A 144,179-nucleotide genomic window follows, 5' to 3' on the forward strand; every position below is an offset into this window, starting at 1 on the left:
ATCTGCTACAAGAACTAAGGAAAGATAGGAAAACTGTCCCTACAATAGGACTAAGCTGATTACCTACGATGCAGCGGGCAACCTGTTCCTTATGAACAGACCCGCCTTCGTCCTCAGCTAGTCTGAACGCAGACTTATAGATATAAGGAAGGGGTCCCTAAAAGAATTAAGGACTGGGACAAAATTGGACCCCTCCTAGCAGAAGTTGTAGCAGAGCAAAAAGACAAACAGACAAAAATACTTAGAGGTCCAAGGACCAAGCAAACTATAGCGAAAGGTACAAAGCACCTGGCTAGATTAAGAGTCAAAGTAACACTGAAGTCCAGCAAAGCCAGAAGGGCGGAGCTGGAATAAATAGGAAACAGGTCACGTGACCACAAAATAGAAAAAAACTAACAGGAGGGTTCTAACAGTACCCCCTCTTCTATGAGGATCCTCCGGATCCCCCAGGCCCAGGCCTATCAGGAAACCTCCTGTGAAACGCTCTGATAAGTCTAGGAGCAGAGACATCATCTGCCCTTACCCAGGAGTTATCCTCATTAGCGAAACCTTTCCAAGCGACGAGATACTGCAATCTCCCTCTATGCCTTCTGGAATTCAGGATACGAGAAATTTCATATTCACCGTCATCCACCACCGGAGGAACTGTGACAGTGGCATCTCTATCCGATACATCAGCTTTTTTCAACAAGGAAACATGAAACACCGGATTAATCTTCCAGGAGGAGGGAACCTCCAACCTAACAGCAGACTGGTTAACCACCTGAAGCACCTTAAATGGTCCCACAAACTTCGGACCCAGTTTCTTAGAAGGAATCCTCAACCGCAGATTCTTTGAGGACAACCAAACCATGTCACCAACCGTAAACAAAACCTCTTGACGTTTCCTGTTAAAATACTTCTTAGACTTTTTGTTAGCCTCTTGAAGGTTACAACGTACATCAGTCCAAACTCTCTCCAAATCACTGGAAAAATTCTCCTCCTCCGGCACAGCTGACACCAATTTGGAGAACGAACCAAACGACGGATGTCTCCCAGTACAACAAAAAAACGGAGAACACCCAGCAGAAGAGGGTGTATGGTTGTTAAGAGCAAATTCAGCAAGTGGCAGAAACTCAGACCACCCCTCTTGATTGTCTGCCACAAAACAACGCAAAAACTGCTCAACATCCTGGTTCTTTCTTTCTGTCTGTCCATTAGACTCAGGAAGATATCCAGATGAAAATGACAAATGGACTCCCAACCTGTCACAAAAAGCACGCCAAAAACGAGCCACAAACTGAGGTCCCCTATCAGAAACAATGTCGGTGGGAATGCCATGGAGTCTGACAATTTCCTTGACAAAAGCCTTAGCGAGTGTCTTAGCGCAGGGTAGTTTAATGAAAGGAACCAAGTGACACATCTTGCTAAAACGGTCCATGACCACCCAGATGACAGTGAAACCCTCGGACACAGGAAGGTCAGTAATAAAATCCATTGCAAGATGCGTCCAAGGTGCACTAGGAACCTCAAGAGGGCAAAGCAACCCCGCAGCAGGAGCATGTGAAGCCTTTGATCTAGCACAGACCGTACATTGACGCACCCATTTAATGATCTTCTTCTGCCACCCAGGCCACCAAAAACTGCGACCTACCAGTCTCTTAGTCTCAGAAATTCGTGGATGACCTGCCAACCGAGACTCATGATACTCCACAAACAACTCTCTCCTAAAGGTTCTAGGTACAAAGAACCTCCCATTGGGAGTGTTAGATGGGGCATCCTCCTGGGCTTTCAGAATCCCATCTTCCAAAACGGAGTCCAATGCTGCTATCACAACTCCTTCCTGTAAAATGCTCTCCTCCTCCTCGGTACCAACCATGGGAGAAAAGCTGCGAGATAAAGCATCGGCTTTAACATTCTTAGTACCAGGGATATAGGTAACAGAAAAATTAAACCGAGAAAAAAAAAGTGCCCACCTAGCTTGACGGGCATTCAAGCGTTTGGCAGCATCCAGATAGATCAAATTCTTATGATCTGTGAAAACCTGAACAGGAAATTTAGCACCTTCCAAGAAATGACGCCAATGTTCAAATGCGAGTTTGATAGCCAGCAATTCCGATTACCAACATCGTAACTAAGTTCGGTTTCAGAAAATTTTTTCGAAAAAAAAGCACAGGGATGAACCCCATCCTTGTTCTCCTGAGACAAAACCGCACCGACCCCCACCGAAGAAGCATCAACCTCGACCAAAAAAGGCTTAGTCTCATCAGGCTGCATAAGGATAGGGGGCAGAACTGAACCTCTCCTTGAGATACACAAAAGCTTCAATGGCCTCAGTAGTCCACTGGACCGTATTTGCACCTTTCCGGGTGAGATCGGTGAGCGACTTAACAATTATAGAAAAATTCTTAATGAATTTCCTGTAATAATTGGCGAAACCCAAAAATCTCTGTATCGATTTCAAACCAATAGGCCTAGGCCATTCCTGCACAGCCTGAACCTTCACCGGGTCCATCTCAAAGCCCTCGCTGGAGATAATGTAGCCCAAAAAACTAATTCTCTGCACAGCGAACTCGCATTTCTCCAGCTTAGCAAAAAGTGAATTGTCACTTAATAACTGCAATACCTCCCATATGCTCTGCCAATGAGACTCCAGATCTGGCGAATAAATCAAAATGTCATCCAAATACACCACCACATTCTTACCAATCAAAGGTCTCAGGATGTCATTAATAAGGTTCTGAAAAAACGCTGGTGCATTGGTAAGACCAAAAGGCATAACCAGATTCTTAAAATGACCCACCGGGGTGTTAAATGCAGCCTTCCATTCATCACCCTCCTTCATTCGCAACAAATTGTATGCCCCCCGGAGATCAATTTTAGAGAACCACTTGGCCCCCACTAACTGGTTAAACAAGTCAGTGGGTAGGAATTGCGTTCGGTAATTTTATTAATTTCGCGAAAGTCCGGACATGGACGTAAACCGCCGTCCTTTTTTTTTGCAAAAAAAAAATCCAACAGTCACAGGAGACTTAGAAGGTCTAATGTGACCAGCAGCCAAGCTCGTCTGTATGTATTCCTCCAAGGCCTTTCTTTCAGGGATAGTAAGATTAAATAAGCGACTCTTGGGAAGAGTAGCTCCAGGAACAAACTCAATGGTGCAATCATAGTCCCTATGAGGAGGTAGAATTTGCAACTCCTCCTCTGAAAAAACCTTCCAAAAATCCTGAATAGGTACAGGTAATTCCCCTCTTTCCACAGCAGCAATGCGACCGTTACAACATTTATTATAACACTTAGGACTTCAAGATTTAATCTCATTAGTAGACCAGTCCAGTAAAGGATTGTGCAGTTTTAACCAAGGCAAACCTAAAACTACTGGAGAAGGTAAATTAGTTAATACCACTAAATCCAAATTCTCTTGGTGAATACCATTAATAGTGAGGGGAAATTCAGCAACCTTGTGAATAACACATTTCAAAGGAGTGTTATCAACAGCAACCACAGAAATAGGAGATGACAAAGGTTTGGGTTCCAATTTAAGTTTTTCCAAAAAAACCTTATCAATCACATTCAGTGTAGAACCACAATCCACAAATACCTGAAATTCAATCAACTCCTCCTGCAATGAGGTACTCCCTGAAAGAAGTACTCCCTTAGAGTTTAAACAAGCAATACGGGCGTAACTGACCTTTTTTTTTTCTTTGCTTAACAGAAGCTCACAGTTCTTAACAAAATGGTCAGATTTACCACAATAAAAACACAATCCCTTGGAAAACCTGCGGCCTTTTTCCTGAGAGCGGAGTGACATCGCCCCAATCTCCATCGGTTCTCCGTTGTCCGAGCAGACCCTCTGATGACTAGGCGCTGCCATAGCAGGAGTTTTCTCCTCATTAACCCTGGCACGCAGTCTCCTGTCCAACCGTATAGCTAATTGCATGGCTTCTTGCAAGGTTCCAGGTGCAGGAAAAGCAATCAGCAGATCCTTAACCCTTTCACTTAAACCAGCAAGAAACAAACATTTTAACGCAGAATCATTCCATCTCACTTCAGAAGACCACCTTCTGAAGTCTGTACAATAATTGTCAACATCACCTGACCCCTGCTTTAAACGTCTCAGTTGTGTCTCAGCAGAAGAGACTCGATCAAGATCGTCATACAACAATCCCATAGCAGAAAAAAAACTTCCACTGATCTAAAACACGGATCATTAGGTTGGAGAGAAAAGGCCCATCCCTGTGGTTCCTTGCGCAAAAGTGACATGATAAACCCAATGCGCTGTGATTCATTCCCAGAGGACCTGGGTCTCAAACGAAAATATAATAAACAAGCATTTTTAAAGGAAAAAAAATCTTGTTGTTTACCATAAAAAAAATCAGGCAGTCCTACCTTCAGTTCAACAAAATGCGCTCCAGGACAGCTACTCACGTGTTGCTGGAGCTCGGCCACCTCAAGAGACAATCCCTGCAGGCGTTGAGCCAATTCCTGAACAGACACCATGTTGATCTCCAGATCTCTTTCCTTAGGATTTTTTTTTTTTTTAATTTTGGGCTGGACTTACTGTTATGATCTGCTACAAGAACTAAGGAAAGATAGGAAAACTGTCCCTACAATAGGACTAAGCTGATTCCCTACGATGCAGCGGGCAACCTGTTCCTTATGAACAGACCCGCCTTCGTCCTCAGCTAGTCTGAACGCAGACCTATAGATATAAAGGAGGGGTCCCTAAAAGAACTAAGGACTGGGACAAAATTGGACACCTCCTAGCAGAAGTTGTAGCGGAGCAAAAAGACAAACAGACTAAAATACTTAGAGGTCCAAGGACCAAGCAAACTATAGAGAAAGGTACAAAGCACCTGGCTAGATTAAGAGTCAAAGTAACACTGAAGTCCAGCAAAGCCAGAAGGGCGGAGCTGGAATAAATAGGAAACAGGTCACGTGACCACAAAATAGAAAAAAACTAACAGGAGGGTTCTAACAGTACCCCCTCTTCTATGAGGATCCTCCGGATCCTCCAGGCCCAGGCCTATCTGGAAACCTCCTGTAAAACGTTCTGATAAGTCTAGGAGCAGAGACATCATCTGCCCTTACCCAGGAGTTATCCTCATTAGCGAAACCTTTCCAAGCGACGAGATACTGCAATCTCCCTCTATGCCTTCTGGAATTCAGGATACGAGAAATTTCATATTCACCGTCTTCCATCACCGGAGGAACTGTGACAGTGGCATCCCTATCAGATGCATCAGCTTTTTTCAACAAGGAAACATGAAACACCGGATTAATCTTCCAGGAGGAGGGAACCTCCAACCTAACAGCAGACTGGTTAACCACCTGAAGCACCTTAAATGGTCCCACAAACTTCGGACCCAATTTCTTAGAAGGAATCCTCAACCGCAGATTCTTTGAGGACAACCAAACCATGTCACCAACCATAAACAAAACCTCTTGATGTTTCCTGTTAAAATACTTCTTGGACTTCTTGTTAGCCTCTTGAAGGTTACAGCGTACATCAGTCCAAACTCTCTCCAAATCACCGGAAAAATTTTCCTCCTCCGGCACAGCTGACACCAATTTGGAGAACGAACCAAACGACGGATGTCTCCCAGTACAACAAAAAACGGAGAACACCCAGCAGTAGAGGATGTATGGTTCTAACAGTAGACATGTGGAAAATGGTATTTATTAACTATTTTGTGTGACATATCTCTCTGATTTAAGGGCATGAAAATTAAAATTTTGAAAATTGCAAAATTGTCAAAATTTTTGCCAAATTTCCAATTTTTTCTCAAATAAATGCAAGTTATATTGGTCAAATTGTATCACTATCATGAAGTATAACATGTCACAAAAAAACATTCTCAGAATCAGTGGAATCCGTTGAAGCGTTACAGAGTTATTACCTCATAAAGTGACAGTGGTCAGAATAGTAAAAATTGGCCTGGTCATTAACGTGCAAACCACCTTCGGGGGTAAAGGGGTTAAGAGGATACAAATTTTGATGGGAGTGGATCTTTAATAAGGATAGTAGTAGCTAACCTATTTAATAACTGTAGTTGCAGGGTTTTTCACTTTCTTTTATTGTTGGATAATAAAATAATACAAGTAAATTTTGATTTTGACATGGTGGAAATAGGGTAGTTTTGTTGCCTCTAGGAAAATAATAAATTTGGTCTCGGGCATATATAGCACCTGTCAAGAGTCTAATTTGATTTTCCTTATGGATATCAGAGGTCCACACAGATACTGTTGAGCTGTTTGAGGTTGAGTATAATTCAAAGGAATGCATAAAAAGGGTAGTAATTGGAAGCATGGCCTTTGAGGAGTGGTGGACCATTTAATTACTATAAGAAACTATAGTAATTAAATATTGTATTCATTAGGGCAAGTCTAATATTTTAGTAAGATTAGCATGAGGGGTAATATGTTTATAATAAATTTTGAAAATATAATTGGTGGCTCTTATGGTATATTAGAGTGATTGTTAATACAAACTAAGTCTCGTTACACACTGAATGCTGTAGTAATTTCAAGGCTTCCATCTGAATCCCTTAAAAACGGGATTTAGATGTGACACATGGAGGTTATTTCTCTGACATTTATTAGTTAGGCATTACGTGCCCCTGTAGAAACCATATCCGATAGTTTTACTTGTGATAAGCTTAATAATTTTTACATCTTGTGAATACAATAAAAGAAGGTTACTTTTTAAAGTTTTGTGGTTTTACAAAATGTTCAGTATTTTATTGCTGTCAAATGAGGCCAACTCAGATAACGACAATGTTAGACATTCAGAGACAGCCAGAGGTGTCAGAGTGGGGTGTCAGGCCAAGAAGTAAAATTCATTCTGGTGGTCCCTTTTATAGGTACGTGCAAATATGACCTAACTCCAGTTCACAAATTCATGATTCATTTGGATGTGGCCAGATCTCTATTGCAATATTTGAGGAATATGATAGTTGGAAATTAGTGAGCCCCTACTCTCGCAGTGAACCCCAAAAGCCACATTTAAGGCATATTATGGGTGCACACGTAGAGGTCTCAGCATAGTCAACATGAGGTTTTCCCACAAAATTGTGCATTTGGTAAGTGATTGTTAATGAATGTGTTTTTAGCAGTAAAACGGCAGTTTTGAAATGCAAACCTGTGTGGCCATTAACAATCAATTAGAAAATGAAGCCTAGTTGTAGTAAAACCACATGTCAGCAAGGTTTTCAACCAAAATGTGGTTATATATGAATTCCTTATGAAATATAGTCAATGAAGAAAACTACAACCCCCAGGAAGTCCACGCTTGGGTCGCTTGAGTGTTATAATTTTACATACATTATAAATGTGGCCATAAATACGGCAGACGTGCTGAGTCTGACGACAGTTAATTTTTTACTGCATTTTCAGTTAGTTACACATCTGACAATGAAAACATTTACAGTTAAATCTTTATCTGGCATGCCATGACTTTGAGGCAAAGGAAATCTTTTATAATTTATTGCCCATGAGTGTTATTCCAATTCTTCGAAAATGTGCTTTAAAATATTGTTCAATGTTGGAGTAAAGTTTTACAAGACATGTTTAGTGCTTGGTCTTGTTATTCTCTTCATATTTGGGTGCCCTTTAAGTGATTACTTTATGATGTGCTGGTCCTTTGCATGGGATAGATAACAATGCAGCTTCAGACAAAATTTTATAGTTGAAAATACTTCACATACCGTTTCTGCAGTAAATAGTATAATTAATTAGCTGATCTACATGCATTGATCAGTTCTGAGAATACAGTTCTGAAACAGCATAGCATGTAATAAACTAATGAAGTAGTGTGTCAGGCTCCACGGCCCAAATCATTACAGAAGATCAAGCAGTTCTATATTAAAAAATCAAAAAAACAGGCGTTTCTGCTTCAAAAAATATATATATAAGATCTAATGAAAAATAATTCAAAACTGTACAAATATGAGATCCATCAGCTGAATGTATATCCGATCAAAAAGAGTATGCTTGATGTGAGTGGTATTCCGTTGCCATAATCTATGGTAAATCAAAAATTTTCATTTGAGATTCAAAAAATATTTATTCTTTCTACTCAATTTATAATCTTATAATTTTTTACTCTGTATTCCAAACAGTCTTTTTCTTACTTGCTCTAATGATTCAGTTTTCACGACCTGATAATATTTAATAGTAATATTGCCTTCCTCTTATAAACATTAAATAACCAAATGAGCAAAATTTTGTTTAATGCGTCTAGTCTGTAGATTTCTTATTGGAATTGTTAATGATTATTATTCCCTGTCTATTTCCCAAGAAAACATGAAGAAGAACATCATTTATTAACTTGAAGCTGGGAAAATATGTATCGATCTCTGGAGACATTACCTGATTGATTTTTATTGCCTGTTGATGCAAAACAGTTTTTATGACATGTATGTGAATTGTGGATGACAAGATAGGAGATGTAAATATGATTAATGTTAATGACTGTAAAGTATTGTAATACCTGCACAGGTCCATGATGCTCTTGTGAATTAGTAAAGTAGTTAACCATCTTTTATGTGCTGAGATTTCTGGGTGAGGGCCTTTAAAAGACTTTTTGAGGCCTCGAAAACTATTCATGACCTGTAAAATATTCTCATTTTGAACTAAAATAATTTGTTAGGTTATATAATATTTCAGTAAAAATGTCAGTAATTTTCGATTTGTTCAAGTGCAAGATTCCTGTTGTGAGACATTTCATTTTTTTGTAGGAGCATGAACAAAAACTGCAATTCTGGCACGATTTTGCATTGTTATTTTTGCATTTCCTGTGTGGGATACATAATGATGGTTTTATAATATGGATTGATACAATCACACTGATATGCAGTTTATAACTTTATAACTTTATGTTTTACTACGTTTGCAGAAGAAGATCACTTTTTAAAAATGAAAAAAAAATTGCACTATATTCTGAGTTATACATTTTTCATTTGTACAGAGCTTTATAAGGGCTTTTTTTTGTGTAACAAGTTGTTGATTTTATTGGTACCATACTGGGATACATGTGAGTTTTTCATGATCTTTTATTTCATTTTTTATGCGGTGGAATAAACAAAAAGGTTAATTCTAAGATAGATATTTAGATTTGATTTTCTTTTAGTGACGTTCATCAATTGTAATGGTCATTACGAATGCAATGATTCCAGATATGTCTCTTTGGGGGGGACGTTTGTTTTGTTACATTAAATTACTTTTTGTTTAGAATTTATTTTTTACATTTTTTTAAACTTAAAAACATTTTTTATACAATATTAGATCTTCAAGGGGACTTGAACACCTGATCCTTTGATCGTATCGATAATACCCTGTATTACTCATGTAGTGCAGAGCATTATCAATATCTTACAGTGTTATACAGACAGGCAGCCTCATAGACGCGGAGGTTATTGCTAGCCCTCTGGTTGCCATAACAACCATTGACACTTGACAATTGTGTGGAAAAACACACTACAGGCTGATCCAACTTTGATGTAATGTCCTTAAAACAAGTTAAAACTGAGGCTCAGTATTGTGTGTGGCCTCCACATACCTGTATGACCTCCCCACAATGCCTGGGCATGCTCCTGATGAGGTTGCAGATGGTCTCCTGTGGGATCTCCTCCCAAACCTGGACTAAAGCATCCGCCAACTCCTGGACAGTCTGTGGTGCAACGTGACGCTGGTGGATGGAGCGAGACATGATGTCCCAGATGTGCTCAATCGGATTCAGGTCTGAGGAATGGGCGGGCCAGTCCATAGCTTCAATGCCTTCATCTTGCAGGAACTGCTGACACACTCCAGCCACATGAGGTCTGGCATTGTCCTGCATTAGTAGGAACCCAGGGCCAACTGCACCAGCATATGGTTTCACAAGGGGTCTGAGGATCTCATCTTGGTACCTAATGGCAGTCAGGCTACCTCTGGCAGCACATGGAGGGCTGTGCGGCCCTCCAAAGAAATGCCACCCCACACCATTACTGACCTAAACCGGTCATGTTGAAGGATGTTGCAGGCAGCAGATTGCTCTCCACGGCGTCTCCAGACTCTGTCACATCTGTCACATGTGCTCAGTGTGAACCTGCTTTCATCTGTGAAGCGCAGAGGGCGCCAGTGGCGACTTTTCCAATCCTGGTGTTCTGTGGCAAATGCCAAGCATCCTGCACGGTGCTGGGCTGTGAGCACAGCCCCCATCTGTGGACGTCGGGCCCTCATACCACCCTCATGGAGTCGGTTTCTAACCGTTTGTGCAGACACATGCACATTTGTGGCCTGCTGGAGGTCATTTTGCAGGACTCTGGCAGTGCTCCTCCTGTTCCTCCTTGCACAAAGGAGGAGGTAGTGGTCCTGCTGCTGGGTTGTTGCCCTCCTATGTCTCCCCCCACATCTCCTGGTATCTGCTCCATGCTCTGGACACTGTGCTGACAGACACAGCTACCCTACTTGCCACAGCTCGCACACCTGGATGAACTGCACTACCTGATCAACTTCTGTGGGTTGTACTGTAGACATCGCCTCATGCTACTGTACCTCTAGGTGTGAGAGCAATGGCAAAATGAAAAAGTGACCAAAACAACAGCCAAAAAGGATGAGAACAGAAAAATGGTCTGTGGTCATCACCTGCAGAACCACTCCTTTATATCTTGCTAATTGCCTATCATTTCTACCAGTTGTCTGTTCCATTTGCATAACAGCAGGAGAAATTGATTCACAATCAGTGTTGCTTAATCATAGAATCATAGAATCATAGAATGGTAGAGTTGGAAGGGACCTCCTGGGTCATCTGGTCCAACCCCCTGCTCAAAGCAGGATTCACTAAATCATCTCAGACAGATGTCTGTCCAGCCTCTGTTTGAAGACGTCCATTGAAGGGGAACTCACCACCTCTCGTGGCAGCCTGTTCCACTCATTAATCACCCTAACTGTCAAAAAGTTTTTTCTAATATCTAATCTGTGTCTCCTCCCATTTAGTTTCATCCCGTTGCTTCTAGTCTTTCCCTGTGCAAATGAGAATAAAGATGATCCTTCTACAATGTGACAGCCCTTGACATATTTGTAGACAGCTATTAAGTCTCCTCTCAGTCTTCTTTTTTGCAAGCTAAACATTCCCAAATCCTGCAACCGTTCCTCATAGGACATGGTTTGCAGACCAGTCACCATTCTGGTCGCACTTCTCTGAACTTGTTCCAGTTTGTCTATGTCTTTTTTAAAATGTGGTGCCCAAAACTGTACACAGTATTCCAGATGAGGTCTGACCAAAGAGGAGTAAAGACCGATAATGACTTCACGTGATCTAGACTGTATGCTTCTGTTAATACATCCCAGAATTGTATTTGCCTTTTTTGCTGCTGCATCACACTGTTGACTCATGTTCAGTCTATGATCTATTAGTATACCTAAGTCTTTTTCACATGTACTGTTGCTTAGCTCTATTCCTCCCATTCTGTATATGCTTTTTTCATTTTTATTGCCCAGATGTAGTACTTTGCATTTTTCCCTGTTAAAAACCATTCTGTTGGTTGCTGCCCACTGCTCCAGTTTATTTAGGTCTTTTTGAATCCTCTCTCTCTCTCTTCTCTAGTATTAGCTATCCCTCCTAGCTTTGTGTCATCAGCAAATTTAATCAGTTTACCCTCAATTCCTTCATCTAAATCATTGATGAAGATGTTGAACAATACAGGTCCCAGGACAGAGCCCTGTGGTATCCCACTTGAGACATTCATCCAGCTGGATGTGAAGCCATTTACAACCACCCTTTGAGTCCGATCACTAAGCCAGTTATGAATCCACCTAACAGTTGCCTGGTCCATTGCATACTTGGTCATTTTTTCAATAAGGATGCTGTGAGATACTTTGTCAAATGCTTTGCTGAAGTCAAGATATACTATATCTACAGCATTTCCCTGATCCACCCAGTCAGTGATTCTGTCATAGAAGGAAATTAAGTTAGTCTGACATGACTTGTTAGTTACAAACCCATGCTGACTCTGGTTAATCACTTCATTCTTATCCAGGTACTTACATACATGATGTTTAATAATTTGTTCAAAGATCTTTCCTGGTATAGAAGTCAGACTCACCGGCCTATAGTTCCCTGGGTCCACCTTCTTCCCCTTTTTGAAGATAGGAACAACATTTGCTCTTCTCCAGTCTTCTGGGACTTCTCCTGTTCTCCAAGAATTTTCAAAGATTATGGAGAGTGGTTCTAAAATTTCTTCTACGATCTCCTTCAGTACTCTGGGGTGTAATTCATCTGGACCTGGAGACTTGAACTCATTTATGTTAGCTAAATATTCCCTCACAATCTTTCTGTTTACAGATAACTTGGATTCTTCTATTCCTTTAAAAGGAAAGTGAAAATCAGTTGATGTTACATTTTCTTTCTGAGAGAAAACAGATGCAAAATAGGAATTAAAAAGTTCGGCCTTCTCAACATCCTCTCTTACCATTTCTCCATTTTCATCCTGTAAAAATCCTATAGCATCTTTGACTTTTCTTTTACTTTTGACATACCCCCAAAATCCTTTTTTATTGCTTTTGACATCTCTTGCAAGCCTTAATTCATTGTCAGCTTTAGCTAACCTGATACGTGCCCTGCAGGATCTGCAGACTGCATTATAATCTTCTTTAGATATGCCTCCCTCTTTCCATTTAATAAACATTTCTTTCTTTCTTTTTAGCATGTGTTTAAGTTCTGTGTTCATCCATCCTGGTTTCCTTAAATGCTTCCCATTCTTCCTACTTTTCGGGATTGTTAACGATTGTGCTTTGAGAATCTCATTTTTAAAAATTTCCCATCCTTCCTGGACATTTTTGTCCTTAAGGACATCCAGCCATTGGATCCCTCCTATTCTCTTTCTGAGTCTCTTAAAATCTGCCTTTCTAAAATCTAACCTTGAAGTTTGAGTCTTCACATGTCTTCCTCCTCTAGTTATCCAAAATTCTATAATAGCATGATCGCTGCCTCCTAGGGTCCCAGCCACCTTTACCTCCTCAACCATTTCCTCCCTGTTTATAAGGATTAGATCCAAAGTAGCAGATCCCCTTGTTTTCTCCCCTACCTTTTGGAAGATAAAGTTGTCAGCAAGAGAGGATAAGAATTTGCTTGACCTGTTAGTTTTACTTGAGAGAGATTCCCAACAAATGTCTGGATAGTTGAAATCTCCCATGACCACTACGTCATATTTTTTGGAGAACTTGGTCATTTGATACATAAAGAGTTCATCCATATCTTCAGCTTGCCCAGGTGGCCTGTAGTAAATGCCTACAATGGTGTCCTTTCCGTTGTTCTCTCCTTGTATTCTTACCCAAACAGTTTCCACAGAACTCCCAGTCTCTGAAGCTTCAATCTCTGTGCAGATATACGCTTTTCTAACATACAATGCGACACCTCCTCCTCGTTTATCAATTCTGTTTCTTGCAAATAAGTTGTATCCTTTTAGCCTTTTATTCCAATCATGTGTATCGTCCCACCAAGTTTCAGTGATTCCAATGACATCATATTTCTTTTCCTGCATTAGTAGTTCCAATTCTCCTTGTTTGTTGCCCATGCTTTGTGCATTTGTATAAAAACATTTTAGTTTGTGATTGGTTTCTCTTCCTCCCATATTTTTATTTAGATTTTTTTGTCTTTGTTCTTTCTTTCCACTTCCAGTAGCAGAGATCTCAATAGTATTTGTCAGCTGTATGGCTTTTTCTGGCCTTTTGCTTCCCTTCCCACATTGTTCTAGTTTAAAGCTCTCCTGATGAGTGTAGCAAGGCGACTTCCAAATACATGTTTTCCAGTCTTCGTAAGGTGCACCCCATCTCTAGCAAGTAGTCCATCGTATAGGTAATTCATCCCGTGATCCAGAAATCCAAATCCTTGTTGACGGCACCATCGACGTAGCCAGTTGTTCACCTGTAGAATCTTATTCCACCTCATTGTTCCATGGTCATCCACTGGAAGGATGGATGAGAAGACCACCTGCGCTCCCAATTCTTTCACTTTCTTGCCTAAGTCTTCAAAGTCACTGCAGATGGTTTCCAGGTCCTTTCTTGCGGTGTCATTTGTCCCCACATGTATTAGCAGGAATGGTTAGTGATCTGTAGGTCTGAAGAGTCTTGATATCCTGTCAGACACATCTTTAATTTTTGCTCCAGGAAGACAGAACATTTCTCTTGAGGTTATGTCTGGTCTGCAGATAGCGGCCTCTGTTCCTCTTAACAGGGAATCCCCCATGACCACCACTCTTCGTTTTTTCTTCACAACATTCTTCTTTCTCCATCCAGGAGGATTCTGAGGACTTACAAGGTTATTCATTGCTGGCAAAGTCTTATCTTGCTGTATTTCTTCAAGGTTCTCCTGCGTGAGAGCCTGGTACTGGTTCCTGAGCAGTATGGGTGCTGACTGCCTCTCGATCCTCCTGCTTCTGTGGGTCACATGCTTCCATTCCTCTGTTTCGTCAGGTGCAGTTCGAATTTCTTCTCTTTCTGAATCATGAAGAGATAATTCTGCTCTGTCTAAGAACTCTTCACCTTCCTTAATGATTTTCAAGGTAGTTAACCTCTCTTCTAGATTTCGCAACTTTTCCTCCAACAGGGACACAAGCTTGTGACGCGCCCCCTGGGCCAGTGCTGTAGGGGATATCTGGAGCCGGATCTCGATGGGGGTAGTAGTCCTTGTGGCGGTGACCCGGTCCGTGCCCAGGGTGTCAAACTAAGTGGCAGTCTATGGCAGTAGATGTTAACTTGATTGTCGACTACGCCACCCGTTGAGTGCGGCTTTGAAGCCGCCGCTGCAGAGCAGTCCACTGAGGCCGGTGGTATATGTGCAGCAGTGATGGTATAACCCCCAACGGGAGGGGTATGGCCTCAGGGCAGCAGGTGTAGATGATGGGGGTTGTGCTGATGCAGAAAGAAGATTCAGAGTCAGGAGATGCAGTTCAGGGTTTTTACTTACTGGTGTTCTCTTGGTCACTCTGGCCTTGAGTGACCACCCGAGCCGTGCTGCGTCCACCAGGTCCTGGACTCGGCCAACCCCCAGGCAATTCCGGAGCGTGGTCCTGAGCTCCTTTCTGACTCTCCCTTCCTCTGGCCGTTCCCACCAGGGATCCACTTTTGGCCGGCTCCCTCGGGTCTCTTGGTGGTCAAGCCTCCTTTGGGCTCCCTGACCCTATACTCGGTGTGCCTTTCTAGTGGATTTGGTGAGGGTCGTGGCAGATCCTGACCACGACCTCCGGTTCCTGGCTAAGGTTGGTTTTGGCCTCTGCCAGCTTGGGATCCGGTACCCTTGTCCGCCAACCCTTCACCCTTTTGTCTTTATTCTGGGATCTTGGGGTTCCCTTCTTGTCTCCTCTCTGGGTCCTTCTTTTCTCCTCTCTCCCTCTGCAGGCTCTGCTCTGGAGCTGGGCCCAGCCGGAGCCACAGCTCCCTGTCAGCCCTCCTGGCTGAGCTCCTCTGCTCTGCTCCTCAGGCTAAACTCTGACCCTGTTCTAAGATGGTGCCCACCTTATATACTCCCTCTATGTGTGAGCTCAGGTGACCAGCACCCAATGAGCTCCTATCTTTACCCAGACTACTCCCCCTATCTGCCCCTACACTACTGGGATGTTCCACCCCCCTCCCACTCCAGCCAGGGACAGACGCTGTCGTACCTGCACATATACTGGTGGGAGTACCGTAGTTCTGTCCCCCGGAAATGGGATGTATGTAGTGCATGCAGCCTACTAGCTCAGTTCCACACTCCATCCTTACCCGGGAGTGGAATACCACACCTCTGGCTTGAGGTGCAATACCCCTGTAGCAGCCGAATCCTCAGGGTGCTACACTTGCATTTCTGGCATGTGAAGTTTGGCTTTTCCACTGGCAAGTCTGTGAACATGTAGCAGGATATGCAGCTCACCAAATGGCTCCTGGACTCTTCCATGTTCTTACTGTTAATGTTCTGAACACAGAACTTGACAGGTAGATTTCACAGAAGTGTTATTGACTTGGAGTTACATTGTGTTGTTTAAGTGTTTCCTTTATTTTTTTGAGCAGTGTATATATATATATATATATATATATATATATATATATATGTACATCTTTAGTCTTTTGATGCTTTTCTTAAATATAGGGGCACAGGTACAAACAAGGACCAAATAGTGTGCTGTCTGCATAATACAAAGTGCACATCTCTAGATGTACATCCGGGAGAGTCCAAGGTGATCTCAATTAAAGATCCAAAATCTGTTTGGTATTTGGGATAGTTATTGTTTGGTTCAGTTGTTCTAAAAAAAACAAAAACTTGATCATGCATTTGTGTAGAAATTATTATATCATTAATGTCTTTGATATATTTGTAGCTTCCCTGATGCCTTTCAGGTTTCACTAGTGTAATTCCCAAGTGGTCTTCTAATCCTGACACAGTTCTATTGTGAAATATTCATGCACTCAGCAAATGCATTAATGCTAGTGTGATAAATTTACAAGCGATGCAGCTAGTTATCTCATACATTAACGTTAGACTGATGGTCTTTGGAGTATAAGGGACTGACCATGCATCCATTATTTATACAGGCTGTTATATGTCAGCTTCAGACCCATTTTCCTTTTCATTTGAGCCAATGGGAATAAGTAAATATTGACCTTCCAATGTGAATTATTGATTAGAACATTTTAAGTGAACTGGCCTTATAGAAATGTTCTTAAGATATAATATAAAGATGTATAGGACTTTCTTTTGATAGCATATACAGCATGCATAATCTATGGCGAATGGCTTATTTAAATCATACATTCACATTTGAAAAATTAATTGTAAAGATATTTTATTTTTTACCACATTGACATTAAATTTCCCCATACAAGTTTGTACTCCCTTTTACCATTTGTAACATTTATCGCATTGTCATTAATTTATTCCTAATATTTAATTTTGTTCTTTCTTTTAACTGGTCATTAGAGAGTAGCAGGATTGGATTCATGGGCCCCGAATCATCAAGAACAGAATTGTTTATGCCAGTCTTGATGAGAGGGCATGCTTCTTAGTGAATGAGGTACATCTTAAAAGTGGCGGGCCCCTCCGTATGCCTCACCACAAATCTTTGAGGCATAATTTGTAGCATAAAACATGGCAAAGCTCATCTTGAATTAGACAAGCGAGCATCGCCCTGTTCCGCCCCCGTCAGTGGTAAGTTTCCCCGATATTGGCAGAGCTGGTTGAAACTGTTGCGGAAACTCCAAAATTTGCAATATTTTTGAGCAACCTTCCCAACCTTGTGTTTTCAACTCTTCAAAGTATTTGCGTAAAAAGTTTAATGAATTTAGTCCATTATGTTGCATATAGTGATGAGCGAGCGTGCTAGTTTAACCCTTTAAACGAGCACGTTCGGGTACTCGCCGAGCAGTTTCGGCGTGCTCGGCATTTCAGTTTCAGCAGCCACGGCTGCATGTGTCGCGGCTGTTACACAGCTGTGACACATGTAGGGATTGCCTCAACATGTGTCACAGCTGTGTAACAGCCGCGACACATGCAGCCGCGGCGGCTGAAACTGAAATGCCGAGAACGCCGAAACTGCTCGGCGAGTACCCGAGCGTGCTCGTTTAAAGGGTTAAATGGGTATGATCGCTCATCACTAGTTGCGTATTCACAGGAACAGAACAACGATCTGTATATTTTTTATAATAGCTAATATATCGTGGAAAAGAAGTCTCCCATATATCATACAGTGCCATTATTGTTGCTTCATTGTTTTAAATTGACATGTGTGTTACATTTACATGTAAGCCCTCATTCAGACTGGCATATTTTCAGCCCTTATGTTATCTGTGTGCATAACAGTCCACACATAGATCAATATGCTGGTCAATAAGAGTGATTTTCAGTCCACGTGAAAACAATTGCAGTGATGTGAATGAGCACACGGAGCTGTACATGGAGCTAGACATGACTGGCCTAAATATTACCATGGCTGTCTGAATATGGCCTAGCTATGTAATAAGTGAATGATTAGCTCTGTTATAGCTGTGTTATGCTTTCACCACATAGCGTGATTCTGTTCAGGAAAAATATTATAATGTGTGCACAATTTCCGTCAAACTGTATTTCCTTCTACAATGGTAAAATGCTTTACAATTTGTTGCTTTCAACATTACACAATGATCCCTCCACTCACAACAACAGATTAATAAGTCAAAAGTCAAGTAAATCAAGTGAATAAATCTGTGTTGTAGCTCTGTGGGACCCAGAAATCCTCAGCATTTCCTGAAAATTGGACTGCACAATTCACAAAGTGTTTGCATATCCTTTCTGTGATGGGAACACCTTTAAAAGGGTATTCGCATCTCCAAGATCCTATCCAACATGTAGTAGGAGTAATAATAATAATATTAGCAAATACCTACAATTAGAAATGTAGTATAGTATTTTTGATTCACTATGTCTCTTTCCTCATATGCAGGCATTGCAGGACCTTAGGTATCCATGGTTACGTCCACTGATAAAGTGACAGTTAGCTAACTGCTAGTGGTCGTAACCGTGGATACCTAAGGTCCTGTATTGCCTGCACATGAGGTAAGTGGCATAACGAATCAAAAATAGTATACTACATTTCTAATGGGAGGGATTTGCTAATATTATTATTATTACACCTACTAAATATTGGGCTAGGATCTTGGAGATGGGAATACCCTTTTAATTCAACTTGTTTGAAAAGAACTGACTTTACCACTATTCTATGTATCCATGTATAACACAGGCACTCATTCATTTGAATGCCCTTGCATTGACTGGGATATGACCAGACAATAACTAAACCAGCCACTGATTACTATGCAGGTGGTAGATCTCATATACAGAGTATTGGTGAAGAGGTGAGTGTGGCACCCCTGAGGGGGATTACCACAGGATTCATTGGTGCAGGGGGAGATGTACGCTTGCGCACACACAACACCTTCCACCCCAGGTCTGAGGGGAGGAGTCAGTTTCCAGGGAGACAGCAAAGCGGCAGTTAGTCTGGAAAATGGGGGTGAAGGAAGGATGAAAAAGAGAGCTGTTGGCTGGGACCAGTTAAGCCCTGAACTAGGAAACCGGTCTGTGTTGTGAAAGCGCCCTAGAGAGAGGGACGGAGGCTAGAAGGAGAAAGAAAGGGATAAAACGAATATCCCTTTAGCTCACCCAGACACTGGAGTCCTAGATTGCTATTAATTTAGGAATAGCATAGAAAACCCGGACAGATCAGGAGGATCTATTCCCCCTGAAGAAGAAGGGGAAAGAGTTGCCAAACTTGACCAAGTATAGGACCAGGGGCCCAGAAAGAGAATTGGTAGCCCCAAGGAAAGGTCCTCATCGTCAGTTGTGGAGAAGGACCCCAAAGAAATTCAAGGTGGCAGGTTCAGCTTAAGGCAGAACTGACCCCAAACAACGCACACAGTGTTAGAGGAGGCCTCACAAATCCCCAAGGTGAATAACTCTACCTGCACCGAAAACCTGGTTACCCTCCTTGACTGTACTTGTTACCGGACATCAGTAAAAAAAAAAAGGTACTGAAACAAAGACTGTGTGTGTGTGTGTGCCTACTTTGTGATTATTGCCTATAGCATTCGGACAAGCCATATGCCGATCACCTCAGCGACCATTCACAGCGCGGGTAACCGATTTTACCAGTTACCACAGGAGCTGTCACGACACAGTACTTCTATCATCCTAACCCCCATCACTTCACTGAGGGTCCAGGCCACGGAACTGGGAACCGACCAACCGTGATCCCCACCGAAGTAGCCCATCCATCCCGGTATCCGAGTACCCCTACCCTGTCGACCGAATCATGAGGCTGAATGTATTTTATTTAGACGATTTTCAGATTAACTTTTCCTTTTCTGCTCCGCTATTCAGGACTCTTACACCATAAGTTTTTATCTCTTTAACTCAGATGAGCAGATCTTTTACAATTCGTATTTGCCATCTTCACCAAATTTTCCCCAAGAATTTGATTCTTGGTGAATAAATTTGCTTTAACCTCAATAATGAAAAGCTTGTATTAGCTCAGAAAATACACATGGGGAGAAGGGAGAGAAAGAGAACACTGGTAATCATAAGCACTTACACTCCATAGGAGAGAGAAAAAGAAAGAGAAATGGGATGACCATAAGAGCTTACACTCTAAAGGAGATAGAGAACCCCACTGACCATAAGAGCTTACACTTTATGGGAGAGAGAGAACTAGGGATATATATATATATATATATATATATATATATATATATATATATGGGACCCCTCTGATCAGGAAAGCTGACACTCTACAGAAAAGAGAGAGAGGACCCTGTTGACCATAAGAGCTTGCACGCTATAGGAAAGAGAGAGAAGTCCCCGCTGACCATAAGAGCTTACATGATGAGAGGGAGAGAACCCTCCTGTTCATAATAGCTTACTGTTTACAGGAGAGAGAGAGGATCCCGCAGACCATAAGAGCTTACAAACTATGAGAGAGAGGATCCCACTGATAATAAAAGCTTACACTCTATAGGCATTTACACTTTACAGGAGAAAGAGTGAACTAGAGAGAGAATACCCCACTGATCACGAGAGTTGACACTCTACAGGAAAGAGAGAAAAGACCCAGCTGACCATAAGAGCTTAAACACTACGAGAGAGAGAGAATCCTGCTGACTATAAGAGCTTAAACTCTATGGGAGAGAGGATCCCGCAGACCATAATAGCTTACACCCTACAAGAGAGAGAAGACCCCGCTGATCATAAGAACTTACAGTTTACAGAAGAGAGAAAGAGGATCCTGCTGACTATAAGAGCTTACATTCTATAGGACAGAGAGAGACAAACCCACCGCCAAAAAAAAGCTTAGACACTACAAGAGAGAGAGCACGCCATTGCCCATAAGAGCTTACACTCTACAGGAGAGAGAGGACCCCACTGACAAAAAGAGTTTACACACTAAAGGAGAGAGAGAGATTTACCCAGTGACTCTGGAGATAGAACACTACTCTGCCGTACAAATTGTGCTGCACTGGAAAACACTGATCTGTGATGGCCCAGGTACTGACCACCACTGTACATGGTATGATAATCCAAAAGTTGTCATAGCTGCAGGAAACCATGGGAAGGCCTACGTGGCAATGCAAAATGACGTTAGCCATCTCTCTGATACTTCAGCAGTGTGGGAAATAGCGTCGGACAAATTGTATTTTTCGCGAACTATGAATTGAATCTCAAAGTGTTCAAATTCACATTAATCAGTAAATTTTAGGAAATTTGATTCAAACTTGAAGTTTCGCAGATCGATCCACTCATCTCTAATCTATATATATTTTTAGATAAATAGTATTTCTATGTGAAAAATAGTAAATAAATGTCATAAAGTGGGTGGCCCAAATCATTATTTTCATCACACTATCAGATGAACAATTACATCATCAAGAAGTACATAATATCTGCAATTGTTTAAGATGATGGTATTCACATAAGGTTAATTGGGGACATACTGCAGTAGCACTGTGTATTTGTACAACTATTATCCATGCCATGCATAGAATATCAGGAGCTGTGCCGGGTTGTTTGCATATTTTATAGATTGCCAGTAATGTATGTCAAATTCTAAAATCTGAAAGAGATAAGAGAGCTGTCCGTTTTTGAAATACAAATGTTCTACTTTGTATGAGGCAATCTACAGTAAGCAAAACCAATAAAATCTGATGACCGCACAGTCTTAAACTGTCACTCCGTCCTAGCCCAGTAAATCTCCCAGACTACTTTGGTGGTTCTCAGTTGCCAAGAAGGTGGCATACGTTTCTTCCAAATAGATATTTGCATCAGATAAATGCCAAGTCGACTGAACTACACACATTAAAACTTGATCATCTGCCAGCTTGGGATAGTTTCTACCACTTTTATCAGGTGATTATATAAATATACACTTTTAATCCAGGGTTTCTTCAAACATACATCTAAATAAAATGAGAAATAAAAGGCGAAATAACTGTTTATTAACATTTATCTCACTATAACTGCTTAGATAAGATGGAGTGGTCTTAAGGAATACAATTCTCCGGTCTCTTTATGAAAGGTTTACCTACCTCATTAGATATTTAATATTTAATGTAAAAAGAAAAAGTCATTCAGGAATACTTGGAAACTGTCTGGTTTCTTATGGCAATTAAGATTTCCCTCAGCTCCCCTTAACCAAAGAGCTTTGTTCTTATGAGGCAATTACCAGAAGTAAAAAAATATATATATAATGCCAGTAAAACTCTAAAAAAGGCATATCTGCAGAGGGAAGCAGAAGGAAATTTGCTCGGACCCTTAAGAAATAAATATGATTCAGGTGTCTACTGCGTGAATTCTGCTCATTATTTAATGCAAATATTTCAATTAATCTTACCAACAGGATTGATCAACCCACAAGGCAAGAAAATCTCTACGGCCACGGCCCCACTATCAGTATTTGGTCAGTATTCGGTCAGTATTTTTTCTCAGGAGTGGGAGCCAAAACCAGGAGTGGATGATAAATGCACAATTGGGGCACTTGTGTCTATTATACCTTTTCTCTGATTGTTCCTCACCTGGTTTTGGCTCCCACTCCTGAGAAAAACCAAAGACCAAATACTGACTAAATACTGATAGTGGGACTGTGGCCTATCAGTTATGCTCAACAAGAATTAGAGAGAAACTATGCAGTAAACACAATGTTCAGAATCTCCAAAAAGTATTGCTAGATTTAAAATAACGATTCTCAATTGTAAACATTAGCAATAGTAGAGCGATTCTATGGTTCTGATCTGTAATATAACATTGTATCAATAGGTACTAAAAAGAAAAAAAATGCTTTCCCATCATATCATCTTCACACATGCACACCTTGCAATATTTAATGTTTCCACTGATGGGTCTGATGCGTTTCTGACATCGTGCGTAATAATACTTCACTGTGTCCTGGGCCTTATAGACCAGGTACGTATTATTACGCCATGGCGATCTTGCCCGCACACAGGCTGTGCGGGCACGATCGGCGCCGGGTGTCAGCTGATTCTGACAGCTGACACCCGGCACTCAGTGGGGACAGAAACCCTATGCTCTTGGATCGGAGACCCTGCACCGTCAATGCGGGGTCCCGATCGCTGCCATGATGACCCAATGTTGTCATGACGACATCAGGGTCACACCTGCAAGTTACTTTGAAGGTGCGCAGTGCATGATCAAAGTAACTTGTGTCTGCAGCACCGACAGGTTATAATGTATAGCAGTGATCATGCGCTGCTATACATTAAAACTGCGATCAGACTGCAGAAGGTGAAAGTCCCATAGTGGGACTAAGTAAAAAAGTGAAAAAAAGGAAAAAGTAAAGTAAAGTAAAGTAAATTATTTTAAAAAAATAATAAAAAAATATGTATATATATATATATATATATATATATATATATATATACAGTACAGACCAAACGTTTGGACACAACTTCTCATTTAAATATTTTTCTGTATTTTCATGACTATGAAAATTGTACATTCACACTGAAGGCATCAAAACTATGAATTAACACATGTGGAATTATATACTTAACAAAAAAGTGTGAAACAACTGAAAATATGTCTTATATTCTAGGTTCTTCAAAGTAGCTACCTTTTGCTTTGATGACTGCTTTGCACACTCTTGGCATTCTCTTGATGAGCTTCAAGAGGTAGTCACCGGAAATGGTTTTCACTTCACAGGTGTGCCCTGTCAGGTTTAATAAGTGGGATTTATTGCCTTATAAATGGGGTTGGGACCATCAGTTGTGTTGTACAGAAGTCTGGTGGATACACAGCTGATAGTCCTACTGAATAGACTGTTAGAATTTGTATTATGGCAAAAAAAAAGCAGCTAAGTAAAGAAAAACGAGTGGCCATCATTACTTTAAGAAATGAAGGTCAGTCAGTGCGAAAAATTGGGCAAACTTTGAAAGTGTCCCCAAGTGCAGTTGCAAAAACCATCAAGCGCTACATGACGACCGCCCCAGGAAAGGAAGACCAAGAGTCACCTCTGCTTCTGAGGATAAGTTTACCCGAGTCACCAGCCTCAGAAATCGCAGGTTAACAGCAGTTCAGATTAGAGACCAGGTCAATGCCACACAGAGTTCAAGCAGCAGACACATCTCTTCAACAACTGTTAAGAGGAGACTTTGTACAGAAGGCCTTCATGGTAAAATAGCTGCTAGGAAACCACTGCTAAGGACAGGCAACAAGCAGAAGAGACTTGTTTGGGCTAAAGAACACAAGGAATGGACATTAGACCAGTGGAAATCTGTGCTTTGGTCTGATGAGTCCAAATTTGAGATCTTTGGTTCCAACCACTGTGTCTTTGTGCGATGCAGAAAAGGTGAACGGATGGACTCTACATGCCTGGTTCCCATCGTGAAGCATGGAGGAGGAGGTATGATGGCGTGGGGGTGCTTTGCTGGTGACACTGTTGGGGATTTATTCAAAATTGAAGGCATACTGAACCAGCATGGCTACCACAGCATCTTGCAGCAGCATGCTATTCCATCCGGTTTGCGTTTAATTGGACCATCATTTATTTTTCAACAGGACAATGACCCCAAACACACCTCCAGGCTGTGTAAGGGCTATTTGACCAAGAAGGAGAGTGATGGGGTGCTACGCCAGATGACCTGGCCTCCACAGTCACCAGACCTGAACCCAATCGAGATGGTTTGGGGTGAGCTGGACCGCAGAGTGAAGGCAAAAGGGCCAACAAGTGCTAAGCATCTCTGGGAACTCCTTCAAGATTGTTGGAAGACCATTTCTGGTGACTACCTCTTGAAGTTCATCAAGAGAAAGCCAAGAGTGTGCAAAGCAGTCATCAAAGCAAAAGGTGGCTACTTTGAAGAACCTAGAATATAAGACATATTTTCAGTTGTTTCACACTTTTTTGTTAAATATATAATTCCACATGTGTTAATTCATAGTTTTGATGCCTTCAGTGTGACTGTACAATTTTCATAGTCATGAAAATACAGAAAAATCTTTAAGTGAGAGGGTGTGTCCAAACTTTTGGTCTGTACTGTATATAGATTGTACCCATAAATAAATATTATTATGAAAAAAATAAAATAAACAATAAAAGTACACATGCTTGATATCACCGCATCCGGAACGACCTGACCTATAAAACTGTCCCACTAATTTACCCATTTATGCAACACCGTAAAAAAAAAAAAAAAAAAAGAAATGCAAAGAAAAAAACGGTGCTTTATCATTATACTGCCGAACAAAAAGTGAAATAAAATGTGATCAAAAAGACGAATGTAAATAAAAATGGTACTGCTGAAGACGTCATCTTGTCCCGCAAGAAACAAGCCACCATACAGCTCTGTCAGCCAAAAAATAAAAAAGTTATAGCTCTCAGAATAAAGAGATGCCAAAAAAATTATTTTTTCTATAAAATAGTTTTTCTTGTGTAAAAGCGCCAAAACATAAAAAAAGCTATAAATGTAGTATCGCTGTAAACGTACTGACCCAAAGAATAGAGCTGCCTTATCAATTTTACTACATATAGAACAGCATGAAAAAAAAACAAGAAACAATTGTTGTTGTTTTTTGTTTATTCTGCCTCCCAAATATCGTAATAGAAAGCGATCAAAAAATGTCATATGCCCGAAAATGGTACCAATAAAAATGTCAACTTGTCCTGCAAAAACAAGCCATGACATGACTCTGTCAGCTGAAATATAGAAAAATTATAGCTCTCAAAATATGGTGATGCAAAAACTAGTCTGCACAAAAAATAGGGATTTTTAGTGTGTAACAGCTGCCAAATATAAAAGCCCGATATAAATCTGGTATCGCTGTATCGCTATAAATTCGTTATCGGACCGAAGAATAAAGTTGCCTAATCACTTACACCGCACAAGGAACAGCATAAAAAATAAATAAAACCAATTCTTCACCTGCTGCTGATTGTTCATTCTGCCTCCCAAAGATTGCCATAAGGCTCGGCTCACATCTATTCTGCGCTCTGTGCTGAGTGCTTACACCAGGGTTTCCGTGTAAATCTCTGAAATACGTAATTCAGACGAAACCCTCGGCGGAAGATTCCCTGTAATGAGGCAGATGTACAGTCATGGCCAAAAGTTTTGAGAATGACACCAAAATTATATTTTCACATGATCTGCTGGCCTCTGGTTTTTATTAGTGTTTGTCTGATGTTTATATCACATACAGAAATATAATTGCAATCATATTATGAGTACCAATAGGTTATATTGACAGTTAGAATGAGTTAATGAAGCAAGTCAATATTTGCAGTGTTGCCCCTTCTTCTTCAAGACCTCTGTAATTCTCCCTGGCATGCTCTCAATCAACTTTTGGACCAAATCCTGACTGATAGCAGTCCATTCTTGCATAATCAATGCTAACATTTTGCCAGAATTTGTTGTTTTTTGTTTGTCCACCCGTCTCTTGATGATTGACCACAAGTTCTCAATGGGATTGAGATCTGGGGAGTTTCCAGGCCATGGACCCAAAATCTCTATGTTTTGTTCCATGAGCCATTTAGTTATCACCTTTGCTTTATGGCAAGGTGCTCCATCATGCTGGAAAAGGCATTGTTGGGCGCCAAACTGCTCTTGGGCGGTTGGGAGAAGTTGCTCTTGGAGGACATTCTGGTACCATTCTTTATTCATGGCTGTGTTTTTAGGCAAGACTGTGAGTGAGCCGATTCCCTTGGCTGAGAAGCAACCCCACACATGAATGGTTTCAGGATGCTTTACAGTTGGCATGAGACAAGACTGGTGGTAGTGCTCACCTCTTCTTCTCCGAATAAGCTGTTTTCCAGATGTCCCAAACAATCGAAAAGGGGATTCATCAGAGAAAATGACTTTGCCCCAGTCCTCAGCAGTCCACTCCCTGTACCTTTTGCAGAATATCAGTCGGTCCCTGATGTTTTTTCTGGAGAGAAGTGGCTTCTTTGCTGCCCACCTTGAAACCAGCCCTTGCTCAAAGAGTCTCCGCCTCACAGTGCGTGTAGATGCACTCACACCAGCCTGCTGCCATTCCTGAGCAAGCTCGGCACTGCTGGTAGTCCGATCCCGCAGCTGAAACAGTTTTAAGATACGGTCCTGGCGCTTGCTGGTCTTTCTTGGGCGCCCTGGAGCCTTTTTGACAACAATGGAAGCTCTCTCCTTGAAGTTCTTGATGATGCGATAGATTGTTGACTGAGGTGCAATCTTTGTAGCTGCGATACTCTTCCCTGTTAGGCCATTTTTGTGCAGTGCAATGATGGCTGCACGTGTTTCTTTAGAGATAACCATGGTTAACTGAAGAGAAACAATGATACCAAGAACCAGCCTCCTTTTAAAGTGTCCAGTGATGTCATTCTTACTTAATCATGACTAATTGATCGCCAGCCCTGTCCTCATCAACACCCACACCTGTGTTAATGGATCAATCACTAAAACGATGTTAGCTGCTCCTTTTAAGGCAGGACTGCAATGATGTTGAAATGTGTTTTGGGGGTTAAAGTTCATTTTCTGGGCAAATATTGACTTTGCAAGTACAGTAATTGCTGTTAAGCTGATCACTCTTTGACATTCAGGAGTATATGCAAATTGCCATTACAAAAAATGAAGCAGTAAACTTTGGAAAAATTACTATTTGTCTCATTCTCAATACTTTTGGCCATGACTGTAGGCATCGTGGATGTCATCTGGCCTGTGATCCAACGGTGTCTTTTTATTAAGCGTACATAAAAATGCAGTGGGCCAAAGTTTTGTGAACCTCTGAAAGAAAGGACACCACTAAACAGAGGCCAGACTCCTCTGCCTAATTATAGTGAATGGATCCCTCGGGATAGGGTTAGGGTTGTGTTAGGGTTAAGGTTGTGTTAGGGTTGTGTTAGGGTTAGGATAGGGTTAGGTGTCACGGGGTTATCGTGCAAGTTTGGATCCAGAAGACCTCAGCGTCAGAAGGCTCCTACTCCAGCTCTGAGAAGAAGCACTTCTCCCTCATTTTAAATGTGTGTTTATTTCTTCTGGCAGAACAGGGGTTAAGCGGCCATGTTGGAATTCCCTGTGCTCACAGCTTAGCACGGTTAGCCACTCCTTTTCCCTTTATAACCTGGGCTCTGATACAAATCCTTGTCAGAGCTAGCTTTTGCTGCATGGCTAACGGAGGGAAAGGAGTTCTTATGAGAAGGAGTGTTGAAGGAATTATTTGTGACTGTAGTCTGGTTTGTACGCATGGTAATTCCTTATCCTTCTCCATATTTTGTTTATTTCCCTACCTTCACACCCCGGTGCTTTCCTCTGTTATATGTGAGTGCATATTTTGTGTGCCTGGAGTTTTCTGTTTACCCCTGTCTGTGTAACCCTGTTTGTCGGGTTGGTGTACTACGATGCACAGTAGCGCCCCCTTCTCTGGGTGGGGGGGAGTGAACAGACGGAGGGCTTACTCAGGAGTTAGGGCGAGGGTGGAAGCCCCGGCATCCTCACCTTCAGAGGTATCCTGGGGAATAGGGCAAGCTAGGGCGCCCTCTAGTGCTAGGGACAGGGTAGGAGCCCCTGGTCCCTGGTCACCCGACAGCTGTGTGGTGACATTAGCTCTGACCACAACAGTTTCTTCTGATTTATGATGGATCCTATTATGCCCTGAAGAGGCAATTGCAGAAGCTCAGTCTGGAGGTGGCAGATTTACGCACGGTGGTCTTGCAGTCCCCTAATGCAGAGGGTGTGGGAGTTTCATCTCTCGGACAATCCGTAGTGGAGCCCAAGGTTGTGTTGCCTGACAGGTTGTCTGGGGGGTGGGCCACAAGTTTGTGGTTTTCAGAGAGGCCTGTAAACTGTACTTTAGGCTACATCTAGTTTCCTCAGGCACAGAGGAGCAACGCGTGGGGATAGTAATCTCGCTCCTTCATGGGGATCCCAAAGCATGGACATTTTCTCTCCTGTCTGATTCACAATCGCTTCAGACGGTAGAGGTGTTTTGGGCTCTGGGCCTTATATATGATGACCCCGATCGCGTCTCCTTAGCTGAGGTCACATTGTGCCAACTTTGGCAGGGATACTGGCCGGCGGAGGAATATTGCTCTGAGTTCAGGAGGTGGACCATGGATACCAAGTGGAATGACCCCGCACTATGTAGTCTGTTCTGTGAGGGGCTTACGTTAAGGGTGAAGGCCCTGTATGAGACTCCTGACTCCCTTGAGTCCGATGTATCTGGCAATTTAAGTTGATCGCCGTCTTCGCCAGAGACATAGGGAGTTGGCCCCGTATGTGGAGGGTCCAGGGTCCAGGGGGGTCAACATGGAGTCACCTGAGGAACCCATTCACGTGGGTGCGACATCTTCCTCCAGGAAATTGCCGGTAGTCCGATGTAAGCGGGGAGTGTGTTTCTTTTGTGGAAAAAAGGGCCATTTCTTGGGTATGAGTCCTTCCCGTCCTCATAGTAAGCAACCGCCGGAAAACTAGATGGCCCGGGTTGCAGGGAGGTTAGCAATCTGGGTGTACTTGTCACCTCTGTAGGTAGGACACAGTTTTTCCTGCCAGCTGTAGTTCATGTGGGGGAGTTAAGGTGGAGGTGTCGGCCTTTCTGGATAGTGGGGCAGGGTTTAATTTGATCGACTCTAGGTTTGTCCAGGCCCAAGACCTCAACACATATACTCTGTCCAGACCTATACCCATAATAGCCATCGACTACGCCCCCTTGAGACAGGGGCACTTTACTCACACCGTTCGTGACTTGCGGCTTCAGGTGGGGGCCATACACACTGAGATGTTAGACTGTTATGTGCTAGAGGGTCTGCCCTCACCTGTGGTACTGGGTCTCCATTGACTTGCTCTGCACAATCCAGTGGTAGATTGGTGGTAGACTCAAGAGGTAGTATAATGGAGTGAATATTGCCAAGGACACTGCTTAGGTACCCAGTTGGCTAGGGTGGATACCCAGTCTGTGCCTAGTTACCTGTTGGATTTTGGGGATGTTTTCTCGGAGCAGGGTTGCCAAGAACTTCCTCCCCATCGTCGCTTTGATTGCGTCATAAATCTCGTGCCTGGGGCCAAGCTGCCCAAGAGCAGACTTTACAATATATCTGATCCGGAGAGACAGGCCATGAGGGATTACATCATGGAAAGTCTGGCTAAGGGTCATATCAGACCTTCCTCTTCCCTCATTACTGCTGGGTTTTTCTTTGTTAAAAAGAAAGATGGGGAGGTTACGCCCTTGCCTGGATTTCCGTGAGCTCAATGCGATCACTGTCCGTGATACGTATCCTCTTCCGCTCAATCCAGGCCTCTTTAACCAATTTGTCAAGGCTAAATGTTTTTCTAAAATGGACCTCAGGGGGGAGTATAATCTCATATGCATTAAAGAGGGAGATGAGTGGAAGACCGCATTTAATACGCCTGAAAGACATTATGAGAATCTTGTGATGCCTTTTGGGTTGACGAACGCGCCCACCGTCTTTCAACACTTTATAAATTACATCTTTAGCCATCTGATAGGTTTCTGGTGATGTACCTGGATGACATACTCCTGACTTTGAGTCACACCAGGTACACGTCAGGTAGGTATTACATATTCTTCGAGACAATAAATTATATGTCAAACCTGAGATGTGTATGTTCTCTGTTGAGGAGATCCCATTCCTAGGATAGGTGTTGTCTTCCACTGGTTTGCGCATGGATCCAGCGAAAGTTCGGTGGTATTGGATTGGGATTGTCCAGAGAATTTGAAGGCGTTACAAAGGTTTTCAGGTTTTGCCAACTACTACTGCAAGTTCATAAAGAATTTTTCGGTAGTAGCCAAACCACTTACAGATATGCCCAGGAAGGGGACAGACTTTTCCAGGTGGTCCAGTCCTGCCGGGCAGGCATTTAATATGCTGAAATAGTGTTTTTCTTCTGCGCCAATTCTTATACAGCCTGAGGTCTCTCAGCCTTTTAGCATTGAGGTCGATGCGTCTGAGGTGGGAGTAGAGGCTTTGTTGTCGCAGGGGGCGTCTCCTGGTAAATGGCAACCTTGGGCTTATTTTTCTAAAAAACTGTCACCTGCCGAGAGAAATTATGACATTGGTAAAAGGGAACTCTTAGCTATGAAATGGGCTTTTGAGGAGTCGCCTCATTTTTTGGAGGGGGCAGTCCACCCTGTCATGGTAGTCACGGATCATAAGAATCTGGTATACTTGGAATCGGCAAAATGTCTAACACCTCGTCCGGCTCGATGGGCATTGTTTTTACCCGGTTTAACTGTTTTGTCACACATAGGCCGGGGAACAAAAACATTAAGGCAGATGCCTTATCCCATTGCTTTCCTGGGGTAGAAGATAAGTGTGAACCGGTACCTATTCTTCAAAAGGGGGTGGTTATGGCGTCTATATGCTCCGATCTGGAAAGAGAGGTTGTTGACCCTCAAGAGGACGCCCCTGCTGCCTGTCCACTTGGTAAACTGTTTGTTCCTGTAAATCTCAGTCTTAGAGTCCTCAGCGAACATCATGATTCGATGATGGCCGGACATCCTGGTAATAAAGCCACCACGGATCTGCTTACTCTGCGTTTTTGGTGGCCAGTTGCACATAAGGATGTCCGAGAGTATGTAGCCATCTGCACTGTCTGTGCGCATTCCAAAACCCCTCACACTCGTCCATCATTGGCTCTCCAACCCTTGAAGATTCCCAGTAAACCTTGGACTCACTTATCAGTTGATTTTATCATGGATCTTTCTGTGTCGGCGGGGAATACTGTAATCCTTGTAGTGGTTGATAGATTCAGTAAAATGTCTCATTTTTCTGGCTTTACCTAATGCCAAAACCTTGGCGCAAGTTTTTATCAGCGAAATGATTAGGTTAAATGGCATCCCAACCGACATTGTTTCTGATCATGGGGTGCAGTTTGTCTCCAAGTTTTGGAGGGCATTTTGCACCCATTTGGAGATACATTTATCATTTTCTTCCGCATTTCTCCCGCAGTCTAATGGTTAGATGGAGCGGGTTAACCAGAATCTGGAGACGTATGTCAGGTGTTTTGTATCTGAAAGTCAGGAGTACTGGGTTACTTATTTGCCATTAGCTGAATTCGCTGTAAATAATCGTTGTCATGAATCAACTGGTAAGTCCCCGTTTTTCGGGGCATATGGTTTCCATCCTCAGTTTAGCTCTTTTATTGGTAATCGCCCTTCTGGATTACCGGAGGAGGAACGGTTTTCATCTTCTATTTTTACCATTTTGCAGGGGGTTACTAATAATTTGAGGAAAAATATCCGAAAAAAATTTCCTCCAGGCTATTTGCGCTCCCAAATGACTTGTAAGTACAAGCTATAGGATTATCTTATATGGATCTTTATTATTTCTCCAAAAACATATACATACAACGCGTTTCGACAAACAAAATGTCTTCCTCAGGTATTTTGTTATAAGTGCTACTTAGTTCTGACCAGCTTTTATAAGAAGTGTTACTATAATGGTCAGGGTGTGGACCACATATGGTTAATTTTGACACACCCATTCTAAAAAGGCACTACAAGTCAGTAGTTGATAAAAAGGAAAAAATCTCTATATGAATAAATATAAATACATACAGAAAAAATAAAATGTGATATATAACTGCTTACATAATTGTTGTATGTTACAAAGCTTTTCTAAAAACACTGCTAAAAACATTTATAAAAAAAATATATAATATATATATATAGGAAGACTAATAAAAATTATAACATATGTAAAACCATTAATAACAGTATCCAGAGGTATATTAATTCCTCCTATATCCCCTCAATAATATCATTCAGCCCATCTGGGTGTAAAGTGCCCATTTTAAATATCCAACAGGATTCTTTACGATTTAATCTCTCAGTGCGGTTTGGACAATTCTCAGGGATTTGTCCCACTGGTGTGACTTCTATGTTGAACTTTTTATTGTGTTTCAAGCACAAATGTCTAGATAGGCTGTGTTTCATAAAGCCGTTTTTCGCATTATGCCGGTGTCCATTCATACGTGTACTTAAAGTCTGCATGGTACGTCCCACGTACTCAACGCCACAGGCACATGTAATGACATACACCACAAACTGGCTGTCACAAGGATTGTGTCCTTTGCAACAATACGGGTGAAAGTTTCCCAATAAAACAGAAGCTGTCTTGTGACAGCCAGTTTGTGGTGTATGTCATTACATGTGCCTGTGGCATTGAGTACGTGGGACGTACCATGCAGACTTTAAGAACACGTATGAATGGACACCGGCATAATGCGAAAAACGGCTTTATGAAACATAGCCTATCTAGACATTTGTGCTTGAAACACAATAAAAAGTTCAACATAAAAGTCACACCAGTGGGACAAATCCCTGAGAATTGTCCAAACCGCACTGAGAGATTAAATCGTAAAGAATCCTGTTGGATATTTAAAATGGGCACTTTACACCCAGATGGGCTGAATGATATTATTGAGGGTATATAGGAGGAATTAATATACCTCTGGATACTGTTATTAATGGTTTTACATATGTTATAATTTTTATTAGTCTTCCTATATATATATATTATATATATTTTTTATAAATGTTTTTAACAGTGTTTTTAGAAAAGCTTTGTAACATACAACAATTATGTAAGCAGTTAAATATCACATTTTATTTTTTCTGTATGTATTTAGATTTATTCATATAGTGATTTTTTCATTTTTATCAACTACTGACTTGTAGTGCCTTTTTAGAATGGGTGTGTCAAAATTAACCATATGTGGTCCACACCCTTACCATTATAGTAACACTCCTTATAAAAGCTGGTCAGAACTAAGTAGCACTTATAACAAAATACCTGAGGAAGACATTTTATTTGTCAAAACGCGTTGCATGTATATGTTTTTGGAGATGGTTGTTTGCATTGGGAGAGTTTAATTAAATTAGTGATGTGTAAAGTGTAAATATTAGCTGACCTATGTGTGAGATTGAACAATACCTGTGGCCCAGTGAGGTGTGAAATTGAACAATGCCTGTGCAAACTGAGTGGCAGACCCGATAGTGTGAAAGCAAATAGTGTCATATAAACTCAATGCACTGCCAGTGTCTAAACTATTCCTGAACAATTCACCTCCGCCACTATGCCAAAAATAGAATGAGATTTTTTTTTCACATAACTTTATGTACATATATGAATAGAGACAGAAGGACAGTGCAAAAAACGCTGAAAAATCGCACAAAAAACACAGCTGTTTTCCTGGCAGAGAAAAGTGGTCAGCAGATTTAGGTGCAGAAAAAAACACAACGTGTGTGAACATAGCCTTAGAGTTAGGGTTGTGTTAGGGTTAGGGTTGGGATTGGGATTTATTTCAAAAGTAAAGAAAAAAAAATGATGACGATATGGTGACTAGAGTTGAGCGCAAGTGCTTTGTCAGCTTTCATCAGGTGCTCAGGAGAAATTGCACCATACCATTTGTTGTGCAATTTCTCCTGAGTAAGCAGATACCTCATATGTGGGGGAAAAACACTGTTTGGGCGCTTGGCAGGGCTCAGAAGGGAAGGAGCGCCATTTGACTTTTTGAATGTAAAATTTGCTTGAATAATAATTAGCGGAAGCCATGTTGCGTTTGGGGAGCCCCTAATGTGCCTAAACAGTGAAAACCCCACAAGTGACACCATTTTGCAAACTAGACCCCTCAAGGAACTTATCTAGATGTGTGGTCAGCACCTTGAACCCCCAAGTGTTTTTCACAAAATTTTATAACGTAGATCCGTGAAAATAAAAATATCACTTTTTTCCCACAAAAATGATCTTTTATCTAGCAGATCGCAGCACCAGCAGGGGACAATGATGAGGGCAGCATTCAGTACCCGACGCTCGGGAACAGTGCTAACAGTACCGCTGATTCCCAGGTCCTGGTACGTGTGCTCCTGATGCGGCACACAGGCGGCACACGGTTGCCACACTTATGCCACACAGGTGCACATGGACACACAAAGCGGATATCTATGTTAAAGGTTTTTCCGGTACCGGAAATATCAGGACGTGTGAAACAGGCCTTACTCTGGACTCCGTCTGGCCTCTGTTTAGCGGTGTCCTTTTTTTCAGAGGTTCGGAAAAAATGTGGCCAATTGCACTTTTATGCACGCCTAATAAAAAGACGGACACTGTGGGATCACAGACCAGACGGTGTCCACAGTGCCTCCATCTGCCTCATTACAGGGAATCTTCCACCGGGGATTCCGTTTGAATCATGTATTTAAGAGATTTACATGGAAACCCAGGTGTAAGCGCTCAGCGCAGAGCGCAGGATAATTATGAGCTGAGCCATACTGCGATCTTTGGGAGGCAGAATGAACAAATTAGCAGCATGTGAATAATTGGATTTATCTATTTTTTACGCCGTTCCTCATGCGGTATAAGTGATTAGATAACTTTATTCTTCGGGTCTGTGCCTATCACAGCAATACCAGATTACCAGATTTATATCGTGTTTTTATGTTTGGCTGCTGTCACACAATAAAAAACGTTCTTTTTTTTTATTTTTTTTTTACAAAGACTAGTTTTTGCATCGCCATATTTTGAGAGCTATAATTTTTCCATATTTCGGCCGACAGAGTCGGGTGAGAGTTTGTTTTTTGCAGGACGAATTGACGTTTTTATTGGTACCATTTTCAGGCATGTGACAGTTTTTGCTCACTTTCTATTATCATTTTTGGGAGGCTAAATAAACAAAAACCAACAATTCAGGAATTTTTTTTTATGTTTTGGCACTTTTACACAATAAAAACTATTTTCTAGAAAAAAATAATTATTTTTGCATAATTTTATTCTGAGAGCTATAACTTTTTTATTTTTCGGCTGATGGAGCTGTATGGCGGCTTGTTTTTTGTGAGACTAGATGACGTTTTCAGCAGTACCATTTTTATTTACATTTGTTTGTTCAATCATGTTTTATAACACTTTTTGCTTGGCAGTATGATGATAAAGCACTTTTTTTGCTTTTTTTATTTTTATTTTTTACGGTGTTCACTAAAGGGTTAACTAGAGGGACGGTTTTATTATTCTGGTCGATCCAGATGTGGTGATATCAAATATGTGGACGTTTTATTGTTTTTTTTATGATAATATTTATTTATGGGTGCAATATAGGTGCTTCTCACAAAATTAGAATATCATCAAAAAGTTAATTTATTTCAGTTCTTCAATACAAAAAGTGAAACTCATATATTATATAGAGTCATTACAAACAGAGTGATCTATTTCAAGAGTTTATTTCTGTTAATGTTGATGATTATGGCTTACAGCCAATGAAAACACAAAAGTCATAATCTCATTAAATCAGAATAATTAACAAAAAACACCTGCAAAGGCTTCCTACGCATTTAAAAGGTACCTTAGTCTGTTTAGTAGGTTCCACAATGATGGGGAAGACTGCTGACTTGACCGATGTCCAGAAGGCCGTCACTGACACACTCCACAACGAGGGTAAGCCACAAAAGGTCATTGCTAAAGAAGCTGGCTGTTCACAGAGTGCTGTATCCAAGCATATTAATGGAAAGTTGAATGGAAGGCAAAAGTGTGGAAGAAAAAGGTGCACAAGCAACTGGGATAACTGCAGCCTTGAAAGGATTGTTAAGAAAAGGCCATTCAAAAATTTGGGGGAGCTTCACAAGGAGTGGATTGCTGCTGGAGTCATTGCTTCAAGAGCCACGACACACAGACATATTGTCATGGGGTTAACATGACAGTTTGGAGCCAGAAGACCTCAGTGTTGGATGGCTCCTACTCCAACTTTGAGAAGAAGCACTTCTCCCTCATTTTAAATGTATTTTTATTTCTTCCAGCAGAACAGGGGTTATTCAGCCATGTTGGAATTCCCTATGCTCACAGCTGAGCTCGGTAAGCCACTCCTTTTCCCTTTATAATCTGGGCTCTGATACAAATCCTTGTCAGAGCTAGCTTTTGCTGCATGGCTAACGGAGTTAGAGGAGTTCTTATGAGAAGGAGAGTTAAAGGAATTATTGAGACTGTAGTCTGGTTGTATGCAAGGTAATTCCTTATCCTTCTCCATTTTTGGTTTATTCCCCTACCTTCACACCCCGGTGCTTTCCTCTGTTATATGTGAGTGAATATTTTGCGTGACTGGAGTTTTCTGTTTATCCCTATCTGTGTAACTTGTTTGTCAGGTTGGTGTACTACAGTGCACAGTAGCGCCCCCTTCTCTGGGTGGGGGGAGTGAACAGACAGAGGGCTTACTCAGGAGTTAGGGTGAGGGTGGAGGCCCCAGCATCCTCACCTTCAGAAGTTTCCCGGGGAATAGGGCAAGTTAGGGCACCCCCTAGTGTTAAGGACGAGCCCCTGGTCCCTGGTCACATGACAGCTGTGTCGAGACACATATCCAGGACATAGGCTACAAGTGTCGCATTCCTAATGTCAAGCCACTCATGACCAATAGACAATGCCAGAAGCGTCTTACCTGGGCCAAGGAGAAAAAAACCTGGACTGCTGCTCAGTGGTCCAAGGTGTTGTTTTCAGATGAAAATAAATTTTGCATTTTATTTGGAAATCAAGGTCCCAGAGTCTGGAGGAACAGTGGAGAGGCACACAATCCAAGCTGTTTGAGGTCTAGTGTGAAGTTTCCACAATCAGTGATGGTTTGGGGAGCCATGTCATCTGCTGGTGTAGGTCCACTGTGTTTCATCAAGACCAAAGTCAGAGCAGCCGTCTACTAGGAAATTTTACAGTGCTTCATGCTTCCCTCTGCCGATAAGCTTTTTGGAGATGGAAATTTCATTCTCCAGCAGGACTTGGCACCTGTCCACACTGCCAAAAGTACCAATACCTGGTTTAAAAACAACAGTATCACTATGCTTGATTGGCTAGCAAACTCGCCTGACCTTAACCCCATAGAGAATCTATGGGGTATTGTCAAAAGGAAGATCAGAGACACCAGACCTAACAATGCAGACAAGCTGAATGCTGCTATCAAAGCAACTTGAGCTTCCATAACACCTCAGAAGTGCCACAGGCTGATGGCCTCCATACCACGCCGCATTGATGCAGTAATTGATGCAAAAGGAGCCCCGACCAAGTATTGAGTGCATTTGCTGAACATACATTTCAGTAGGCCAAAATTTCAGATTTTAAAATAATTTTTAAAGCTGGTGTTATAAAATATTCAAATTTAATGAGATAATGACTTTTGTGTTTTCATTGGCTGTAAGTCATAATCATCAACATTAACACAAATAAACACTTGAAATAGATCACTCTGTTTGTAATGACTCTATATAATATATGAGTTTCATTTTTTGTATTGAAGAACTGAAATAAATTAACTTTTTGATGGTATTCAAATTTTATTTATATATGTGTGACATGCAGAAGTAGTGCTGTTGCTTCAAAAGCATCCAACAAGTATTAGAAATAACACAAGCACAGGAGACAGGAAGTGTTGTGCTTCAGAAGTATCGAGCAACTAGAGGGGTTAACACTGTCACAGGAGACTGGGAGTGTCTTAGCAGAGCCCCAGGGGGATTGTGGGGAACTTGTTATTGTAGTCTGCCTGGAGCCGAAGAAAAGTGTGGTGTGTGTGATCTGTATCTCACAGTAGCGCCCCTGGAAGTGAAAAGGATTCAAGTCAGGAGTTAAGCTAAGCACAAGTCAGGTAGAGTTCCTGAACTAGCAGTGCAGAGTATTGTCAGACAGAAAGATAAGGACAGGAAGAAATGGTGTGACAGGGATGATCTCCCTCAGCAAACCATCCCCTCTCCTCCATCTCACTGTGCTGTAAAGAATGCTGTGTTCATTAATGTGCCTGTGCATTAGAACTGTGCAGTCCTGTACGATGGGAAAGACTGTGAACTGCTGTGCTGCTAAGGAAACTGTATTGTTTGTCACTGGAGCCTGTTGCTCATAAGACTTAACTTGCACTGGCCATGTAGCTTCTTATTAAATGCTACTGTTCTACTGTTTATGAGGACTCTTGTCAAGTGTGTCTGGTCAGCAAGTGAAACAACCTACAGTACAGCCCAAAAGTTTGGACACATCTTCTCATTTAAAGATTTTTCTGTATTTTCATGACTTTGAAAATTGTACATTCACACTGAAGGCATCAAAGCTATGAATTAACACATGTGGAATTATATACTTAACAAAAAAGTGTGAAACAACTGAAAATATGTCTTATATTCTAGGTTCTTCAAAGTAGCCACCTTTTGCTTTGATGACTGCTTTGCACACTCTTGGCATTCTCTTGAGATAGTTGAGGGGGTGGTGAAAGCGGTCAGCCCAGGACTGAACCTCTGTAGTATGCTAGAAATGAAGAGTCAATTGACCTTGCAACAGTTGAAGATGATTTTAAAAGGGCACTATAAAGAAGAGAGTACTTCAGAATTGTTCCACTGACTCATTAACCTCTCACAGAAAAATAATGAATCCCCTTAAAGTTTCTTGTTCAGAGCAATTGAACTGAAGGATAGACTGTTGTTTTCATCCAGAGATGTAGAAGCGGAAGAGAAGTTTGATGGTGGACTAGTCCAGAAGAAGTTCTTGAGATTATTGGGAATGGGGTTAATCAGCAAAGACATCAAGTTGCAGCTGAAACAGTACCTAGAAGATCCTGGCATTCTGGACGAAGTCCTAATTGAAAAAATGAATGAGTCAGCTAGTTTGGAGTCAGAGAGTGAACAGAAGTTAAAGAAAGGCTCTGCTCCTAAAGTCACCAAAATGAGTCAGCTGAAGTTGGAGACCCCCAGTGGCCAGTCCAAAGATCATCATGGAGACCCTCCAGTGCCACCTCCGAGAGGGAACCTTAAATCACCAACAAAAGAGAGAACCGCCAGCACTGACTGGGAGGAAGTAATAGGAGAACTGCAAGCCGAGTTGATTGAGGTGAAAAAGTTGATTCGTTCCAGGTCAGAACCTGTATCCCTCAGACACAGGAGTGGGTCCCAAAACAGAAGATACCCGGCTTGTGAAGCGTGCCGTTCATCAAATCAGAGTACGGTATGTGTCCACTGTCTAAGATGTGGTGAGGAAGGACATTATGCCAAGGAATGCCTATGGTCACGGTCGTTTGGGTTAAAAGACAGGAGGTTGCCAGTGCAGGACGACTAGTAACCGTGACATGGAGGAGGCCCCAGAAGCAAATCCAAATCTCCCCAAACCCCAGAACGGTGCATGAGGTAAAACGGCTGCCTCAGTACTGTCCCCAAGTGTGTTTCCTTCTACAACAGCTGCAAGAGAGACAGGGGCATCAGTTACTTAATGCCCAGTGCGTAGGTCAAACGATGTACTCTTGGGAGGAGGATTCCTCGGTCAATAAAGATAGCCTCATCAGCCTAATCGGTGAAAGGTGCTTTATACAGTGCCAGCTAGATGGACTCCTGGTAAAAGCACTGTGGGACGCAGGAGCCCAAGCGAGCCTTTTTAATGAAGAATGGACGAAGCTCTACCTCAATGAATGCGGTATCCTGTATCGTAAAGGAGGACAAAACCAGCAGTTGGTACTACCCAGAGTATTAAGTAGGTTGGTCTTCAAAGAACTCCATGAAAACTTGGGACACCTGGAGTGGAAAGGACAACCAACTTGATCTGTGAACGTTTCTTCTGGCTGTACATGCAGAGAGATATTGAGAGGTACGTGACCAGGTAGTGTGGGTGTCTGAAAGATAAACATCCCAACACATCAACCCGGGCACCTATGGGCAACATGCAAACTACGTATCCGTTTGAGATGGTCTCAATAGACTTTCTTCATCTCGAGACATGCAAGGGTGGTTACGAATACATCTTGGTGGTGATGGACCATTTCACTCGATTTGCTCAAGCATATGCCACCACCAATAAATCAGGTCGAACAGCGGCAGAGAAGATCTTCAATGATTTTGCTTTGAGGTTTGGGCTCCCTACGAGGTTACACCATGACTAAGGAAGAGAATTTGAGAACCAGCTCTCTGCCAAGCTAGGAAAGTACTGTAGAATTCAGAGATCCCACACAACGCCCTATCACCCAGAGGGTAATGGACAAGTGGAACGTTTTCACCAAACATTGTTGCTTATGTTGCGCATTTTAACAGCTGATGAGAAGAAAGACTGGAAGAGTTCTCTGTCAAAAGTGGTACATGCCTATAACTGTACAAAGAGCAATGCAACGGGTTACTCACCCTTTTTCCTATTGTATGGACGATCGCCAAGATTGCCAATCGACATCATGTTCGATACTCCGGTGTCAGAGACTTACAGAACGTATCTGGAGTACGTTCGGAAATGGAAGAAATGGATGGCAGAGGCATACAACATAGCGTCCAAAGTGGTTATGCAAGGACATAGCAAGAGTAAGGAGTTCTATGATGAAAAATGTTATGGAGCAGAATTGGCACCGGGAAGCCAGTCAAGAACGTAAGTGAGAAAGGAAAACTTTGTTCGTACTGGGAAGACAAGGTGTATGTGGTCGTATGGAGGAAAGCTGATGACAGCCCAGTGTATGAAATCTGATTGGAAACGGGGGACAAGAAAACCAGCATAGTTCATCGGAATTTACTACTACCCTGTGATTATCTCCCACAATAACAAGACTTCCCATAAGTAGACCGACATCATCCGAGATCGACTAAGGGACCACCACAGACTGAAGCTCCGGAGGTGGATAGTGACCTTGAAAGTTCCGATGGAGAAGAACACACCATTGTATTTCTCGGACCGGCAAGGAGAGGGATGTACCATCCTCAGGAGAGTGAACTGAGTCCGGAGACTCCAGAGTTCATACCAAGGAGTGCAGATGAAGTCCAATTCAGACCTGATGATCAAACACCGGCCCCTGAAGAGACCGATCAACACTCAGGAGGAGCGGAATTACCAGACCGTGCGGAAACAAGCGACTCAAAAGAAGTATAGGAACTTACAGAGGCAGTTCCAAGAGCATCTGAGGAAGCATGGGAAATGAATTCGGCGGAAGAAACTTCTGTGACCGAAGAACCCATGATCCCTGAGTAACAACCCACCAGGAGGATGTCGACTTGAGAAGTGAGGAGGCCTGTGATGCTGACGTATGAGACACTTCGTGAACTGAGTCAAGGACTGTCGACTGGAAGCAGGTATCTCTGCCTGTGGGCCAGGTAAGCCCACTTGAGTGGTATTCACTAGTGTTGAGCGAGCACTAAAATGCTCGGGTGCTCGAAGCTCGGGCCGAGCTCGCCGTGATACTCGGGTGCTCGACCCAAGCAACGAGCCCTAAGTTAGTCTATGGGAGACCCGAGCATTTTTGCGGCAGCACCCCTGGCAGTCTTTTAAAAACCTAACAAGTGCCAAAAACGATAGTGACAGTGCTCAAACGACATGGGGACAGCATGGGGATCGCTCCAGGAAGCATTTCTGACCCCCAGGTCACTGCTGCCATCAACGTGGTCAGAGGTATTAAGCCACTTTTAAGGGCTCACAATAAAACGTTCAAAAACGAAACTGAAACTGCTTTCCTGTGAAATATGTTAAGGAAGTTCCTTTCCAGGATAAAGACTTGTGTATAAAGTAAAATAAATAACCCCCCCAAAAAATACTCCTCCACACCTTGGGCTATGTTCACAAGTAGCATTTTTTATGCGTTTTTGCACTTTTGTATTGCTTTCAACCGTGACAAATGCATTCACCGGGAAATGTCATTATAACATTTTACAACCTTATCTGGCCATGTGCTGTGTGACACATGCATACAGTGCTGAAAAGACATGGGAACAGCACGGGGAAGACCCCTTGAAGCATCTCTGACACCCAGGTTACTGCCTAAAAGTGTGCCCATCAGTAGTCATCCTTGCCGCATCAGAAGATGCAGACTTGCTACTATCCCGGTGCAAGTTCTTGTCCCAGGGCAGTGTTCAATTGTACCTCCCCATTCCTTGAAATGCAAGCGCAAGTATGCAGCCTGCCACCCACCCACCCCCAGGTTGCAATACCATACTGCTTGCTTGCACTTGAAATTGGGCCTTTTAGGCATGTGGAGGCGGAATCTGGCCACCACGTCATGGCTGCGTTGGTGGGCCTGGCTTCTCCATCAGGGGAGTTGAGAGTGCCAAGGTGAGGACCATGATGATGATGATAGAAGTTAGCATCTGCTTTGTTTTCTTGGAATGCAAGCGTAAGTGTGCAGCCTGCCACCCACCCACCCCTAGGCTGCAATGCCATACTGCTAGCTTGCACTTGAAATGGGGCCTTTTAGTTTGGAGGAGGCTGAAGCTGGCCACTTCCTCATGGCTGCTTCGGCAGTGAGGTATCCATACTCAGTCCCCAGTCGCCCCTATTTGTCCCGGTGTGCCTTATACATAAGATTAAGCGCGCATACCAAAACATTACCTGTGCCCTCCCCAGTGCATTTAGTGGGAAGGACAGCCTATTCCACTGTAGTGTGTGCATGCCAAACCCCTGTTCATGGTACATGCTAAGATGCCTCCCACCCTGCACCTGTCGTTGCAGACTTGCAACTATCCCCGTTCAAGTCCTTGTCCCAGGGCAGTGTTCAATTGTACCTCTCCCATTCCTTGCAATGCAAGCGCAAGTATCCAGCCTGCCACCCACCCACCCACTCCCAGGCTGCAATACCATACTGCTTGCTTGCTTGCACTTGAAATTGGGCCTTTTAGGCATGTGGAGGCGGAATCTGGCCACCACGTCATGGTTGCGTTGGCGGCCTGGTATCCATACTCAGTCCCCAGCCGCCTGGTGGCCGGGTGTCCACACTCGGTCCCCAGCCGCCAGGGGGCGGCCGGGTGTCCATACTCGGTCCCCAGCCGCCCCGCGGCCGGGTGTCCACACACGGTCCCCAGCCACCTGGGGGCAGCGAGGTGTCCATAAACGGTTCCCAGCCGCCCCTATTTCTCCTTGGAACATCCCCCCACACACTTTTCTTAGCCCGGCCTGCTTTAGGGCAGCATTGGACGAGCCCACCAGAGAACCAGACTCCACCGGTGGGCCTGGCTTTTCCATCAGGGGAGTTAGAGTGCCAAGGTGAGAAGCATGATGATGATGATAGAAGTTAGCATCTGCTTTGTTTTCTTGGAATGCAAGCATAAGTGTGCAGACAGCCACCTATCCACCCCCAGGCTGCATTACCATACTGCTTGCTTGCACTTGAAATTGGGCCTTTTAGGCATGTGGAGGCGGACTCTGGCCACCACGTCATGGCTGCGTTGGTGGCCTGGTATCCATACTCAGTCGCCAGCCGCCCGGCAGCCAGGTGTCCACACTCGGTCCCCAGCCGCCAGGGTGCGGCCGGGTGTCCATACTCGGTCCCCAGCCGCCCCGCGGCCGTGTGTCCACACACAGTCCCCAGCTGCCTGGGGGCAGCCGGGTGTCCATAAACGGTCCCCAGCCGCCCCTATAACATCCCCCCACACACTTTTCTTAGCCCGGCCTGCTTTAGAGCAGCATTGGACGAGCCCACCAGAGAACCAGACTCCTCCGGTGGGCCCTGGCTTCTCCATCAGGGGAGTTGAGAGTGCCAAGGTTAGGACCATGATGATGATGATGATAGAAGTCAGCATCTGCTTTGTTTTCTTGAAATGCAAGCGCATGTATGTAGTAGCAGCTAGGCCTGAGGTGGTCAGCGTTTTGGCGCATATCCTACCTCCTCCGAGGATTGCTGGAGGTTTTCCTGCTACTATCCCAGTTCTATGACTCCCGTTAAAACAAAGCTTCAGGTGATAAATGATGGATGAGGTAGTGGCAAAGGAGAAAGAGCAGGAGGAACAGGGACCATTCACATCAATATCAGGCCAGTCAACCACATATGTCTTGTAGGATATGTTTCTGTAACAAAATGAGCGGTTCGGCTACACAGTTATAGGGCATACAGTGAGTGCAATGCCTACCAAAAATTTTGAGGCACTCCAATGCCCCTTGGAAATGACATGGAGGTCAGAGGGCCTTAACTAAACCGTTTTTTCCATTTATAGCAACTGGGTCTCCTGTACACTGCTGGCCTAAGCAGTGAATGGAAGGCTTTCCAAAAATTATGAGGAACTGCAATGCCCCTTGAAACAGACGTGGATTACAGCGTACTAAAAACCTTCTACCCATTATTGGGGAGTGGGTCTCCCTTAGTTTTCGCCTTTTCATTGAAAAGCAAAAGCTGCCAAAAATTAGGAGGAAATGCAATGCCCGTTGGAAGAGTCATGGAGGTTAGAAGTAATTAAAAACAACATTTCAATGCCCCTTGGAAGAGCTGTAGAGTTCAGAGTGGCTTAAGAAGACACTTTTAATGCCCCTTTGAAGAGACGTGGAGGTCACAGTAGCTTAACAAGACGGTTTTAATGCCCCTCGGAAAAGACGTGGAGGTCCCAGTAGCTTAACAAGATGGTTTGAATGCCCCTTGGAAGAGACGTGAAGGTCACAGTAGCTTAACAAGACGGTTTTAATGCCCCTCGGAAAAGTGGTGGAGGTCGCAGTAGCTTAACAAAACGGTTTTCATGCCCCTCGGAAAAGTGGTGGAGGTTGCAGTAGCTTAACAAGACGGTTTTAATGCCCCTTACAAGAGCCATACAGTACAGTATATTACAAACATTATTCCCATTATTGGGGAGTGTGTCTCCCATAGTCTTTGCTTATGCCTTCCAAGCAAAAGCTGCCAAAAATTCGGAAGGAGGAACTTGCAATGCCCCTTACAAGACCCATGCAGTACAGCAAATTACAAACATTATTCCCATGATTGGGGAGTGGGTCTCCCATAGTATTTGCTTATGCCTTCCAAGCAAAAGCTGGCAAAAATTAGGAGGAAATGCAATGCCCGTTCGAAGAGTCGTGGAGGTTAGAGTTAATTAAAAACAACATTTCAATGCCCCTTGGAAGAGCTGTGGAGTTCAGAGTAGCTTAACAAGACGGTTTTAATGCCCCTCGGAAAAGTGGTGGAGGTCCCAGTAGCTTAACAAGACGCTTTTAATGCCCCTCAGAAGAGATGTGGAGGTCCCAGTAGCTTAACAAGACGCTTTTAATGTCCCTCAGAAGAGACATGGAGGTCCCAGTAGCTTAACAAGACACTTTTAATGCCCCTCAGAAGAGACGTGGAGGTCCCAGTAGCTTAACAAGACGCTTTTAATGCCCCTCGGAAAAGTGGTGGAGGTCCCAGTAGCTTAACAAGACGCTTTTAATGCCCCTCAGAAGAGACGTGGAGGTCCCACTAGCTTAACAAGACGATTTTAATGTCCCTCGGAAAAGTGGTGGAGGTCCCAGTAGCTTAACAAGACGCTTTTAATGCCCCTCAGAAGAGACGTGGAGGTCCCAGTAGCTTAACAAGACGCTTTTAATGCCCCTTGGAAAAGTGGTGGAGGTCCCAGTAGCTTAACAAGACGCTTTTAATGCCCCTCAGAAGAGATGTGGAGGTCCCAGTAGCTTAACAAGACGGTTTTAATGCGCCTCAGAAGAGACATGGAGGTCCCAGTAGCTTAACAAGACACTTTTAATGCCCCTCAGAAGAGACGTGGAGGTCCCAGTAGCTTAACAAGACGCTTTAAATGCCCCTCGGAAAAGTGGTGGAGGTCCCAGTAGCTTAACAAGACGCTTTTAATGCCCCTCAGAAGAGACGTGGAGGTCCTAGTAGCTTAACAAGACGCTTTTAATGCCCCTCGGAAAAGTGGTGGAGGTCCCAGTACCTTAACAAGACGCTTTTAATGCCCCTTAGAAGAGACATGGAGGTCCCAGTAGCTTAACAAGATGCTTTTAATGCCCCTCAGAAAAGTGATGGAGGTCCCAGTAGCTTAACAAGACGCTTTTAATGCCCCTCAGAAGAGCCGTGGAGGTCCCAGTAGCTTAACAAGACGCTTTTAATGCCCCTTGGAAAAGTGGTGCAGGTCCCAGTAGCTTAACAAGACGCTTTTAATGCCCCTCAGAAGAGATGTGGAGGTCCCAGTAGCTTAACAAGACGCTTTTAATGCCCCTCAGAAGAGACGTGGAGGTCCCAGTAGCTTAACAAGAAGCTTTTAATGCCCCTCGGAAAAGTGGCGGAGGTCCCAGTAGCTTAACAAGACGCTTTTAATGCCCCTCAGAAGAGACGTGGAGGTCCCAGTAGCTTAACAAGATGCTTTTAATGCCCCTCGGAAAAGCGGTGGAGGTCCCAGTAGCTTAACAAGACGCTTTTAATGCCCCTTACAAGAGCCATACCGTACAGCATCTTAAAAACATTATTCCCATTATTGGGGAGTGTGTCTCCCATAGACTTTGCTTATGCCATCCAAGCAAAAGCTGCCAAAAATTAGGATGGAGGAACTTGCAATGCCCCTTACAAGAGCCATGCAGTACAGCATATTACAAACATTATTCCCATGATTGGGGAGTGTGTCTCCCATAGTCTTTGCTTATGCCTTCCAAGCAAAGCTGCTAAAAATTAGGACGGAGGAACTTGCAATGCCCCTTATGAGAGCCATGCAGTACAGCATATTACAAATATTGTTCCCATTATTGGGGAGTGTGTCTCCCATAGTCTTTGCTTATGCCTTCCAAGCAAAAGCTGCCAAAAATTAGGACGGAGGAACTTGCAATGCCCCTTACAAGAGCCATGCAGTACAGCATATTACAAACATTATTCCCATGATTGGGGAGTGGGTCTCCCATAGTATTTGCTTATGCCTTCCAAGCAAAAGCTGCCAAAAATTAGGATGGAGGAACTTGCAATGCCCCTTGCAAGAGCCATGCAGTACAGCATATTACAAACATTATTCCCATTATTGAGGAGTGTGTCTCCCATAGTCTTTGCTTATGCGTTCCAAGCAAAAGCTGCCAAAAATTAGGATGGAGGAACTTGCAATGCCCCTTACAAGAGCCATGCAGTACAGCATATTACAAACATTATTCCCATGTTTGGGGAGTGGGTCTCCCATAGTATTTGCTTATGCCTTCCAAGCAAAAGCTGCCAAAAATTAGGATGGAGGAACTTGCAATGCCCCTTACAAGAGCCATGCAGTGCAGCATATTACAAACATTATTCCCATTATTGGGGAGTGTGTCTTCCATAGTCTTTGCTTATGCCTTCCAAGCAAAAGCTGCCAAAAATTAGGGCGGAGGAACTTGCAATGCCCCTTACAAGAGCCATGCAGTACAGCATATTACAAACATTCCCATTATTGGGGAGTGTGTCTCCCATAGTCTTTGCTTATGCCTTCCAAGCAAAAGCTGCCAAAAATTAGGATGGAGGAACTTTCAATGCCCCTTACAAGAGCCATACAGTAAAGCATCTTAAAAATATTATTCCCATTATTGGGGAGTGGGTCTCCCACAGTCTTTGCATATGCCTTCCAAGTGAAAGCTGACAAAAATAAGGATGGAGGAACTTTCAATAATGGCAACACAGACCATGGTCACCCTGGTGGTATAGTGGTGGTGGAGGCTGAGGATAAGGAGAAGAACATAAAACAGCCGAAATGAGGAAGCGTATACCCATGTGTGGGTGTGAAGCGGTGCATGTGAATACACCTCCCGAAAAAACACAGTGGATTTGACTTTATGTTACTCTGCTGTCATTTGGTGGTGATGAGAAGTCTGGCCCAATCCAGCCCTTGTTCATTTTGATAAGGGTCAGCTTGTCAGCATTGTCAGTTGACAGATGAGTGCGCTTATCAGTTATAATTCCTCCAGCGGCACTAAAAACACGCTCTGATAACACGCTAGCGGCAGGGCAGGCCAGGACCTCCAAGGCGTACAGAGAGAGTTCATTCCAAGTGTCCAGCTTTGATACCCAATAATTAAAAGGCACAAAGGAATCACGGAGGACGCTGGTACGGTCGGCAAGGTACTCCCTCACCATCTTTTGAAACTTTCCACTCCTTGTGAGAGTACCCCGTGCCTCAGGGCCTGTAAGCTGGGAGGGTCTCAGAAAACTGTCCCAGAGCATTGACAGTGTTCCCTTGCCTCTGCTGGATTGGAGTTGCCTCTCTCTCGCTTGTACGCCTTGGTTGATCAACGAACTGTGACCTCTGCCGCTAGCGTGTTCAGATGGGAACTTTTTTAACAGTTCTGCAGCAAGGGCCTTCTGGTACTGCCCCATTTTTGTTGACCTCTCCACCTCAGGAATAAGAGAGTGAAAGTTCTCCTTGTAGCGGGGGTCTAAAAGTGTCACCAACCAGTAATGACTGTCACCCAACATTTTGACAACGCGAGGGTCACGGTTAAGGCAGCGTAACATAAAGTCAGCCATGCGTGCCAGACTGGTAACGGGCAAGACTTCCGTGTCCACACCAAGATGACGACTGATCATGCTCTCCTCCTCCTCCTCCTCCCCCCTGTCCTCAGGCCACCCACGCTGAACCGATGGTATGACAGTTGTACAGGTACTACCGTCTACAGCGCATGATACAAGCTCCTGTTCTTCCTCCTCCTCGTCCTCCTCCTCCTCTCCCTCATTGTCCCCCAATGCACGTTGGAATGAGATGAGGCTGGGCTGTGTGTAATCGACCGCTAGGGCTTCTTGATCCATCTCATCATACTCTTGCAGCAATGCCTCCTCTTTAATTCTCTGCAGAGTGCGTTGCAAAAGACAGACAAGTGGAATGCTGACGCTAATGATGGCGTCATCGCCACCCACCATCTGGGTGGACTCCTCAAAGTTTGTCAAGATGGTACAGATGTCAGACATCCAGGTCCACTCCTGAGGTCTTATGTGTGGAGTCTGACCTGAATATCGATGGCCTTGTTGCAGCTGGTACTCCACAACTGCTCTCTTCTGCTCACAAATCCTTTGCAACATGTGGAGGGTAGAGTTCCAACGTGTGGGGACATCACACACCAGTCGGTGTGACGGAAGCTGCAAACGCTGCTGCAACACAGCAAGGGCGGAGGAAGCTGTAGCCGACTTGCGAAAATGAGCTGACAGCAGGCGTACTTTGACGAGCAGATCTTGCAACTCGGGGTACGATTTAAGAAACCACTGAACCACGAGGTTAAGCACATGAGCCAGGCATGGTACGTGTGTGATCTCGCCTAGCCTCAGAGCCGCCACCAGGTTACGGCCATTGTCACACACGACCATGATTGGATGTAGGTTCAGCGGTCTCAGCCACAGATCTGCCTGCTCTTTCACAGCTGTCCACAACTCACAAGCAGTGTGAGCTTTCTCACCTAAGATTATGAGCTTCAGCACAGCCTGTTGCCGCTTGGCGGAGGCAGTACTGCAGTGCTTCCAGCTTGTAACTGATGTGGTGATATCTGAGATGGAGGCTGAACATGAGGAGGAGGAGGAGGATGATGCGCAGGAGCTGTACACTGTGGAGGCAACTCTGACTGACATAGGGCCCGCAATCCTCGGTGTGGGGAGGATGTGTTCCGTCCCATGGTCCGACTGGGTCCCGGCTTCCACTATGTTTACCCAGTGTGCCGTCAGGGAGATATACCGTCCCTGGCCACAAGCACTTGTCCACATGTCCGTTGTCAGGTGGACTCTCCCAGTAACTGCGTTGTTGAGGGCACGGCAGATGTTTTGGGACACGTGCTTGTGTAGTGCGGGGATGGCACACCAGGCAAAATAGTGTTGGCTGGGGACCGAGTACTGAGGGACGGCCACCGCCATAAGGTTGCGGAAGGATTCCGTCTCCACCAGCCTAAAAGGTAGCATTTCCAACGCAAGCAGTCGTGAAATGTGCGAATTTAGGACTGTGGCCTGTGGGGCGTTAGCTGCGAATTTTCACTTTCGTTCAAAGGTCTGGGATATGGACAATTGAAATCTGCGGTGGGACGTGGACATGGACGTGGACGTTGATGCTGCTTCTTGAGAAACTGCCATAACAAGTAAAGACTGAGAGGAGGGGGCATCTTTGCATGCAGCACGGACAAGGGATTGCCTTGCACACACAACAGGGGGTTCTATTGCACGCACAACAGTGGAAGAAGCAGTGGTGACACCCGCTGACACTGGTCGTGGACCCTGGGGTTCGCCCCATAAAGTCGGGTGCTTTGCTGCCATGTGCCTGATCATGCCGGTGGTGGTCAGGCTGGTAGTTTTGTCACCCCTGCTGATGTTGGCATGGCAGGTGGTACAAATGGCCTTTTTGGGGTTTTCAGCAGAGTCTTCAAAAAAATTCCAGACTCTGGAAGACCTACCGCTTGTACTGGCAATGCCCCTCGTGTTGGTGTTACGGGGAACGGTTGCCCACTTTCTGTCTGCGGCCATCACACTGCTTCTTCCTGCCTGTTGGGGTACTCTGCCTCCCTCCCCCTGTGTGCTGCTGGCCTCACTCTGCATGTCCTCCTGCCACGTTGGGTCAGTTACTAGATCATCCACCACCTCCTCCTCTTCCACTTGCGCACCACGATCCTCCTCCTCACTTTCTGGCAATTGTGTCTCATCATCGTCCACCTCTTGTGACAAATTGCCAGCGTCGACTTCCTGTGGCCGTGGCTGTTCAAATATTTGGGCATCGCTACATGGGATCTCCTCTTCCACCACTTCAAGCGGAGCAGGCGAGGGGCACAAATCTGGAAATGGACCAGTGAACAGCTCTTCAGAGTGTCAAAGTGTGGGATCAGTTGCTGTCTGACGACACTCGGCATGGTGGGAGGAAGGAGCATCAGGGTGAGGAGGAGTATGCGGTCGAGACTCACGGCTACTAAGAGTCGACCGTGTGGAAGACAGGCCGGAGGTGGTGGTGCCCAGGTAACTGGAAGTATTATCTGCTATCCAATTAATAACCTGTTCACACTCATCAGTTCGCAATACTGGTGTTGTTCTGTGCTTCCCTAGTAATTCGGTCAAGAAGTGGGAGCGAGAAGATGTGGCTGTTGGTTGTGGCACATTTTCACCTTGGCCACGGCCCCGTCCTCTGCACGCACCATCACCAGAACGTCCACTTCCACGTCCCTTGCCACGCACCTTGCCCATTGTAAAGGAAGTAAAATAGCTTACACTCGCACTATCAATGGAAAAAGGGCAAGAAAAAGTAGATTAGAACCGTGGAATAGGAAAACCACAGTTCTATTTCTCTGGCCTACACCCGACTCTTTTAAACAATCTGAACAATCAGGGAGAAACTATTACCAAAAGCTGAATAATAGAGATTTCTTACCGTGGAACAACAAAACCACAGTTATAATTTACTGGTGTATATCAGACTTTTTAAAATATATATATTTGCGGCTGAACAGTGAGCAACACACTCAAACTGGTTTTTTTTAGATACAAATGGCCCAAAAGTGGATAATACAGAGGTTTGACCCGTGGAACTGCAAAACCACACTTGTATCTCTCGGGCCTACACCAGACTATTTTCAACAGATATATTTGTGTCTGAAAAATCAGGGAGACACTATTATTTTTTTTTTTACGGCAAAAAATGCCAAAACAGGATAATAGAGATTTTTTTTACCATGGAACAGCAAAACCACAGTTATAATTTACTGGTGTATACCAGACTTTTTTAAATATATATATTTGCGGCTGAACAGTGAGCGACACATTCAAACTGTTTTTTTAGATACAAATGGCCCATGGAACTGCAAAACCACACTTCTATTTCTCTGACCTACACCACACTATTTTCAACAGATATATTTGTGCCTGAAAAATCAGAGACACACTTTTTTTTTTTTGGGGGGGGGACACCAAATGGTTAATAAGACGGGTATTTGTACAGTGTGAAGGAGGAAAAAAAAAAGAGGATTTAGATGAAAAAGGATTTTTCCTGGCCCCCTAGACCTGGAGCTAAGTCCAGCAATTTCAGCAACAGGAGCACACAGCACTGTAATGCAGCGTTTGCTGGTATAACCACTGCATCTCCTATACAGCCTGCCTGCCTGATATCTGGGATGGATATTAGTCCTGAGAAGGACTGTTTGTTTGATCTGGCAGCCTTTACAGATTCTATACTAACTATTTCGCAGGATATATCTCTCCCTAAATCAGCAGCGCTGTCCCTACACTGTCTGATCCGGAGCGACTGTGTCCAAGATGGCGGCGCCCGGTTTTAAATACTCGAGGTGACGCTGTGCGGCCAGCCAATCACTGTAATGCCCACAAACAACATGGCTGCGGCATTACAGTGACTGGATGGCAATCCCTGCATGTTCATTGGCTCTGTAAAGAGCGCCAAACATGCAGGGCGGAGCCCCAGCTCCTGCCCGAGTAAACCGGAAATGCTCGGTGCTCGCTGAACATCCCGAGTAGCGTTATGCTCGGGCGAGTACCGAGCAGTGTCGAGCATGCTCGCTCAACACTAGTATTCACGACCGAAAGGCAGTATGGAAGATTTTGCCTGGTGGAAAGACTTGTTTTCATGCTTTGATTTTCCTTAAAAGACTTTGTAGAAACAAAGAACTGTTAAAACATAGAGAGAGAGAACTAGTTGAAGACGTATGAAAAGCTCCAGCTGAAGAGATGCTGATTGTTTTAATTGTGTTAATTGTTTATTTCTTACAGGCATCCTACAAGAAAAAGGTTGTAAGATGAGGTTGTTATCAATGTTTATGAACGTTATACCAATTTCACAATGTCAATTTGTACATAAAGTTATCCAACTTTCACCGCTGTCTCAGAATTGGTCAGATTGACCAATTAAGACGAATGTCGAGGACGACATTCAAAAAGGAGGGAAGAGTGTGACATGCAGAAGTAGTGCTGTTGCAGAGTGTGCCATGCAGAAGTAGTGCTGTTGCTTTAAAAGCATTCAGCAACTATTAGAAGTAACACAAGCACAGGAGACAGGAAGTGTTGTGCTGCAGAAGAATCCAGCAAATAGAGGGGTCAACACAGTCACAGGAGAAGGGGAGTGTTTTAGCAGAGCCCCACGGGAAAGTGGGTAAGTTGTTTTACTGTCTGGCCGGAGCCGAAGAGAAAGGTGGCTTATGATCTGTATCTCACAAAAGTCAAGGGAACAGAATTCATGTCTGGAGGGAAGCTAAACAAAGGTCAGTTAGACTCCCTGAGCTAACAGTGTGGAGTATTATAGGACAGGAAGATAAGGACTGGAAGGAATCCTGTCATAAAGATAATCTCCCTCATCACACCTTTTATCCCCCTCCATCTCCATGCAGGATAAAGAATGCTGTGCACTATTAAGTCCTTGTGAAGGAAAAGCCTGTAGTTGTGTATGCATTAAAACAGTGCTGTACTGTGTTACCAGATAATAGACTGTGTACTGCTGTGCTGCAAAGGAAACTGTACTGTTATTACTGGAGCCTGTTGCTCAAAGAGACATTTGCATTGCACTGGCCGTGCCTCATTAAATGTTACTGTTCTACCGTTTATGAAGACTCTTGTCAGATGTGTCTGGTCAGCAACTGAATCTATCGTGTGCTTGAGAGAAGCTGCAGCCTATTGTCGCCCTGAGTAACGGTTTCCCCAGGATTCCTACAAATTCATGTAGCCCCTATCTGAACTTAGGTAGCATGCGTTAACACATGTAGTCCTGGTGCCAGAACCACAACACTAGCAAAAATTGCTCATTTTTGTCTTGGAGACAGATCATCTTTATGAGAGTGTTAAGTATTTGGATGACTGAGGTTAAACAATATGAATGATTGCACAGCCTTTATTTGAAACCAAGTGTTTTTGTGATAACACTGTGGCTTCATTGTGTTGTTATGTAATAATTTGATATATTTAAACTAACTATTGAACCCGTTCTATGCCCGGGTGGCGAGCATTTTTATTGGTACATTTTTAATTTTATTAATGGCGCTGGAGTCAGCATGTGCAAATACCGTGCTATCCTGCACCTTTTTTTTAAAGACACTGTATGCAAATTTGCATATACAGTGTCTTCAATAAAATGGCGCCATAGTGCGGTCTGCACATGTGCTGACTCCGGCGCCTCACTGCACAGGTGCCCCCCATCCCGGCTTCGGACAGAAGGACGTGTCCAGCATATATAACATGTACTGAGAATACAGGGGGGTGTACTCATTTACGCTGAGCGCTGTTTATATAATGTACTAAGAATACAGGGGGATGTACTCACTTACACTGAGCACTGTAACATACTAACATAGTAACATAGTTTTTAAGGTTGAAGGAAGACTAAGTCCATCTAGTTCAACCCATAGCCTAACATGTTGATCCAGAGGAAGGCAAAAAAAAACATGTAGCAAACACTAAGCTCCACATTGGGGAAAAAAATTCCTTCCCGACTCCATATGACAATCAGACTAGTTCCCTGGATCAACGCCCTATCAAGGAATCTAGTATATATAACCTGTAATATTGTACTTTTCAAGAAAGGCATCCATGCCCTTCTTAAATTTTAGTAGTGTATCACTCATTACAACATCATGCGGCAGAGAGTTCCATAGTCTCACTGCTCTTACAGTAAAGAATCCGCGTCTGTGATTATGATTAAACCTTCTTTCCTCCAGACGTAGAAGATGCCCCCTTGTCCCCGTCTCAGGCCTCAGAGTAAAAAGATCAGTAGAAAGGTCTTTGTACTGTCCCCTCATATACTTGTACACAGTAATAAGATCACCCCTAAGCCTTCGTTTTCCAAAGTAAATAACCCCAACTGTAATAACCTGTCTTGGTATTGCAGACCCCCCAGTCCTCTAATAACCTTGGTCGCTCTTCTCTGCACCCGCTCTAGTTCAGTTATGTCTTTCTTATACACCGGAGACCAGAACTGTACACAGTATTCTAAGTGTGGTCGCACTAGTGACTTGTAAAGAGGTAAAACTATGTAAAACTATGTTAGTATATGTATAACGTGCTGAGAATACAGGGGGGTGTACTCACTTATGCTGAGCGCCGTATATATAACGTACTGAGAATACAGGGGGGTGTACTCACTTTCACTGAGTACGTTACAGCATGGGCGTACCCACCGTGGGGCAGCTGCCCCCCCCTAGAAGCAGGCACGCAAGCCGCACACTAGGGCCAGCGTCAGCACCCGGCGCACCTGGGCGAATGCCGGGGCCCTGAGCAGGCGGGGGGGGCCCTCACCATCAGCGCCCGATCCCCCCCGCTTGCTCAGGGCCCCGGCACCCGGCACAATACTTACCCCTCCCCGTGCCTCCGCAGCAGCTCCTGCATCCTCCGCGGCTGCTGCACTGTGACGTCTCAGGTCTTTACACCGCGCTCTGTGTAGCACCCTGAGGATTCGGCTGCTACAGGGGTATTGCACCTCAACCCAGAGGTGTGATATTCCACTCCCGGGTAAGGATGGAGTGTGGGACTGAGCTCGGTAGGCTGCATGCACTACACACATCCCATTTCCGAGGGGCAGGCCGACGGTACTCCCACTTAGAAATGTGCAGGTACGACCGAGTCTGTTCCTGGCTGGAGTGGGAGGGGGGTGGTACATCCCAAGTAGTGTAGGGGCAGATAGGGGGAGCAGCCTGGGTAAAGATAGGAGCTCATTGGGTGCTGGTCACCTGAGCTCACACATAGAGGGAGTATTTAAGGTGGGCACCATCGAAGATCAGGGTCAGTCTGTCAGAGTCAGTAAGAAGCAGAGGTCCAGATGAGCCTGCAGAGAGAGAGAGGAGCAGAGAAGGAAAGACCCAGAGAAGGAAAAAGAAAGGACTCTGAGAACCCAAATTCAATCCCCGGGTGAAGAGTCGGCAATAGGGTACCGGATCCCAAACTGGTGGGGGCAAAAGCACACCCTAGCCAGAGACCGGAGGCCGTGGGCAGCGTCTGCCACGGCCACCCACCACATCCACCCCGAAGGCAAACCACGTGGAGGGTCAGGGAACCCAAGGCCAAGGGTCTCCCAACAGAAGGCCCGAGGGAGCTGGACCTAGGTGGATCACTAGTGGGGACGGCCAGAGGAAAGGACAGAAGGAGAGCTCAGGGTCACGCTCCGGACTTGTTTGGGGGTTTGCTGAATCCAGGACCTGGTGGACGCAGCACGGCTCGGGTGGTCACTTGAAGCTGGAGTGACCGGAACATCAGCAGTGAGTAAATACCTTAAACTGCACAACCCGACTCTGTCTTCACTTAACATCTATGCTGCACCACTACAACCCCCATCCTCTGCACCTGACCCCCTGAGGCTATACCCCACCCGTTGGGGGTTATACTACCAAAAGCTGCACCAACACCATCAGCCTCAGCGGACCCTGCTGCAGCGGCGGCCATAGTGACCGCAATACAACGGGTGGCGTAGTCGACATTAAGAACTTTATAACATCTGTAGGACTGCCACATACACTGAGCTTGACACCCTGGGCACGGACCGGGTCACAGCCACTCGGAAGACTACAACTCCCATCTGATCCGGCTCCGGATATTCCCCTAAAGAATATGGCCCAGGGGGCGCGTCAACTTTGGCGTAGTCGGCAGGATTACGTGCCCGCAACAACCGGGTACTGCGTGCCTGAAGAAAAGAACGAGTTTACCTCAAAAAGAAGTCTCCTGCCGGTTCCGGAGGGTCCCCGCCATCGGACCCCATCACAGGTCGATTCCAGCCGGTTGTCCGCCATTAACAGCGTTTTCCCGCCATCTGCAGAGTTTCCCGCCACTGGGAGACGATTCCCGCCATTTCCAAAGGTTTCCCGCCTTGGAAGAGCGGACGCCATTATGGGCGTGCCAGAGGGTGGCAAGAGGCCACCTCCCATCGTGGGCCAGGACCGAAAATGGCGCCAAAAGTGGAAACCGCCCCCACCAACAGAGACTGTGATGCTAGAGGTGTCTGTCAGCGTGAAAGAACTGCCCCTGGAGCTGACAATCACCAAGTGGCCCCGGGACCGCCCTCGAAGTGGGAGGACTGAGAAGAAGAGAGCAAAGATGGGTGTCGCTTGGAGCAGTCTGGAGCGAGCGCACCCGGAGGCAAGAAGCCTGGAGAAGAGTATCGGAGGAGCTTACCCGGAGATGGCGAGAAAGCAGAGCAGCACCGGCCCGTTGGTCAGGAGCCTGCTAGAAACAGAGGAGGGAGAGCAGAGCAGCACCGGCCCGCTGGCCAGGAGCCTGCTGGAGACAACAGAAGGAGAGCAGAGCAGCACCGACCCGTTGGTCAGGAGCCTGCTAGAAGCAACGACCCCACTAGGCCTAGTGGAGGTCCTAGCACAGCTCCCCCGAGACCGGGAGTGTGCGCAGACCGCTCTGGAGGGCCTCGCAAGGAGGATGGCCCGGGTGCAGCGAGAGACGTTGGCGGAGTGGAGCCGTGAGATGGCCCAGCAGACCGAGACCCGTCAGCGGAGCACGCCACCCGAGATGAGGAGACAGACCGCCTCTGAGGATGGCGCAGGAGGACTGAAGGCCGGAGACGGCGCCGAGAAGGGAGCCGAACGAAAGGAGGCAGGTAAAGGGGACGTCTCTACCCCAAACCGGGAAACCGCGTACCTGCCCCAGCTCCCCGTCGCAGAGCCCGAAGTATCCCCTGCCGTGCCCGTCGCTGCAACGTCACCGCCGCAGACTAGGCCTCAAACGGGAGCCGCGACCCCTGTGACGTCACACGCCTCGACCCTGAGCGTGACCAAGCAGGAAGTACCACCAGCCTGGTCGCAAGGCCTAGTACCCCCGGGCGCCGCAATACCAACAGCGCCCCCTACCTCCGCGGAGCCCCCGGCCTGGTCGCAGGGCCAAGTAGCCCAGGGTGCCGCCGTCCTTACGGTGCCCTTCACTTTCCAGGTGCCCCAGGCCTGGCCGCAAGGCCTGGGCAACCCGGGCGCCACCACCACCGCGCCCATAAAACCAAGAGTGCCGCATCTGGGAGAAGATCTGTTCGCCCAACATACGTGCCCGGATCGGCAGCCCTTTATATGGCCACCGGAGTTTCACCATCCCCGACTCCGGAAAGAGAGACCCCTAGACGAGCCCCTGATTCCGGTTCCAAAGCCCGTAAAAAGGACCTCGCCCCCGCTAGAAGAGGCCCAATTTGAGTGGGACCCCACCGGAGAAGATCTCATGGGGTTCACTCAGGAGACTCGGGCAGCTGCAGCGGAGCGTGCTGAGTGCTGCCGCCAACAACTCAAGGTCTTTGAGAGGGAGCGGAGAGAGAGGCGGGTCCGGGAACAGCAAGCTCAAATAAGGAGCGCGGAGCAGAAGAGCCGGGCCAGGAGAGACCCCCGTGCAGCGCATAGTCCCCGCACCACCGGGACTGTGATCAAGTTTAACATGCAGCATGGGTGGGGCTTCATCCGAGACCACCGCACCCCAGGCGACGTCTTCGTAACCAGGAGAGACGTTGAATCCCACCTACCGGAGGGACACAGAGGTCGTGACCTTTACATCGGGGACGAGGTCACCTTCACCCGGCACAAGTGTGCCAAAGGACCCTACGCCCTCCATGTGCATCGCCTGACGGAGGAAGAGCTGCGGTGTGAGGAGGAAGAACAAGAGGACCCGGACGGGTCTGAAGCTAAAGGTAACCATAAAGAAAGAGCAGGAGGACGCCGTCGTTAAGTACAGCAGAGTACAAGCTGTATATAGTTGCCCGTCGGGGCACAGTGAACTGCTGCTATTATAGTCCCCGTTGGGACCAGAGAATTGAACTGTTACCCGTATTTCCCTTAATCCCACTGACCGAGGACTGAGAGCGGTCATCCCTATTCCCATTAGCTGGCCGAGGACTGAGAGCGGCCCTACTACCCCTTGTATATAGTTGCGCGTCCTAAAGCGCTCCCTACTGGTTTTACAGGAAAGCCACGAGTTCCAAAGACTGTCGCACTTTACCCGGTCACACGTTGCACAGTGACCGGAGGAGGAGCCAGAGGCGACGAGAATGTTTTATATGAAAAGTTTTATGATGCTGCTAATATATGTTGTTTTATATGTTTTATTATGTTGTTTATGAAAAAAAAATTGTATGTTTTGTGGTGTTTTGTTCTTACAGCCCGAGGACGTGCTGTGATTTACCAGGGGGGAATGTAGCACCCTGAGGATTCGGCTGCTACAGGGGTATTGCACCTCAACCCAGAGGTGTGATATTCCACTCCCGGGTAAGGATGGAGTGTGGGACTGAGCTCGGTAGGCTGCATGCACTACACACATCCCATTTCCGAGGGGCAGGCCGACGGTACTCCCACTTAGAAATGTGCAGGTACGACCGAGTCTGTTCCTGGCTGGAGTGGGAGGGGGGTGGTACATCCCAAGTAGTGTAGGGGCAGATAGGGGGAGCAGCCTGGGTAAAGATAGGAGCTCATTGGGTGCTGGTCACCTGAGCTCACACATAGAGGGAGTATTTAAGGTGGGCACCATCAAAGATCAGGGTCAGTCTGTCAGAGTCAGTAAGAAGCAGAGGTCCAGATGAGCCTGCAGAGAGAGAGAGGAGCAGAGAAGGAAAGACCCAGAGAAGGAAAAAGAAAGGACTCTGAGAACCCAAATTCAATCCCCGGGTGAAGAGTCGGCAATAGGGTACCGGATCCCAAACTGGTGGGGGCAAAAGCACACCCTAGCCAGAGACCGGAGGCCGTGGGCAGCGTCTGCCACGGCCACCCACCACATCCACCCCGAAGGCAAACCACGTGGAGGGTCAGGGAACCCAAGGCCAAGGGTCTCCCAACAGAAGGCCCGAGGGAGCTGGACCTAGGTGGATCACTAGTGGGGACGGCCAGAGGAAAGGATAGAAGGAGAGCTCAGGGTCACGCTCCGGACTTGTTTGGGGGTTTGCTGAATCCAGGACCTGGTGGACGCAGCACGGCTCGGGTGGTCACTTGAAGCTGGAGTGACCGGAACATCAGCAGTGAGTAAATACCTTAAACTGCACAACCCGACTCTGTCTTCACTTAACATCTATGCTGCACCACTACAACCCCCATCCTCTGCACCTGACCCCCTGAGGCTATACCCCACCCGTTGGGGGTTATACTACCAAAAGCTGCACCAACACCATCAACCTCAGCGGACCCTGCTGCAGCGGCGGCCATAGTGACCGCAATACAACGGGTGGCGTAGTCGACATTAAGAACTTTATAACATCTGTAGGACTGCCACATACACTGAGCTTGACACCCTGGGCACGGACCGGGTCACAGCCACTCGGAAGACTACAACTCCCATCTGATCCGGCTCCGGATATTCCCCTAAAGAATATGGCCCAGGGGGCGCGTCACTCTGTTCAGAGCAGTCACAGCGCAGAGCGGGATAAGGCCAGCGACGCTGGAGTCCGGAGCAGCGGCAGCAGGTGAGATGTGAGGTGAGTATTTGATTATTTTTTTTTCATTATATGGAGGCCTGTGGCAATATAAGGGAGGGGGGTGAGGTGGGGGTGTGTGACATCCTGCATGGGGCATTATAAGGGGGGGGTGACATCCTGCATGGGGCATTATAAGGTGGGGGGTGACATGCTGCATGGGGCATTATAAGGGGGGGGTGGTGACATACTATGGGGCATTATAAGGGGTGTGTGTGTGTGACATCCTGCATGGGGCATTATAAGGGAGGGGGGGTGTGACATCCTGCATGGGGCATTATAAGAAAGTCGGGGAGGTGTCATCCTGCATGGGGCATTATAAGGTGGGGTGACATCCTACATGGGGCATTATATGGGGGGGAACATCCTGCATGGGGCATTATAAGGGAGGGGGGGTGACATCCTGCATGGGGCATTATAAGGGAGGGGGGGTGTGACATCCTGCATGGGGTATTATAAGGGAGGGGGTGTGTGACATCCTGCATGGGGCATTAGAAGGAAGGGGGGTGTCATCCTGCATTGGGCATTATAAGGTGGGGTGACATCCTACATGGGGCATTATATGGGGGGGAACAGCCTGCATGGGGCATTATGTGGGGGGAACAGCCTGCGTGGGGCATTATGTGGGGGAACAGCCTGCGTGGGGCATTATGTGGGGGGGAACAGCCTGCATGAGGCATTATGTGTGGGGAACAGCCTGCATGGAGCGTTATATGGGGGCCAGTATTCTGTATGGAGCGTTATATGGGGGCCAGTATTTTGTATGGAGCGTTATATGGGGGCCAGTATCCTGCATGGAGCGTTATATGGGGGCCAGTATCCTGCATGGAGCGTTATATGGGGGCCAGTATCCTGCTTGGAGCGTTATATGGGGGCCAGTATCCTGTTTGGAGCGTTATATGGGGGCCAGTATTCCGTATGGAGCGTTATATGGGGGCCAGTATTCTGTATGGAGCATTTTATGGGGGCCAGTATTCTGTATAGAGCATTATATGGGGGCCAGTATTCTGTATGGAGCATTATTTGGGAGCCAGTATCCTGTATGGAGCGTTACATGGGAGCCAGTATTCTGTATGGAGCATTATATGGGGGCCAGTATTCTGTATGGAGCGTTATATGGGGGCCAGTATCCTGCCTGGAGGGTTATATGGGGGCTAGTATTCTGTATGGAGAGTTATATGGGGGCCAGTATCCTGTATGGAGCATTATATGGGAGCCAGTATTCTGTATGGAGCGTTATATGGGGGCCAGTATTCTGTGTGGAGCGTTATATGGGGGCCAGTATCCTGTATGGAGCGTTATATGGGGACCAGTATCCTGTATGGGGCATTTTATGGTGGCCAGTTTACTGTGTGCAGCGATTCGCCGGTTTCTGAGCTACTGTGGAATTTACAATATATATCACTCATGTAATGTAAGAAGTGAAATCTTTGCATTGTACTATATATATATTTCTCTTCGGTATCTGCGACCATGGCTTTCCCCCCCTAGTTTTGATCCTGGGTAAGCCCATGCGTTACAGTATGTAACGTACTGAGAATACAGAGGGGTGTACTTGTGGCGCCCAGCTGCGCTTGGTACCACAGATCCTAGAAGAGTGCATTGATGGAATCCTCCACAAGAGGCCCCCATAAACATTCACACATCTCCACCTTCCACCTCAGACCAGCAGAGGGAGCCCATTAGGGATATAAATAGGGAAGGTGGAGCTAGGCAGTTCAGTTCCTGCAGAGTGAGACACAGAAACAGGTCAGTCTGCAGTGGAGGTCAGTTCAGTCTAGCCAGAACAGAGTTCCTGCTCACAGCCAGAGAGGGACAGAGTTCTCAGTTCGGTTCTTGCAGAAGTCTGTCTGCAGAGGTAGGCCAAGCTAGATTCAAGCAGCTTAGTTAGAGCTTAAGGTGTGCCGACGCCTGTAAGAGCGGTGAAGAGCGGCAAGCTGCCGTTAGTGTGAGTAGCCTAGTGAGGGCCCGAGCGTGGCCGAAGGCGAGTGGAAAGTGAGTAGCAGTGGGGGCAGAGGAGCTTACCCAGCTCACCCCGAAACATATACCGGACACCGGGTCCGAGCTTATCAAGATCTCTACGACCCAGTAAGGCATAACCGGAATCCCTGGAGAACTACAGGTCCCAGGTTCACCAGAGAGCTGATACGTAACAGAGCCAGGAGACATATATGCCCCGTAAGCTGGGAGCATGCACTCCTAGAGAAGGCCCTACCACAACGTCAGCCGGTGCAGGACAGAGATAAAGTTAGGCCTAGCTTTAGGCAGGTCAGAAACTTACTACGCAGAGGCAAGAAACAGGAGGCCCTACACCCGCTCATTGGGGAGGATCCTGATATGCACCCTTCACCCTACAGTGCTCCGGGATGTGCCTGAACTACCACCAGTAAAAGGTACTGAAGTGACTACCGTGTCCGTCCCCGTTCTTGCTCTGACCCGGCTGGGTCTCACCTGTCCTGCATCCCCCTCTCCGTATGCTGCCCTGAGGCCTAGCTCCACCTGTGGGGAGCTATACCATCGAGCTGCCTTATCACCGGCCTCAGTGGACTGCCGCAGCGCTGGTGATGCTCACCAGAAACCACAGGTGGCGTCATGAACTTTCTTAAAATTAACAAACAATCCCCCCTTTTAAAAGCTGACCCCAGGGTACCGACCACCGCGACATCCCCAAAGGCCAGGCAAAGGCCCGGGTACCGAGTCATCCCCATTCCCCTGGGCGTGTCATACTCACTTATGCTGAGCGCCGTATATATAACTTACTGAGAATACAGGGGGGATGTACTCACTTAATCTGAGCGCTTTATTTATAACGTACTGGGAATGTAGGAGGGTGTATTCACTTACGCTGAGCGCTGTATATATAACGTACTGAATATATAACGTACTGTATATATAACGTACTGAAAATACAGGGGGGCAGGGGGTGTACTCACTTACGCTGAGTATTGTATATATATCATACTGAGAATACAGGGGGTGTACTCACTTACACTGAGCGCTGTATATATAATGTACTGAGAGTACAGAGGGGGGAATAAACTTACGCTGAGCGCTGTATATATAACTTACTGAGAATACAGGGGGTGTACTCACTTACGCTGAGCACTGTATATACAGTACAGACCAAAAGTTTGGACACACCTTCTCATTTAAAGATTTTTCTGTATTTTCATGACTTTGAAAATTGTACATTCACACTGAAGGCATCAAAACTATGAATTAACACATGTGGAATTATATACTTAACAAATAAGTGTGAAACAACTGAAAATATGTCTTATATTCTAGGTTCTTCAAAGTAGCCACCTTTTTCTTTGATGACTGCTTTGCACACTCTTTGCATTCTCTTGATGAGCTTCAAGAGGTAGTCACCGGAAATGGTTTTCACTTCACAGTGTGCCCTGTCAGGTTTAATAAGTGGGATTTCTTGCCTTATAAATGGGGTTGGGACCATCAGTTGTGTTGTGCAGAAGTCTGGTGGATACACAGCTGATAGTCCTCCTGAATAGACTGTTAGAATTTGTATTATGGCAAGAAAAAAGCAGCTAATTAAAGAAAAACGAGAGGCCATCATTACTTTAAGAAATGAAGGTCAGTCAATGTGAAAAATTGGGAAAACTTTGAAAGTGTCCCCAAGTGCAGTTGCAAAAACCATAAATCGCTACAAAGAAACTGGCTCACTTGAGGACCGCCCCAGGAAAAAAGGACCAAGAGTCACCTCTGCTTCTGAGGATAAGTTTATCCAAGTCACCAGCCTCAGAAATCGCAAGTTAAGCGCAGCTCAGATTAGAGACCAGGTCAATGTCACACAGAGTTCTAGCAGCAGACACATCTCTTCAACAACTGTTAAGAGGAGACTTTGTGCAGCAGGCCTTCATGGTAAAATAGCTGCTAAGAAACCATTGCTAAGGACAGGCAACAAGCAGAAGAGACTTGTTTAGGCTAAAGAACACAAGGAATGGACATTAGACCAGTGGAAATCTGTGCTTTGGTCTGATGAGTCCAAATGTTGAAAATGTCACAATTTTCAAATTTTTAATTTTTATACCCTTAAACCAGAGAGTTATGTCACACAAAATAGTTAATAAATAACATTTACCACGTCTACATAAAATCTGTTGTGCAATTTCTCCTTTGTTGTGCAATTTCTCCTTAGTACGCCGATACCGCGTATGTGGTGGTAAACTACTGTTGGGGAGCACGGCAGGGTTCGGAAGGGAAGGAGCGCCATTTGAATTTTGGAGCGCAAAATTGTCTGAAATAGATAGCGGATGCCATTTTGAATTTAGAGAGCCCCTGATGTGCCTAAACAATGGAAACACCCCCACAAGTGACCTTGTTTTGGAAACTAGACCCCTCAAGAAATTTATCTAGATGTGTGGTGAGCACCTTGAACTCCCAGGTGCTTCACAGAATTTTACAACATTGAACTGCGGAAATGAAAAAAAAAAATTTTTCCCCACAAAAATGTTGTTTTAGCCCCAATTTTTTTCATTTTTCAAGGATAGCAGGAGAAAATGGACCCCAAAATTTGTTGTGCAATTTCTCCTGAGTAGACCGATACCCCATATATTGTTAAAAACTACTTTTGAAGCACAGTGCAAAGCTCAGAAGGGAAGAAGCGACATATTGGAGGTCAGATTTAGCTGCAATGGTTTGAGGGTGCCATGTCACATTGGCAGAGCCACTGAGGTACCAGAACAGCAGAAACCCCCACATAATTGACCTCATTTTACAAACTGCACCTCTCAATTAATTCATCTAGTGGTGTAGTGAGCATGTTGACATCACATCTGCCTAAGAGAATTTTATACCATTGTGCGGGGAAGAAAGAATAATTAAATTTTACCAGTAAAATGTTGTTTTAGCCCCAAAGGACAAATAGGAAAAAATGGACCTCAGTTTGTTGTGCAATTTCTCCTGCTTGCGCCAATACCCTCATGTATTCGGGAACTACTTTTCAGCCACAGTGCAAAGCTCAGAAGGGAAAGAGAACCATGTTATAGTGCAGATTTTACTACCATGGTTTGTTGGTGACATGACCCATTGGGAGAGCCCCTGAAGTACAAGAACAGCACAATCCCCCATAAGTGACCCCATTTTACAAAATACCCCTCTCAATAAATTCATGTAAAGATGCAACTCACAGGTTTGTCACAGAATTTTATACCATTGGGCAGTGAAGAAAAAATAACTACATTTTTACCACAAAAATGTTGTTTTAGCCCCAGATTTTACATTTTCACATGGGCAAATGGGTAAGAATGACAAAAAATTTGTCACACAAATTCTACTGAATGTGGAAATACCCCATATGTGGCTGTACAGTACTGCTTAGCCATACGGCGAGACTCGGGAGGGTCAGAGCACTATCTGCCTCCTGGAGCACAGGTTTCCTAGAATAACTTGCGGACTCAATATACAAAGCCCCTAAGTGCGAGAAGAGCACAATCCTCCGCCAAGTGACCCCATTTTGGAAAATATACCCCTTTGGGAATTAATCTACAGATGTAGTGACTACTTTGACTCCATGGGTGTTTTCCAGAAACAAGCAGCAGTGGATTTTGCTGAGTAAAAATTGCAAATCTGCTATTGTATTGCCCTTGCATTCTAGTGCCAGTAAATTGTAGTTCCTGTACATTGTAGTGCCCAGTACATTTTGCCAAGCTTGTGCTTCTGGAGATATGCACACGTAAATTAGGTGAGCTCTCAACACTACAGAAATGCCAAACATGTGGATGCTAAATGTGGTTTAGGCACGCTGTGGGGCTCAGAAGGGAGGGGGGCATTTGGATTTGGGAGCACCGAATTTGCTGAATTTCTTTTGGGGGGCGAGGAGCCATTTTGCTTTCCATATCCTTTGTACTACTAGTAACGTGGAAGCCCCCTATATTTCCTTTAACAGATGATGGACCTGAGTGGGTGTAGCATCGGCGTCTCTGCCCCTTGCTAGGCAGAGACGCCGTCCCTCTCACCTTCCCGCTCCTGGCGTGGCGTCCTCCAGCGCTTCTCTCCCCGCTGCTGCCGGCGCGTGCTCCTTCCCTGGCACTGTGCTTAGGGCGCGCGCGCTCTCCCCCTCTCTTGAAGGGACCGCGCGAGCCGTCCTAAGGAGTACCCGGCCAATTGCCGGAGGACCTCCCATATATAAGGCACCTCATCCAAAATGGAGGTGCCTGAGCAAAGTTGTTGCACAGTTTCTTATCTCTGCTTCAGCCCTCAGGTTCCGCTGCTAGCCTGGCTCCTCGTCCTGCCTGCCAGCCTGTTTTCTGCCCGTTACCTGCCGAGCCTGCCAGCCTGCTCTCCTGGAGCGCTCACGTGTTACCTGCCTGGTTACCTGCCTTGGCTGTCAGTCCGCTCACCTGGGAGCACCCGACTGTTACTTGCTGTGTCCGTCAGCCCGCTCACCTGGGAGCGCCCACCTGTTACCTGCTTGTTACCTGCCTTGTCTGTCTGCCCGCTCAACTGGGAGCACCCGCCTGTTTCCTGCCAGCCTGCTTGGAGACTCTGCCGTCACTTGCTGTGACCACCTGCCTGGTAAACCTAGAGACTACTACTCGCTCTGCTGTCACGTACCGTGACCACCTGTCAGCTAACTAGAGACTTCTGCCTGCTTGCCGTGTCCATCCGTTATACCGGTCAGTCCCAGCTATCTGACCCGTGGGAGCCACCTGCTCTCTTACAAGGTCGTCCCCAGAGTAGCACCTGGTCCCTCTGCCCGGATCCTCCCTGGTCACGGAGTCGTTAGCCGCCGTCCGACCAGGGTCGGTTCGGGTTGATATTTAGTCACGCCCCTCTGGGTCCCTCCTTGCACCTCGGCACAGAGGTTCCACCACCCGGACCCGTAACAGTGGGGACTTCCTTTTTTTGTGGATTGATTTGAAGCTTTTGTTGGGAACATTTTCCATAACATTTTAAATCACATTTATCTGGCGCTCTTCTCTGAGCACTTATTTTGGGGTTTCCATATAGATTTCTGAGTGACATGATTCAGATGAAACTTCTGAGAGATCCAGTCACTATAATAAGGAAGCAGAGTTACTTTGGACTCCATCTGGCCTCTGTTCAGCGTTGTCTTTCTTTTCAGAAGTGCACAAAACTGTGGCTGACCACACTTTTATGCACGACTAAAAAAGACAGACACCGCCGGATCATAGGCCAGACGGGGTCCACAGAGTCTCCATCTGCCTCATTATATGGAATCTTCCTCTGGGTTTTTCTCCTGAATCACATTTTTCATAGATTTACACAGAAACCCCAGTGTAAGCGTGAGCATATGACGCGCCCCCTGGGCCCGTGTTGTGCAGGGGAACCCGGAACCGGGCCTGTTGTAGAATGCTGGGGGTTGTAGTCTCCGTGTGGCGGTGACCCGGTCCATGCCCAGGGTGGTCAAACCAGTGGCAGTCTTAATGTATAGCAAATGTCCGACTACGCCACCCGTGGATTGCGGTTAGTGGGGACCGCCGCTGCGCTGCTGACCGCTGAGGCTGATGTTGTTTGCGCAGCCGAGTATGGGATAACTCCCCACGGGAGAAGTATTGCCTAATGTGAGAGATGATGGGAGTGATGGTGTGAGGGTCCCAGTGCTAATGGTGCTGGTGCGGCAAGGAATCACAGAGACGTGAGGTGCAGTTCAGGGTCTTTACTGATGGTACAAGGCAGACCCTCCCGGGAGTACTGGCTAGTATAAGGGGCCTGGTCAGTCTGCGAGCAAGCAGGAGTTCCCCTGGCCAGATGGAGTTGTAGGCCTCCCCGTTTATCTGCACTCTTCCTGGCTACCTTGCTGTCAGCGGTTACAAGTAGCCCACGTCCCTGAGTATACCGTGTGGTGCTCACCCGTATGGCTGGTGACTTGGGGCCTTCTGTTAGCCTCCGCTCCTGGATGGCGGCGCTGGTCCCTTCTTTGTGACTGAGCCTCCGGGTTGCTATGGCCAGAGGACCTGGAATCCCCTGCCGGTTGGTTTCTGCTGCTGGGTATATATCAGTCCCCACAGCCTCGGACTCCTTTGTCCGGTTTTAGTAACTTCAGCCAGGGCGAGCTATATCTCTGCTCACAGCCCATGGCCTTCTGCCTCTGCTCCTACAGAGCTCCTGATGTATCTTTTCCTGTGTCTGGAACTTTACTCCAGGCTCTGACTCCTCTGCTTGTTCTGCAGGCTCTGTCTGACTTAATCCCGCCCCAGACCCAGTTTATAAGGACAGATTCCTCCCCTCCCAGGTCTGGGCGGGCAGTGTTGCATGCTTAGGGCTCCTGACCAGAGAAACCTCCCACTTGCTCCCAGACATAATATCTCTATTACTGTGGCAACCAGACCCCTGGGGTGTCACATTGCCCCCTAGTAAATTTTAGTACTCCGGGACTAAACACATTTTTAAAACATAATAACAGGGTATAAACAATAATACGATAACATATTTACAAGAAGCTTTAGTTCTTTAAAGGTCATGGCGTGTCCACAACCGGGTGTCCATATCACCCAAGGTGAAGCTTTAAGCGAAGTAGGGGACCTGTCCAAAGCAAACCCCTTGCGTTGTCCTTGGGCGTGGCTGCAAGGGTAGACTAACTACTTTGGGCCGCAAGGAGGCCACGCCAGACAGGTTTTCTCTTCCACGGCCGTCTTCGCAAGAGGCACCAAGGTGCAACTATCTACAAAACTGTTCCGGTTATCCAGTGTCCATAACCTGTTAGTCCAAATAAATCTGCAGGGTAACTGAGAAACATAATTAATAACAGGCAACAAACATAAACCATAAACAGTTAACAGATAAATTCACAGTGCATTAGTTTAGATTCTCCAGCGAGCGGGCATCTGACCTCTAGTGACTCTAGTGGACCTACGGAGCTCACTAACTGGTTCTGCACTACAGGGTGTAGGAGGTGTTATGGGTAAGCTGGGCAGCTGTCTGCGCACTCTTTGGCTCACTAGGGGCACGGCAGGCTCACTACTAGCAGAGGGTTGATCCTCCTGTACTGCTGGTGTGGACTCTTCTGCCTCTTGGGCCGGCTGCTCTTCCAGCTCTACCGGTTCCTCTGTAGGCACTTGTGGGGCTGGCTGGAGAAAGGTGAGGACGGGTACCACGAGAGCGCAGTTTACTTGTGTCCAAGACCGGGGGAAGTCTCCGAGTACGGTACTGATCATTTCTTCCCTTTCCTCTGCGGGTTGAGGGTTTCCTTGATCTTCTTCAGGGCTTTCCAGCTGCTCGGGACACTTCTTCAGGTGGTCTCTGGAGACAATGGCTGTGGTTTCTCCTCCATCCTTACTGATTACGCAGATTTTTGGGTTCTCATGGCTTGATGGCAGTACGGTGTACGGGTCCTTCTCCCACTGGTCGTCCAACTTGTGGAGCCGCCTCTTCCTCTTCAAGACCTGCTCTCCAGGTACCAGGGGAACAGTGGGAGCATATTGGTTATAAGCCTTCTCTTGCCTTTCTCTAGCTTGAGACAGACTTCGCTCGACGCTCTCCTGTACTTTCCGATACTGCTGCTGCCGTTCTGTATCCCAGTCTGCCTCTGGCGAGGTGTCCTCAGGCGTCAGGACTCCCATATCCAGGTCAATAGGCAGCTTACCAGGTCTTGCTCTCATTAGGTAAGCCGGGGTACAGTTGGTGGAACCTACAGGGATGTGGTTATACAGGTCCACCAGATCGGGCAGTTTCTCAGGCCACAGACTGCATTCTTCCAGGGGCAATGTTTTTGCAGATCTATCACGACCTGGTTCATCTTCTCGCAGAGTCCATTGGTTTGAGGGTGATAGGGCGTTGTTCTTATCTTCTTGCAGCCGTACAGGTTGCAGAACTCCTGGAAGACCTCCGCTTCGAAGGCTGGTCCTTGGTCTGTCAACACTTGGTCCGGGTACCTGTGCTGCTGGAAGGTTCTAGCTGCTGTTTGAGCCGTTAAGTCCTTGACCGGGACCACCACCAGGAACCGGGAGTAATGATCTATGATTGTGAGGGCGTAGACATACCCAGATCTGCTTGGAGCCAGTTTCACATGGTCCAGGGCTACCAGTTCCAGTGGCTGTCTGGTGATGATGGGCTGCAGGGGAGTCTTCTGGCTGGCTCGGTCTTTTCTTCTCAGGTGGCACGGGCCACAGTCTCTGCACCACCTCTCGATGGCTCCTCTCATGCCTACCCAGTAGAACCGTTCACGCAACAAGAACTCCAGCTTCTTCCATCCGAAATGCCCTGCTCTGTTGTGGTATGCCTCCAGAACCATAGCCGCGTCTCGTCTTGAGACCACTACCTGCCAGGTCAACTCATGTGTTCGAGAGTTAACCATTCTCCGGCACAGCTTCTCCCTGTAGAGGAACAGCTTACTTTTCTCCTTCCACAGTTGCTTGGTCTCCTCCGGAGCATCTGGGTCAAGACGGGCATCGGCCTGGGTCAGCATTTCCTTCACCAAATGGACTGCGGGATCACTGTCTTGCGTCTCCGCCCAGTTGTAGTGGGGCAAGGGATTGAACGTCACGGAGCGCCTGTCCTTCACACGGTGGGAATACAGGGTAATCCCATGACGGTGGAACGCAGGGAGCTCAACTTCTTCCAGATCTTCTGGATCTTCCCCTACGTCCGGTAAGTTCGGCATTCTAGACAGGGCATCCGCATTGGCATTTGAGCGTCCTGCCCGGTATTTGATGGTGAATTCAAAGTTGGACAGGTGGGCCATCCATCTCTGTTCCAGGGCACCGAGCCTTGCAGTGTCCAGGTGTGTCAACGGGTTGTTATCCGTGTACACGGTGAATTTGGAGGAGGCAAGGTAATGATTGAAACGTTCGGTCACTGCCCACACTACTGCCAGGAACTCCAGCTTGAATGAGCTATAATTCTCAGGGTTCCTCTCCGTGGGCCGTAGCTTTCGGCTGGCGTAAGCGATTACCCGTTCTTTCCCTTGCTGGATCTGGGACAGTACGGCTCCTAGCCCAATGTTGCTTGCGTCCGTGTGGAGGATAAAGGGCTGGCTGTAGTCTGGATATGCCAGGATTTCATCCCCCGTGAGGGCCATCTTCAGCTGGCAGAAGGACTCCTCTTCCAGCTTTTCCCACCTAAAGGGCGGCTTCTGGTTTTTGGCTTTCCGAGATTGACCTATCAGGAGGTCCTGCATAGGGGCTGCCATTTTGGTGAAACCGGGAATGAATCTTCGGTAGTAGCCTACCAACCCGAGGAACTGCCGCACTTCCTTTATGCTGGAGGGTCTTGGCCAGTCCTTAATCACGGTGATCTTATCAGGGTCAGGAGCCACTCCGTCAGCACTCACCACGTGTCCAGGTATTGCACCTTTGGTTTCAGGAGGTGACACTTGGAGGGTTTCACCTTTAGGCCGTAGTTTGCCAGAGCTTCGAACACTTCTGCCAGGTGTTTCAGGTGGTCCTCATAGGTCTTGGAATAGACGATGACATCGTCCAGGTATAACAGGACCGTCTCGAAGTTCCGGTGTCCCAGACAGCATTCCATCAACCATTGGAAGGTTCCTGGTGCATTGCAGAGTCCGAACGGCATACAGTTAAATTCGCTGAGACCCATCGGGGTGGTGAATGCGGTCTTCTCCCGGTCCGCCTCTGCTACAGGAACCTGCCAGTACCCGCTAGTGAGATCCAAAGTAGAGAAGAAGTTAGCAGATTTTAATGCAGCTAAGGACTCTTCTATCCTTGGTAACGGGTACGCATCTTTGTGTGTGATACGGTTGACCTTCCTGTAGTCTACACACATTCTCATGGTGTTGTCTTTCTTTTTCACTAAGACTAGTGGAGCTGCCCAGGGGCTACAGCTGTCCCTGATTACCCCAGCCTCCTTCATATCTCTAAGCATCCCCTTGGCGTGTTGGTAGTGTGCAAGGGGTACGGGTCGGTATCTCTCCTTTATGGGAGGATGGTCTCCCGTGGGGATGTGGTGTTCTACCCCCTTTACTCGCCCGAAGTCTAGCGGGTGTTTACTAAACACTCTCTCGTACTCTCGAACCACCCGATAGACTCCCTGTTTCTGGTGTGAGGGAGTGGAGTCAGTACCCAAATGCAGTTGCTGATACCAGTCCTCCATTGGTTTCTTAGAGCCGTTACCTTCCTCTGGTTGAGATGGAGGCAAGGGTTCCACGGCCTGTACCGAGTTCTGGTTGATTGTGAACAATTTGGCTAGCGTGGCATACCGGGGCAGGTATACTTCTCTCTCCCCGATATTTATGATGCGGACGGGCACCCTCCCATGGCGTACATCGACCACCCCCCGTGCTGTAAAAATGGTGGGCCTACTGTCTGAGTAGACGGGTTCTACCATTGCTTGGTAGTCTCTACCTCTTAGACCAATAGCTGCCCGGCACCAAATCATCATCTCACTTTTTGGGGGCATGGCAATAGGGAACGGGTCACACATTCTCACGCTACCTATCTCACCACCAGATAGTTCCACTTGTTGCCGCTTCATCAGTGCCCGGATCTCTTTTTGGAGGACACGCTGCTGGCTGGAACTGGCATTCTTGGCAACCTGTTGCAAAATAAGAATCACCTCTGCAAGACAGTTTTCGATTACATTAGTACCTAGGGTTATTTTTGGGTGACTCTCGCGACGGTCAATGTCCACAATGATCAGTCCTTGTGCCGGCAGTTCAACTTTACCGACCTTGATGGTCACTTCTTTAAATCCTATCTGTGGCACGGGCTGACCATTGTTGGCTATAATGCTCAGGTCGTCATCTGGGTAGCGGGTTATGTCCGAGTCATTCCAGTACCGCTTGAAGAGCACGTACGGGATGGTGGTGACCTGTGACCCGGTGTCTAGTAGGGCACTCATAGGAATGCCATCCAGTACCACAGGCAAGACCGGACGTCCCCCTACGTATTTGTCACGCCAGTTTGATGGGCCTGATGATCTTAAGCCTGGGGGTTGGCCCTCTACCCCAGGTTGTGCCCGTTTAAATGACAGTACCTTGCCATATGTCCGGGTTGATTGCAGCGGCGGCAGATGGGTCGTCCGTCCTCGTTGCATCTGTCGCTGGGTCTTCCTCTGGCCGGTGGGGTCCTCCTCAGTCGGTGCCACGGGACGTCCTCCGGTCCGGATGCCAGCTGGATCTTTTCTGGAGAAGAGACCTGTAAAGACTGCACAGTTCTGGTTAGCGCGGCAACACTCTTAGTCAGCTCTTGGACCTGGTGGTGCAGGTCTGTTGCCGGGTCATTGTTCAAAGCCTGCGCATCAGCGCCCACAGGCCCTGCAGACAAGGGCGCCGTCTCCTGGTGGTAAGTGATAGCAGGGCGCCTGTGGGTCACAGCGCCACCTGGTGCCGGTTCTCGGAGCACCCGGATGGCTCTGTCCTTGAACTGTGCAAAGTCCAGGTCAGGGTCCTGTAAGGCCATTGCCCGCAACTGGGTTCTGTGGGCATTGCACAGTAGACCCTCAATAAATTGTTCGGTCAACAGCTTGTCTTCATTTCCCACGCTGTCAGGGTCTGCCTGCTTAATGGCTCTCAGGGCCTCTTGTAGGTTTAGAGCCTAGTCTCTTATACTTTCATGTGCCCGTTGTTTGCACCCATAAAATCTTAGTTTTATCTCGGCTGAGGTGCGGGTGTCAAACGTGTCTTTCAGCCGGGCTAGTATCTCTCTGACAGTCCTCTTCTTCCCAGGTGACCAGGACTTTACCTCTCTTTGGGCTGCCCCGATTAACTGGGCCACCAGAATGCTCACTTTTTGCTCTTCTGTGAGGGGATATACCTGGAAGAGGCTATCCAGTCTTTCCCTAAAGTCACTTAGGGTATGTGACTCCCCTGAGTACTGGGGTAGCCAGGTTGCCCCCGGGATATAGGGCATGGTGAATGGCATGACCGCTGCAGCGGTTGCGCTGGCGGTGGCTGTGGCAGTGGAGCTCCCCTCGGTGTCCGACATCCTCCTTCCCCCCTAGTGGACCGTGGCCTACCTTGCGATGCTCTTCTTCCATAGGCCGCAGCTCCGCAGTCGATCGTCGGGGTTGAGGACCTGGCGTCGCGCTCCGATGACGTCAGCGTCACTCTTCCTTCCAGGACCTTACGCAGCGTCGTAGCGTGGGGCGGAGCGTGGGGCGGAGCTTCAGATCTCGCGCTCTTTCGGCGACCACGCCCCTCTTCTTCCCGCACGGCGTCCCGAAGATGGCGTCCGAAGGCGGGAAGCAGCTGCGGATGGCGGGAAGAAGGCAGAAGACGGCGGGAAACGTTCCAAGATGGCGTCCGATGGCGGGAAACGGCTCCAGACGGCGGGAAACTTCACCACAGGTAAGTATAAAAGTCTCTTTTTCAGGCACGCAGTACCCGGTGGTTGCGGGCACGAAATCCTGCCGACTACGCCAAAGTTGACGCGCCCCTGGGCCCGTGTTGTGCAGGGGAACCCGGAACCGGGCCTGTTGTAGAATGCTGGGGGTTGTAGTCTCAGTGTGGCGGTGACCCGGTCCGTGCCCAGGGTGGTCAAACCAGTGGCAGTCTTAATGTATAGCAAATGTCCGACTACGCCACCCGTGGATTGCGGTCAGTGGGGACCGCTGCTGCGCTGCCGACCGCTGAGGCTGATGTTGTTTGCGCAGCCGAGTATGGGATAACTCCCCACGGGAGAAGTATTGCCTCAGGGCAGCTAATGTGAGAGATGATGGGAGTGATGGTGTGAGGGTCCCAGTGCTAATGGTGCTGGTGCGGCAAAGAATCACAGAGACGTGAGGTGCAGTTCAGGGTCTTTACTGATGGTACAAGGCAGACCCTCCCGGGAGTACTGGCTAGTATAAGGGGCCTGGTCAGTCTGCGAGCAAGCAGGAGTTCCCCTGGCCAGGTGGAGTTGTAGGCCTCCCCGTTTATCTGCACTCTTCCTGGCTACCTTGCTGTCAGCGGTTACAAGTAGCCCACGTCCCTGAGTATACCGTGTGGTGCTCACCCGTATGGCTGGTGACTTGGGGCCTTCTGTTAGCCTCCGCTCCTGGATGGCGGCGCTGGTCCCTTCTTTGTGACTGAGCCTCCGGGCTTCTATGGCCAGAGGACCTGGAATCCCCTGCCGGTTGGTTTCTGCTGCTGGGTATATATCAGTACCCACAGCCTCGGACTCCTGTGTCCGGTTTTAGTAACTTCAGCCAGGACGAGCTATATCTCTGCTCACAGCCCCTGGCCTTCTGCCTCTGCTCCTACAGAGCTCCTGATGTATCTTTTCCTGTGTCTGGAACTTTACTCCAGGCTCTGACTCCTCTGCTTGTTCTGCAGGCTCTGTCTGACTTAATCCTGCCCCAGACCCAGTTTATAAGGGCAGATTCCTCCCCTCCCAGGTCTGGGCGGGCAGTGTTGCATGCTTAGGGCTCCTGACCAGAGAAACCTCCCACTTGCTCCCAGACATAATATCTCTATTACTGTGGCAACCAGACCCCTGGGGTGTCACACATAGAGCGCAGGATAAATGTGAGCTGAGCCTTTTTGCGATCTTTGGGAGACAGAATGAACAAATTAACAGCAGGTGAAGAATTGGTTTTATTTATTTTTTATGTCATTGCTCGTGTGGTATAAGTGATTAGACAACTTTATTCTTTGGGTCAGTGATTACAGCGATACCAGATTTCTATAGTTTTTGGCTGTTGTCACACACTAAAAGACGCTTTTATTGACAAGTTTTTGCATCGTCATATTTTGAGGGCTATAATTCCTATATTTCTGCCTACAGAGTAATGTGAGAGCTTGTTTTTTGTGGGACGATTTGATGTTTTTATTTGTTCCACTTTTGGTCACTTAATGTTTTTTGACCGCTTTCTATTCCAATTTTTAGGAATCAGAATGAATAAAACTAACAATTTAGGAATTGGTTTTTTTTGCTGTCTTTTTTTTATGCAGTTCCACATGTGGTAAAATTGATAAGGCCGCTTTATTCTTTGGGTCAGTATGAGTACAGTGATACCACATCTCTATTCTCTGAGAGCTATAACTTTTTTTATTTTTCCACTGATAGAGCTTTATGGAGGCTTGTTTTTTGTGAGATAAGATGACGTTTTTAAAGAAACCATGTTTATTTACATGTGTACGGCCCTGTTTTTTAGTTGTTTTTTTTAACAGTGTTCACTGAAGGGGTGAACTAGTGTGACAGTTTCATAGGGCGGGTCGTTTTGGACGCAGCGATACCAAACGTGTACTTTTTTTGTTTATTTTTTTTTACCTAAAAATACAAATTTATGGATATAATATACATTTTTTATTATTACTATTATGTGATTGTTTTAAAAATATTCTTACAATTTTTTTTACCACTGACACAAGCTTGTTAGACCATGCTCTGAGCAACTTGACTTTAGTTTAGTCTTCATTTACCTGTAATCAAGACTAGAGTTGTCCAGCTACATTATGCCACCCTACACCATAATCTCGGAAGTAGGACTAGTATAACTTTCCCTAGTGAAGGCATCTTTATGGTGTTGCCATTGTGGCGCCCCTGCGGGTTCAGTCGCCACAGAGGTACTGCATCTCACACAGAGGTGTGGTATCTCACTCTCAGGTAAGGAAGGAGTACTACCCGGGACCCACACACTTACATCCATTACACTGCAGGAGGGAAGGGCGAGATTGCTCCTAAGGGACAGCACAGTCCCTGGTCCCTGGCTGGAGGGTGGAACCATGTAGTGGGTGTGGGTGGAGGAAGAAGTACAGTGGAGCACTTCAGCAGTAGTATAAAAAGGGGAGCCATCTTGAGAGAGTGAGTCCAGTCTGAGGAGACAGTCAGAGGAGAGTGTTGGGAGCAGGAGCTCTGGAGGAGCTCTGCTCAGGAGGAGCAGGCCTGAGTTGAGAGGCCCAGGAGGAAAGGCTGAAGAGGAAGGGAGCAGAGGAAGGATCCAAGAGAGAGGGGATCTAAGGGGTACGGGAAGTGCACGAAGCCACCCGTACGCCCGAATCTACCAGGACGTGGAGGGATCAGGCTGCAGAAGGGGACCGGCCCCTAACTAGTGGGAACTACAACGCTCAGCTAGAAACCAGAGGCTTCTACACTTTCAGGGTGTAGTTGCCCACAGCCGCAACTAATCACTGAAAAGGTAGCCGCACAGGATCCAGGGAACTCCAGGTTGCCCACCAAGATCTGAGGTTACTGGCTTGGGACACTGATTGTGAGGCGCAGGGCAGGAGGGTGAAAGCCAGCGCAGGAAGACGACCGAGGAAGGTACACAAAATGGGGTCCCGTCAAGTACTCCGGAGATACCTGGGAGTTTGCTGAAACCCTCCCTTGGTGAACGCAGGATTATAATCTGGCAGTTGTAACCAGGAGCAATGTGATAACCATGAGTAAACCTTGGAGACTGCACCCCACTGTGTCCTAGAGTTATTATCTGTGCCACCACCTGCACTACACTGCACAGCAACATCTACCTCATCAAACTACCATTACACTGCCTTGGAGCTAAGCTCTACCTGTGGGGAGCTAAACCAACTCTGCTGCGTCATCACCATCTCCAGAGGATCTGCACCGCAGCGGCGGCCCTATATAGCCGCATACCACAGGTGGTGTAACGAACATTAAAAGAACTTTAAATCCCCTTTATTCAATCAATTCCCTTTTTATTGACTGCCCTGGGTCACAGAGCGGGTCACTGCCACCGTGACATCCCCCAGCCCCGACGACCGGCCCGGCTACCGAGTACCCCACGGCCCAGAGGGCGAGTCACCATGTGGTCTCCAAATCAATCTTTGGCAATCTGTTATTGGGGATGTGTGTGCAGTAGTCTGGCAGTTTTGTCAGAGATTTTGACAGGCAGGCTAATGGCCAGAGGAGCAGGCAAAAATATGATGTTCGGAAAGCCATGTCAATACCAGGACTCTAATAGGAACAGAAACAACAGGTGAAAGGATTGTCAGAATGTGGGCTGGGGTCAGTAACAGGAAAAGCACTCTAAAAACAGGAATTAACATAAATGGTGTGAACCAAGTCAAGATGAATTCATAATTAGCTACTTGCGATGGAAAATCAGGGGATTAAATAGTGTGAGCTCAGCCCATAGCTCACAGAAAAGAACTAATAAGATTTAAAAATTAGCCCCCCATGCTCCCTGACTGGACAGCAGTAAGAGTTCCAGAATGACACCCAATACTGCTGCCCTGTCGCTCAGTGGCTACTGTAATGAAGGCGCGGCACAGTCTAGCAATAGAAGCAGACAGACCGCTGTATCTTATATTCAAGCACTCTTTATGGACAGGGACTGTCCCACTAGACTGGCGCCAAGCAAATGTGGTACCAATATTCAAAAAGGGGTCTAAAAGTGACCCTGGGAACTATAGACCAGTAAGCTTAACGTCTGTTGTGGGTAAATTGTTTGAAGGATTTCTTAGAGATGCTATTGTAGAATATCTTAATGATAATAACTGTCTAACTCCATATCAACATGGATTCATGAGGGATCGCTCCTGCCAAACAAACCTGATCGCCTTCTACGAGGAGGTGAGCTCACAGCTGGACCGGGGAGAGTCAGTGGATGTTGTATACCTTGACTTCTCCAAAAAGTTTGATACCTTGCCACACAAAAGGTTGGTATATAAAATGAGAATGCTTGGTCTGGGGGAAAATGTGTGCAAGTGGGTAAATAGCTGGCTGAGTGATAGAAAGCAGAGGGTGGTTATCAATGGAGTAAGCTCAGGGTGTGTCAGGGTTACTAGCGAGGTGCCTCAAGGGTCTGTCTTGGGCCCTATATTATTTAATATATTTATTAATGATCTAGTGGAAGGGTTGCATAGTAAAATAGCAATATTTGCAGATGATACTAAACTTTGTAAAGTAGTTAATACAGATGAGGATAGGGCACAGCTACAGGAGGATTTAGATAAATTGGGGAGTTAGGCCAAAAAATGGCAAATGGGGTTCAATGCCGATAAATGTAAGGTCATGCACATGGGAAAGAAAAACAGCAGTCACCCATACATATTAAATGGGAAACCGTGGGGAAATCTGACATGGAGAAGGACCTGGGCGTCTTGGTTAACAGCAAATTAAATTGGAGTGCCCAGTGTCAGGCAGCAGCTGCGAAGGCAAATAGAGTCATGGCATGCATCAGAAGAGGAATAGGGGCATATGATGAGAACATTGTTCTTCCTCTGTATAAAGCGCTGGTAAGGCCGCACTTAGAATATTGTGCACAGTTCTGGGCTCCGGTGCTCAGGAAAGACATATTGGAGCTAGAGAGGGTACAAAGGAGGGCGACTAAGGTAATAAAGGGAATGGAGGGACTAGAATACCCAGAGAGGTTGTCAAAATTAGGCCTATTTACGTTGGAAAAGAGAAGGCTTAGGGGAGACCTCATAAACATGTATAAATACATCAGGGGGCAGTACAGAGATCTCTCCCATGACCTGTTTATACCAAGGATGGTGACAAAGACGAGGGGGCACACTATGCGTCTGGAGGAAAGGAGGTTCCTGCACCAGCATAGAAGGGGATTCTTTACGGTCAGAGCCGTGAGACTCTGGAACTCTCTGGGAGAGGAAGTGGTGATGTCCAACTCACTTAATGAGTTCCAGAGAGGCCTGGATGCCTTTCTTGAGAACAATAAAATTACATCTTATGCTTAGTGATAGTTAATTAATCCAGGGATTTAATCTGACTGCCAGATTGGAGTCGGGAAATGAATTTTTCCTCAATGATGTAAATTGGCCTATACCGCATGGTTTTTTTTTGCCTTCCCCTGGATCAACGCTGCGGAATAGCTGCAGTGCACAAGAAATAGGCTGAACTGGATGGACGCTTGTCTTTTTTCGGCCTTATAAACTATGTAACTATGTAACTATGTAAGCAGAAATACAGGGAATGAACATGGAAGTGGATCCGATGCTACCATTGCATGCAAGAAAAAAGCAGGACTTATTGCTGAAGATAATATACATCCATTTCTGCCTTCATTTACATTTTCCTCTGTACCATGATAGCCTTTGAGAGTGGTGGCGTCAAGTCAATGGAACACTTGCGAATGAACATCTGGCTTGTAGCCCAGTGTTGTACAAATGTATTTTGATGGTTTGTGTAGACATTGTTTGAAGCCTTAAGGTTGGTAAGTAACATCCAATTTCACTTGTAGTGCAGAATGGATCAATCATGGACCAGAGATACAACCATTTCTTGAAAGAGTTCCAGGAGCTGTTTTTCAACATGACATCACCAGTCCGCATGTTACTTATGCTAGTGTGAGCAGCCTGTGTCACCTAAATATGCTGCCATGGCCTGCATAATCTCTAGGCTTATATGGGATGTCATTGGATAGTAAAAGCAAAAGGAACTGCCAGCAATGGATCTTGATGATTTGCATGCCCAGGTGCATTTAGCATAACAGAACATTCTGCAGACAACCATTAATATCCTCTTTGATAGCATGCCAAAGCATGTAAGTGTGTGTATTTTTGTACGTGATGCTCGTACTTGATACTAAATAATAGGGATGAGCGAATGTGCTCGGTGATACTCGGATATCACTCGAGCATCTGGGTGCTTGGATGTGCTCAGCACTCGACGAGCATTGGCTGGTGCTCGGATTTGAAGTTCAAATCCCAGCCCCGCATGTTTGGTGCCTGTTACACTGCGAATAAACATGCGGGGATTGCCTGCCAGTCACTGTAATGCCATAGCTATCTTGGTAGTGGCATTACTGTGATTGGCTGGCCACATTACATCATCAGGGGTTATAAAAGGACAGGCACTGCCATGCTTGGCACACTGACGCCATTGCACAGCTCAGGGACAGTTGTGATTGGAGGGAGAGAGCAGTTATCCAGGCTTGTATGCACAGTTTAACTAATCAGAGTCCTCTAGTGTTGATACTGGTGCTGATGCTGAACCATCACACTAACAGTCTTTCTAAGGGCTAACACTGTGCTTTGCTGTTTGCATCAGATACATTCTGTATTTAGCCTAGGGACAGTTGCAGAAGCAGGGAGAGTGGCAGATTACAACCCCTACGCAGGGCTTAGGGCTTTGCAGTCCATTGCTAAATATATATCTGCTGCACGTGACCACATTCTTTTTTCTTTGGGATGAAAAGATTGACTATATTGTAATCTATACTGTTTAACGAGCTTAGTGTTACATTATGGTGGTATATATAGCACTCCAAACAAGGGTTCAAAATCCATAGAGTATTAAGCGCTTTGTGTTACATTTAGGTGGTATACAACACTCCAAAAAAAGCTAAAAAAATTCTTCTGGATTGAATTTGTTATACTGTACATAAAGTATTACGTGCTTTGTGTTACATTTCAGTGGTATAAAACACTCTAAAAAGCGCTCAAAAATTCTCCTGGATTGAACTTGTTATCCATAGAGTATTACGTGCTCTGTGTTACATTTTGGTGGTATATAACACTTTAAAAAAGCGTACAAAAATTTTTCAGGATTGAATTTGTCATTCATAGAGTATTATGTGCTTTGTGTTGCATTTCAGTGGTATATAACACTTCAAAAAAGCGTTCAAAACTTTTTCTGGAATCAATTAGTCATCCATAGAGTATTACTTGCTTTGTATTACATTTCGGTGGTATATAACGCTCCAAAAAAGCATTCAAAATTTTTTATGGATTGAATTTGTTATCCATAGAGTATTACGTGCTTTGCGTTACATTACAGTGGCATATAACACTCCAAAAAGCATTCAAAATGTTTTATGGATTCAATTAGTCATCTATTGAGTATTACGTGCTTTGTGTTATATTTTGGTGGTATATAACACTCCAAAAAATTGTTAAAAATTTTTCTGGATTGAATTTGTTATCCATAGAATATTACATGCTTTTTGTTACATTTCGGTCATATACAACACTCCAAAAAAGTGTTAAAAAATTCTCCTGGATTGAATTTGTTATACATAGAGTATTACGTGCTTTGTGATACATTTCGGTGGTATATAACACTCCAAAAAAAACGTAAAAAATTTTTGGGGGATTCAATTAGTTATCCATAAAGTATTATGTGCTTTGTTTTACATTATGGTAGTATATAACACTCCAAAAAGTGTTCAAAAATTCTCCTGGATTGAATTTGTAATCCACAGAGTATTACATGCTTTGTGTTATATTTTGGTGGTATATAACACTTCAAAAAAGCGTTCAAAATTTTTTCTATAATCAATTAGTCATCCATAGAGTATTAAGTGCTTTGTGCTACATTTCGGTGGTATATAACACTCCAAAAAAGCGTTAAAAAATTATACTGGATTGAGTTTTTTATCTATAGAATATTAAGTGCTTTGTGTTACATTTTGGTGATATACAACACTCCATAAAAAAGCGTTCAAAAATTTTCTGGATTGAATTTGTCATCCATAGGGTATTACGTGCTTTGTGTTACATTTTGGTGGTATATAACACTCCAAAAAAAATTCAACATTTTTTTGGAATTCAATTAGTCATCCATAGAGTATTAAGTGCTTTGTGTTACATTACGGTAGAATATAACACTCAAAAAAGGTGTTCAAAAATTCTCCTAGATTGAATTTGTTGTCCATAGAGTATTACGTGCTTTGTGCTACAAAAAGCGTTCAAAAATGTTTCTGGATTGAATTTCTCATCCATTGAGTATCACATGCTTTGTGTTACATTTCAGTGGTATATAAAACTTTAAAAAAGCATTCAAATTTTTTTCTGGAATCAATTAGTCATCCATAGAGTATTACGTGTTTTGTGTTACATTTTGGTGGTATACAACACTCCAAAAGAAGCGTTCAAAAATTTTCTGGATTGAATTCGTAATTCATAGAGTATTACAAGCTTTGTTTTACATTTTGGTGGTATATAACACTCCAAAAAAAACATTCAAAATTTATTTTGGATTCAATTAGTCATCCATAGAGTATTACTTGCTTTGTGTTACATTTTGGTGGTATGCAACACTCCAAAAAAGCATTCAAAAATTCTACTGGATTGAATTAGTTGTCCATAGAGTATTACGTACTTTGTGTTACATTTCGGTGGTATATAACACTCCAAAAAAGCGTTAAAAAATGTATTCTTGATTGAATTTGTCATCCATAAAGTATTATGTGCTTTGTGTTACATTTTGGTGGTATATAACACTCCAAAAAACGTTAAAAATTATTTTTGGATTCCATTAGTCATCCATAGAGTGTTACGTGCTTTGTGTTACATTACAGTGGTATATAACACTCCAAAAAAAGTGTTAAAAAATTCTTCTGGTTTGAATTTGTTATACATAGAGTATTACGTGCTTTGTGCTACGTTTCGATGGTATATAACACTCCAAAAAAGAGTTCAAAAATTTTTCTCTATTGAATTTATCATCCATAGAGTATTAAGTGCATTGTGTTACATTTCGGTGGTATATTACACTACATAAAAAAAAGTTCAAAATTTTTCTGGATTCAATTAGTCATCCATAGAGTATTACATGCTTTGTGTTACATTTCAGTGGTATATAACACTCCAAAAAAGCATTCAAAAATTATACTGGATTGAGCTTGTTATCCACAGAATATTAAGTGCTTTGTGTTACAAATCGGTGCTATACAACACTCCAAAAAGCGTTCAAAATGTTTTCTGGATTGAATTTGTAACCCATAGAGTATTACGTGCTTTGTGTTATATTATGCTGGTATATAACACTCCAAAAAAGTGTTAAAAAATTCTCCTGGAATGAATTTGTCATACATATAGAATTACGTGCTTTCTGTTACATTTCGGTGGTATATAACAGTCCAAAAAAGAGTTAAAAAATGTTTCTGTATTGAATTTGTCATCCATAAAGTATTACGTGCATTGTGTTACATTTCGGTGGTATATTACACTCTATAAAAAAAGTTCAACATTTTTCTGGATTCAATTAGTCATCCATAGAATATTACGTGCTTTGTGTTACATTTTGGTGGTATACAACACTCCAAAACAGCATTAAAAAAATTTTCTGGATTGAATTTGTTACGCATAGAGTATTACCTGCTTTGTGTTACATTTCGGTGAAATATAACACTCCAAAAAAAGTTCAACATTTTTTTTGTATTCAATTAGTCATCCATAGAGTATTATGTGCTTTGTGTTATATTATGGTCGTATATAACACTCCAAAAAAGTGTTAAAAAATTCTCCTGGATTGAATTTGTCATACCTATAGTAATGTGTGCTTTGTGTTACATTTCGGAGGTACCGTATTTTTCGGACTATAAGATGCACCGGACCATAAGACGCACCTAGGTTTTAGAGGAGGAAAATAAAAAAAAATAAAAATTTAAGCAAAAAATGTGGTCATGATGCACTTTTAAAGGGGAGGGGGTCTTCTGCTGACACTAGTATAGGGGTAATGTCCCCCAATTCTGACAATATCCCCCATCCTGGTATATATGCCCCCCCCCGTATGATCCTTTTATACGTGGTCCCCATCCCCATCCTAGTATGCCTGGCATCCCTCCATCCTGGTATGCATGGCACCCCTCATCCTTATCCTGGTATGCATGGCACCCCTCATACCTATAGTGATATGCATGGCAACCCTCATCCCTGTCCTAGGATGCATGGCACCCCTCATCCCTGTCCTGGTATGCATGGTACCCCTAATCCCTATCCTGGTATGCATGGCACCCATCATCCCTGTCCTGGTATGCATGGCACCCCTCATCCCTGTCCTGGTATGCATGGCACCCCTCATCCCTATCGTGGTATGCATGGCACCCCTCATCCCTGTCCTGGTATGCATGGCACCCCTCATCTCTGTCCTGGTATGCATGGCATCCCTAATCCCTGTCCTAGTATGCATGGCACCCCTAATCCCTGTCCTGGTATGCATGGAACCCCTAATCCCTATCCTGGTATGCATGATCCCCCTAATCCCCATCATGCTGCACATAAAAAAAAAATAAACACTCCTACTCACCTTTCTTCTCTCCTACAGCGCTGCGTCCTGTCTGCCCGCACTGATCTCTCCATGTGAGCCGCACATGACGTCACTGCCATGTGCGGCTCACAAGGAGAGATCAGCAGCCGGAAGTCACTGCTCCCCACGCCGGGTCTGTGTGCGCGGGGAGCAGTGACTTCACTCTCCTTCATAGCCAGCACACAGCGGAGCTGCGCTGCGGCTGCTGCTGCCTGCTATCTCCTGTGCCCGCTCATTAAAGGGCATGAATATTCACCCCCTTCCCACGCCCATGCGCGTGAAGAGAGGTTGAATATTCATGCTCTTTAACAGCGGGCACAGGAGATAGCCGGCAGCAGCACGAGCCGCAGCGCGGCTACACTGTATACCGCTATTAAGGAGCATGAATATTCAGTGCTCCCCACGCCCCATTCGGACTATAAGATGCACCCCCCATTTTCCTCCAAAATTTTGAAGGAAAAAAGTGCGTCTTATAGTCCGAAAAATATGATATATAACACTCTAAAAAAGTGTTCAAAAATTTATCCTGGATTGAATTTGTCATCCATAGAGTCTTAAATGCTTTGTGTTACATTTCGGTGGTATATAACACTCCAAAACAGCGTTCAGGTTAAGTACACACGTAGCGTTTTTGATGCATTTTCGTGGCAGTTTTTCCACACGGAAATGCATCAAAAACGCTTGGTAATCAGTCTGCCAGCTAATGCAATGGCAATCCTGATGTGCTGTGCATATGATGCGAAATTTCCGCTCTGGATTGGCATTGCGTTTTAAAACGCAGCATGTCCTTTCTATGCAGCGTTTTCGCAGAGTTTCCTGCCCATTGACTCTAATTGAATCGCAGCAAATACGCAGGTATAAAATTTATACCTGCAGATTTGCTGCAGTTCAATTAAAGTCAATGGGCCGCGGAAACGCTGCAAAAGTGCTGCATAGAGTGGTACCCGGGTCAGCTGGGGAGGACTACTACTCCGATCATCTGACCGCCGGTCCTGCTGATAACAGCGGGAGCGGCGCGGCTGAGAGGAGTAGTAGTCTTCTCAGCCAAGCCAGGACTGCGCGCATTGAAAAAATAAAAAAAAGTAAAAACAAATAAACAAAACACTATGCTCACCTGTGTGGCATCCCCCGGTGTCCTCGCGAAGTCCCCCGGCGTCCTGATCACTCAGCGGCCGGTGGTACACTGCCGGGAGTGCACTTGCTCCCAACAGTGTACATTGCTGCACTGCCAGGATCTGGGGTCACGTGAGCTCTCAGCTGAAGATCAGCTGAGAGCTCATGTGACCTCACTTTACGGCACCGATGCTGCATGGGAACATTCTCAAGAATGTTCCCACCAGTATTGATGCTGAGGTCACAGGGGCTGATCAGCTGATCTTCAGCTGATGTACCTAAGTGACCTCACTCCTGCAGCAGAGCCATATACACTGACAGGAGTGATTACACCCCTGTCAGTGTACATTGTTATCTTCTACAGCAGTGACATCAGTGATTGCTGTAGAAGTGATCCAGATCACCGATGGACAATCTGGACTACGTTGTGACAGTAGACAGGTGAGGGATATGATTGTTTTTTATTTCTATTTTTTTTAAATCGTGTGTCATTTTATTTAATTAAAATACTTTATCCTGGCCTTGTCTTTTATTGAAAAAGTGGCGACAAGTTTACTACACGGTTAGTAATGGGGGCGTCTTATAGATGCCTCTCCATTACTAACCTGGGCTTCATGTCAGCCGCCAATACAAGGCTGACATGAACCCCAACCCCATTATTCCACTCGCCACTGCTACATGGCAGTGGGAAGAGTGGAGGCTAAGCGCCAGATTTGGCGCATCTTATGGATGCGCCATTTCTGAGGCTGCTGGGTGGTAATATTATTAGCCGCAGAGGGGACCAGGATCCATGGCCCCTTCCCTGGCTATTAATATCAGCCCGCAGCTGTCTGTTTAGCCTTTTCTGTTTAGATTTTATAGCGGGACCCTGCGCCAATTTTTTTCTGGGGTCCTCCTGTAATCTAGCCAGTAAAGGCTAAGCAAACAGTTGTTGGCTGATATTAATAGCCAGGGAATAGCCAGTATGCTGCGTCCAAAGTACTGCTTGTTGCTGTTCGTGGGGACGTAGCAGCTAAAGAGACAACTGTGAGCTGTTAATAATAGCCAGGGACCATGTTTGCCTAATGGCACCTTCCTAGGCTAAAAATAGCAACTCACAGCTGCCCCAGAAATTACATGAATGGAGATGCTAATGATGATTGGGTGAATAGGATTACCTGACACCTAGCTCTTTTGTTTGGTGATGACAAGGTGTCAATCAGACCCTTTCATCACCAAACCTAATTAAAGTAAAGAGTTAAATAAACACACAAACACAGAGCAAACACTTTATCTGAAATACAAAAGACACATTCTTAAATTAACCAATATACTCACCCCAGTTCTGATGGTAATCCAAGGGTTAAAGCAATGTCCTACGTTCCTTTTCAAATAACGTTATTTAGCTCCAAAAAGCATTCATTGATGTACAAAAACGCATAAAAAAACTCATCAAAAACACGTCAAAATCGCCGAAAAATCCTTTTTTCCACAGTGTTTTTCCTGCCAAGGAGATGCAGAAACGCTGCAGAAATTTCTGCTTCACATCCTGAACGTGCGCACATAGCCTCAAACATTTTTCTGGATTCAATTAGTCATCTATAGAGTATAATGTGCTTTTTGTTACATTTCGGTGATATATAATACTACAAAAAAGCGTTACAATTTTTTTCTGGATTGAATTAGTAATTCATACAATTGTAACTTGCTTAGTGGGCGACAAAGATGGCAGAATCCCGCGAGACTCCCAAGGGATTGACCAGAGAAATATCAGAGTCAGACCAATCTGGCACGACAGCAGAGGTGACAGAAGCCAGTGATCCGGAACCGGACACTTTCTCGGAACCACCAAGGCCCGAGCCCAGGCTTTCACCTCTGGGGTTCTTGCGGACTGCGGACAGGAGAGTCAGGATCCAGAAACTGGTGAGCGGACTGTGGGGACTAGGCTGATCGGAAGAGAGAAGGAGGTGAGCAAGGATCAGGGCTGGATACATGCTAGTGGGCTTCCTAGCCGCAAGGTACCGAGAGATGGCATCCTGGGGGGAGGTTGTTACGTACGACTGGCAGCGGAGATAGGAGTCCAAGAGTTTTATGACCCGTCATCACATCTTGTTCAATCAGCAGGCAGTAAAGACAGAACACTTGCCTTGAAGGTTGCAAGATCTGACAGCTGAAACCAGGGTCACGTTCTTCAAAATGGATGGGCAACATCGCTGGTATGTGGTGGGTGTGATCCGAGAAGGAAGGGAGCAGGATGAACCTTTCTTGCGAAATGAACGGGCCTGGGAGAGGCTCCTCGAGGCGGCTCGAGGCGGGGCTATCCCCCCTGAGAGATCAGACTGTCCTTGGGGTTCCCCACGTCCTATGCTGAAGCATGTGATGGGTGCAGGTGATACAGGGGGCTGTCATCCATTTCTACATTTCGAGAACTCCGGCACTACCTGAAGCCGGGTCACTTACAGCTCAGGTGCCTGGAAATTGGGCTCCAGGAAGTAAGTGGAGGCAGTCCCCCCAGCCTCCCGAGGAAGGAGAACAAGAAGTGAACACATGAAGAGGATTTCGCTCTGTAAGGTGCAGTTGTGCCTGTTGCACAGGAAGGAACTGTTTTGCGTTCCTGAGGGCAGGAGGCCCAAAAGTGTGCCGGGGATCCCGGTGTTGGCTAGGACAGCCAGAAGAATTTATGTTTTTCCCCTCCCAGTTTGTTTTTGCATATGGTTGCTCATTCCCCTGCTGGATTAAGGGACTCTAAACTCTCAAAGGGCACAAGACCCTTTCTGTCCTTATGGACTGTGCTATTAAAAGGAATTGTTACCAGCAAAAAGGGGAGGGGAGGAAACGATTAACTTGATGATCTAGACAGGTCACTTAGGACTCTATGGATATTTTAATGAGGCCTGCAAGTTGTTGCCTTCAAGGGTCTTAGGATGACTTTATTACCCTCCTTATAATTTTCTCCTGGTTTTGCACTTTGTACAAAGCCTTTATGAGTGTAGGAATACATCAACTACACTTTCAAAATATTTGAACAAGGCCCGCCAGTTGTTCCTTTCAAAGGTCTATGGATGACTGGATGACCCACCTTATAATTTTTTGGGGTTTTGCATTGTGTGTAAAGCCTTTATGAGTGTAGAAGGGCCACAACTACACTTTCTTAATTTTTTTTATGAGGCACGCCATTTGGTGCCTTTAAGGGTGTATGGATAACCTGCCTTATAATTTTTTTCTGGCTTTACACTGTGTGCAGAGCCTTTGTGAGTGTAGGTGTCATGGGTTTCCCTCGACAAAGAGGAGCCAGAAGACCACACCGTCTGCATTAAGACTCCCAGCCGTTCACTGTTGGCCACTCCCCGCTCCTATATATACTTGACTCTGGCAAGCAGTCATTGTCAGAGCTAGCTTCATTGTTGCATGGTTTCAGGAGTTGGTGGAGAGTTGTTGTTTGAGAAGGCGTTTGATGGATTTATCTGAGATTGTTGTGTGCGAATCCTCTCCTTCTCCTACTTTGGTTTTTCCCCCATCCGCCACTCCCCAGTGTTTTCCTCTGTTGTTTGTGTGTGTGTGTCACCCTGGCCTGGATGCCACAAATATAATAAAGCTGTGTCTGAGAGCAAGGGGGAGGTTCTCTGGTCAGGGGAACATTAGCATGCAATACCTCCTGTCTCAGGCCAGTAGGGGGAGCAGGCTGCCCCTATAAAAGCTGGAACTGGGGGCAGGGTTAGAGAGAACTGGATGACCAGTCTCTGGATTGAGAGGTGTCCCAGTGCAGTGAGGGACAGTTGTATTGCACCCTAAGAGGACGTGTGGCAGTAGGAGAGCCACAAGCCAGGGACAAGAGGTGAAGTACGCCTGTCCTGGCAGATAAAGAACCAAATTTACCAGACTTTGGCGTCTGAGGCTGTGAGGATTCCACGTCCTACAGAAGATAACCAGTCCGCAGGGGACTGTACGTTCCTTGGCCTAAGAAGCCCGGAGGATCCGCCACAGCAGAAGGGACTAGCAGAGCCGTACCAGGCCGAGAGTAGAAAGGAACCCACGTTGCAAACCATACGGGCGAGAGGACACGGTGAGCTCAGGACCGTGGGCTGTTACCCTACCAGGAGGAGATAGCCAGAAGGAGCGCAGAGAGCACGTTAGGCCTACACCCTCACCCGGGCCAATTTCCCGTTTGCTCTCAGACGTCCAGGCCCCCTCCTAGCCGGGCCTGTTTGTGGGTCAGTTCACCTGTTCTAGTAAAGACCCTGGACTGCAACCTGTTGTCTGTGTGCTCCTTGCTCCTCCAGCACTAACGGTACTGGGACGCCCTGCACCATCACCCCCATCTTCCCACCATCCGGAGCCGTTTCCCGCCATTTTCAGCCGTCTCCCGCCATCTTCTGTCGGTTCCCACCATCTTCAGCCGTTTTCCCGCCATCGGACGCCATCTTCAGGACGCAGTGCGGGAAGAAGAGGGGCGTGGACGTCCAAACCGCGCGAGATCCGAAGCTCTGCCCCACGCACCGACGCTGCGCAAGGTCCTGGAAGGGAGAGAGAGCGATGCTGACGTCACCAGGACGCGACGCAAGGTCCTCGTCCAGAGCAGCACCAGCGGAGCCGCGGCCTACAGAAGAGAATCGTCGGAAGGTAGGCCACGCTTAACTAGGGGGGAGGAAGATGTCGGACACAGAGGCGCCCACTACCACCAGCGCAGCTGCAGCAGCGGTGATGCCATTTTCCCTGCCCTGCATCCCTGGAGCGGTCCGGCTGCCTTAGTATTCAGGGGAGCCCCATGCCCTAACTGACTTTAAGGAAAGGCTGTACAGTTTGTTCCAAGTTTACCCCCTGACAGAGGAACAGAAGGTTAGCAAACTGACAGGGCAGTTAACTGGCGCAGCCCAGCGGGAGGTAAAGTCATGGCCCGCTGAGGAGAAAAGAACTGTGAAGGGTATTCTGGCCCAGCTGCAGGGTACCTTTGACACACGTACCTCCGCTGAAATTAAAATGAGGTTCTATGGATGTAAGCAGCGGACACAGGACAGCATCAGAGTCTATGCCCTAAATTTGCAGGAAGCCTTGAGAGCCATCCAACAAGCTGACCCTGGCAGCATGCAGGATACGGATAAGCTACTAACAGAGCAGTTCATAGAAGGTCTGCTGTCTAGCGCCCACAGGACCCAGCTGCGCCTCATGTTCTTTCAGAACCCTGACCTGACCTTTGCCCAATTCAAGGACAGGGCCATAAGGGTGCTCCGTGAACCCGCAACAAGTGGCGCTATAAACCCCCGGCGCCCTGCTCTCACCTACCACCAGGAGGCGGCGCCCTACTCTATGGACTCTATGGGGGCCGATACACAGACCCTGAACCAAGCCCCATCGAAAGATCTGCATCACCAAGTCCAGGAGCTGACCAGGAGCGTAGCGGCGTTAACCAGGACCGTCCAGGCGTTACAAGTGGACCCGTCAAGACCCATCGAGCTGGTTTCAAGTCCGGAGGATGTCCCGTGGCGTCTACAGAGGAGGATTCCGTCGTTCCGAGGGAGGCCCACAGACCGCTACGCAGAGGATGGACAGCCCATTTGCCGTCGATGCAACCAGCCCGGACACATTTCCAGGTACTGTAATTTAAACGGGTCCAACCTGGGGCAGAGGGCCAACCCCCAGGCATAAGATCACCAGGCCCTTCTAATTGGCGTGATAAGTACGTTGGGGGGGCGCTTGGTTTTACCCGAGGTGCTGGACGGTTTCCCCATGAGCGCCTTGCTGGATACCGGGTCGCAAGTAACCACTATCCCTTATGTACTTTTTAAGCAGTATTGGACTGATGCTGATATAACACGGTATCCAGACAGTGACTTGAGCATCATCGCCAGTAATGGCTTGCCCGTGCCGCAGATGGGGTTCAAGGAGATGACCATTAAAATTGGTAAAGTTGAACTACTGGCACAGGGAGTGATTATTGTGGACATTGACCGTTGTGAATGTCACCCTAAAATAACTGTGGGTACTAACGTGATTGAAAATTGTCTTTCAGAGGTAATTGTAATTCTACAACAGGTGGCGGTGAATGCTATTTCCAGCCAACAGAGAGTCCTCAACAAAGAGATAAAAGCCCTGATGAGACGGCAGCAGGTAGAACTGTCTGGTGGTGAGATCGGTAGCGTAAGAATGAGAGACCCATTCCCCATTTCCATGCCTCCCAAAAGTGAAATGATGATCTGGTGTCGGACTGCAATCGGGTTGAGAGGTAGAGACTACCAAGCCATGGTGTACTCGGACAGCAGGCCCATCATTTTGACAGCCCGGGGGGTGGTTGATGTCCGTCATGGGAGGGTGACCGTCCACATCCTCAACATTGAGGAGAGGGAGGTACATTTACCCAGGTACGCTACACTTGCCAAACTGTTTGCTGTTGAGCACAAAGCTATCAGGGCCGTGGAACCCTTGCCTCCATCTCCACAGGCAGAGGGTAATGGCTCCCAGAAACAAAAGGAGGACTGGTGCCAGAAACTCCATGTGGGTGCTGACTCCACTCCCCTGCACCATAAACAAGTGGTCTACCAGGTGGTACAGGAGTATGAGAGAGTCTTTAGTAAGCACCCGCTAGGCTTCGGCAGAGTAAAAGGGATAGAACACCATATCCCCACAGGGAGCCACCCACCAATAAAAGAGAGACACTGGCCTGTACCCCCTGCATATTATCAGAGCGCCAAGGGTATGCTGCGGGAAATGAAAGAAGCTGGGGTCATTAGAGATAGCTGTAGCCCCTGGGCAGCCCCCCTGATTCTGGTAAAAAAGAAAGACGGCACCATGAGAATGTGCGTGGACTATAGACAAATCAACCGTATCATCCACAAAGACGCATATCCGCTGCCTAGAATAGAAGAGTCTTTAGCCGCACTAAAATCAGCTAACTTCTTTTCTACTTTGGACCTTACTAGCGGGTACTGGCAGGTTCCTGTGGCAGAGGCTGACAAGGAGAACACTGCCTTCACTACCCCGATGGGACTGAGCGAGTTCAACTGTATGCCCTTTGGGCTCTGCAACGCACCAGGGACCTTCCAGAGGCTGATGGAATGCTGTCTAGGGCACCGAAACTTCGAGACGGTCCTCCTTTACCTGGACGACGTGATCGTCTATTCGAAGACTTACGAGGACCATCTAAAGCACCTGGCCGAGGTGTTCGAAGCCCTGGCAGGCTATGGCCTGAAGGTGAAACCATCAAAGTGTCACCTGTTGAAACCAATGGTCCAGTACCTAGGGCACGTGGTAAGGGCGGAAGGAGTGGCCCCCGACCCTGACAAGGTCACGGCAATCAAGAGCTGGCCAAGCCCTTCGAACATCAAGGAAGTGAGGCAATTCCTCGGGTTGGTAGGCTACTACCGAAGGTTCATCCCCGGGTTCACTAAGATGGCAGCTCCTATGCAGGACCTCCTGATAGGACAGTCTCAGTCCAGAAGCCAAAAGCCACCCTTCAAGTGGGATAAACCGGAAGAGGAGTCCTTCCGCCAGTTGAAGATGGCCCTCACAGGGGATGAGATCCTGGCCTACCCTGATTATGGCCAGCCTTTTATTCTCCACACAGACGCCAGTAATGTGGGACTGGGAGCCATACTGTCACAAAACCAACAAGGCAGAGAAAGGGTGATCGCATACGCCAGCCGGAAGCTGAGGCCCACCGAGAGGAACCTGGAGAATTACAGCTCCTTCAAGCTAGAATTCTTGGCGGTGGTGTGAGCCGTAATGGAACACTTCAAGCAATACCTGGCCTCCGCAAAGTTCACTGTGTACACGGACAACAACCCGTTAACACACCTAGACAGTGCAAGACTTGGTGCCCTGGAACAGCGGTGGATGGCCCGTCTCTCCAATTATGACTTCGTGATCAAGTACGAGGCAGGCAAAACCAATGCCAACGCTGACGCCCTATAGAGAATGCCTCACTTACCTGAAGGAGACGAAGACCCAGAAGAGCTGGAGGAGGTAGAACTCCCCGCGTTTCACCGGTACGGAGCCGCTCAATACTCCCACCGCGTGAAGGAGGAAGATTTAACAACCGTTATGATCAATCCCCTACCTCACCACAGCTGGGCAGAGACCCAAGATAGTGACCCTGCCATCCGCCTGGTGAAAGATCTGCTGACCCGGGAAGACGCCCGCTTAGATCCGGATGCCCCAGAGGAAGCCAAGCAGCTATGGAAAGAGAAGAGCAAGCTGTTCCTCTATGAAGGCAAGCTGTGCAGAAGACTTGTCAACCACCGGACACACGAGCTGACCTGGCAAGTCGTGGTCCCAAGGCGGGATGCAGCTATGGTCCTGGGGGCTTACCATGACAGAGCGGGGCACTTTGGTTGGAAGAAACTGGAGTTCCTGCTAAGAGGACGGTTCTTTTGGGTCGGCATGAGAGGGGCTGTAGAGAAGTGGTGCAGGGACTGAGGCCCTTGTAACTTAAGGAGGAAGGATCGTGCCAGCCAGAAGACACCCTTGAGGCCCATCGTCACCACGCAGCCTCTTGAGCTGGTAGCTCTGGACCACGTCAAATTGGCTCCAAGCCGGTCAGGATACATCTACGCCCTGACAATCGTGGACCACTATTCCCGTTTTCTAGTGGTGGTCCCGGTAAAAGACTTGACAGCCCAAACGGTGGCCAGAGCCTTCCAGCAATACTTCTGCCATCCACACGGGTATCCGGAACAGGTCCTGACGGACCAGGGTCCAGCGTTCGAAGCTGAAATCTTCCAAGAATTCTGCAACCTCTATGGCTGTAAGAAGATTCGGACAATGCCTTACCACCCACAAACCAACGGGATGTGTGAGAAAATGAACAATATAGTCACTGATCTACTGAAGACGTTGCCCCTGGAGGAACGCAGCCTGTGGCCAGAAAAACTGCCGGATCTAATAGACTTATACAACCATATCCCGGTGAATGCTACAAACTGCACCCCGGCTTACCTGATGCGAGCTAGACCAGGTAAGCTACCTGTAGACCTGGAGATGGGAGTCCTAACACCTGAGGACACCTCCCCAGATGTGGACTGTGATCCGGAAAGGCAACTGCAGTTCAAGAAGGTACAGGAGAGTGTGGAGAAGAGCCTGGCCCAGGTGAGAGAGAGGCAAGAAAAACTCTTCAACCAACACGCCCCTGCTGGTCCCCTAGAACCTGGTGAGCAGGTCCTGAAGCGAAAGAGAAGTCTACATAAGTTGGACGACCAGTGGGAAAGGGAACCCTACACCGTACTGCAGTCTGACCACGACAACCCGAAGGTGTGTGTGATCACCAAGGACGGAGGAGAAACCACTAGTACCGTCTCCAGAGACCACCTCAAAAGATGCCCCGAGCAACTCCGTAGTGCAGAAGAGGATCAAAATGACCTTGAACCCGCAGAGGACAAGGAAGAAATGATCAGCACCATTCTCGGAGAGTTCCCTCAGTCCTGGACTCGAATAAATGATGCCATAGTGGTACCCGTCCTGCATTTCCTGCAACCGGTTCAGCAACAACCTACACCAGAGCCGGAAGGCGAAGAAGAGCAAGCAGTTCCAGAGGCGGAAGAGCCTGTACCAGCAGACCAGGAGAATCAACCCTCTGAGCCTGCCATGCCTGCGGTAAGCCAAAGGACCCGCAGACAGCTGCCTGCTCTGCCTGTAAGTCCAGCTGGTAGCTGTACCCCTAACGCTAGTGGGGAAAGCCAGGTCGGTCCACCACCAGACAGTGGGTTACGCAGGTCAACCAGGAGCACAAAGGGGCAGATACCCTCTCGCTGGAGAATATAGGGTGCACTAAAATTGTAAATAACCCTGTTGCCAAGTGTTGAAATGTTTGCAAAGTTACATGCATGATTGGTAATTCTGTGTTTCAGTTTCTTACAGTTACCGTACGGACACAAAGGTTATGGACTTTTAATAACCGGGACTTTGTATGGACTGCGTTCGGAGCCTGACCAAGGAATGAACTAAGACTGTAAAGGACTTGGGGCTAGGACAGACCCCCACCTGGTTAAGGCTCTCCGTTGTGTTGGTGAGATGGACACCCAGTCACAGACCACACTGTGACCTTGAGAACTCAATCTGTGCGTCGTTTGTCTACTAATGTTTTATAGTCATGTATATTATCTTTGTTTACTGTTTAGTCCCGGAGTACTAAATTCTAATAGGGGGGAATGTGTCACCCTGGCCTGGATGCCACAAATATAATAAAGCTGTGTCTGAGAGCAAGGGGGAGGTTCTCTGATCAGGGGAACATTAGCATGCAATACCTCCTGTCTCAGGCCAGTAGGGGGAGCAGGCTGCCCCTATAAAAGCTGGAACTGGGGGCAGGGTTAGAGAGAACTGGACGACCTGTCTCTGGATTGAGAGGTGTCCCAGAGCAGTGAGGGACAGTTGTATTGCACCCTAAGAGGACGTGTGGCAGTAGGAGAGCCACAAGCCAGGGACAAGAGGTGAAGTACGCCTGTCCTGGCAGATAAAGAACCAAATTTACCAGACTTTGGCGTCTGAGGCTGTGAGGATTCCACGTCCTATAGCAGATAACCAGTCCGCAGGGGACTGTACGTTCTTTGGCCTAAGAAGCCCGGAGGCTCTGCCACAGCAGAAGGGACCAGCAGAGCCGTACCAGGCCGGGAGTAGAAAGGAACCCACGTTGCAAACCATACGGGCGAGAGGACACGGTGAGCTCAGGACCGTGGGCTGTTACCCTACCAGTAGGAGATAGCCAGAAGGAGCGCAGAGAGCACGGTAGGCCTACACCCTCACCCTGACCAGGGCCAATTTCCCGTTTGCTCTCAGACGGCCAGGCCCCCTCCTAGCCGGGCCTGTTTGTGGGTCAGTTCACCTGTTCTAGTAAAGACCCTGGACTGCAACCTGTTGTCTGTGTGCTCCTTGCTCCTCCAGCACTAACGGTACTGGGACGCCCTGCACCATCACCCCCATCTTCCATTATACTGCCCTGGGGCCGCACTCTTCCCGTGGGGAGTCACACTATCCCAGCTGCATACATCATCAGCCCCAGCGGTCTACCTGGCAGCGGTGGTCCGCACTGACCGCAATCCACAGGTGGCGTAGTCGGACACCCCAACAGCGCGTCGCAGACCACCAATGGTCTGACCACCCTGAGCCACGGAACCGGGTTGCCACTACTACCCCCATCGCTTCCCGATTGCCCGGCTCTGAGTGCCCCACGGCCCAGGGGGGTGAGTCATGTGCATATTTGTATGATTGGTATTTTCCTTTATCACTGTTTGTATTACCTTGTTAGTCTTGCTGGTGTATTGTCATACACCACTACTCCACTCTTCCATGGGTGGAGGGAGGGAACAGACTGAGGGCATATTCAGGAGCTCAGCAAGGTATGTGGCCCCAGCGTCTTCACCTTCAGAAGTAATCTTTGGAACAGGGATAGCTAGGGCGCCTCCTAGTTGTAGGGACAAGGAAGTAGCCCTTGTTCCCGGGATACCCGACAACAGAGTCGTGACAGTAAGAATACCACAACTACACTTTCTTAATATTTGAATGAGGCACTATATTTGGTGCCTTCAAGGGTGTATGGATGACCCTGCTTGTAACGGCAGGGTTTGCACTTAGTGCATAGCCTTTATGAGTCTAGAGTACCACTACATGACAATTTGAACATAATGTATATGAGGCCCTCCTTTATGTCTAATACAGGGTGTATCTGAGTCCCTCTTTCATCTCATTTTTGACAGTTCTTGCTTCCTTCATAAATTACACTGAAATTTCCAATTTTTTAATAAAAAATTTAATTTTGGTTTGCTTAAATTATTATTATTATTATTTTTTTTTAATCCTTTTTTAAATGTTGCCTTATTTACAAGTCATTATACAGGAATGAATGTTTCTTAGCATTTTTTTCATGTAAACTCCAATTTCTCTTCGATTTTGAATGTTTTATTGCCAGTCCTTAAAGTGGAGTAAAAGTGTGATACCATTGTTTTCAGCAGCGATCTGGGAGTCAGAGATGTTTCTAGTGGTCTTCCTCATGCTGTTCTCCTTCCATTCAGCACTTTTTCCATCCATTTCAAAATTTTCACTGCCCCCCAGGCCTCCTTGTAGGGTCTGCCAGAAAAATACTTGGATTTCCCATTGACTCCCATTATACTCGTTACTCAAAATGAGCATTTGAGCATTAAGTGCATTAGCAATTTTAGTGCTCGCTCATCCCTACTACATAAATTTGGTTTCCATTTTTCACCATTTGCATATCATTAACATGTCTATCGATCCTGTAAATTCCATAACTCCACTATTTTTTCTTCTTGGTGTTGCAATTTCAATAGTAAGTAGTGTAGTTCCCCCATATACACTAAAAATGCCCTCTGAGATCCACCATATACAGTAATAATTCCACTTGAGTTCCAGTACATTTACTTATAATGGCCCCTGAGTCCCCCCACATACAGTAATATTGTCCCTTGAGTCCCCCAACATACAGTAATAATGTCCATTGAGTCCCCGTTGGCCAGCTCTCTCTAGCAGCTAACCTTTAAGACAGTCACCAAACTGACCCTCACCCCCTGCCTGACCCTGCTCTCCCCTCTTTTAAAGCTGCAAAAGGCTCAGGGAAGCATCTAAAATGTAAAAAAATCTGATCTCTGGTGCTAGTCACTGCAAATCGTCATATTAGGAACCAGAATTCCAGTGCTTAGTGGCAAATGTGGGCCTGTTTAAGACTGAAGACAATGCTGCTCCTTTTGTGTAATTGACTTTAAGACATTATGACCTTCCTTCCTCCACCATGCCCAGTGGTATTTGGGCTACCTGCGAGCATGATTATTATGCCCCTGTTTCTGGGTCCCATCTACCCTCCTCTACTGCAGCACTTTGGCCTGCCCTACTAAAGGCTTGCCCTTCTGAGAGACAGCTGCAGCCAGACATTGCTGTTGAGTCTTATCTCTAGGGAACAAAAGGATCAGCAGTATGAAATTGGACATGCTAGATCCTTAATTGGAAACTATAATCAGAAATTGACCTATTGTTTAAATGACCTTTGTACAGCCTTATCAGACTCTTCAATATACAGATACAGTAGAATCAGGATACGCCCGTTGTGGTTATGTACATGTGTTGTTTCCTGAAACAAAAGGAAGTATTAATCTAAAAAAAAACATTGTGGCCAGTGTAAAAATTGCAAGATTTATTTATAATACAGATTGTGATATGTGAGGAAAAATACATTTCCTATAAAAACATGATTTAAACAATTAGTCATTTTCTATTGATAGCTTTCCTTTCACTTCCCTGACAATCATCCGTTGGTGGCCCCCATTCACATTAGATTGTTGGACACACCTGTTGATATTGGCGGGTTTGGACGATTTTAGTCTAACATGTATGGGTGACTTTATCCATATCTGTCTTCCCTTATTGTATAAACTCTTCCAGCACCAAATGCAGATTTGTGTAGCCACACTTCTGTCTTAGGAATTTGCAATTCTTTGGAATACTATGAGCAACACGTCAAATGTTCTTACCAAAGATTCTTTGTGCAAAGTCCATACACTCGTTAGGGTAGTTACAAAGTGGAGATGGAGGTTGCCTAGTATTGCTGATGCACATGGATAAGGCTTGTAAAGGGTGTCGCTCACATAGATATATATTTGAAAGATGGAGAACTATGAGTTAGGAATTTCATAAAAATAAATATTTTATTTCATAATAATTAAAAATATTACATACTTAATCACATACATATAATGTCATAAGTGTGAAGCAAAACAGTAAGGAAACCCAGTGTATAGGCTTGGACAACAGGCCAAAAGAGCACCAATAAAGAGAATATCCACCCTAAGGTGGAGTGAAATGCAGGGTATAGTATTTGCCTAATGTGTCTCACATGTGTCACTAAGTGGGTGTCAATGCCAACAGGGGAGAGAGACAGATGTACCTAGTCATAATTCAAGCTCTCTGTGAGCACTACTCATCCCAGCAAAGGCAACCCACCTCCATACAGAGCACGTGCCCAGCAGCACAGTGAGGGAGGATCTTAGCTTAAATTAGCTATCAATCACATAGTAGGTATAAGCATTTATAATTCCTATTAAGATTATTCAAAAAGTAGTGGGAGTAAATAATCTATTACCCATTGTAAGGTGCTGTGGCAGGTGTCCAGCCTTGAACCCCAAATGCTCGCTTTCGCTTCTCTGCTTCCTCAGGGGGCGTAGCCATTGTGTGTCATAGGTCCCATTATATCTATCAGGACCTTCCGATCACATGGTCGGAATGGTCTAATTGCATTGCTATGTGTGGTGCATGCGCACCCGTTCACTGCAGCTTCCGGCGTCCAACCCCCCGTCAGTCCCCGCAGCAGTCACGCAACGCGGCCGGTGCCTGGCCGCAACTGAGCGAGCTCCGCGGGCAAGATAGACAAGTGGCTGAACGCCATAAGCCGCAGCATGCGCACAAAGCCATGCAATAGATATATGTTAGATGGTACTATGCAAGCTGTTTGGCCGCATATCAGAGTCACACAGCCCTGATATAAGGTGCAGGTGTGCAACATCATAAAATCATTCTTTGTGTGTCCTATAATAAATGAATATCCCACATCATTAGTAAATTATTGATCCTATAGGTTACAGCAATATCTACCCAAATAACATTTCAAAAGTAGTCCACCCATCTTATCACATCATTATATCATATAGAACACTGTGTCAAAATAATAGATATAACATTAGTTCGAGATATAAGTTCAAATTTGGTATAGATCTCGCTTCATCTTTTGCAAGTTTAAATCAGATCCGCAATGTTGTCACCGTGATGTGGAACAGAGCACCCTGCATGCGATGCATCCCAAACCCTTGTATATGGTAATTATAAGCACCCATTTTGTGAAGAATAATCTTGAAATTAAAATAGATGTAATTAGAATATTGCAATATAATAAATTGAAAAAATGTTAAAAACATGATCAGTCACGAAGAAAATGACCAACATATAAGTTAAAAAATCCACAATGGAGGGGGAAAAACAGGTAGGCTGAGACATATCTAATTCATAGGTATGAAGCAAATCCGAGGGATTCATTCAGACCATATGGCACCATTGTTCCCAATACGGTAATTCACCGGCATTCCTTATGTGCTAATAGACGTTTTATATTCCCTCCCCTGATGCCACATTGTATGTGTTCAATACCTCGAACCATGAAGGACTTAGGGTTACATTGGTGATATTTTTTATAATGTCAAGGTATTGTTTTTAACTGTGAGGCATCCATGACTATTTCAGCTCCGATAATATCACGTATGTGTTCACGTGTAGGGATTTTAAGTTGGCGTGATGTTAGACCAATATATATTTTAGGGCAACTACATACAGCGTAATAGATTACCTGTGTGGTGCAACACGTGATATGTTGTCTTATCCTATATGTTTTGATTCCATTGGCCGCAGTAAAGGTTGTCGTCCGAGATACGTTTTTACATGCGATACAATTGCTGCATGGGAAACATCTGGGGGGTGGTCCACGAGTTCCGAACGGGTTGAGCTGAGTAGGAATATAGTGGCTTCATGTCAATAGGTCTTTGAGATTCCTGCTTCTTCTATGTGTCATTAGCGGATATTCTGAAATATATTGAGACAGAGTTGGCTCCCTCTTCAGGATACCCCAATGTTTATTTAGCCATTCCCTCATAGTGTCCCACTCCCCATTGAATGTCGAAATAAAGCAAACAAATTCCTGAGTATCTTGATTCCTGGGGTGGGGGCACAATAGACCATCCCTCTCACGCCTTCTGGCCCTAGTGTAACCCCTCTTGATACATCTGTTACTATATCCCCCGGACCGGAATCTCTCTCTTAAATCCTCGGATTGAGTCTCAAAGCTCAAGTCATAGGAACAGATTCATCTAATTCTTATAAACTGCCCTACCGATATGCCTCTGATGGTAGTATTGGGATGGCCTGAATTAGCATGAAGCAATGAGTTGACTGAGGTGGACTTGCGATGGACATTAGTCTGCAGCTGTAGTTGTGAATCCACACTTATCCTGATGTCCAGTAAGTCCTCCTCGGCCTCGCTATATGAACAAGTTAACTGGATATTAAACCTATTTACATTGAGTTGTGCCATGAACTCCAGATACTGAGTCTCAGTGCCATGCCAGATAATAAGCACGTCATCTATGTAGCGGAGCCAGCACTGCACATGGTCGTTGGACCGGGCGCCCCCCCCCCGCCAAAGATCTCCCTTTCCCAGTAGCCCAGGAAGAGGTTGGCAAAGGAGGGCGCACAGGCTGCCCCCATAGCAGTGCCGCACCGCTGCAAATAGAATACATCTTTGAACACAAAGAAATTGTGTGTCAGGATGTACGTGAGTAATTCCAAAATCAAATCGCCAATTTGTTTATCCCAGCTGCTAATACATAAAAAGAACCGACAAACCTCAAGACCGTCCTCGTGTCGAATGCTTGTGTATAATGACTCGATGTCTGCTGCTGCTAACATCATGTCCTTCTCCAAGCTCATACCGTTGAGACGGGTCAGGACGTCCGTCGTTTCATAGGAGGGCAATGTTTCGACCAAGGGTTTTAGATAGCGGTTGATAAAGTTGCATATCGGTTCGCACAATACCCCCATGCCGGACACGATTGGACGTCCTGGCGGTTCCACTGGGTTTTTGTGAATCTTTGGTACAAAGTATATTGTGGGAATTTTGGGAAATTTGGTTACCAAGCCCTCGAAAACTTTTCTAGGGATTATGCCTTTTTCAAAGGCTTGGAATAATACATCTTCCAATTCCGCTGAGTATGCTGCCACAGGGCTACGCTCCAATTTCAGATAAGTAGTCCTATCCCTGAGGTGTCTATAGGCCTCTTTCACTTACATGATCTTAGGCCATAGGACTATGTTCCCCCCCTTGTCCGCTGGTTTGATGACTATATCATCTAACATCTGGAGTTCACGCAGAGCCCTGCATTGTCCCGAAGTCATATTATCAAAGTTCCGTTTAACGGGGATCTTGCGTAACTCCTCCATAACTAGTTTCACAAAAATTTCAACTGCTGGACATAGTGACAAGGGGGAGGGGGGACCTAGTGGAGTGTGCATAACTTGCCCGTGGGAACATACCTGCACATTCAGGGGCCTGCTCCCTCAATAAGTCCTTGAGGGCCTGTAGTGCTTCTTGTTCCAATATGCTGCTAGGAAGTTGTTCTCTCTTTGTTGTATAACTTCTTAAGGATCAGCTTCCTCACGAACAAGTAAAAATCTTTTATTGCTGGAGAAAGATCAAAATTATTAGTTGGTGCAAAGGTTAGACCCTTAATTAACACCTCCTTCTGAGTGTCAGTCAATGTGTGTTTGGATAAATTGATTACCTCTTATCCACTTTTGTTGCGCTTTTCTTGGTTATTAACCGGAGATATTTTGCATTTAGTGGATTGTTTGTTCTTATTGGACCCCATACTCCTATAGTTGGTCCATTTAGGCCTATTATTTGCTGACTCCTCACTAGATGCCTGTGATGAGAAAGATGTTGCTCTCATCCATGAGAGAGTCCTTATACGTGTACGTCTATGACTCCACCTATAGATCGTGTTAGTCTGCTGATCATTATAATCTCGCTGAAATTTTTTGTCTTTGCTGTCACATATATCTTTTTCCCATTTTGTAAATTCCATATCCAATTCTGAGTTAAAGGACATTAGACTCTCAGGTGACAGATCTTGTTTAAGTCCATTCTGTATTGCTTCAATCTCAGTATCTACAGTTCCCAATGTTTTAGTATTCAATAGAATCAATAACTCCATGAAGTCTCTGGAGCAGGTGCTGGCCAAATCTTCCCATTTTGATCTTATTTCCTCATCTTCCACCTCAAAGGAAGGGAAGACTCGGATTCTTAAGCCCCAGGGTATCAGTCCTTTCTCTATATACTTATTCAGGAAAGCACGGTTTAACCATATTTTAGTGCGCTTATTAAGTAAATCCTTCAATTTTTTTAAAACTTCCTTAGTGTCTCTAACCCCCCCCATTGTGGATAGATATATGTAGAGCACCATGCCGGTATTACAGCCTATTGGTCACGCTCATACTATTAGGTTACGCGGGTTGCCCAGCACTCTATAATTGCATTTCACAAGGACAGACACCCCAATTCCCCACACCTACACTACATGGCCTGGATGAGTTCTACAAAGATGAAGAAACTACATAAGGTTTTAGTTGATATTTTAGTTAAAATATGTAAGGGTCATCATTGTCTTACGATGTCTATGTATAAATCTACTTAGAGAAGGGCTAATACATTACAATGTGTGAGCAATAATAAACTTTGGGTTAGAATTGTGATGTTAAGATTTCATCTCTATACTAGAAATTTCTTTACGAGTAAGAAATAAGACCTTGACTGTCTAACTGATCTATGGGTCAAAAGCAGACAAATATGAAGAGTATAAAGCAATATTATAAACTGAGTAACAGAAATTGAGAAACAACCATTATAGAACATTAATAAAAACATTATTGAACATTAATAAAAAATAGCTATAAAGTTGAGACTATATGACAAATTACAGTTGTGCTCAAAAGTTTACATACCTCTGTGATTTCTCTTTTTAGATTTTAATGACAACCTAAAACATCCAAATGACCCTGATAAAAAGTTCACATACCCTGGTGATTTTGGAATGATAACATGCACAGAATTTGACACAAATTTGAATGATTACTAATGGTAACATCCTCACCTTTGACCTGTTTTCTTGTAATCAGTGTGTGTGCATAAAAGCTCAGTGAGTTTCCGGGATCCAGACAGACTCTTGCATCTTTCATCCAGCCACTGTCATTTCTGGATTGTGAGTCATGGGGAAAGCAAAAGAATTGTCAACGGATCTACGGGAAAAGGTAGTTGAACTTTATAACACAGTAAAGGGATGCAAAAAAAATATCCAAGGAATTGATAATGAAAGTCAGTAGCATTCAAATTGTGATTAATAAATGGAAAATCAGGGGCTCTCTAAAAACCAAACCACAGTCAGGTAGACCAACAAAAATTTCGGCCACAACTGCCAGGAAAATTGTCCGGGATGCAAAGAAAAACCCACAAATAACATCAGCTGAAATTCAGGACTCTCTGAAAACTAGTGGTGTGCCTGTTTCAAGATGCACAATAAAGACGCACTTGAATAAAAATGGGCTGCATGGTCGAGTCGCCAGACGACAGCCATTACTGGGCAATTGCCACAAAGTGTCTCGCCTACAATGCAGCCAAACAGCACAGAGACAAGCCTCAAAACTTCTGGAACAAGGTAATTTGGAGTGATGAGACCAAAATTGAACTTTTTGGCCACAACCATAAACGTTACATTTGGAGAGAGGTCAGCAAGGCCTATGATGAAAGGAACACCATTCCTACAGTAAAGCACGGAGGTGGATCGCTGACGTTTTGGGGATGTGTGAGCTACAAAGGCACAGGAAACTTGGTAAAAGTTGAAGGAAAGATGAATGAAGCATGTTATCAGCAAATACTGGAGTCAAATTTGCACTCATTAGCCCATAATCTGCGCATGGGACATACTTGGACGTTCCAACATGACAACGATACAAAACACAAGGCCAAGTCGACCTATCATTGGCTACAGCAGAACAAAGCGAAGGTTCTGGAGTGGCCATCTCAGTCTCCTGACCTCAATATCATTGAGCCACTCTGGAGAGATCTCAAGCGCGCAGTTCATGCTAGACAGTCCAGGAATTTACAGGAATTGGGGACTTTTTGCCAAGAAGAATGGGCAGCTTTACCATCCGAGAAAATAAAGAACCTCATCCACAACTACCACAAAAGACTTCAAACTGTCATTGATGTTAGAGGGGGCAATACACGGTATTAAGAACTGGGGTATGTCAACTTTTGATCAGGGTCATTTGGATGTTTGTGGTTGTCATTAACACTTAAAAAGAGAAAACACAGTAGTTTGACAATAAATGGCTTCACCCAACCAATAACCATGAGTGGAGCAGAAAGTTTTTTTGTTATCATTCATATTCTCTGAAACAAGGCCAAGAAAGGAAAAATTCTGCCAGAGTATGTAAACTTTTGAGCACAACTGTATACTGTATGTATGGAGCTTTTTTTTTGAAAAATGTTAAGTAATTTCACAATGTGTCTGTAATTTTCTATGTGACTGTAGGCAAACTTAGTTATCTTACCTCAGTTGGGGTTAAGGTGGCCATAAACCCTTATTAGCTGCTGGCAGCTGCATTATTTTCCTTCCCATACAAATGCATGCTTAGTTAAGATATGCATGTATGTGTTCTCAAATGAGGGTGGCAATAAGCCTCTGATATACATATGATGTGGCTGCTGTTGCTCAAATGTCCCCACTCCAGCACATTCCACTCCATTCTTTTGCCTTGGCGGCTGGTTTCATCTACTCCTGTGAGCATTGGGTTATCATGGCAACCAGGCACGCATCTCTGAGTTCACACATCTCGGCCTTATTCTGTAGGTTGGCCTCCTTTCATACCCAGCATTACTGTGTAATTTAGCTCTGCCATATCGCTACTTGTGAGTCTCTTGACAAACCATGATCTGCTACATCGCTGAGCTCTGCTACATCACTAGTTTTGTGTCTCCTAACATGCCCAGGTCTGCCATACTGCTGGGTAGAGCTATATCACTGCAAATGTTCTTCCTGATATATCTGTGGCACCCCAGGGGTCTGGTTTCCACAGTAACGGCAATGTTATGTCTGAGAGCAGGTGGGAGGTCTCTTGGTCAGGGATCCTGTGCATGCCACACCTCCTGCCCAGTCCTGGGAGGGGAAGAACTTCCCCTATATAAACCTGGGGCTGAGGCAGGGTTAGGGAGTTCAGAGGGAGAGTGCAGCCAGGAGGGCTGACAGGGAGCTGTGGCTCCGGCTGGGCCCAGCTCCTGGGCCATGCCAGAAGTAGAGAAGAGAAGCAGCATAGGAAGAAACAACAGGAGCTCTGTGGGAGCAGTGTTACAAGGAGTCAGGGGCTGGCAGCTGCAGAGCTCGCCCTGACTGAGAAGATTTCTTACCTGACCCGGAGTCCGAGGCTGTGGGGACTAACTCCTACCCAGCAGCAGAATCCGTCAGGCAGGGGATTTCAGGTCCTCTGGCCAAGAAACCCGAAGGCACGGTCACACGCATGGGACCAGCACCGCCGTCATGGAGCGGAAGCTACTAGAAGGCCCCGAGTCACCGGCCATATGGGTGAGCACCACACGGTACACTCAGGGACGTGGGCTACTTATACCCGCCTCTAGCAAGGTAGCCAGAAGAGTACAGTCAGTTTGGGAGGCCTACAACTCCGCCTGGCCAGGGGAGATCCCATCTGCTCAAGGACTGACCAGGCCCCGATCGCTAGCCAGTACTCCGGGAGGGTCTATCTTTGTCACCAGTAAAGACCCTGAATCACACCGCATCGTCTCTGAGTGATTCCTGCTACCCCCATCATCCACGTCGGCTGCCCTGAGGCCATACCCCTCCCGTTGGGGGTTATACCATCTACGCTGCACTATCCTACCACCGGCCTCAGCAGTCTGCCCTGCAGCGGCAGCTCCATAGCTGCATTCAACGGGTGGCGTAGTCGTCCTACATCTACCGCTGATACAGCGCCACTTAGTCTGACTCCCTGGGCACGGACCGGGTCACCGCCACGAGACTACAACCCTCAACAGATCCGGCTCCGGGTAAGCTCCCGCCTGCGCAACGCAGCGCGACACAGGCCCAGGGGCGCGTCATATCCATCTCTGCTGTGCCTTAAGGCTCTGCTACATCACAACAAATGAGTCTTATGACATAACCAGAACTGAGTTTCTGGACATACCCAGTTTCTTTGCTCTGCTACATTGCTACTAGTGAGCTCTGCTGTTCCGCTGGGCTATGCTACATCATCAAATTCTGCTATTTTCTTGAGTCTCCAGCTTCTCTGTGGTTTACTATAGCCTTTGTGCCTCCAACTGCAACCCAGCCATTACAGACTGTATTTTTCCATTTATTATCCATGGTATACACCCTCCATTGCTTCAACCAGTTCACCTCACTGTATGCATCAATGTCAATGTCAAAGTAAATGCTCCTTAGATGTTTGGTTGGTTGCACCGGAATCATCAGGTTCGGCCAACATTATTCTAAATGTACAGTAATTTATTAAAGCAAGGATTTCTGTAGAATTCCAAAAGGAATAAGATGTATGAGGTATTACCCATATAATAACAGCAATCTTATGTTTGTATTGAGTATTGTCTAAAATAGAATTAAAATAGACTTCATCTACATTTGTTTTCTATATAATATAGCAGCACTGACATTCTCATTTATTAAAAGTCAATCTATAAATACATTTTATTTATCCGATCTATAATGAGCCTTAATCCTAATATGCTGTTTTTTCCGTCTAAATGCAATATTACTCAGTGAATGAATTTCACTAAGAAATATGCAGTTTTTAGACTTCACCTATACTCAGCTATTATCCAATGGGAAATGCTACAGAAATTATACTACAGACTGGTAAGTAATCATACCTTAGAGTGGAGGAAAGAATTGCCCTTAATGTTTTGTGCACCTCTCTACCATGTTTGCATACTTACATTTTCTTTTCCTTCCATTACAGTCATAAATCAGGAATTGTACTAGGTCAGATCATCCAGAATGTGGACAAACCCTGATAAACCAATCACTTTTCCTTGTTTTGTTCTTGTGTTATAATCTATTATTTAGTACCACTCATGTAACAAAACTAAAATACAATAGAGATTTTCCTTTATGATGGATTATGCATAGCTTGTTTAAATTATATATTACCTTGAAACACTAACGGATATTTTGTTTCTCTGCTGCTCTCAAATGCAGGAAGTGATTCTAATTTCCCCTTACTTTCTTTCTTCACAGTTTCATTTAGGTAAGATAGTTAAATAGTTAATACGGTTGACAAAATACTCCCGTCTATCAAAAGAGGGATTGGAGAGGTTAAAGGGAAGGGGCACGGTGTATACCCATCATATGTGAAACAAACTCCCCTTATAGAGTGGAGGTATAAGTGGAGAGAACTACCATTCCTAACATGTCCAGTCTAATATTATGGGACATCAGAAGATATGACAGAGAGAGGATATTAGAAGAGATAACTACAACTTCCAGCATGACCCTTCAGTTCTCGATTTTTGCATACAAACCACATAGGACAGGATCTATGCCCCCTCATGTCCCATAAACATTATCAATAGTTCTTCACCACCACTTCATAGTGATCACGTAGCGTTGACATCAAGACAGAACTGTATGAGTGGATAGGTATGCCACTGACCTGCCAATACCAATTAATCAAAATGCCTCCTACCACACCCCAAATAACATGACTCTACACATGTGGATATATCTGTTATTAGTTACTAATTTGGATCACATGTCCAACTAATAAGAACCAGTTAAGTTAACAATATCCCCACATTAATAACTTTGGTAAGGTAGAAATAAAATTCCTCAAGCTTTTATTCTGCAGAATTCTGCTTCTATCCTCATTAATGGTCTGTGAAGCTTCTCCTTGTAGATATTGCAGGTCCCTGTATAACCTTTGTGTCTATTTTGTGTTGACTATTAGAGATGAGCGGTGTTCGAATCGAACTGTTCGCCAATCTCAAATTCGAGCTGTTTTGGGCGGTGTTCGAGCTGTTCGACGAACCCGAACGAATTGAAAAAAATCCGGCTGTTCGAGGTTATGTTCGATAACTGTTCGTGCACCCAAATCGTAACTGGATTTTTTCACAGTAATGCTGATAATCAATGTTAATACACAGTTTGAGTGTACAGCGGGGCGGGGGGAGGGGCAGGGGATTGATCTCTGCAGAAATAATGAAGATCTCCATTTTTTTTTCTCTTTCCCGCATTTACAGTGGGGAGGTGCAATCTGTCAGCCTATCAGCAGCGCACACACGGAGCGAATTGCTTTTTTTCACACAAGCAAGGGCATGTGTCATTGGCTGTGTATGTCACATGTCCTTGCCCTATAAGACCCAGCCATTTTCCCCGTCACCACCATTTTCTCACTGCTGCAGCTGAGTGTTAGACGGCACTGCTGCTGCTGTTAGCGCTATATTGTGTAACTGAATTGCAAGCAAATTTTCTCTTAAATAGACAGAAAGGTTTAGGGAGTAGGGACTAGTTTGTAATTGCAGCCCTTTTGAGGGCTAGGTTACGGCAGTTCCTAGCACTTTTAGCAGGCAGGTCTGTGCTCTTAAATAGACAGATAGGTTGGGAGTAGTGACTAGTTGTAATTCCAGGCCTTTTGAGGGCTAGGTTACATCAGTTCCTATCACTTTTTGCCAGGCAGGTCTGTTTTAGTGCTGTGCAAGTGTTTTTCACAGCATTTGGCTAAATCTAGCTAAGCAAATCCTTTTGGGCATATTAGCAGTGTGTGTTAGTCAGTGGAGTAGCCTATCTGTGTTGCAAGCTACACCACCTGTGTATGTAATACAAATTTTTTACTGCACCTAGCCAAGTAAAACCTTTTGGGCATATTAGCAGTGTGTGGTAGTCAGTGGAGTAGCCTATCTGTGTTGCAAGCTACACCACCTGTGTATGTAATACAATTTTTTTACTGCACCTAGCCAAGTAAAACCTTTTGGGCCTGTAGCAGTGTGTGGTACTCAATCTATTAGGCCATCTAAACCAAGCTCCACCAGCTTTGAAATTAATAATAATTTTTAGCTGCATCTAGCCCGGAAAATAATTTTGGGCATAGTAGCAGTGTGTGGTACTCATTGTATCAGGCCATCTATACTAAGCTCCACCAGCTTTGAAATTAATAATAATTTTTAGCTGCATCTAGCTCGGAAAATAATTTTGGGCATAGTAGCAGTGTGTGGTACTCATTGTATTAGGCCATCTATACCAAGCTCCACCAGCTTTGAAATTAATAATAATTTTTAGCTGCATCTAGCCCGGAAAATAATTTTGGGCTTAGTAGCAGTGTGTGGTACTCATTGTATTAGGCCATCTATACCAAGCTCCACCAGCTTTGAAATTAATAATAATTTTAGCTGCATCTAGCCCGGAAAACAATTTTGGGCTTAGTAGCAGTGTGTGGTACTCATTGTATTAGGCCATCTATACCAAGCTCCAGCAGCTTTGAAATTAATAATAATTTTTAGCTGCATCTAGCCCGGAAAATAATTTTGTGCTTAGTAGCAGTGTGTGGTACTCATTGTATTAGGCCATCTATACCAAGCTCCACCAGCTTTGAAATTAATAATAATTTTTAGCTGCATCTAGCCCGGAAAATAATTTTGGGCTTAGTAGCAGTGTGTGGTACTCATTGTATTAGGCCATCTATGCCAAGCTCCACCAGCTTTGAAATTAATAATAATTTTTAGCTGCATCTAGCCCGGAAAATAATTTTGGGCTTAGTAGCAGTGTGTGGTACTCATTGTATTAGGCCATCTATACCAAGCTCCACCAGCTTTGAAATTAATAATAATTTTTAGCTGCATCTAGCCCGGAAAATAATTTTGGGCTTAGTAGCAGTGTGTGGTACTCATTGTATTAGGCCATCTATACCAAGCTCCACCAGCTTTGAAATTAATAATAATTTTTAGCTGCATCTAGCCCGGAAAATAATTTTGTGCTTAGTAGCAGTGTGTGGTACTCATTGTATTAGGCCATCTATGCCAAGCTCCACCAGCTTTGAAATTAATAATAATTTTTAGCTGCATCTAGCCCGGAAAATAATTTTGGGCTTAGTAGCAGTGTGTGGTACTCATTGTATTAGGCCATCTATACCAAGCTCCACCAGCTTTGAAATTAATAATAATTTTTAGCTGCATCTAGCCCGGAAAATAATTTTGTGCATAGTAGCAGTGTGTGGTACTCATTGTATTAGGCCATCTATACCAAGCTCCACCAGCTTTGAAATTAATAATAATTTTTAGCTGCATCTAGCCCAGAAAATAATTTTGGGCTTAGTAGCAGTGTGTGGTACTCATTGTATTAGGCCATCTATACCAAGCTCCACCAGCTTTGAAATTAATAATAATTTTTAGCTGCATCTAGCCCGGAAAATAATTTTGGGCATAGTACCAGTGTGTGGTACTCATTGTATTAGGCCATCTATACCAAGCTCCACCAGCTTTGAAATTACTAATAATTTTTAGCTGCATCTTGCCTGTAAAATAATTTTGGGCATATTAGCAGTGTGTGGTACTCATTCTATTAGGCCATCTATACTAAGCTCCACCAGCATTCAAATTACTAATAATTTTTAGCTGCATCTTGCCTGTAAATTAATTTTGGGCATATTAGCAGTGTGTGGTACTCATTCTATTAGCCCATCTATACTAAGCTCCACCAGCTTTCAAATTACTACTACTTTTTAGCTGCATCTTGCCTGGAAAATAATTTTGGGCCTGTAGCAGTGTGTGGTACTCATTCTATTAGGCCATCTATACCAAGCTCTACCAGCTTTGAAATTAATAATAATTTTTAGCTGCATCTTGCCTGTAAAATAATTTTGGGCATATTAGCAGTGTGTGGTACTCATTCTATTAGGCCATCTATACTAAGCTCCACCAGCATTCAAATTACTAATAATTTTTAGCTGCATCTTGCCTGTAAATTAATTTTGGGCATATTAGCAGTGTGTGGTACTCATTTTATTAGGCCATCTATACTAAGCTCCACCAGCTTTCAAATTACTAATAATTTTTAGCTGCACATGTTAAACAGAATTCGGAGTCAGGTGGTGGGACAAGAGGAGGTGGAGGAAGTAGAGGAGGAGGAGTTGTATGCGGAAGGGCTAACATCTGCAAGGTCCAGACGGTCGGCAGCACCAAGGCAGCAGGCATGGGAGGGTGGGGGAGAGGGATTAACCAAGGCACATGGTAGCAGCCAAACTAGTGAGGAAGGTGCAGGAGCCCAGGAAGAAGTGGAGGACGAACTGGCGATGGGCATGGAAGACTCATCAGATGAGGGAGACCTTGATCACATTTCTGTTGTGCGAGGTTGGGGGGAGAGGGCAGAGGAAGCAAGCATGATTCTTACCTCGCCACCAACACAACAGGGACTTAGTGCTCCTGGATGCGCAAGACACATGAGTGCCTTGTTGCTGCACTACCTGCAACATGACTCTCGAATTGTCAGAATTCGAAATAATCCTGACTACTGGGTTGCCACACTCTTAGATCCCCGGTACAAAAGTAAATTTGCCGAAATAATTCCTGCCATAGAAAAGGATTCACGCATGCAGGAGTATCAGCAGAGACTGTTGCAGAATCTTACATGTGCTTTTCCACAAAACACCAGTGGTGCACGTAGTGAATCTCACAGTTCTAACTTGCCAACCGTGGGACTGTCGAGTCTTCAGCACTCAAACCGTAACAGAAACACAGTATCTGCTGGTAACAGCAATTTTTTGGAATCCTTTCACCACTTTTTTAGCCCATCCTTTGCAAGGCCACAGGAGACAAGAAGTCAGACACATAGTCAACGCCTAGAGAGGATGGTACAGGAGTATCTCCAAGTGAACATCGAAGCCATGACTGTGTCACTGGACCCTTGCTCTTTTTGGGCTGCCAATCTGGATAAATGGCCGGAGCTTGCCACTCACGCCTTGAAGATCTTGTCATGCCCCGCAGCCAGCGTTCTCTCTGAACGTGTGTTCAGCGCTGCTGGTGGTGTGCTCACAGATAAGCGCACGCGGCTGTCCACTGACAATGTAGACAGACTCACGTTCATAAAGATGAACAAATCATGGATCCGCAAGGACTTTTCTACCCCTGTGTCATCCTGGTGAGAGTAAAAGCTTGAGGATTTGTTAAAATCACCTCACCAACCGTTTTAATCAACTCTGGGGCAATTGATGCCACTTAAGTGGTGTGTGTGCCCCAAATTTTTTGAAGAAATGGAGACTCTTTTTGGAGTCCCCTTGCTGTGTTTTACGTGACGTTGGCATCGTCAATTACAGGTGGGTTGGGTCTCCCCCCCCCCTTTTAACCATAAGAAACTACATACACTATGGCTTGGGGTAACACAGATGGTTGAGTCTGAAGAGCTGTTTACTCAGAGGTCTGCTCCAAAGCTTCAGTGTCTGCTAGTCAGCGTAGTAACCCAGCTGCGAAGCAAGCTGCACCGCCTGTGTATCTAATAATGATTTTTAACTGCATCTAGCCTAGGCAGACTGTGGTGACCACGAACCAAACCCAGACGCTCAGCCCCCTACCGCCCCCCTTTCATTGACAATACAATCATGTAACTCTTACAACTGGATGGGTGAGGATCGGTCACAGCTTTATTAACTGTTTATACTCATTACATTAGAAAGGCATTTTATTTCTAAAATAATTCAGCTTGTTGCAGCATGCCCTGTGTCTCCAGTCTCCACAACGGCAAGTTGGCCAACAAGTGTAACTCTCCAACATGTCCTTTCTATTTCCAGGCCACGGAGGATCCTTCGTACTCGTATGCAGGACTCTGACCCCCATCCATCACTCTTAACGCTTGTTCCTCTCCGTCCTGGAGTCCTGACAGGAATATGTCCAGTCCAATATCCATTAAGTGAACATCGTCGGGCCGTATGAGGCCTGCTTTATCTCCTTCCAGTTGTCCGCCTCTGTCTCTTATAAATTTTGGCATCCAAATATTTATTAGCCGCCTTCTCCGTTCGATGGCCGTGATGTCTCGGGCACCTTACCATACCGCGCTCGGCACAATCTCTGACTATTTTTGTGAAAAATTCTCTGAAGCGCTCAGTGTTTAGTTTCATTATTGCCATTAGTTATGCGCTCTTGTGATAACCTAGGTCGTTTCCCCCGGCCTGTATAACTAAGATGACCGGACCTCTTGCCTCTCTCCCTACCTTGATTACCTCCATTAGTACCTGTGGCCATTTCAGGCATCTAATACCTCTCCAGTTGAAATATGTGTTATGAAACTCTAATTTCCTCCCGCCTGGGCAGACTTTCGCCCTTTTTTCTGCCCAATATATATACGAGTGGCCTATCACCCACACTGTTGGCTTAGTGTCACCTGTAAAAGAAACAAACCATGTTAGGATAACAAGTCCGGTCTTATGTATCTCGCCAAACACGTGGATCGCCATCTCCCTATCCTCTGAACTTCCGTTTCTGACAGTCCTGCTGTTACTGCTTCCGTGGCCGCGCCTATGCGGAATGAGTGTGTCCCATAATCTTTGGGGTGGTTCCCTGCCAATGTTATGCATTTATTAAATATAGCTTGGAACTGGTATCTTGATAATGGCGTTCCATCAATGTGTGATAGGAAGAAATTACTTTGTGATCTGATGGTTATATATGTTTTTACTATTGTTACCCGACTCAGCGTACCATTTGTGGGTTGTAGAAGTACCCAAGTGCCCCTGCCCGCTGGAACCGTTTTCAATTTGCGTATGCGTAGACGTAGTGCATTATTGGCTATGACTAGGTCCTGGTGTAATAAGCCTCCACTGGTGTTAATTTTGGATTGAGGGACTAATTCGCTTATGCATAGCGCCCCGAAGAAGGCGATCGCAAATACAGTAGACAGTAGTGTTGCTTCGAATTGTGAGTATCATGTTAATGGTGTTAGGGATATGATGTGAGAAATCAGTTTTAGTGACACGGGACGGGACGTCTTCACTCCTGACTTGGCTGACCCCTTTTCCACCCTTTTATGGATTGTTTGATGATGAATCTCTTTGTCACATCTCCCCAATTCAGTAGTTGGAAGTGAAATGCTACTCTGGTCAGCCACCGCTGCGCTGATGCCCCTGATATGCCCCTCATCATTAGCTGGTGGAGAATTTCTATGGTGACTTGTAATCTGGCTTGTTCACGTTGGTCAACCCGTCTGCCTGCTACTAGTCGTGTCCACTGTTCCCATGCCTTACCGTATGCTTGCCACATCGACGGGGCAACTGACGCTCTGATTGATGGCATCAACTATTCTCCACTAGATCCCATAGGGAGGCTGGGCAACTGTTGCCCGATGGGTGGGCGTTGGGGAGGAGCTCTGTGAAAATCTGCCAATTGAATTGTGATAAACCGTTAGCAGCAGCGTTAGACCCCTCAGCATCGTGGCTAGCGCGGACCCATACATTGTGTTTTAGGCACAGGAATGCTAGCCGGCATAGTAGGCCTAGCACTGGGAGAGACGATGATGCCATATTATTAATGAAGTGCGCTAGGCTGGTGTTTTTTGTTATGAAGAGTATATTTTTGTTAGCCAGGCACGCGCCCCATATTTCTATTGCTACCACTATTGGAAACAGTTCCAGGACTGTCTGTTTTTTTGTCAGCACTTGTTCTGCCCAATACGGAGGCCATAAGCTTGTGCACCATTGGTTATTTAGTATCGCTGCATATCCACCTGATTCTGCCGCCCCGGTGAATAATCTTAGTTGAATGTTGGACTGTTCTGCTGACATAAATAACGTGTGACCGTTGAATGATTATAAGAAGGTTTTCAACACCTCTAAGTCCGCCCGTAGCTGCCTGCTGATTCTGATTGTATGACTCGGTTTAGATGCCCCTTTTGTTGCGGGCGATAAAGGAAGAGAAAAAACCCTTCCGACTGGCATCACCCAGCTCGCAAACACGAGGAGACCTATTAGTACTTGCATCTGCTGTAGTGTTACTTTCCATACTGTGCAAAAAACCTAGATCAGGTGTAATGTTTTGGTATTTTTTCCCATGGGAGGCGGAACAACATTGTTGTAGTGTCGATTTCGATGCCTAAGAAAGATTTTTTTTAGTTGTGGGGCCTATGTTTTTGGTTGGGCATAATGGGACTCCAAACTGACGGGAGATGTTTGTGAATTCGTTGAGTAAGGGGCAGCGAAAGTGGATGACCAATCGCCACATGGCAGAAAAAGAAAGGAAAAAATCAGCTCACCCACCTAGAGATCAACAGCACGGAGCCAGGAGTGCTACCAGACGAACATGAGGAACCAGGAAGATCCAGCTGAACAAATCTTCTAAAATCCACTTTTTATTGAGTCATACAAAAAATATTTTAAAAGTCCACCTTGGAGAAGAACAGCAAACGCGTTTCGAACTAAAGGTTCTTAATCATTGTATAGCAAAAAAAACAGCAAGGAAGTGGTATTTATATGTCATGTCCTGCTATGCACCTGTTCAAGGCTGAGTTAATCAGAAATTTAAACACACATACCATGTTAAAATCGTATAGCATAGAAACAATGCATATAAATGTAAATAATCCAAAAGAAAAAGAAAAGAAGAAAAAAGGAACATATATATAATAATAATCTATAAATGATCATTCATAATGATACATCAAATCATGTCTGATGTTTAAACCCGCTGGTACACGTGTATTTAAAGTATAAATCCACCAACTTTCTCTATTAAGGAGCTTTCTCCTATAATCATCCACCAAATCTCCACCAATCACCACGGCCCACGGAGGGGACACCACAGTCAGTGAATCCTTCCTTATTTAGTATAGAGTCTACCAATACTTTGGGCGTATTAGCCCAGCTGCGAAGCAAGCTGCACCGCCTGTGTATCTAATAATAATTTTTAACTGCATCTAGCCTAGGCAGACTGTGGGGACCCCCAACCAAACCCAGACGCTCTGCATCTAACCCAGCCAATCATTTGATAGTATTGCTAGTAGCAGAGTCGCATGGGCTCTAAACCTTGCATAGCCTGTGCATTTTTTCAGATCGATAAGGATGACCCAACTCGTGTTATCTGTAACATTTGTCACCAAAAGCTAAGTAGAGGCCAAAAAATCCATAGTTTGAGTACTTCATGCATGAACCGTCACACGGATATGAAGCATAAGTTGCAGTGCGAAGCTCACTGTGCTACAATGCGGCCTAGCGGGCCGGGACAACCACCATCTGCCCCACCTGTGTCATTCTGGGGAGACTAAAAGCTTGAGGATTTTGGAAAATCACCTCACCAACCATTTTAAGCAACTCTGGGACAATTGATGCCACTTAAGTGGTGTCTGTGCCACAATTTTGGGAAAAAATGGAGACTCTTTTTGGAGTCCCCTTGCTGTGTTTTACATGACGTTGCCATCGTCAATTCCAGGTGGGTCGGGTCCCCCCCCCCCTTTTAACCGTAAGAAACTACATACACTATGGCTTGGGGTAACACAGATGGTTGAGTCTGAAGGGCTGTTTACTCATACTATAGCCTGGGAATCAGAGGTCTGCTACAAAGATTCAGTGTCTGCTAGTCAGCGGAGTAGCCACCGCCTGTAGATCTAATTACAATTTTTTTTTTCAAATTCAAGTTTTTTTTTATTTTTGTGTTGAAAAAGTACAAGAAAATACAATATACATAGTAAAAGGGGTAGTATGCATAACGACAGTACATTGGGGGGTACAGGGAGGGTTTTCCATCAATATCCAGATCAAGCATGTATTTTTCCATATGAAAGATAGAGAGAGAGGGAGCGGACCACGGCAGACCACCAATCAATAGAGTGCGATTATGATCACTGTTGTGCCGACATCACGGATAACTTTAGTTGGGGGCTAGATGGTAGGCATCAGAGTTTTGCAAATCAATCCAATCCCTCCAAATCACACACTATCTATCAACATCAGCCGGTGAGATGGCAATCAGATGCTCCATCCTATTAAGGAGGGAGATCTCCGCAAACCATTCCTCCACAGTGGGTGGGTCTCTGCTTTTCCAGTGTCGTGGAATGACATTCTTAGCCGCCTGTATTAGGTAGCCTATTGATGACCTTTTATAACTACGTTTACTTATTGGTAACATTGATAAAAGGAGGGCTTCTGGCGTATTAGGGATAGTCAAACCAGTTATTTTCTCAATCATGGGAACCACCTTTGCCCAAAATGCATTTATTATAGGGCATGCCCACCGTATGTGTGACATTGTCCCTTCCCCCTCCCCACATCTCCAACATCTATCTGAGACCACTGGATACCATCTATGAAGGACTGCTGGTACCCGGTACCATCTAGAGATAATTTTGAAGGAGGTTTCCTGAGCTTTGGACCCTATTGAGGTTTTATGTGTTAGGAAGAAACATTTATCCCATTGTGAGTCAGAGAAGGACTTCCCCAGTTCCCTTTCCCATGCACCGCAGAATCCTGGCCTATTGTCAGTTATCTGGGCAATGAGGAGATTATACAGTAGGGAGTTGAAGTGTGTAGGGGGTGACAATGATAGGATCAATTTTTCAAAGTTTGTGAGATCTCTATGAAGATGTGTACGCTTCTTCACAGTTGAATAGAAGTGTTGTAACTGGCTATATTCAAAATTAGCCTTCGGGTAAGTGGCTCTTCCCTGAAACAAGTAATTGAGGGGGAGCAGCAAAGTATTGGAGATGACATGAGAAAATAATATCGGATGGGATTTATTTGAACCGAGAAATCTATTTGCAGATAGTCCTGGTGGGAAATCTGGATTATCTGAAATCGGGAGCAAGGGGCCCTGGGGGTCGATTGAGGATAAGCTTTTTTTTGGGGATCTCAAAGCCAAAGCAGTGGCATAAGTACTATATGACATGAGGCCAAGAGAGGGGACAATTAAATGGGCGCACCATGGGAGAGTGGTAAGAGCTTTAGGACAAATGGATTGAGCTATTTTGACCCACAATTTTCCCTCCGAATGATGGAAGAAGTTCAGGATTCTAGCGTGTACTGCTGCCATGTAATACCTTCTACAATCCGGAAGGCTAAGGCCCCCCTTTTGTTTGTGTCTGATCAGAACGTCCCACCGAATGTGTGGACGCCCACTTGCCCAGATAAATCTGCAAAAGCTACTGCGTAGTCTTTTCCAAAAATTTGAGGGAATTACCACGGGAATGGTTTGGAAGAGGTATAAGAGTTTAGGTAGGACGTTCATTTTTAGTATATTTATTCTGCCGAACCAGGAAAAATCCTTCACCGGCCACGAAGTAAGATCTCTATGGAGTTGTTCAATAAAGGGCCAAAAATTAAAATAAAATAGACGGGAGAGGTCTCTATGAATACGAATTCCTAAGTATTTGATACCCTGTGAGGGCCAGGCAAAGGGAAAGTTGGACTGGATGGAATCCTGTATGGATTTGGGGAGGGAGACATCGAGGGCCTCAGACTTCGCTGCATTGATTTTAAAATTTGACCATGTACCAAAGTGATCTATTTCAGCCATAACAGCAGTGATGGATATATGTGGTTGAGTGATATATACTAGGACATCATCAGCAAATGCAGAGCACTTGTACTCGGTGCCTCCCACCTCAATCCCCCAAATATTGGGGTTATTGTGAATTGATGAGAGCAGGTGCTCCATCACTATGATGTACAAGAGAGGGGACAGAGGACATCCCTGCCTTGTCCCATTGGTGATTATGAAAAGTGATGATAATGTTCCATTTATCTTCAGCCTAGCTGACGGATTGCGATACAGGGCCATGATTTGGGCTATAAAAGGGTCCCCTACCCCAAGCTTTTTAAGAGAATAATATATGGCGTGCCAGGAGACTCTATGGAATGCTTTCTCAGCATCCAACGAGAGTATCTAATTACTAACTTATAACTGCATCTAGCCCAAGCAATACTTTGGGCCTAGTAGCAGTGTCTGCTAGTCAGCGGATTAACCCAGCTGTTAAGCAAGCTATACCACCTGTAGTTTGGACACTTAATTTTTTCAAAGGAAATGGTTCGGGCCCCCGGGACACTCAGTGAAGAGCATTGGGGAGGCACCCCAAGGCACATGGGCTGGGACTGGCGGTAGGACGCCTTGCGGTGGACCGCCAAGCTCGATCCTTCTAGAAGCTTTTTAACTGCAGCAGCTTTAGTGGACGCTACTGGAGCTGGAACTCTTTTTTTATTTTATATAAAAGTACAAAAACACAAAAACAAAACACAAATATAAAACACAAATACAAACATTATACAAGAAAAACAAAAAACCCCAGCAAGACATAGCCCAAATCCAAAATTATATAGAGTCCAACAAACTAACACATGACACTTGACACGAAACACAAGACACAAAACGTCTTCGTTCTTTCCAAAAGACCTCCCAGCAAGGGAAGACCTTCCGTACCTACCAGCCAGGCCACGCCCTAAAGCGCACAAGACCCCTAACATCCGCAACATTCATACCTGCACATTCACACCTAACCCCAAAAAGGAAAACTAAATAACTGACCCACTGCCAAAAATAAGAGATGGGCCACCTGGCCAAAACTAACACTCTACAACACAAAAAAAATTTATTTTTTTTTCAATTTTTTATTTTTTTATTTTATTTTATTTTTTTTTTCCCACCACCATTTTTAAACACCCAAGGTCCCACGAAAGTCTGTGGCCTCTTAACACCAACAAGGTCCCACGAAAGTTTGTGGCCATTTACGCGCAAAAAGGGTCCTTTTTCCCGCATCCCGCAGGATGTCCATTTTTCTTTTTTTTTTTACAAAAACACCCCTTCCCCCTCCCCCCCTGAAACCCCCCACCCAACCTAAAACTACACCCCCCACACGCAATACACATATATATACATCCAATACACATATACACAGGCTTGGACTGGCAACCGGGAAAACAGGGGAATCCTCCGGTGGGCCACCTCCCTCTTATATGAGCAGTACTTGGCACAATATACTTGAATCACTATGTACAGACAAAGGAGCATCTTACTCATTTAACAATCTACCCAGTTCCTTGTCATAGAAATTTGTGATTGAGGATAGTTGCATGTGGCTGAAAAGTGGAGTTGGTTAGTGGTGTGCCCTTGGCACCCCAGTCCGACACTGCATATACATACAATACACAACATAAAAAGTCTGTTTTAACACTTAGCAGTAACATGATAATTTCAAACCACAAAGAACCAACCATAAATCAAAAATCAGACCCAAGTTCAGTGCTTGCAAGCCCTATATTCCAATTCCGATACCGCAAAACAAAAAACTACAATGTGAGGGGAGCAGCCCACCACCAGGAAACTGGAGACTACAGAGGCTCTCATCCTAATCTAACACACAACACCCTGTCCCTCCCTTAAAAAAAAAATAAAAAAAAAAAAAAACACCTGTCCCTAACGCCCTACCAATCTTTCCCTACCTGTCCCAACCTGTCCCCCACTGACCCTCACTACCAACCTAATACTAAACTACCTATCCCTGATGACTGTCCCTGTCTGTCCCTCCCTGACCCTACATGACTACCTGACCCTACAAATAAATATAAAGTATAGAAGGAGACTAACTCACCCTATCACAGACACGCATAACCTAACTCTCCCTAGGGCACATTGAATGAGAACCCCCTCCATAGAAGGGAAGCCCTCCTTGCATCCAGCCTCTCATACTCCAGCAAGCGCACTTTTACCAGGTCACCCAGGATGTTCCTAATCACCTCTTCCCGGGGGAGGGCTTTCTGCTGGGTGGACACTAAGCACCGTGCGTTCCACGTGTAAAACCTGGTCACTAAGCTAACTAAGAAAACAGTGCCCCGATCTCGGCCACCCAGGGACCTGAATGCCCCATAGGCCCACTCCGCATAGGAAAGGCCTGCCAGCCTGGGCCAGCCAATGGAAGCACCCACCCTACTGTAGACCTCTGTATTAAAGGGACACCGAAGCAGGAAGTGCTCCATGCTCTCAAGCATGCCGCCACACTCCTCGCGGGGACAATCCCGGTCATCAGAGTTCCTGTACTTCAGGTTGTCCCTCACATACAGTCTCCCATGGAAGCAGCGCCAAGCCAAGTCCCAAAACTTCAAGGGGATCCGTTTAGAGTTCAATAACCCAAGCCCTACCTCCAGATCCCGGCTTGGGCAATCCTTGAGCGACAGGGGCTTCTGAAAGTGGGTCAACAGGACCCTATTGTCAAGTAACCTCCTTGACAAGGTCCTGATCTCCCACACTCCCAGACCCCACCGACGGATCACCTTCAGAACCGGGGTAGCATAAGCCGGAAGATGCCCATGAGGCGTTCGAAGGTCCTTCACCTGCCCTCCTGTCTCACATTCCTGGAAGAAAGGCTGAAACCACCCCCTACAGGAGAATACCCACGGAGGAGCCCTCTCTAACCAGAGGTTGGCGATGTTTGCCTTAATAAAGGTGTTTACTAGGAACACCACTGGGTTGACCATACCCAACCCGCCTAGTCTCCTCGTGCAGTACGTGACCTCCCTCTTGATTAGGTTCAGCCTATTCCCCCATAATAGTTGAAAGAACGGGCTGTAGACCCGTGTCCAAAGAGGCTCTGGCAAGATGCAGACACTGCCCAGGTATATTAGTAAAGGAAGCAAATACCCTTTGGCCAGGCTAACCCTTTCCCTCAGGGTCAGGGACCAGCCCTTCCACTGATCCACCTTCTGGGCGGCAATATTAAGTCTGCCCTCCCAGTTTTGCTGGGGGTAGTCCCCCGGGCCGAAACTGATGCCTAGTATTTTTGCTGTGTCCTGAGGCCCTGGAAGAGTGTCCGGGAGATCAAAACTAGGATCTCCCCCTCCCAGCCAGAGACTTTCACACTTATCCCGGTTGATCATGGACCTGGATTCCACCGAGTAGCGCTCAACCTCAGACATGACCCAATCTGTCTCCCCTCTCGAGGTTACAAAAAGGGAAACGTCGTCGGCGTACGCCACTACCCTCAAGGTGGCATCTGGCTCTGCCTGGTCCATCCCGACTCCCACCAACGGTCCGCGCTCCACCCTCCTTAGAAGAGGGTCAATCGCAAACACGTATAACAGTGGGCTCAGAGGACAGCCCTGGCGGACACCAGACTTCACCTCAAAAGGGGGTCCGACCCAACCGTTCACAAGTGGAAAAGTCTCTGCCCCATGGTATAAAACTCTCAACCAATCAACAAACCTCCCGGGCAGACTGTACCTCAGAAGGACCGACCAGAGGTACTCGTGGTTAACCCGGTCAAAGGCTTTCGCCTGGTCTAAGGACAGCAAGTACCCCTTCCAGTGACCTGCCCTGCTCTGCTCCACTGCCTCTCGGACACCGAGCACAGCACTAAAAGTACTGCGGCCTGGAACAGAGCAGTGCTGGGCCCCCGAAAGGAGCCGGGGTGCAAACTTCACCAACCGATTAACACGCACCTTTGCCAGAACCTTTCGGTCCGTATTGAGAAGCGCTATGGGACGCCAATTCTCAATACGGGACGAGTCTTTACCCTTTGACAGAATAATCAGGGCTGACTTCCTCATTGAACTGGGCAGAGCGTCCGAGGAGAGACACTCATTAAACACCTCAGTCAAGAGGGGGACCAAGGAGTCCCTAAAAGTCTTGTAAAACTCGGATGTTAAGCCATCCGGACCAGGCGACTTTTTGGGCCGGAGCCCATCAATCGCCCGTCTCACTTCCTCTTCCCTGATTGCTTCCGCCAAAGCATGAAGAGAGGGGTCATCCCCTGGCTCAGGGATGGTTTCAGCCAGGAAAGCCGACATCTCATCCCAATCAGGTTCCCTCCCCCCCAAGAGGTGCGAGTAGAAGGATCTGACCACCTCCAGGATCCCTGATTTGGATCTGTTCAGGGACCCCGTACTGTTGATCAGTCCTGTTACCACCTTATAACTCACTGACATCCTGCAGTTCCTGTAAGGGTCGGGCGAGCGGTACCTCCCGAAATCCCTCTCAAAAACCAAGGATGTGTGCCTATCATACTGGCACCCCTTGAGCAAGGCCTTCACCCTAGAGATTTCCTCACGGTCCCCTCCAGTCGAGACGAGCTGCTCGAGTTTCCTCCCCAGATCCCGATACAGGCGGTGCCTGTTCAGGCCCCTGAGGCTCGAGAGCTGACGGAAGAACCTTGCAACCCTTCTTTTGAAGATCTCCCACCACTCAGACTTAGTACTACAGAGACCCAAGAGAGGTACCTGGCTCTGAAGAAATTCCTCAAAGGATTGTCTTACATCAGCTTCTTCCAACAGGGATGAATTCAGCTTCCACAGGCCTCTCCCCATCCAGGGGGTCTCTGTAACATTCAAGGAAAAGAAAATGAAACAGTGATCAGAGAATTCCACCTCAACAGCGGACACTGCAGAAGAGATGGCCTCCTCCTTTAAATAAAACCTATCTATCCTAGACCTACTGCTACCCCTATGAAAGGTGAAACCCCCGTGACCTGGGGTGTGCCGGATGTGGACATCCACCAGGCGAGCTTCACTTGCTATGCTATTCAGGGCTATGCTATCATAAGCCAGCCGGTCTCCGGGGCCTCCCCTATCACGGGATCTAGTTACAGTGTTAAAATCCCCACTGAAGACCACCTGCCGGCTTGTAAAAAGATAGGGCTTGACCTTCAGGAAGAGACATTTACGGTCCCACTTAGATTGCGGGCCGTACATATTAATGAGCCGGAGCTCCTGTCCCCTCATGAAGACGTCAAGAACCAAGCACTTCCCCATTTCTACCTCAATCACCCGTCTGCATTCCACCGAAGCGGCCTTAAAAAGGACCGCTACCCCGCTATACGGCTCGGCCGCAAGAGACCAGTATGAGGGCCCACACCTCCACTCCCTCTTTGCTTTATAAATGGCCCCCATGTCCGTTAGTCTGGTCTCCTGCAAAAATAAAATGTCAGCCTCAACTCGGGTGAAAAAATCAAAGGCCGTAAATCTGGCCGCATCTGACTTTATACTGGCGACATTAATCGACGCCAGAGTCAACGGGGTAGGTTCCGCCATCATGGGTGATTGAGTTAGATGGCCTTCTTTTTCGCCGTACCCTCCTTTTTCCTCTCGCCTTCTGAGGAGGAGCCCGAGTCACCCCTCCTCTTTAGGGATACCGAGGTGTCCATGCCCGCCCCTCCTGCATCGGACACCTCCTTCCTAGCACAGGCTTCCTCGCCTCCGGACCCCGGGGCAGTCCCCCCCCAAGGGGCAGCCGAGTCCCCCAGGGGACAGACCCCGCCGCCCCCTGAAGGCACCCCAGATGTTGTCTCCGGCTCCTTACCCCCGACCTCCGACACAGCAGAGTCATCGAGGGCTTGGAACCGATTGGAGAGGGGGATCAGAGGGGAGCCGGTGAGCCCTTCCGTAGGCACCGTAGCGGTCAGGGGGGGGGCTTTAGTTTTTTTTACCCTTTTCCTGTTCTTTTTCCTCCGACTACTGGTACTTTTGTCACCTGATCTTTTTGGCTGCTCCACCACCTCCTCATCCAGACTTTCATACTGGGAGGAGTTATCGGAAGCAACCGCCTCCTCCCTCTCCATCCTACTGATCTCCTCGCTCACCGCCTTTTCCCCCAGAGCCTCAGAGGCTCCGGCTGCAACCTCCGGGGAGGGGACAGTCATCACCCCAGTCGCCTGGGGCTTATCCTGCCCCCTGTCCCTTCGGCGCCTCACCTGTTGCCACTGGTGGGCAGGTGTATTCGCCTCGCCTTTCCTCCCTGACCCCTCAACTCCCCTCCCGCCCCCACCTCCAGTTCCAGCAGCAGATGAACCACTGGGGACCCCACGTGGCCCTCCTCCACCTGACCAGAGATGGTGTTGAAAAAGTAATGTGGGCAGCGGCTATACGGGTGACCTAGATCACCACACAGGTGACACCTACTGTCACCACAGGCCGCGGCCAGATGACCTACCCCGCCACACAAGGCACATTTCTGCAGCTTGCAGCCCGCGGTGAAGTGGCGGGGGTCACCGCACCTGTGGCAGACCTTCGGCTGCCCCTGGTAGAAGATCAGGATCCTGTCCCTCCCCAGGAATGCCGAGGAGGGGATGTGAGTGACAGTACCACCTGAAACCTTCAATTTCATCATGAAGGTCCAGCCCACTGACCAAATGCCAAACTCGTCCCTGTTCTTCTTTGGGACCTCTGTGACTTCCCCATAACGAGAAAGCCACGTCATAATATCGATCCCTGAGAGTGACTCGTTATTTGTTAGAACGGTCACCCTCTTTACGCCATTTTGGCGAGACACCGCCTGTACGGCAAAGTCTCGCCAGCCGGGCTCCCCCTTCACCAGTTCAAAATTCGACCAGAAAAGCTCTAAGCCCTCCGGCCGAACAAAACTGATGTCAAAGATGGAGGTACCAAAAGGATGGATCAGGGCAAAGATGTCAATTGCCCTGAAGTCCATCTTCAGGAGGAGCTCCACGACCCTCGCTCTAGGCGGGCACGCTTCACTGCCTTTCCACCAAAGACGGACCACATTCCTCCTGGCCACCCCCTGCCCGGCTGTCGGGAGGGACCACACTGTTTCCCCCTCCCTTTTATCTTGGAAGGCAGCCTGGCCATGCCTGTCCAGCCAAAAGGCCAGATCCACCTCTCTTCCCTCTACCGTGATCGTCCGTTCTCCCTTCTTGAGGGCCTCCAGAAAACGGTGTCGCAAGTCACCGTCCCTGAGGTCCAGAGGCGAGGAAACCCCCCGAAAGGACCCCGAGGCCCCGGCCACTACCCCCGCAAAACTCCGGGGGCTCGCGGCCGGGGGAGCAGATGGACCAGTCCCCCTCCCGTGCTCCCCGCTACCAACAGACACTCCATTCACGCACCCTACCGCAGACATACCACCATTTGCATCCCCAGCCACAGACACATTCGTATCCACACCATCCCCATTTGTGTCCACAATCACCCCACTCGCCCCGCTCCCACTCCCATGTGCACAGGGGTCAATGTTTTTCTTTTTTTGTGTACACTTTCTGGGCACAGTTTCACTACCACCGTCCATATTACTTGTGTTGCCGGTACTGCCGCCTGCTGGTGGCGTCTTCCCTGCCGAGGGGTTCACTTTTAATGCTGCTGGCCTATCAAGCACCACGCTGCAGGACTTAAGCAGTGCAGCACCACTGCTCCCAGCATACCTGGAGCTTCCTGCTTTACTGGCAGGAAGAGAGCCAGGTGTAGCTCCTCCCACTGCATCATCCAGCCCTGCTGCAGCTTTCCTGGATACCCGCAGTGCCGGAGCCCCTTCTCCAGGTAAGCCCCCAGACACAGCGGACCCCGGCACACAGGCACCCGCATCAGCCACAGCAGCAGCCCCCACACTGGCACTGGCCGCAGCTGTGGTCTCTGTTGCTCCAGGATCAGCCACCGGCGCCAAGCCCCGCCCCCGGGCGTGGCCACACCCACATGGGCAGACCCGGCTCGGGAAGCCACGCCCCCAGCGCCCGGCAGCACAGTACTGCTCACTGTGGCCACTCCTACATGGGCGGCCCCCGCCTGGGAAGCCACACCCCCTGCACCCGGCAGCACAGTGCGGCCCTCCGTGGCCACTCCCACATGGGTGGGGGACGCCAGGGAGGCCACGCCCCCCGAAAATGGCCACGACGGGACCCCCAAAACCGGCCAAGAGCCGGGTCTACTCTCGGGGGTCCCCGGCCCAGCGGCACCAATTCCCGGAGGCACCGCACCCCCCACCGTCACTCCCTTAGCCACAAAGAGCTTGGCCACAGCAACTCCGGCGGCCGGCCCCAGGCTAGGCCACTCCCCCTCGGCATCCACCGGCGGCAGAGCCCTCAGCGCCGACCCCTTACTGGGCCCCTGCCGGGGAAGCAGGCCCCACCACCTTCCTTTTAAGAAACCGGCTCTGCCGGAGCTGCAGGCCTCGCACTTTTTGCCCCGCCAGATGCCTTACCGGGTGCCTGGGTCCCCAAAAGTGATCCAGATTTAACGGATCCGTGAGTGAGGGACCCAGACACTTTCCCAGCACACGCCGCCGGAGATGCGGCCCCGGCTGCCTGTGTGCCGCCAGCAGTGCTGGTGGCAGCGGCAGTTACGCTCGCCGCCCCCCGCACGCCAGCAGGCACACCAGGTGCCAGGCCAGCCCCCTCTCTCACAGGGGACCCAGCCTGAGCACCACCATGGTTTTTGCCCGCCGCCGGGCCGCCCTCCGTGCCATGCTCCAAGTCAGACACATCCGACACACCACCTTCATTACTGCAAACAGAGGCGGCGCTCTGCGTGCCATGGCCTATAGTCTCCCCACCCCCTCGCTGCGGACCCACATCAGGGCCCGAGCCGGGGTGGGTGGCGGGTGCCACACAACGGGACCGGGGGGCCCCAGAGAGAGGGACATACACAAATTTATGTGTTACCGATGTTTTCTTTTTCATAGCTCTCTTCGCTTTCCTCTTCATCCCCCTCCCGGTTGCCTCGTCCTCGCAGATCTCGTCCCCGAACGTCAGCTGGTTAAAACGTACCTGGGACTCAATCTGCCTGATCTGCTTCATGACGAGGCAGCCCCCCTCACTAGTACTACCACCATCCTCCTCCTCCCCTTCGCTCCCGCTGCCCTCTGAAGGGCTAGAGTCAGACGGGAGAGCCATCTGCTGAGGGGCTATCCCGCTATGCGATGCCTGGAGATCACTTACCAGGCCACCAGATGGCGGGTAGGGCGCAACCTCCTCCTCACAGTCCTCTTCCTCCTCATCCTCCACCGCCACCACCTGGCTGGAGCTCCGTGACCCCTCCAGAGATCCACCGGCCATGGCTCTGAACCGGTCGTCGTTCTCCAATTTTTCTTTGAATGGCCCGCTGCCGGCCAGGATGGTACACCGCCGGTTCTCCACCTCCTGTATGGCCTTCTTAATCCTCCTGACCGCGGCAGATAGCTCAGGCTTCTTGCTGCTAGAGGCCCTGTCGGACCTCTCCTGAGCTACCGTCAACTCCCCCCAGAGGGATTTTAGCTTCCTAGAAGCGTCCTCATACTTGCAGAGGTGCGCATGGATGCGGGAGCCATAGATGACAGTGGACTCCTTCGCCACCTTGGTGCCCCAATCAGGGGGCACCGCTGCAGCACCCCTGCACGTACTCGGCCTACCTCCGGGGGGAGGAGCTGCCGCGGTCGTGGCCTCGGGGGTCCCTCTGGTCTTCATGATGGACCCCTTGCCTTTTCCGGACCTGGTCATCCCAGCCACGATGGTATTCCTCCTGCCCCCCGCCGGCTTGGACCGGGGGGCAGGAGCTGGGGGCCCAGCCCCGGAGGCCAATCCCACAGCAAGTCTCCACAAAAAGACAAAAAGTCCCAGATGGAAAAGGCAAAACCTCCCTTCTCAGGAGCTCTCTCCACACACCAAACACAGCAGCACATGGCAGGCTCCGCCTCTTCCTCCTCCTGTAACCGTGGCTGCTGGCATGAGACTTGCACTCCAATAGATCCTTGTAAAAGGATTTAAAGTGTACTCATTCAAATTAGAGAGACAATTTAAATTAAAAAGATTAGACCTGCCTCCACCGCAGGAGGGCTCGCTCGACCCACCAGAGGACAGGCACCAGTATTGGGAGAGGGGGGCTGGCCGTCAGGGTCCACCGCAGCTCTGGCACAAACCCGGCGACACGGAGGTCGCACGGGCAGGAACGGACTGGCCGTGTCGGCTTCGCACTTTTTTGGTTTTAGAAGGGCATGACATGTCTATATCTGTGTCTCCCCCTCCTTTTACTCCTCCACCTCTTTTATTTTCGCATGACTATATGTGCTTGTCACTTTTCCATGTGTTAGTTGTGTCTTCTGAGCAGTTTGTCAGCTTTTTGCCACCTTTGAATTGTTTTCTATGTGTTTTCTATGTGTTTCTATGTGTTTTTGTTTGCCTGCCATTGGTTTTAACGGTGTTCGAAGGTGTTCGACGAACAGTTCGACGAAAAGTTCGGCGAACATACGGGTGTTCGACGAACCGAACCGAACTCGAACACTACGGGGGTGGCTCAACACTATTGACTACATGTATAGAATTTTTTTAAACCCTTTTATTTCTGTCTACAGGTTTATACATATTTTGTAGGAATTTTAGAGATCAAGGTTTTCCCAAATTCAACAATGCAAACAAAATAAGTTATGTGACAGATACACACACACACACACACACACACACACACACACACACACACACACACACACACACACACACACACACACACACACACACACACACACACACACACACACACACTAGCATCATGGCTTCTGTTTATAATGGGGTTATGTCTGCTTTGATGGATCCATTTTCCAAACTTAAAGGGGTTGTCCACTACTAGGACAATCCCTTCTTAATAAAAATGTTTGGTCCCCATAAAATAATAAAGCTTATACTCCCCTCTTGTGCCGGCACCATTCCCGTGGTGTTGGCACTTGCTCTCCCGGGGCTCCCATGCTGTTGTTGTGACAGATGAGTCGGCACTAGTGTTGAGCAAACATGCTCGACACTGCTAGGTACTTGCCCGAGCATCACGCTACTCGGGATGTTCGGCGAGCACCGAGCATTTCCGGGTTACTCGAGCGGGAGCTCGGGTCTCCGCCCTGCATGTTTGGCGCTCTTTACAGAGCCAATGAACATGCAGGTGTAGCACCCTGAGGATTCGGCTGCTACAGGGGTATTGCACCTCAGCCAGAGGTGTGATATTCCACTCCCGGGTAAGGATGGAGTGTGGAGCTGAGCTCAGAAAGCTGCATGCACTACACACATCCCATTTCCGAGGAACAGACCAACGGTACTCCCACTTAGAAATGTGCAGGTACGACCGAGTCTGTTCCTGGCTGGAGTGGGAGGGGGGTGGTACATCCCAGTAGTGTAGGGGCAGATAGGGGGAGCAGCCTGGGTAAAGATAGGAGCTCATTGGGTGCTGGTCACCTGAGCTCACACATAGAGGGAGTATATAAGGTGGGCACCATCTAAGATCAGGGTCAGTCAGTCAGCCACAGTCAGTGAGACGTGAGTCTTTGCAGAGCAGTGGAAGAGAGCAGAAGAGCAGAGCAGCCCCAGAGCCAAGAGTGAGAGAGGAGAGAGAAAGACCCAGAGGGGGAGAAAGAAGGAACTCTGAGAGCCCAAATACAACCACAGGGTGAAGAGTTGGCAACAGGGTACCGGATCCCAAACTGGTGGGGGCTACAGCATACCTCAGCCAGAGACCGGAGGCCGTGGGCAGCATCTGCCACGGCCACCCACCATATCCACCCAGAAGGCAGACCACGCATAGGGTCAGGGAACCCAGAGACAAGGGTTCGCCAACAAGAGGCCCGAGGGAGCCGGACATAGGTGGATCCCTGGTGGGGAAGGCCAGAGACGAGGACAGGACAGAAAGGGAGCTCAGAACCACGCTCCAGAACTACTTGGGGGTTGGCCGAGTCCAGGACCTGGTGGACGCAGCACGGCTCGGGTGGTCACTCAAGGCCGGAGTGACCGGAACATCTGCAGTAAGTAAAGAACCCTGAACTGCACAACCCGACTCTGACTCTCATTACCATCCTCCCTGCACCTCCACAACCACCATCCTCTGCACCTGACCCCCTGAGGCTATACCCCTCCCGTTGGGGGTTATACTACCTAAGCTGCACAAACACCATCAGCCTCAGCGGACCCTGCTGCAGCGGCGGCCGTAGTGACCGCAATTCAACGGGTGGCGTAGTCGACATAAAGAACTTTAGTAACATCAGTAAGGACTGCCACACACTGAGCTTGACACCCTGGGCACGGACCGGGTCACAGCCACTCGGAGACTACAACCCCCATCTGATCCGGCTCCGGGTATTCCCCTAAAGAATATGGCCCAGGGGGTGCGTCACAGGGATTGCCAGCCAGTCACTGTAATGCTGCAGCCATGTTGGTTGTGGGCATTACAGTGATTGGCTGGCCGCACAGCGTCACCTCGAGTATTTAAAACCGGGCGCCGCCATCTTGGACACAGTCGCTCCGGATTAGTGTAGGGACAGCGCTGCTGATTTAGGGAGAGATATAAACTGCGAAATAGATAGTGTAGGGTCTATAAAGGCTGCCAGAACAAACAAACAGTCCTTTTCAGGACTAATATCCATCCCAGATACCAGGCAGGCAGGCTGTATAGGAGACACAGTGGTTATACCAGAAAACGCTGCATTACAGTCCTGTGTGCTCCTGTTGCTCAAATTGCTGGACTTAGCACCAGGTGTCGGGGGCCAGGAAAAATCCTTTTTTTTCCATCTAAATCCTCCTTTTTTTTCCTCCTTCACACAGTACAAATACCCGTCTTATTAACCTTTTGGTGTGTCCCCCCTCCCCCCCCCCCCCAAAAAAAAAGCATGTCTCTGATTTTTCAGACACAAATATAACTGTTGAAAATAGTCTGCTGTAGGCTAGAGAAACAGAAGTGTTGTTTTGCACTTCCACGGTTCAAACCTCTGTATTATCCATTTTGGGCCATTTGTATCTAAAACAAAAAACAGTTTGAGTGTGTTGCTCACTGTTCAGCCGCACATATCTCTATTTAAAAAAGTGTGGTATACCCCAGTAAACAATAACTGTGGTTTTGCCATCCCACGGTAAAAAATCTCTATTATTCAGCTTTTGGTAGTTTTTTCCGTAAAGAAAAACAGTAGTGTCTCCTGACTGTTGTGACACAAAAATATATCTGTTGAAAATAGTCTTGTGTAGGCCCGACATCCCAGTGTGGTTTCGCAGTTCCACGGGTCAAATCGCTGTACTATCCAGTTTTGGGCCTTTGGTATCTAAAAAAAAAGCAGTTTGAGTGTGTCGCTCACTGTTCAGCCGCAAATATCTCTATTTAAAAAAGTGTGGTATACCCCAGTAAACAATAACTGTGGTTTTGCCATCCCACGGTAAAAAATCTCTATTATTCAGCTTTTGGTAGTTTTTTCCGTAAAGAAAAACAGTAGTGTCTCCTGACTGTTGTGACACAAAAATATATCTGTTGAAAATAGTCTTGTGTAGGCCCGACATCCCAGTGTGGTTTCGCAGTTCCACGGGTCAAATCGCTGTACTATCCAGTTTTGGGCCTTAAGTATCTAAAAAAAAAGCAGTTTGAGTGTGTCGCTCACTGTTCAGCCGCAAATATCTCTATTTAAAAAAGTGTGGTATACCCCAGTAAACAATAACTGTGGTTTTGCCATCCCACGGTAAAAAATCTCTATTATTCAGCTTCTGGTAGTTTTTTCCGTAAAGAAAAACAGTAGTGTCTCCTGACTGTTGTGACACAAAAATATATCTGTTGAAAATAGTCTTGTGTAGGCCCGACATCCCAGTGTGGTTTCGCAGTTCCACGGGTCAAAACCCTGTACTATCCAGTTTTGGGCCTTAAGTATCTAAAAAAAAAGCAGTTTGAGTGTGTCGCTCACTGTTCAGCCGCAAATATCTCTATTTAAAAAAGTGTGGTATACCCCAGTAAACAATAACTGTGGTTTTCCTCTTCCACGGTTCTAATCTACTCTATATTACCCTTTTTCCATTGATAGTGCAAGTGTAAGCTATTTTACTTCATTTACAATGGGCAAGGCGCGTGGCAAGGGACGTGGAAGTGGACGTTCTGGTGATGGTTCGTGCAGAGGACGGGGCCGTGGCCAAGGTGAAAATGTGCCACAACCAACAGCCACATCTTCTCGCTCCCACTTCTTGACCGAATTACTAGGGTAGCACAGAACAACACCAGTATTGAGAACTGATCAGTGTGAACAGGTTATTAATTGGATAGCAGACAATACTTCCAGTTACCTGGGCACCACCACCTCCGGTCTGTCTTCCACACGCTCAACTCTTAGTAGCCATGAGTAGAGATGAGCGTTGTTCTACTCGAACTGTTCGCCAATCTCAAATTCGAGCTGTTTTGGGCGGTGTTCGAGCCGTTCGGCGAACACGAACAATTTGAGAAAAATTCGGCTGTTCGAGGTTATGTTCGATAACTGTTCGTGCACCAAAATCATAACTGGATTTTTTCTCAGTAATGATGAAAATTAATGTTAATACGCAGTTTGAGTGTACAGCGGGGTGGGGGGAGGGGCAGGGGATGGATCTCTGCAGGAACAATGAAGATCTCCATTTTTTTTTTCTCTTTCCCGCATTTACAGTGGGGAGGTGCAATCTGTCAGCCTATCAGCAGCGCACACACGGAGCGAAGTGCTTTTTTTCACACAAGCAAGGGCATGTGTCATTGGCAGTGTATGTCACATGTCCTTGCCCTATAAGACCAAGCCATTTTCCCCGTCGCCACCATTTTCTCACTGCTGCAGCTGCGTGTTAGACGGCACCGCTGTTGCTGTGTGCGCTATACCTTGTTAATTTCAAGCCAATTTTCGCACAAATCTACAGATAGCTTGGGAGTAGGGAATAGTTGTGATTGCAGTCATTTTAAGGACTAGGTTACAGCATTTCCTACGACTTTTATCAGGCAGGTCTGTGCTCTTAAATAGATAGATTGTGGGAGTAAAGACTAATTGTAATTGGAGTCCTTTTCAGGACTAGGTTACATAAGTTCCTATCAGTTTTTGCCAGGCAGGTCTGTGCCAGTGCTGTGCAAGTTTTTTTCACAGCATTTGGCTGAATCTAGCAAAGCTAATCCTTTTTGGCCTATTGCAGAGTGTGTTAGTCAGTGGAGTAGCCTATCTGTGTTGCAAGATATAACACCTGTGTATAGAATACCAATTTTTTTACTGCACCTAGTGAAGTAAAATCTTTTGGGCATAGCATCATTCTATTAGTCCATCTATACTGACCTCCATCAGGTTGCAAACTGAATATATTTTTTTCTGCATCTACCTCTGAAAAAATATTGGGCTTCTAGCTGTGTGTGGGACTTGTTGTATTAGTCCATCTATACTGACCTCCATCAGGTTGCAAACTGAATATATTTTTTTCTGCATCTACCTCTGAAAAAATATTGGGCTTCTAGCTGTGTGTGGGACTTGTTGTATTAGTCCATCTATACAGACCTCCATCAGGTTGCAAACTGAATATATTTTTTTCTGCATCTACCTCTGAAAAAATATTGGGCTTCTAGCTGTGTGTGGGACTTGTTGTATTAGTCCATCTATACTGACCTCCATCAGGTTGCAAACTGAATATATTTTTTTCTGCATCTACCTCTGAAAAAATATTGGGCTTCTAGCTGTGTGTGGTACTTGTTCTATTAATCCATATATACAGACCTCCATCAGGTTGCAAACTGAATATATTTTTTTCTGCATCTACCTCTGAAAAAATATTGGGCTTCTAGCTGTGTGTGGGACTTGTTGTATTATTCCATCTATACTGACCTCCATCAGGTTGCAAACTGAATATATTTTTTTCTGCATCTACCTCTGAAAAAATATTGGGCTTCTAGCTGTGTGTGGGACTTGTTCTATTAATCCATCTATACTGACCTCCATCAGGTTGCAAATTGAATATAATTTTTTTCTGCATCTAACCCAGCCAATAGTTTTGGCCTAATACCACAGTTTGGCCACTCAGCTCTGCTCGGTTCCCATCCATTGTTTTTTGTGCAAACAACTCCAGAGTTGTTAATTAGTTAACCACCAAAATGAGTGGAAAAAGGCCTGCTGCTGGTGGAAAGGGGAATAGGCGTGTTGGGAAGGGGAAAAAAGGTTGTGTCCGTGGGGTAGGTGTTAAAGCAACAGTAACATCTGCAGAAGAAAGACCATCTTCCAGCCAAACTAAAATGTCTACTTCTTTTAGCGGACAATGTGATAAGATCCCTTTCTTACGGCCACGCCAATCGCTACAAATTCCAGATGAGGCACAAAAACAGCAGGTGCTTCAACGGATATCAAGTGCTCCTTTAAGTGGGCTCTCCTCCACATCAACTTCAACATCACAAATACTCCAGTCCTCAAAGGTGTCACCCCAATCGCACTTGCTTCCTCACAGCTCCCAAATCTCCAGCTGCCCGTCTGAGTATGAGGTAGAACAGATGGTTGAGTCTGCAGAGCTGTTTACTCATACTATAGCCTGGGAATCAGAGGTCGACTCCAGCGCTTCTGTGAATCCAGACGAGGAAATGATCTACACTGATGCCCAGAATCTTTATGAGTTGGATCCAGGACCAGACGCAGAAGGTTCTGACCATAATGTAGACCCTCATTCCCAAACTGTAACTCCTGTTGGTGGAGACAATGAGGAAGACGATGATAAGACTCAAATACCTGATTGGAGCGACAACTTTAGTTTTTTGTCAGGGCAGGAACAGGTTGGCTCTGAGGACGACGGGTGTGATAACGCACAGGGTGATGATGATGAGGTTGGAGATCCCACTTACTGTCAACCCACAGTCAGCCAAGAGATGAGGTCAGCAGAGGAGGTGGAGGAAGATGCTAGTGACGACGAGGTCAGGTTGCGCCTTCCTGGACAGAGACGTAGTACTGGAAGCACGTCAACAACTGCATCCTCAAACACAACTCTGCCTCTCACCACAAGTCGTGGTGGCTCTTCAGGTCGCATGGGTGCTAAGCCTTGCATAGCCTGGGCATTTTTTCAGATCGATAAAGATGACCCAACTCGTGTTATCTGTAACATTTGTCAGCAAAAGCTAAGTAGAGGCCAAAAAATACATAGTTTGAGTACTTCATGCATGAACCGGCACATGGACATGAAGCATAAGTTGCAGTGGGAAGCTCAGTGTGCTACAATGCGGCCTAGCCGGCCGGGCCAACCACCGTCTGCCATATCTTGTGCATCCGCGGCCTCTTCATCCTCTGTGACTGGGGGGACAGCAGTCACACCTGTTTTGGGGCGCAGACCTGCCACCTCTTTACCCGCAACAGCCAGCGTGATTGGCAGGTCATCATTTTCTTTGGAGGTGGTAACACCAGCTGGTGTTGAGCGCTGTCCGACATCGATAGCACCACCTTTGGATCAAGGCAACCTAACATGTCCACCTGCATCTTCCTCACAGACCGGCAGTTTGCCGGGGACACCCTTATCAACCCCGTCTAAGCACAATAGCCAGCCCTCGGTCCCTCAGATGTGGACAAGTAAAAGACCATTTCCTCCTAGCCATGAGAAAGCTAAGAGGTTGAATTTCACCATCTGCAAGTTCTTGGCTACAGAAATGCTGCCTTTCCGCCTGGTGGACACAGAGGATTTTCGAGACCTTATGTCCGTCGCAGTGCCCCAGTACCAGATGCCCAGTCGGCACTACTTCTCAAAGAAAGGTGTGCCTGCGCTCCACCAGCATGTCGCACACAACATCACCGCTTCTTTGAGAAACTCTGTGTGTGACAGGGTGCATTTCACCACAGACACTTGGACGAGTAGGCATGGACAGGGGCGTTACATGTCGCTGACTGGGCACTGGGTAACTATGGTGACAGCAGGACAAGGGGCTGCTGTCCAAGTCTTGCCGTCCCCACGAGTTGTGCGTCAATCCTCTTTATGTCAAAGTTCCTCCACTGCTTCTGCCTCCTCAACCTCCTCTCGGTCTTCCACCTGCACCCAAAGCCTGTCTGGTCATGCCACAAGCTTTCTAACTGCGCAGAAGGGATCCTGCACACCTCCTTACTATGCTGGCAGTAGGGCTCAACGTCATCAGGCGGTTTTTACATTGAAATGTCTGGGAAATGTGAGTCACACAGCTGAGGAGTTGTGGTCAGCTCTGGAGAACCAATTTCATGAATGGTTGTCTCCACTGGACCTGAAACCAGGGAAGGCCGTGTGCGACAATGCTGCAAATCTGGGTGCGGCCCTTCGCCGGGGCAATGTCACACACGTGCCTTGTATGGCTCACGTGTTGAACCTGGTTGTCCAGCAATTTTTAGCCCACTATCCCAGACTAGATGGCCTTTTGCAGAGGGCACGGTCGCTGTGTGCTCACTTTCGCCGTTCGCATCCCGCAGCTCAGCGACTTACATCTCTACAGAAGTCGTTGGGCCTGCCACTTCACCGGCTAAAATGCGATGTGCCTACCCGGTGGAATTCAACTCTGCACATGTTGCAGCGACTGTGGCAGCACCGACAAGCCCTGGTGCAATACGTTCTGACGTATAGCCTGGGCCAACGAGATCCAGAGGTGGGGCAAATCACGCTGGAGGAGTGGTCTCAGATCAGGGACCTATGCACCCTTCTGCACAGTTTTGAAATGGCGACGAAGATGTTTAGTGCTGACGATGCCATTATCAGCATGACTATTCCGGTGATTTACATGCTTGAGCACATGTTAAACAGAATTCGGAGTCAGGTGGTGGCACAAGAGGAGGTGGAGGAAGTAGAGGAGGAGGAGTTGTATGCGGAAGGGCTAACATCTGCAAGGTCCAGACGGTCGGCAGCACCAAGGCGGCAGGCATGTGAGGGTGGGGGAGATGGTTTTACCAGGGCGCATGGTAGCAGCCAAACTAGTGAGGAAGGTGCAGGAGCCCAGGAAGAAGTGGAGGACGAACTGATGGAAGACTCATCAGATGAGGGAGACCTTGATCACATTTCTGTTGTGCGAGGTTGGGGGGAGAGGACAGAGGAAGGTAGCATGATTGTTACCTCGCCACCAACACAACAGGGACTTGGTGCTCCTGGATGCGCAACACACATGAGTGCCTTCTTGCTGCACTACCTGCAACATGACCCTCGAATTGTGAGAATTAGAAATAATCCTGACTACTGGGTTGCCACACTGTTAGATCCCCGGTACAAAAGTAAATTTGCCGAAATTATTCCTGCCATAGAAAGGGATGCACGCATGCAGGAGTATCAGCAGAGACTGTTGCAGAATCTTACATGTGCTTTTCCACAAAATACCAGTGGTGCACGTAGTGAATCTCACAGTTCCAACTTGCCAACCGTGGGACCGTCAAGTGTTCAGCACTCAAACCGTAACAGAACCACAGTATCTGCTGGTAACATCAATTTTGCGGAATCATTTCACCACTTTTTTAGCCCATCCTTTGCAAGGCCACAGGAGACAAGAAGTCTGACACATAGTCAACGCCTAGAGACGATGGTACAGGAGTATCTCCAAGTAAACATTGAAGCCACGACTGTGTCACTGGACCCTTGCTCTTTTTGGGCTTCCAATCTGGATAAATGGCCGGAGCTAGCCACTTACGCCTTGGAGATCTTGTCATGCCCCGCAGCCAGCATTCTGTCTGAACGTGTGTTCAGCGCTGCTGGTGGTGTGCTGACAGATAAGCGCACGCGGCTCTCCACTGATAATGTAGACAGACTCACGTTCATAAAGATGAACAAATCATGGATCCGAAACGACTTTTCTACCCCTGTGTCATCCTGGGGAGAGTAAAAGATGGATGATTGGTTAAAATCACCCTACCAACCGTTTTAAGCTTTCAAATTACTAATCATGTATATCTGTATCTTGGCTGGAAAATAATTTGGGCTTTGTAGCAGTGTGCAGCACTGATTCTATTAGGCCATCTATAATAAGCTCCACCAGATTTAAAATTACTAATCATGTTTATCTGTATCTTGACTGGAAAATAATTTGGGCTTTGTAGCAGTGTGCAGCACTGATCCTATTAGGCCATCTATACTAAAGCTTCACCAGATTTAAAATTAATAATAATTTTTAGCTGCATCTAGCCCGGAAAATAATTTTGGGGCTCCGAGATGCGCAAGACACATAAGTGCCTTCTTGCTGCACTACCTGCAGCATGACCCTCATATTGTCAGAATTCGAAGTAATCATGACTACTGGGTTGCCACACTCTTAGATCCCCCAAACTTTTCGATCAACCTTTTCATTTTAATAAAGACCAAAAAAATGGTCATTTTTGAAATTATAAGCATTAGCAGGTTGTTAGAAACTGAAATCAAACAGTTTTCAACTCAAAACTTTATTCTAGGTGATGTTACATTTTCACATAGGACCCCTTGTTCGAAAGGAGCTTCTGAACTCTCTCGTCCATTGAATTTGTCAGGTTTTGGATGGTTTCTGCTTCAATTGTTTTGCATGAGGACAGAATACCCTCCCAGAGCTGTTGCTTAGATGTGAACTGCCTCCCGCCATCATAGACACTCCTTTTAATGATGCTCCAAAGGTTCTGAATGGGGTAGAGGTCATGGGAGCATGGGGGTCACACCATAAGTTTGTCCCCTTTTATGCCCATATCAGCCAGAGATGCAGATGTTTTATGTGCAGCATGAGATGGTGCATTATCATGCAGAAAAATGATCTTGCTGTGAAATACACGGTTCTTCTTCTTGAACCATGGCAGGAAGTGCTGTTTGAGAAAATCCACATACATTATGGAGTTCATCTTTAGCGCCTTAAGGGATCCTAAAGGGGCCGACAATGTCTCTCCCCATGATTCCAGCCCAAAACATTACTCCACCTCCTCCTTGTTGGCGCTGTAGCCGTGTTTGCGTGGGGTGTCCATCAACCAGCCATCCTCCACTCCATCCATCTGGACCATCGAGCGCTGCACGGCACTCATCCGTGAACAAAACAGTTTTGAAATCAGTCTTCATGTAATGTTTGGCCCACTGGAGCCGTTTCTGCTTGTGTGAAGTGGATAGAGGAGGTCGACAGGATGGCGTATGCACAGCTGCAAACCTCTGAAGGACCCTGCATCTTGTTGTTCGGGGGACGTTGGAGGCACAAGCAGCTTCAAAAACTTGTCTGCTGCTATGACAAGGCTTTTTTGCCGCTGCTCTTTCAACCTGACGTAATTGCCTGTAGGAAAGAGTCCTCAATTTGCCCTTATCAGCACGCACACGTGTGTACTGTGAATCAGCTACATACTTCTTGATTGCCAAGACACTTCATCCTGATCATCGCACAATGTTGATTGTAGTCATGCCTTGACCTAAACACTCCACAATTTGTTGCTTCTCAGCAGCTGACACATCCTTTTTCTTTCCCATTTTGGCAGAAAATGTAGGCTGCTTAATAATGTGAGACAGCCTTCTTAAGTAGTCTTGCCTTTCATTGGACACACCTGCCAAACTAATTAGCACAGGTGTCTGCAATTGCTTACAGTGATATAAAGAGCCCTGACACACATCACTATCAATGAGTTTAACTGACAAACAAACAAATTCTTCCCTTATCACTCCTAAACACTTTTTGCATAATAATTTGGAACACAGTGTACATGTGCTTTTCCACAAAACACCAGTGGTTCACGTAGTGAATCTTACAGTTCTAACTTGCCAACCGTGGTCTGTATGGAGTTGTTCAATAAAGGGCCCAAAATTAAGATAACATAGATGGGAGAGGTCTCTATGAATAGGAATTCCTAAGTATTTGATACCCTGTGAGGGCCAGGCAAAGGGAAAGTTGAACTGGATGGAATCCTATATGGATTTCGGGAGGGAGACATCGAGGGCCTCAGACTTCGCTGCATTGATTTTAAAATTTGACCATGTAACAAAGTGATCTATTTCAGCCATAACAGCATGGATGGATATATGTGATTGAGTGATATATACTAGGACATCATCAGCAAATAGAGAGCACTTGTACTCGGTGCCTCCCACCTCAATCCACCTAATATTGGGGTTATGGCGAATTGATGAGAGCAGGTGCTCCGTCACTAGGATGTATAAGAGAGGGGACAGAGAACATCCCTGCCTTGTCCCATTGGTGATTGTGAAAGGTGATGAAAATGTTCTGACGCGCCCCCTGGGCCTTGGGACACCCGGAGCCGGACCCTTTTTGGTGGATGCAGGTGGTTGTAGTCTCCGTGGCGGCAACCCGGTTCCGTGGCTCTGGGCGGTCAAACCAGTGGCGGAACTATTTATGTGGTTTTGATGTTTAAATGTCCGACTACGCCACCCGTGGATTGCGGTCAGAGTGAACCGCCGCTCCAGGGCAGACCGCTGAGGCTGGTGTTGTGGGTGCAGCAGAGCGTAGCATAACTCCCCACGGGAGGAGTATAGCCTCAGGGCAGTGTATGCGGAGGATGGGGGTGATGGTGCAGGGCAGCAGCAGTAATGACACGGAGTCAGTGATGCAGTCCAGGGCCTTTACTCACAGTTCTTATTATCCAGACCACGTCTGCAGGTAACGGCTGCCCACGTCGTACTGTGCTCACCAGGTGAGGGGCTCAGACAACTCCCAGATAACTTTGGAGTGCTTCACAGGACCCCCTTTGTGTGTCCTTTGTCTGGCCTTTCTTACCAACCCTTCTGTCCGGCTGCCTCGGGCCTCCTCTTGGTAAACTTGGCGCCAGTTTCCCTGACCCTATGTGGTGCCTTCCTAGCGGGTGTAGCGAGGGGCTGCGCCACATAAAATGTCACAGCCTCCTGTTTCTAGCTGAGGGTCGTTTCCTGCCTCCACTAGTTTCGGGGACTGGTCTCCCCCTTTGGCCTGACCCCTCCACGCAGGTGGATTCGGGCGTGCGGTGGCGACTCGCCCGTCCGCACCGCTGAGATCCCTTCGTTCCTCGTTCCTAGAGCCTTCTCCGCTCCTCTTCCTTCCTTCTCCCTCTTCCAGGCCTGGGCCTCTGTTACTAGGCCCGCCTCCGGAGCAGAGCTCATGCAGAGCCCCTGCTCCCTGCCACTTCTGCTCAGACTTCTCTGCACTGAACTAAGATGGTGCCCACCTTTTATACTCCCTTCTCAATGCACCCAGGAACTGCTTCCTCCCTGCTCCTGCACTACAGGGTTCCCCTTCCTCAGTGTTCCCTCCCCCCACTCCAGCCAGGGACAGGGACTGTCGTGCCCATCTCAGGGGCATATTGGTCGCCCTGCCCCACGGCAATGTGGTGTAATGCATGCAGGTGTCGGGTCCTGATCCACACTACATCCTTACCTGAGAGTGAGATATCACACCTCTGGGTGAGGTGCAATACCTCTGTAGCAACCGAGCCCTCA

Source organism: Phyllobates terribilis, unplaced genomic scaffold (assembly GCF_046119375.1).
Source record: "Phyllobates terribilis strain yellow unplaced genomic scaffold, ASM4611937v1 Scaffold_4__5_contigs__length_816908805, whole genome shotgun sequence".
Classification (NCBI taxonomy): Eukaryota; Metazoa; Chordata; class Amphibia; order Anura; family Dendrobatidae; genus Phyllobates; species Phyllobates terribilis.